Source organism: Aethina tumida, chromosome 1 (assembly GCF_024364675.1).
Source record: "Aethina tumida isolate Nest 87 chromosome 1, icAetTumi1.1, whole genome shotgun sequence".
NCBI lineage: Eukaryota > Metazoa > Arthropoda > Insecta > Coleoptera > Nitidulidae > Aethina > Aethina tumida.
The window spans coordinates 9,963,320-10,086,845 of record NC_065435.1 but is presented as its reverse complement, the minus strand read 5'-3'; the positions used below and the strand labels follow the sequence as shown (position 1 = coordinate 10,086,845).

At 28.9% G+C, this 123,526-nt stretch overlaps 10 protein-coding genes and 1 long non-coding RNA gene across 19 annotated transcripts; 4 read left to right on the top strand and 7 right to left on the bottom strand.

Annotated features, from left to right (window-relative positions):
* The first annotated feature begins 9,438 nt into the window (after positions 1 to 9,438).
* Positions 9,439 to 15,869, top strand: LOC109595061 (oxysterol-binding protein-related protein 2). The gene is made up of 9 exons (XM_020010339.2): positions 9,439 to 9,552; positions 9,664 to 9,748; positions 9,807 to 10,024; positions 12,787 to 13,045; positions 13,432 to 13,629; positions 13,681 to 13,906; positions 13,955 to 14,086; positions 14,141 to 14,358; positions 14,410 to 15,869. Exons 2-9 carry the CDS (start codon positions 9,729 to 9,731, stop codon positions 14,510 to 14,512), a joined length of 1,374 nt encoding a protein of 457 aa, XP_019865898.1. The 5' UTR covers positions 9,439 to 9,552; positions 9,664 to 9,728; the 3' UTR covers positions 14,513 to 15,869.
* A 1,327-nt stretch (positions 15,870 to 17,196) lies between these two features.
* On the bottom strand, positions 17,197 to 19,049 carry LOC109595056 (serine/threonine-protein kinase SIK2-like). Its single transcript, XM_049970696.1, has 4 exons — positions 18,913 to 19,049; positions 18,482 to 18,706; positions 18,203 to 18,425; positions 17,197 to 18,150 (listed from the first exon to the last, which is right to left on the bottom strand). Exons 1-4 carry the CDS (start codon positions 18,993 to 18,995, stop codon positions 17,233 to 17,235), a joined length of 1,449 nt encoding a protein of 482 aa, XP_049826653.1. The 5' UTR covers positions 18,996 to 19,049; the 3' UTR covers positions 17,197 to 17,232.
* Positions 19,050 to 19,902: 853 nt separating this feature from the next.
* Positions 19,903 to 25,016, top strand: LOC109595067 (uncharacterized). Of its 3 annotated transcripts, none has more exons than XR_002191284.2 (5): positions 19,903 to 20,012; positions 22,170 to 22,251; positions 22,436 to 22,516; positions 23,079 to 23,159; positions 24,723 to 25,005. It is a non-coding gene; the product is annotated as an uncharacterized LOC109595067 (long non-coding RNA). The 3 variants fall into 3 exon arrangements; XR_007548150.1 differs by lacking the exon at positions 24,723 to 25,005 and adding an exon at positions 23,798 to 24,716; XR_007548149.1 differs by lacking the exon at positions 22,436 to 22,516 and having other exon boundaries at positions 24,723 to 25,016.
* A 1,407-nt stretch (positions 25,017 to 26,423) lies between these two features.
* Positions 26,424 to 39,155, bottom strand: LOC109595081 (cytokine receptor). Its single transcript, XM_020010363.2, has 14 exons — positions 38,893 to 39,155; positions 34,438 to 34,563; positions 34,246 to 34,379; positions 34,049 to 34,190; positions 33,019 to 33,315; positions 32,627 to 32,962; positions 30,851 to 31,132; positions 30,330 to 30,791; positions 29,876 to 30,213; positions 29,711 to 29,816; positions 28,820 to 28,981; positions 28,553 to 28,760; positions 28,157 to 28,497; positions 26,424 to 28,103 (listed from the first exon to the last, which is right to left on the bottom strand). Exons 2-14 carry the CDS (start codon positions 34,538 to 34,540, stop codon positions 27,574 to 27,576), a joined length of 3,441 nt encoding a protein of 1,146 aa, XP_019865922.1. The 5' UTR covers positions 34,541 to 34,563; positions 38,893 to 39,155; the 3' UTR covers positions 26,424 to 27,573.
* A 3,986-nt stretch (positions 39,156 to 43,141) lies between these two features.
* LOC109595072 (elongation factor 1-alpha) lies at positions 43,142 to 45,286 on the bottom strand. The gene is made up of 3 exons (XM_020010350.2): positions 45,131 to 45,286; positions 43,924 to 44,684; positions 43,142 to 43,868 (listed from the first exon to the last, which is right to left on the bottom strand). Exons 2-3 carry the CDS (start codon positions 44,674 to 44,676, stop codon positions 43,233 to 43,235), a joined length of 1,389 nt encoding a protein of 462 aa, XP_019865909.1. The 5' UTR covers positions 44,677 to 44,684; positions 45,131 to 45,286; the 3' UTR covers positions 43,142 to 43,232.
* A 3,704-nt stretch (positions 45,287 to 48,990) lies between these two features.
* LOC109595058 (histone-lysine N-methyltransferase SETD1B) lies at positions 48,991 to 56,109 on the bottom strand. 2 transcript variants are annotated; one of them, XM_020010335.2, is made up of 9 exons: positions 55,867 to 56,109; positions 55,652 to 55,809; positions 55,377 to 55,595; positions 55,190 to 55,325; positions 53,831 to 54,557; positions 53,643 to 53,772; positions 53,406 to 53,584; positions 52,521 to 53,162; positions 48,991 to 49,991 (listed from the first exon to the last, which is right to left on the bottom strand). In XM_020010335.2, the coding sequence occupies exons 1-9, from the start codon at positions 55,868 to 55,870 to the stop codon at positions 49,796 to 49,798; spliced, it is 2,391 nt and encodes a 796-aa protein (XP_019865894.1). In that variant the 5' UTR covers positions 55,871 to 56,109; the 3' UTR covers positions 48,991 to 49,795. The 2 variants fall into 2 exon arrangements, with proteins under 2 accessions (XP_019865894.1, XP_019865895.1); XM_020010336.2 differs by having other exon boundaries at positions 55,652 to 55,806.
* A 174-nt stretch (positions 56,110 to 56,283) lies between these two features.
* On the top strand, positions 56,284 to 57,565 carry LOC109595070 (integrator complex subunit 12). Its single transcript, XM_020010348.2, has 3 exons — positions 56,284 to 56,639; positions 56,693 to 57,036; positions 57,089 to 57,565. The coding sequence occupies exons 1-3, from the start codon at positions 56,350 to 56,352 to the stop codon at positions 57,262 to 57,264; spliced, it is 810 nt and encodes a 269-aa protein (XP_019865907.1). The 5' UTR covers positions 56,284 to 56,349; the 3' UTR covers positions 57,265 to 57,565.
* A 139-nt stretch (positions 57,566 to 57,704) lies between these two features.
* Positions 57,705 to 67,407, bottom strand: LOC109595080 (uncharacterized). 2 transcript variants are annotated; one of them, XM_020010362.2, is made up of 7 exons: positions 67,292 to 67,407; positions 62,475 to 63,631; positions 61,522 to 61,989; positions 61,330 to 61,466; positions 60,998 to 61,280; positions 60,784 to 60,934; positions 57,705 to 60,668 (listed from the first exon to the last, which is right to left on the bottom strand). In XM_020010362.2, exons 2-7 carry the CDS (start codon positions 63,519 to 63,521, stop codon positions 59,824 to 59,826), a joined length of 2,931 nt encoding a protein of 976 aa, XP_019865921.2. In that variant the 5' UTR covers positions 63,522 to 63,631; positions 67,292 to 67,407; the 3' UTR covers positions 57,705 to 59,823. The 2 variants fall into 2 exon arrangements, with proteins under 2 accessions (XP_019865921.2, XP_019865920.2); XM_020010361.2 differs by lacking the exon at positions 67,292 to 67,407 and adding an exon at positions 63,745 to 64,100.
* Positions 64,461 to 66,917, bottom strand: LOC126264387 (uncharacterized). Of its 3 annotated transcripts, none has more exons than XM_049962126.1 (4): positions 66,762 to 66,917; positions 66,670 to 66,701; positions 66,323 to 66,592; positions 64,461 to 66,263 (listed from the first exon to the last, which is right to left on the bottom strand). In XM_049962126.1, exons 3-4 carry the CDS (start codon positions 66,565 to 66,567, stop codon positions 65,843 to 65,845), a joined length of 666 nt encoding a protein of 221 aa, XP_049818083.1. In that variant the 5' UTR covers positions 66,568 to 66,592; positions 66,670 to 66,701; positions 66,762 to 66,917; the 3' UTR covers positions 64,461 to 65,842. The 3 variants fall into 3 exon arrangements, with proteins under 3 accessions (XP_049818083.1, XP_049818084.1, XP_049818082.1); XM_049962127.1 differs by having other exon boundaries at positions 66,323 to 66,579; XM_049962125.1 differs by having other exon boundaries at positions 66,323 to 66,701.
* Positions 67,408 to 68,099: 692 nt separating the features above from the next.
* LOC109595077 (plasminogen activator inhibitor 1 RNA-binding protein) lies at positions 68,100 to 77,007 on the bottom strand. 2 transcript variants are annotated; one of them, XM_020010353.2, is made up of 7 exons: positions 76,633 to 77,007; positions 75,771 to 75,918; positions 73,767 to 73,958; positions 73,042 to 73,125; positions 72,812 to 72,892; positions 70,323 to 70,758; positions 68,100 to 70,053 (listed from the first exon to the last, which is right to left on the bottom strand). In XM_020010353.2, the coding sequence occupies exons 1-7, from the start codon at positions 76,865 to 76,867 to the stop codon at positions 69,973 to 69,975; spliced, it is 1,257 nt and encodes a 418-aa protein (XP_019865912.1). In that variant the 5' UTR covers positions 76,868 to 77,007; the 3' UTR covers positions 68,100 to 69,972. The 2 variants fall into 2 exon arrangements, with proteins under 2 accessions (XP_019865912.1, XP_019865913.1); XM_020010354.2 differs by having other exon boundaries at positions 73,042 to 73,113.
* A 17,113-nt stretch (positions 77,008 to 94,120) lies between these two features.
* LOC109595068 (integral membrane protein DGCR2/IDD) lies at positions 94,121 to 117,426 on the top strand. 2 transcript variants are annotated; one of them, XM_020010345.2, is made up of 4 exons: positions 94,121 to 94,270; positions 114,129 to 114,185; positions 116,388 to 116,536; positions 116,595 to 117,426. In XM_020010345.2, the coding sequence occupies exons 1-4, from the start codon at positions 94,216 to 94,218 to the stop codon at positions 116,787 to 116,789; spliced, it is 456 nt and encodes a 151-aa protein (XP_019865904.1). In that variant the 5' UTR covers positions 94,121 to 94,215; the 3' UTR covers positions 116,790 to 117,426. The 2 variants fall into 2 exon arrangements, with proteins under 2 accessions (XP_019865904.1, XP_019865905.1); XM_020010346.2 differs by lacking the exon at positions 114,129 to 114,185 and having other exon boundaries at positions 94,124 to 94,270.
* Positions 117,427 to 123,526: the final 6,100 nt, after the last annotated feature.

Genomic DNA, 123,526 nt, shown 5'->3' with positions numbered 1-123,526 from the left:
GACTCAACTTTATTACGGTCCGAAATTGACAATTAGGCCATTATCAATGGTATTAGATCAAGATCACAAAATTAGGACATCTCTTACCCTTGGTCACACAACTGCCAAAGTAATTATACAAGAATTTCCCAATCGTTATAAATTAATTACTATTTATAAATATTTGTGTTGAGAATTTCTGGAAACAATTTATGAATGAAAGCATAATCTTTTGTTAATACCAAAAATTTTATACTGTAGACTGTATGACGCTTCCATTAAAACATTCCTTATTTAAACTAAAAGTTAATTTTATTAAATGTGTAATCGTCGGAATTAAAATTCCACCTTATTGTTTCGCATTCACTTTAATTACCTGAATCACATTTTAACAAAGAATAATGAATTGTAAAAACGATATTAGGAAGCACATTTAAAAATACACTTGTTTACTTAACGTTTCGATGTCAATAAACTTAAATAATCTAGTTTACACAAAAATATTCGTAGTATTAAAATAGTTCTCTGAATTATTATCAATATATGCTCTCAGACTTCGTCTATGTATAATTCAAATATTTGTATATGCATTTAAAAAATCCAATTTAATCTGAAGTAATTTCCTCTCGAGATAAATTATGGGTATTAAATGCAACTTTTATATATGTTTATATTTAAATATTTATTGAGACAAAATTTCAGTCGAAATGATTTTATCATTAAAATAATAAGCGTAAGTCATACTTCAATAAAAACAATTTTAGAATTGTTCTAGCATGATGTGTTGTTATATAATTAATTATTAGATCTTGTACATGTTTACAGAATGAATTTGATGAGAATAGCAGACAGTGTTGAAAAATGAAAATAAATACCACAATATTCTCGAACAAGCAACTACACAACAGCAATCAATGCAAAAAGTGGAAATTAAATTAATACAAGCTGTGTCATCTTTTACTAAGAATTTTTTGGACTTATTAAAAATTATATTCTAGATTTTACCACAATTTTTTATCGTCATAAAATTTTTAAACAATTTTCTTATTAACACATTTACACATTATGAGGTTTTGTTATTTAAACAATAGGTTTGACATTTAAATTTATTTAAATATATTTGATATGGATTTCATCAATCAGATCTATCTTTTTAACTATTACAAAGTTAAGTAGTTATTATACCTTCACCACTACTAATCACACAAAATATTCTTTTATACGACTTTCTAGCTTGGAATCTGCTTGGACAGACTCCCTAAAGACTCCAAGAGCAGTCAGCCATCTCCTCTAGCACTGCTTCATGTATATCTTTTTCTAGTTTCTTTTAACTTATTTTCACTTATTACTATTACAGAGTTAAGTAATTACACCTCCACTACTACTAATCACTCAAAATTTTCTTTTATACGACTTTCTAGCTTGAAACCTGCTTGGACATACTCCCTAAAGACTCCAAAAGTAGTCAGCCATCTTCTCTAACACTGCTTACTTCATGTCGATCTTTTTCTAATTTCTTTTAACTTATCTTCACTTATTACTATTGTAAAGTTAAGTAGTTGTATCTCTACTACTACTAATCACTCAAAACATTCTTTTATACGACTTTCTAGCTTGGAATCTGTTTGGACAGACTTCCTAAAGACTCCAAGAGTAGTCAGCCATCTTCTCTAGCACTGCTTATTTCATGTCAAACTTTTTCTAATTTCTTTTAACTTATCTTCACTTATTACTATTGCTGAGTTAAGTAGTTATACCTCTACTACTAATCACTCAAAATTTTGTTTTATACGACTTTATAGCTTGGAATCTGCTTGGACAGACTTCCTAAAGACTCCAAAAGTAGTCAGCCATCTTCTCTAGCACTGCTTACTTCATGTCGATCTTTCTCTAGTTTCTTTTAACTTATCTTCACTTATTACTATTGTAGAGTTAAGTAGTTGTACATCCACTACTACGAATCACTCAAAATATTCTTTTATACGACTTTCTAGCTTGCAATCTGCTTGGACATACTCTCTAAAGACTCCAAAAGTAGTCAGCCATCTTCTCTAGCACTGCTTATTTCATGTCAAACTTTTTCTAATTTCCTTTACCTTATCTTCACTTATTACTATTGCAGAGTTAAGTAGTTATACCTCCACTACTACTAATTACTCAAAATTTTCTTTTATACGACTTTCTATCTTAGAATCTGCTTGGACAGACTCCCTAAAGACTCCAAGAGTAGAGAGCCACCTTCTCTAACACTACTTACTTCATATCGATCTTTTTCTAATTTCTTTTAACTTATTTTCACTTATTACTATTGCAGACTTAAGTAGTTATACCACAACTACTACTAATCACTCAAAATATACTTTTATACGACTTTCTAGCTTGGAATCTGCTTGGACAGACTTCCTAAAGACTCCAAAAGTAGTCAGCCCTCTTCTCTAGCACTGCTTACTTCATGTTGATCTTTTTCTAGTTTCTTTTAACTTATCTTCACTTATTACTATTGCAGAGTTAAGTAGTTGTACCTCCAGTACTACTAATCACTCAAAATTTTCTTTTATACGACTTTCTAGCTTGGAACCTGCTTGGACATACTCCCTAAAGACTCCAAAAGTAGTCAGCCATCTTCTCTAACACTGCTTACTTCATGTTGATCTTTTTCTAGTTTCTTTTAACTTATCTTCACTTATTACTATTGCAGAGTTAAGTAGTTGTACCTCCACTACTACGAATCACTCAAAATATTCTTTTATACAACTTTCTAGCTTGGAATCTGTTTGGACAGACTCTCTAAAGACTCCTAAAGTAGTCAGACATTTTCTCTAGAACTGCTTACTTCATGTCGATCTTTTTCTAATTTCTTTTAACTTATGTTCACTTATTACTATTGCAAAGTTAAGTAGTTATACCTCCACTTCTACTAATCACTCAAAATTTTCTTTTATACGATTTTCTATCTTGGAATCTGCTTGGACAGACTCCCTAAAGACTTCATGAGTAGAGAGCCACCTTTTCTAGCACTGCTTACTTCATATCGATATTTTTCTAATTTCTTTTAACTTATCTTCACTTATTACTATTGCAGAGTTAAGTAGTTGTACCTCCACTACTACTAATCACTCAAAATTCTCTTTTATATGACTTTCTACCTTGGAATTTGCTTGAACAGACTCTCTAAAGACTCCAAAAGTAGTCAGCCATCTTATGTAGCACTACTTACTTCATGTAGATCTTTTTCTAATTTTTTTTAACTTATCTTCAATTATTACTATTGCAGAGTTAAGTAGTTACATGTACACTACTACTAATCACTCAAAATATTCTTTTATACGACTTTCTAGCTTGGAATCTGCTTGGACAAACTCCCTAAAGACTCCAAAAGTAGTCAGCCATCTTCTCCAGCACTGCTTACTTCATATCGATCTTTTTCTAATTTCTTTTAATTTATCTTCAATTATTACTATTGCAGAGTTAAGTAGTTATACCTCCACTACTACTAATCACTCAAAATTCTCTTTTATACGACTTTCTACCTTGGAATTTGCTTGAACAGACTCTCTAAAGACTCCAAAAGTAGTCAGCCATCTTCTCTAGCACTGCTTACTTCATATCGATCTGTTTTCTAATTTCTTTTAACTTATCTTCACTTATTACTATTGCAGAATTAAGTAGTTATACCTCCACTACTACTAATCACTCAAAATATTCTTTTATACAACTTTCTACCTTGCAATCTGCTTGGACAGACTCCCTAAAGACTCCAAAAGTAGTCAGCCATCTTCTCCAGCACTGCTTACTTCATATCGATCTTTTTCTAATTTCTTTTAATTTATCTTCACTTATTACTATTGCAGAGTTAAGTAGTTATACCTCCACTACTACTAATCACTCAAAATTCTCTTTTATACGACTTTCTACCTTGGAATTTGCTTAAACAGACTCTCTAAAGACTCCAAAAGTAGTCAGCCATCTTATGTAGCACTGCTTACTTCATGTAGATCTTTTTCTAGTTTCTTTTAACTTATCTTCAATTATTACTATTGCAGAGTTAAGTAGTTATACCTCCACTACTACTAATCACTCAAAATTCTCTTTTATATGACTTTCTACCTTGGAATTTGCTTGAACAGACTCTCTAAAGACTCCAAAAGTAGTCAGCCATCTTATGTAGCACTGCTTACTTCATGTAGATCTTTTTCTAATTTATTTTAACTTATCTTCAATTATTACTATTGCAGAGTTAAGTAGTTACAAGTACACTACTACTAATCACTCAAAATATTCTTTTATACGACCTTCTAGCTTGGAATCTGCTTGGACAAACTCCCTAAAGACTCCAAAAGTAGTCAGCCATCTTCTCCAGCACTGCTTACTTCATATCGATCTTTTTCTAATTTCTTTTAATTTATCTTCAATTATTACTATTGCAGAGTTAAGTAGTTATACCTCCATTACTACTAATCACTCAAAATTCTCTTTTATACGACTTTCTACCTTGAAATTTGCTTGAACAGACTCTATAAAGACTTCAAGAGTAATCAGCCACTGCTCCTTTCATGTCGATCTTCCATACTTACCTGTTCTTTGTTACATTCACCTGGGATATCTGGAAAAGTATCTAGATGGTTCTGGAGGTGTAAATTTTTAAGCTCATAGTAAAGCGAAGGACATTAAAGTTTGAAAGAATAATTTCCACTAACTCTGCGTAATTTCTGTCTTATGATTTCCAAGAACTTTTTGTACTACTTGAACAAATGAATGTCAAGCGTTAAATTCAATTTCCTTCATTAATGAAATTGTTCTGCTTGAATCATGACACATCTCAGTGCTGATGTTCTTTATACTTAATTAGTTTGATGAGCAGATCTATTCTTCTATATTACAGGTACATTTAGCTAATTGGATTTTAATTTTAGGTTTGATATTCCTATTACAATGTCAAAAATTGGGGCTGACATTCATGATGATGACATTTTTGCTATAAATATCCCAAATCAGCTCTTTAATTCCTTATGTTAAAACAAATAGTCTATATAAATTGATATGATTTACTTGTTTCAATAACTGGAACAAAATATTTACAAGTAAAATATTTTATCTAATTCAGTGTTTTATAATGGTTGTGGTTTTTACCACAATGTTTCATAGATCATAACTCATATGCGGTTAAATTTATCATTTTTACAACAACTTGATACACTGGAATTAGATTAAAAAATATATATTTAACATTTTCAAACATTAAATATAAACAAAGACAATTTGAGCGAATTATCACCAAACAGCTTGCGTAAATATTCATGAAATCACGCTGTGGGTATGCTGAAGTTTTGCGCACAACATTCCAATCTCCAGTCGAATTTTATTGGCAATTTACTAAACCATAAAGATTTTAAAATAATCAAATGCACTTATGAAATGCGACTTATTCAAAATTCGAAAATAACCTGGTTGTTTTCAAACACAATGCAATTTTGCTCAAGTTTTAACGTCCATCTCTTCTTTGAAGTGATATTTTGTTAAGGGTCAAAATATACTGGTTGTTTTATTTTTAGAATGGTCGCATTAAATTTCTAATCGATTTGCCTGGAGCACAACAAATCTCCTCACACTTCAGTAAGTAATTCAGGAAAGATGAACTTGTCATCCTTATTGTTATAGGACACCACAATTTTAATTGTACCTATTAAACTTTACGATCTATTGATTAATTTTTAAATGTGGGCTTAATAAGTCCTAAAACGCCTTTACTTTTACTAAGAATAAAGTATTCAACTTCCACTTTTTCCAAATAAAAGTTTAAAATTTATTTATTAGTACACCAATCATATTTGTGAGGTTTTTTAGTATTTCACCTTTATTAATATTTAAATATAAAAAATAAATCAGAAAATTGTTATTTCGTTCATAAGTTGCAGACAAACTCTGTAAAGAAAAAATTCTTCAACCTCCATTTTTACAAAGAACCCTTCAGAACTTCCTAAACTAATTTAAACTTCAATTAAACTTTTAGTAAGGTTTAATTTAATTTTTGAATATCAACAGAATTTAGTTTTTTTTTGTAACAATATCAACATTGTTAAACTTTTACATTTTATTGATTAAATTAATTTTTAAATATGAGCTTAATAAATTCTAAAGTTTTAATTTTACTGACAATAAAATATTTAACTTATATTTTTCTAAACAAATCTTTAAAACATTTTATACTAATTTATACACCAATCATATTTTTTTTAATTTAATAGTATTTGACGTTTAATAATATTTAGATATAAATAATAAACTCATACCAATATATTTCAGACAAACTCTGTAAATAAGTAAATAGTAAATTAATTCAAACTCGAATTAAACTTTTAGTATAGTTTAATTTAATTTTTGGATATCGAGTAATTTTTTTTTCGTAACAATATCAACATTAAATTTCAAAAAATGGTTTATTAAAAAGTATTTCAAAATATATTTCAACGTATGGAGAATTATAAACATTTGCTATTTTAGAATGGAAATTATAGAGCACTTAAGTTGTAATTGTGTCTATTAAACTTTTACATTTTATTGATTAATTTAATTTTTAAATATAAGCTTAATAAATTATAAAGGTACTCCTTTAGTTTTACTAAGATAAAATATTTACTTCCACTTGTGTAAACAAAACTAAAACTTTTTATACTAATTTATACAACAATCATATTTTCTTAATTTAATAGTTTTTGACGTTTAATAATATTTAAATATGAACAATAAATCCGAAAACTGTTATGTTATTCATATAAGTACTTCCTAAACTAATTGAAACTCCAATTAAACATTTAATATTTAAGATTTAATTTTTGAATATCAACATAATTTTGTTTTTTTTTTTTTTTGTAACAATAGCAACATTGTTAGGTTTCAAAAATGGTTTATTTAATAAGATTTCTAAGAAGATTTCAAAGTATGGAGATTTATAAACTTTTCCTATTTTAAAAAGGAAATTATTAAACACTTAAATCGTAATTGTGTCAATTAAACTTTTACATTTTATTGATTAATTTAATTTTTAAATATGAGCTTAATAAATTCTAAAGCTTTATAAAGGTACGCCTTTAATTTTACTGAGAATAAAATATTTAACTTCCACTTTTCTAACCAAAACTTTTAAATTTTTTTGAACTAATTTATACACCACTCATATTTTTTTTTTATTTTAAAAGTATCTGACGTTTCATAATATTTAAATATATATATATATATATATATATATATATATATATATATATATATATATATATATATATATATATATAAATATATATATATATATATATATATATATATATAAATCCCAAAACCATTATTTCATTCAAATAAGTTTCAGACAAACTTTGTAAAGAAATTATTCAACCTCTAATTTTTCAAACAATACTTCAATACTTCCTAAACTAATACTTTTAATATTTAAAGTTTAATTTAATTTTTAAATATCAACAGATTTTTTTTTGTAACATTAGATTTCAAAAAATGGTTTATTTTTTGAAATTTCTAAGAAGATTTCAAAGTATGGAGAATTATAAAAACTTTCTATTTTAGAAAGAACATTATTGAGCACTTAAATCGTAATTGTGTCTATTAAACTTACACGTTTTATTAATTAATTTAATTTTTAAATATGGACTTAATAAATCATAAAATTTTACATTTTAATTTTACTAGGAATAAAATATTCAACTTTTTTAAAGAAAGCTTTAAAACTTTTTATACTAATTTATACACCAATCATATTTTTTGTAATTTCACAGTATTTAACATTTAAGAATATTTAAATATATAAAATAAATCAGAAAACTATTATTTCATTCAATTAAGTTTCAGAAAAACTCTGTAAAGAAGAAATTGTTCAACCTCCATTTTTTCAAACAATATTTTAATACTTCCTAAACTAATTTAAAACTCCAATTAAATTTTTAGTATTCAAGGTTTTGGATTTCAGAGAATTTTAGTTTTGTAAAAACAGCAACATTATTAGATTTCAAGGAATGGTTTATTTAATAGGATTTCTAAAAATATTTGAAAGTATAGAAAACACTTACTATTTTAGAAAGGAAATTATTGAACACTTAAATCGTAATTGTGACTATTTAACTTCTACGTTTATTGATTAATTTAATTTTTAATTATGGCATTAATGAATCATAAAACTTTAAAAGGACACACCTTTAATTTTACTAAGAATAATATATTTCTAAACAAAACTATAAAACTTTCTATACTAATTTATTCATCAATTTTATTTTTTGTAATTTAATAGTATTTAACATTTAATAATAAATTTAATAAATAAATTTCATACAAACTTCCAAATTTCTAAATGATACATCCTGGAAATTGTGGAACTCTATTTATTTAGGATCCTTTAGTATTAAATAGAGATGACAAGGAATGAATTAATTTAGGATTTCATTAATCATCTCATTAGATCAAGGCCAAGATGAATCAATGAGTGTCTGAATCATCATGGAGTTCCATTATCAGTTTAAAAGAGTGATACTAATCAATAATAATCATTTACTTTTTTTCTATTACCTCAAACTGTACAAACAGCAAATAAATGAAATCCAACTATTTTTTAAACTAAAATTCAACAGTTTCTAAACTAATTTACATACCAAATAAAGTTTTGGAACATGTTTTAAGTTTCATCAGAGCAAAATAATTTTTACATTATTAAACTTTATCGTAAGAAATTTAAAACGAAAGAAAAGTACTTTTTTAACAAAATTTCAGAAGTTTCAAACTTGTCTTATTTATATTCTGGCTTCGACTTTTACCTTTAACCTTTAATCTCATTGCAAGTGATTTAAACCAAGAAGAAATAAATCAATTTCTATTTCTTTTAGGAGAACTTCCAGAACTAATTAATGCACTAATTAAAATTACCCTTAAGGTCTAATTTAATATTGGGGCTTGAGGCAAAAACTGATACCTCTTATTTTTCCTCCGTTAACAAGGAAAAATAACCCAGGAAAGACAATTACCCTTGAAAAAGTCGGAGGCGACAAACATTCCTGGTTAACAACCCCTCCCAGCATCAGTAACGATGTCGCTAATGAATTTAATTTAAGTTCGTCTCAGAACTAACTAGAAGCATCAAAGGGAAGCTAATGGTGCAAATATGTAAAGCAACCGCCCCACTCAAAATCTCGATTTTATTCTTTCCCAGTTACGAACACAATTAAAAACGATTGGTCGAAGTAATTTGATTGATTAACCGTTTCAATTAATGTTACGAGGGTTTAAATGTCATACGTGTGCGACGATAATTCGTTTAAATGATTAAAAGTGCTGCGATGTGTCGGTGGTTGGATGTCCTGCGAGAGTAATTTCGAGAATATGTTCATTTGACTGTTATCCTTGATGTGCATGCGCGGTTACAGTCAACTCCCGCTGTTTCCTTCTACACGAGTCCTTTGCGTGTAAAACGGAATCGAGTGAAATTCATGTACGCCCTAACAGGCGTCCACTGATTGGCTCCGGATTCCGATGTGTGTTTAAAATCGATTAAAATAGGTGTGATTTTTGCAAAATAAAAAGGTAAGTCGTCTGTTTACTGAACGTTTTGGGTTATTCGAATCAAAATCGATAGTGTGATATGTGGTTCTGTTGCATATTTATATCGATTCGACCTTAAAAAAAAACCATCAGGATTCGGATCGAATGTTTTTGAACAGTTGTCCGTTTTTCGGGGGGATCGAGTACAGTGACACAGAATGGAGAAGAAGGAATACAGGTGACTTGCTTAACAGTTACGCTTGTCGAGACCATGATTTCCACTAGCTGTGTTTTAGACTCGTACTGCCTGTACCTATGTATCACAGCGACTACAACATCTGGTCAGTATTGAAGAACTGTATCGGTAAGGAACTAAGCAAAATCACAATGCCCGTTGTTTTCAACGAACCGCTGAGCTTCCTTCAAAGGATGACCGAATACATGGAGTATTCTTATCTTTTGAAACTCGCCTCGCAACAGCCCGATCCACTTTCCAGGATGACATACGTTGTTGGTATTTAATTCATTTCTTTTTATTGAAAGGGTGATTCACTACTTTTTGTGTCGGGGATTTTGCTTTTTATTTTTGTCGTTTTCAGTGCATGGTTCTTTTTTGTTTCGTTTATTTTGGTGGCTGGGCTTAATGGTAAGTTTGGTGCATTCTACAAGTGTCCACCAAACATATGTTGCTTAATTCGATCAATATGGAGCTTTTAATGGGGCCGTGTAATTACATTCCTATTTGTTTCAAGGCCAAGGATTAATATCTACTACAATCTAATTAACCGGAAAAAATCTGAATAGACTTATTTAAACCAAATGTTTAAAACGTCGTGTGCATTACATTAAAACTTTTCACTTAAAAATTTATTACTTAAACTATATATTTTAATATTAAATTACTTTTTTACAACTAAAAAAAATATATTTATGTTTTACTTTGTATTAAACTTATTAATTAAAATATTTTCATTTTCAATTTCATAATAGAAGAATGCTTTTAAGGTTTCCTTCAGTTGAACAACAACAAAACAGTTGAAAATTAATTTCTTTTCCAAAAAGTCATTTCTTTTAAATCCAATTTCACATTGAAACAATCTCTAAGAATTGAAACCGATTTATATAAGCAAGAATAATAAAATTTCTTTTACATTGTATAACTATGCGTTCACCAAAAAAAGCTTCGTTGTTTTTATTTATCAAATTGATCAAGTAAACCAACAAAATATCTAATAAATAATTTTCTTTACATTTAACTTGTAATTATATATAATTAAAATAAAATATTTTTCATTTTCAATTTCATAATAAAAGGATAATTTTAATTTTACTAAAAAGTGGTAAACAGTATAAAACAGTAATAAATTACTTACTTACTTACTTACTTTTCCAAAAATTTGTGATTTCCTTAATTCCAAATTCACTTTTGAACAACCTCTAATAATTGAAACAGATTTCTATGTGCAATAATAATAAAATTTCTTTCAAATTGTGGGACTATTTAATTACAAAAATATTTAATATTTTTATTTATCAGATTTCTCAAATAAATCAATAAATTTTCTATACATTTTACTTTTTATTACACATAATTAAATGAAATAAAATATTTGTCATTTTTAATTCCATAATAAAAGGATAATTTTAATGTTTCCAAAAATTAAGGTACAGTAAAAAATAGTTATAATTTACTTATTTTCCAAAAATTAGTGATTTCCTTTAATTCCAAATTTACTTTTAAACAACCTCTAATAATTGAAACTTATTTATATCAGCAATAATAATAAAATTTCTTTCAAATTATGTGACTATAAATTGATTATAAAAATATTCGGTATTTTTATTCATCAGGTTTCACAAATAAATCAATAAATTTTCTATACATTTTAATTTTTATCATACATAATTAATTGAAATAAAATATTTGTCATTTTAATTTCATAATAAATGGATAATTTTAATTTTCTCAAAAATTAAGCAACAATAAAAAACAGTTACAATTTACATATTTTCCAAAAATTGGTGATTTTCTTTAATTCTAAATCACTTTTAAACAACCTCTAATAATTGAAACTTATTTCTATGAGCAATAATAATAAAAAATTTTTCAGATTGTGTGATTATCTGATTACAAAAATATTTAATGATTTTTTTTATTTATTTAATAAAACGATAATTTTAATGTTTCCAAAAATTAAGCAACAGTAAAAAACAATTATAATTTACTTATTTACCAAAAATTGGTGATTTCCTTTAATTCAAAATTCACATTTAAACAACCTCTAAAATTGAAATAAACTCCTATAAGCAATAATAATACAATTTCTTTCAAATTGTGTGACTATTTTATTATAAAAATATTTAATGTTTTTATTTATCAGATTTCTCAAGTAAATCAATAAATTTTCTATACATTTTACTTTTTATTATACATAATTAGTTGAAATAAAATATTTTTCATTTCAGAATGTCATAATAGAATTAAACTTTTTTTATTAAACAACATTATTAAACTCAACAAGTAAATCACCAAATATTTAATAAGTAAACAATAATTTTGATTACATTTTATATTTTATTATAGATAATTAATAGAAATATAATATTTTTCATTTTCATTATCACAATAGAAAGAAAGATTATTTTTTTAATTGAACGATATGAATCAGTATAAACAAACAATGAGTTTAGATTTATTTACATGTATCAAATAATTATGGTTTAATTCGAGTTTTACTTATAAACAACCTCTAACAGATTTTTAGTAGTAATAATAAAATGTCTTGAAAATATACATCGAAAAAATATTAATTGTTGTTATTTATCAGATTCAATACAATAGAAGATTAACCAAACATTTATTAAATAAGTTTAATTTACATTTTACTTTTTATTGTAACTAATTAGTTCAAATAACATATTTTTTATTTTAAATGACATAATAGAAGAAAACTTTAATTTTTTTAAACTAACCAAATATTCAATAAATAAATTTATTTACATTTTACCTTTTATTGTGCATAATTATTAGAAATAAAATATTTTTCATTTTCAATGTCATAACATAAGGGAACTTTATTTTTTTCAAAAAATGTGCCAGTAAAAAGCAATTAATCAATGAAGTACTTGACATGATGATTGAGAATAATTTATTTGTTTTAATTTTTCGTAAATATTATCTCTGCTCATCCATCTAATTATGAAAATCCTAAAATATCTCAAAAATAAAACGTGAATCACCCAAACAAGCCCATCATTAACATTATAATTGCTTAGGTTTCGCTGTCAGTGCTCTGGCCTCCAATTGGGAAAGACTGGGCAAACCTTTCAACCCTCTGTTGGGCGAGACCTACGAACTGGAACGAGAAGACTTCAAAATCATTTGCGAACAGGTCAGCCACCATCCACCAGTGTCAGCCTTCCATGCCGAACACGAGGACTGGCAGTTCCACGGATCAATCCATCCGAAATTGAAATTCTGGGGCAAAAGCGTGGAAATTCAACCTAAAGGTGTTGTCACCGTTGTTTTTCCCAAGTAAGTTAATTAATTTTGCGGTGCTACTTCAGCTATCGCATTTATTACACTTGGATCGATAGGTTAACTAGTGCTAATTGGATCTAGATACGATAGAAAGTCAAATCGGCAAACAAAAGGAACGAATGGCTGCTCCCACGACCCGATAACTTTGACCATTAATATGTAGTTGAGTTCTATTTTTAGATAGGACAAACGTTATTGGATTTTAATCCGTTATCTATTTTTTTGGAGCATTTTTTATTCAGATAATCTGTCTGAAAGTTATTGATCTTCTGCTCTCGTGTTGGAAAGTAATTTTAAAACTAAATTTAGTGTTTCATTCATTATTTAAGTAATAGAGAAGCTGCTCTGGATATGTGTTTTAACTAATTTATTTATACAAGGCTGAATGAAGCCTACAGTTGGAGCAACGTCCAGTGCTGTGTACATAATATCATTGTTGGAAAGTTATGGATGGAACAATGTGGAAACATGGAGATCACCAATTCAGCCACAGGTCACAAAGCCCACCTGACCTTTAAACCTGCCGGCTCTAACTCGAGGGATCTTCATAAAGTCGAAGGCTACATTGCTGACAAGTTGTACGTACTGTCACCTCTGTGGTAACTCTAGTACTGACCATAAATTTTCAGCAAACATAAACTTCAGTACGTGTACGGCAAGTGGACCGAGTTCATAAAATGCGTGGACTACTCGACTTACGAAGAATATGCCAAAGAGCACTCACACAAGTTCAAGAAAGACGGTGACCGCAGCAAAAGTCCCAACGATTCACCCTCCCACACATCCAGGAAGGTGCTGCAGAAGCTCAATAGTCTCAAAGTGTCGTCCTTTAAGTCGAACTCAACCGCACAAGAAGTAGGTGGAACCCCATTTAAAATAAGTGGTACATAATGTAAGTTTCAGAGCTTCGACGAGTCCGCCTCGTCCGAATGTTCAGACGGAGCCGTGCCCAAAAGCGATTCGACCCACTCGATAGACATACCAAACTCCACTCTCATCTGGCAGGTCAAACCCAGGCCAGCTCAATCCGACGACGTGAGCAACTCCTTTATGATTAATAAATAAAACCTGAAAGTTGTGCCGTTTTAGTACTACAAGTTCACCGTCTTCGCCATGTCGCTGAACGAACTGGAGCACGGCATGAGCAAAACCCTCTGTCCCACCGACTCAAGACTGAGACCGGACATCAGGAAGCTGGAGCAGGGAGACATAGACGGTGCGGCCATCGAAAAAACGCGTCTCGAGGAGAAACAGAGGGACGTGAACAAACATCGCAAGAACAAGAAGACCAACGAATGGGCCCCCAGGTAAGCTAAGTTCTTTCTCGTGACCATTTGTGTGACACCAAATTGTTGCAGATGGTTCCACCTCGGTGTTAATCCCTATACGAAGCAGGAGGATTGGATTTACAATGGGAACTATTGGAACAGGCAGTACGGCGATGATCCGGACATATTTTAAACACATAGTAGAGCACTAGCTTTAGATGGGTATGTGCCAAAGCACACAAATTCGTAGTAGGGCGCTTCACGCTTTATAAAAAGCGCTAAATTAAAAACCATACATATGCAATAACCTCTATAGGCTGACCTTTGTTTCGAGTACAAATTTTTACTTACATTTAGTAGAACGGAGGCGCAGCGGAGATAGATATCATATCAATAGGATGATGATCTAGGGCATGAAGATAGTTCACTCGGTGTATAACTCAATATGTATTAGAATATTGCTTTATCCCCAATGTGAGGTTTCTAGAATTTATGGGTTCCATATATTGGAATGGGAGAGTTTCAATGATCTTATAAAAAATACCTCTGTGGCAGAAAGAATCCCAAAACATAAAAAACTTTAAGTTTCAGTTTTCCTTTATTATATGAAGATGAGGTTATTGAGTTTTATTGTATTGTAGATTATAATGAGTATTTATTCATTAAGAGTATCCTTAAGAAATTCCAATATAAAAAGAAAACAATTTATACAATACAGAGTACGTCGTATGTAATGTAAAGATGCACAACATTAATTATAAAATATTATAACACATTTTATGATGATGTTGTGGACTTTTACATGAACATTTTACTTTATCATAAAAAATGTTTTTTACCAATAATCATTAATCATTAGTTAATGTGTTAATCATTAAAATTAAGCTAATTGTGTAAGGTACAGCACATTTAAACTTTATATAGAAAATTAGACGAACTAATTTAAATACATCATTGATTTGTAATTAACTTAATTATCCGATAACCGCACATACGTAGTTCATACTATGATAAGTTAAGAACAATATTCGTTTAATTTTCATAACAAAGTTTAAAATTAAAGATAAAAATTTCCTCCTCTTTGTATTAATTAGTTAGTATAACTTCTTCTGCTGTCCATATTTTATAATTGCCAAATGGTGCTGTCAATATTATGAATAAAATAATTGAATTGTATATTTTATGTAATTATATATATATTGGATTTATATAATTGTTACTTTGTTATCAAATCACTGAATTGTCAGTGTTTTTGTTTATAGGGAGACGCCTAAATTTGTTAATTATATAAATGAATTTAATAAACTTTCCTATGTATAATATTGTTAAATGGAGGTGTTTTTGACAAAAAATGCAAAAAATATATGTAGAACTAGTTGTTACAATCACAAAAATGAAAAATATATATAAAAACTGTACAATAAATAACGTTGATTGACTGAAATACTAAGTCAATAATTGGGGATCATGTTGTAGGTCAAAGAACGGTATATAAAATAACAGAAAAAAAAAAATATATGTAAAAAAACAATAAATATTTTGTTAAACAATTTTAATTTTATTTCCCCATTTTTGACGAAATTAAATAAATATATACATATTGGTTGGTTCGTATTTTTTTATCAATGAGATTTACAATTTTATTTTATAAAATTAATTTATTAAACTATATCTGTCTATATATTATCTATAATTAGAAATATCAACCAAACTTGCTTCCTATTAGATTATCCAATACACAGGCCAACGACTATTTTGTTGCCAACGAGTTTTCAGTAGTTCCTGGATAATTTTCAAGTGCAGAATCAAAAATAGCCACTACATCTAGTTTTTTAAGCAGGATATATTTATTGTTTTATTTTTAAATTATGTACTATTATTATTTCTCTGGGCTGCGATTGGCACTTAAAAAAAATTACGTTTTGACTTCCTTGAATCATGACATTACTTAAAGGCCAATTCTCTTAATTTGAGGCTGATTTTTAGCAGAGCTGTTCCAAAGAACATTAAGGACAAAGTTTGCTTTAAGCCTGTGCTAAACTGCCCAGTACCACAGAGGCACTGTTAACTATTTTTTATTGGAAAAAGTGACCATTTTAAAGGGCTTTTTTTATTCTAGTTTTTGATAAAATTAAGAAAAAAATATTAAGTATATTCCACACAATTTGTTTAATGTAAACTGTTAAAATATTATTAATTTACTATTATTGTTTTATACAGATTATAAAAACTATAAAATAAATTCTTCTATTAAATGTTACATATATTTTTCGGAATTGAGCTGGACATAGATATAGCAACTTTAATGTTTAAAGGGACTTTTAATGATTAAATCTGTGTTATTTAATTTAACTTTAATACCATTGCATAGACACGACCATTTTCCTTCAAGCTTCTTAAATTGCTGCGATGAGTTCACTTAAATTTGTAAAATTTGTATGTCTAATTCAGTTATAAATGTGATCCCCCATGTTTTCTACAGGGTTAATGTCTGAAGATTGATACGGGTTAAAAGACAAAACACCGATGCTTTGGTCTTTTAACCAATTCGTCACAATTTTGGATTTGTATTTGGAACCGTTTTCATGTTGAAACACATTTATTAAGAACATCTTTTCTTCAGTATGTGGAAGCAAATTGTTGTTTAATATATCTCTGTAATAAATCAATCTAAGGGAGTCTACGCCAGAAGAATTGAATCATCCCCATAGCTGAATTGCCACCACGTGGGTATAACAAAATTGTTGAGTAGTCTTTGTTATGCTTACTTTATAGTTCAGGGGAAGGGAAGGTTTTTTAGCCCCTCACTGTCTATACAGTCGTTATTTTAAGATAAATAAAAAAAACATATTTTATTAAACATTTATTGACCTTCAGTCCACATTTTGTTAGAAAAAATTAGGTTAAAAAAAATTACTTATAATATTTTTTGGAATGCCTATGTCTATTTTCTTTATCGTGCGATCCTCTGCGGTGCGAACGCTCAGATTTCCTGTCCCTCCTGGACTTGCGCTTCCTTCCATCACTCGTGGTCGCCGTCGATTGACTTCCGGACGGACCCGCTCTGGCACCGTCTCCTTGCACCTTGGACGTAAACCACTTCTCAAGATCCGACGACCCGGAGTCGGGAGTCGTCTGCATCGGCCACTGCTCATATCCGGGAGGCTGCAATTCCGACCGTGCACAACAGTTGGATGCCATAATTTCGGCGACGTTCAGCGGTTTCAGCACTTGCGCATCGAATTCGATGAACCACTGAATCGCCTTCCAGAGTTTCAGCATCTCGCGTAGCTGCGGGACGTGACGGACGGACCCGTTGAACATGATGAACAGCTCGATCTCGACCAGCGAATGGTGGAACAGCATTTTCGACTTCGGGAAGTCGTTGTGCTGGAACAGCACTTGGGCAGTAATTGCCATCTCTATGAAAGGTGCCACTTCCTCCCTGGTCTCGAACCAGTCTCTTATTTGTTCCGTGTTAAAAGTGGGTGTAACATTGGCAATTTTGTAAAGGGACTTCATGTAGTTCTTGTAACGTTTGATGACCCTCTGTATTTTATATGCGGTTACACTTTTCGTGTATATTTGCAAGCGACTAACCGCCTCCGCCAGGTTTAAGTACGCCAAACGAAAATTGCCATCATGGTAGGCACCAATTGCCGAATTCATCACTTCTTCGGCCCACTTATCTTGTTCAGCTTGGTCCCTGTACGTCTTAACATGTAAATATTTATATTCGGTGCATTCCAACCTTCGCTCATAGCAATTGTAATTGACCAAGTTTTTAATATACCCAATAAAGCTAGTGGGCATAATCCTTTGGTCATAATACTAGAATATAACAACAAAGAAATAACGATAAATGTGCACATTAAATACTTACAGTGATGGGCACCCTCCTCCTGTAAATCAAGTTAAGGTCTTTCAAACTATACTCAGCAAAAGGAGTCCTCCCGTACACAAGGTAGTAGAAAATGATGCCGAGAGAGTAGAGGTCCGCCTTGGGGAGGAAGAACTTGCCCAAGAAAATTTCGGGCGCCATGTAGTGTAGGGTACCCACTTTGTTGTACTTCGTGACGTCCCTCACCGAGTAAACGGAGGCCAAACTGAAATTCGTTTAAATGCATTACTCGATGGACGACAATGACCACTTGCAACCCACCCAAAGTCGAATATCTTTACTTCTACCGGCCACATCGAGACAATGCCTATGTTGTCCGGTTTCAGGTCGAAGTGGATTACGCGGTACTGCTGCATGTACTCAACAGCGCTGCACAGCTGCGAGGCGACACTTCTAATTTGCCACTCTTTGATCTTGTCGCCCACTTTCGTTTTGTAGGCGCGCAGTGTTTGGAAGCCGCACAGTTCGGTGGTTAAGAACTTCTCCCTGAAACATGAATTTACTTACAATGTTGGACAGGGGTATTATTTTAATACGTACCAGAAAAAGTAATCAACGATTTAACTCTGAAGAAGAGCCAAAAAGCCCCAAGAAGGTATAAATTTACTCGTTAAATACGTAAATTATTTTTTTCTGGTACACAATGTATTTTTGTATATATGTGTATTACTATAAAAAATGGTTGTACTTACTCATTATCCAAATTAAAATTGAACATTTTAACTATATTGGGGTGGTTACCCAATATAGTAAGCATGCTCACTTCATTGGCCATGTAGCTCAAACTTTTGGTCACATTATGGAATAACTTCAAGGCACTTTGATGATTTTGTTCCTGAAAAAGAAATATTACAATAAAATAATTTTTTCTACACACTCTAAATGATGTGTGAAGTTTATGATCATTTGAAATAAGCTAATTATTGATATTTAATTCTATTTAATATTTTGGAATAGAGTAACTCTTTTGTTAATGAATGTGCCAAGACCATTACAAGTGTTATTTTTCAGTAAATCACTCCATGTGTGAGCATTTTTTGAAAAATTTAAATATCTCAAAAATGATTCAAAATGTAATAAATTCAGACGTTAGGTTAATTAGGTTACTTTAACTTAACATTTTGAGTTAGAAGAGACGTCTAAAAAAACAAAAAGACCATATCTAATAGATGAAAACATTAATTGTAAATTGATTCTTATAAAACAAATTCAAAGATTACCAAAAATGTGATTCAAATTTATTTAACTCTTTAACAAGCCTGAACCTCAATTTTAAATAATAAATCATGCATTTTAAAAAATCATACACTGAAAATAATTTCAGAATTATCCTGTTTTATTAACAAACCTACAAACTACAACAATTAAATGACAAAATCTACCAAATTACGAGTGAAATCTGGGTTGCTGTAACGTTGCTATGATTTTAAATAGTTTTAAAAGTTTCAACTAATAAATCATTTTTTACACTTACAATGTAAATGTAAGGAAATGATTTATAAGATAAAAATATTTTATTATGAAAATCCAAAATGTTCGTAACGACAATTAAGTAACGAAAAGAAATCTTTTTTTATTTTGCTACGCCACTGGAAAAGAATAGGACGAGTTGCGGTGATAGCGCCACTAATAACATCGGCAACATCTAACGTATCTTTGGACAACATCGCAAAAAGGTGTGCGTAAAAAGTCGTGCGCATTAAAATTAAATATGGCGCTTTATAATGACAGTTAACTGTAGTCGTTGCCTGTCAACTAAATATCTCAAACATGGAGTACAAGCCATATAATTGTAAGTTTCGTATTTTTTATATATAAGTAACCGTTACGAATGAATATTTTAAACAATTAATAAATGTAGAATGGTGTAATGGCACATTTAGGCAGCTTAGTTTATAATAAAAGTATGTGGATATTAGGATAATTACATTATTAGTTAGAAAAAATTAATTTTATATTCCTTATTACATTTTTACTGTTACACATTATTTAGTTGGCTTCAAAAAATTTACATTTTCTAATGGGTAACCATAAACTTAATATTTACACCTTTTATAAAAATCAGATCATAATTTTATCTAAATCGTTAGTATCGATCGTTTTGGAAATGTGGCTATTTTTAAAGGCCTCAACGAAGATCAGTTTAAATTGTACAGTCAGCCATATTTGTTAGTCAAGTTGTTTAAAAATGAACCTTTCACACCAATAAATTCTATGCATGAGCTTTAAGAAGAGTGTCAAATTAACGACTATTCCATAATTTGTTTAGTGAATAAGGCTACAATCAATTAAATAATATAATTGATATCTGATATACATACAATAGTCGTAGTCTTCATTATTATATTAACTTTTTAAAATGTTATATATTTTAGCCATAACTTTTATTTAATGTGAACTGTTAAAATAATTTTAATTTAATAAATAAAATGTTACATATATTTATCTAAATTGAACTAGATATAAATATAGTGACTTTAATTTTGAAAGGGATTTTTAATTATTAAATCTGTGTTATTTAATTTAATATTAACACCTTGTATATTATCCTTTTTGTTTTATAATTTTGGCCCATCTCCGTGACATAGATTCGTCCATTTTCTGAATATTCGATAAGTCTATATTCCTTCAAGCTTCTCATTTAAATTTGTATGTCGAATTTGGTTATAAACGTGATACCCCCATGTTTTCTACAGGGTTGATGTCTTAAGATTGAGACGGGCAAGATAAAACATCGATGCTTTGGTCTTTTAACCAATCAGTCACAATTTTAGATTTGTGTTTGGGATCGTTTTCATATTAAAACACATTTATTAAGAGCATAATTTCTTCAATATGTAATAGAAATTGTTGTTTAATGTATCCCTGTACATAAATCTGTCTAAAGGGGTCTACGCCAGAAGAACTGAAGCATCCCTATTACATAATTGAACTGCCACCATGTTTCACTGTGGGTATAACAATCTTCTTGAGTAGTTTCGTCCCTGTAAGTTGTTTAACATAGATAGAACCATCATTTTTTTTATAATTTAATTTGGACTCGTCACTTAAAACTACTCATTCCCACTGTTCTGTGGTCCAGTGAATGTAATCCTAAGCAAAACTTCATATTTTTAGTAGAAACCAGGGTTTTTCTTGTAGGTCTGGGGTCAAACGAACCCCCATCCACTCACCATCTTCTCACAGTACCTCTACGAATTTCAGCAAGTCCCATTTCCTCCAGGTTGGCTTTAATGTCAGTTGAAGATTGATTGGATTGTTTTAACATTCGAATTATCCAGTTATCCATTTTCTTTCAAGTTTTTCAAAGTAAGAAATTTTTTCGTAGCCACCAATTGGCCAGTTTCTCTATTTTTTTTAATAAAAGCGGAAACGATGTGACTTATTTAGTCGTAACTCATAGCCATCTCTTCTGGTTTATCTCGGTCTTGGTAACGCTAAATTATAAATTTTTCTTACAGTTTCACTTTAACCAATGATTAAATAATTATAATAAGCAAACCATATCTATTAAATAATCGATTTAAATTCACAGAGAGCAGTGAAAGATCATAAAGTAAAAAGTTTATATAATTCTAATCATTAAAACAATAAAAAGAAGGCAGTTTTTTAAATAATAAAATTAAATTGACCAGTTGCACATTAATAATAAAAATAAACAATAAACTTTATAGGTACTGGCATCCAATTCAAGAACTACAGAACATATAGACAATCAGCCACATTCTTTAAGCAAATTGTTTAAAAAAAAAAAATAATTTAGCTGACTTAGTTAACTATATGAACGTTACCATTAGATACCAGTAAATTCCCTCAATGAGTTAATGATTTTCTAACAATTTGTATTATTAATGAGGTGATTAATTAAAAAACCTAACACAATCATTGAACATCAGTACCTATAGAAATGAGTTATGTCACTTAATAGTTACATATTAATTTATTTCAGGTCATGTATCTAATATTCAGGATTCTACGTCAAAATTACAAAGTGGATAAGAACTGGGAAAGAGGCAAGAATAAAAAATGAGGTAATTTTTATATAACCATCTCTAATTACTATAATAAAATAAGCAATAAAGTTATTTAAATTTATATTATACATTACATTTTTTTATTTTGTTATAATTAATTACTTTTGAAGCAACTAATATTTTAATAGTATGGATAAAAAACATATGGAATATTAATTAATTTTTACTTAATTTATTTTAGGTCTTCTGTCTAATATTCAGATTCTACATCGATGTTACCAAGTGGCTAAAGACTGGTAAAGGTCTGTCGATTAAATAAGAGGTAATTTGGTTCAGTATTTGAATAGTTATTAAAATATTTTGTGTTTTCAATGCTAATTCAAGTATTAATATATATGGTATATATATATACCATAGTTACCATAGTTGATTAAAACATTGTTTAAACAAAAAATAAGTCCTCCTCTTGAAGAATTTAACACCCCCAAATTGACTACATTTCAAATTTCATAATTATTAATCAGTTTGTGACACCATTGACAACAACACTTTACTAGTCGAATGTCCTCTTATTCATGATTAAGTTATATACATTGTTTAATAAATGAAATATTTATATAAGATTAATGTATTAATATAATGTTATATAATTTATCTTAGACTTTGAATGTAATCTTCATGATCCCACCTCTAAATCAGAAAGTGGACATCATCTGGAAATGATGTACGATATACAATTTAATTCCATAATTTTTATATAACTAACTATAATTGCTATAATAAAATAAACAATAAAGTTACTTAAATTGATATTAGATATATATGTTACATTTAATGTATTTTATTTTGTTATAATTAATTAATTTTTGCTTAATTTATTTTAGGTCTTCTGTCTAATATTCAGATTCTACATCGATGTTACTAAGTGGCTAAAGACTGGAAAAAGTCTGTGGATTAAATAAGAGGTAATTTGGTTCAGTATTTGAATAGTTATTAAAATATTTTGCTTTTTCAATGCTAATTCAAGTATTAATTCTGTTTAAATGAAATAATGAATTAAATTATGAAACCGTAAATATTAAAACATTATTTAAACAAAAAGTAAGTTCTCCTCTTGAATTGAATTTAACACCCCCAAATTGGGTACATTCCAAATTTCATTATTAATTATTAATCAGTTTGTGGCACCATTGACAATAACTTTTCTTGTCGAATACCCTCTTATTCATGATTAAGTTCTAAATACATTATTAAATAAATGTAAAATGAAATATTTATATAAGATTAATGTATAATAATTAATGTTATTTAATTGATTTTAGATTTTGAATGATCCCTCTTCTAAATCAGAAAGTGGACATCATCCGGGAAATGATGTACAATACACAATTTATTTCCATAATTTTATATGTAACCAATACATATTAGAACATATTTGAAACCTTTTGTAAGCTCTAAAGAGGTTCCACTTAAAATATAAATTTACATTCATCGATGAAAATAACACTTTGCATAATAATTCTTATTCGTATTGAAGTAAATGTGTCTAATTCAAAATTAATAATTTCAATAAAATACAATTGGTAATATTTTACGCTCGCAGCCCTTACCACTTTGTTCTTGACATGATAAACGTTGGAAAACGATCCAGAGCCCAACTGATGCAAAACTTCATAGTCCGAAAGGTGTAGTTGGTACTCCATGTTCTCGGTCAAATTCCAGACAATGTGTTTAATAACTTCTGGTTCGTGATCCTGTGGATAGCTGTTACTTCTTTTAATTTTACCACACACAATGTGATCGGGGTAACTTGCGATTACAATTTCTTCCGACCTATGCTGAAGGGGACAAAAACTGTTCAACTACTTGGTCTCCATACATTAACACAACTTGTTGACTGTTATGCACGGGCAAGACTTACTTTGACGAGAGACATGCGATTCTTAATGGCGTCAAAAATCGTACGTTAAAAATGTCTAAGATTAATAACACGGATAATGTGCAATTTTGAAACCGCAGCTTCTGTAATCAGAAACTAAATAATGAATTGGAAAATCAGAAACGTTTCTTAAGGCACTGTCGATTGGATTCACCTGAAATCTGGAGAAGCACAAGGCTGGAGCATGTACTCGTCAGAAGTTTGGGAAGCAAAGTGGCCTATGATCAGCAACAGCGAGTTCTATTTGAAATGGAGCGGTTGACTGTATGGTTGCCAACTAAATTCGGTGATAAACTAAAAAGCCTCAAGTCTGGGCGGCACATTCAAAATGATAACGTTTGTATTTATTTTGATTATTAATATGAGACTGAAAAATCATCCGCTGAAAACAATATTGTGCCAAAACTCGAAATTGAGAAAGTTTTTATCAAATTAGATTTTAAAAAGTAATCAAAACTCTCCCTGTAATTTATTAAGTTATTACACTGGTAATTAAAGAGGAATTTAAATTTGAAGGGGAGATCTTTAAAATTAAAATTATAATAAATTAATCCACGATTATTACAACATATTAATTATTCTTTTTCAGGGACGTTACTATGTATGTAATTCACTGAAGAATATCCCGTGAACGTTGAAGAGCCAGACCAGTATAATTTTTCCTCCTGTATTTTGCCATTTTATTAATAATTGAAAATAAATAAAATAAACAAACAAAAATATACTACAAAATTAAAAAAGGTTCTTCCCCGCTACTTTTTTAATTTACTTTGCAGTTTCACCACGTCTATTAAAAGGAAGGTAAGGCCCAGAGGAATGGTTCAAAATTTAAAATTGTAACATATTTCATAAATTGATTAAATTCCAATTCTCTCCAGTCAATATAAAAAATATATTTCAATAGACTATACGTTTTTTCGCCTTTTTGCTCTCACATTTTAAAAACGACGAAGATATTACTTTAAGCACACATGGCCATATAAATAGCACATTCAAATATATTTATGTTTTGAACCACTATTTAACAATATTTTTAATAGTAAAATTCCATTCTTAGTAAAATTTATATTATTTTCACACTTTCTGTGGGAAGAAAGAATCATTACACTCCAGAGAAGAGGGAAATAGTAATTAAAATATCTAAATATTGCTGACATAGCTAAAAATTTAAGATGCTCCTGAAAAATGGTTTGCAACGTTATTAACAAATATGGAACAACACACTCAATTGAAAATATAATAAGAAAACGACATAACAATTAAAAAAACAACTTTTATATGCAATTTGGAAGAAGCAGTAAACGTCTTCTAGACTAATAAAGAATGAATTAGTAGTATAGAAAAAAATATTCAAAAAAGACTAAAGTTTACTCAAAAATATATTAATTACCCTCCAGAATTTTTGCGAACAGTACTTTGAACTAATCCAAGTTCAATATAATAGAATCAGATGGTAAAGTCCTCCAAATAAAAATTTGGACCCTAGATACACTACAAAACTTTAAAGCACGATGAAGGAAACATTACGGTTTGGAGTACCTTTTCTTGTAATGGTATAGGACCAGTACAGAACATTATTAATATTATTAACAAATATAAAACATATCCACTTGAAAATATTATAAGAAATAAATTAACAAATAACCAACTCCTTTTGTAGACAGACAAACTGGAAGAATCAGTAAATGAAATCCTTTCTTGTCTTCTAGGCAAATAAAAAATGAATTAATTGAGTCACACAATATCTATGTAGATGTAATAAAGAAACCATTAATAACAAAAAAGAATATTCAAATAAGATTAAAGTTTGACAAAAATATATTAATTATCCTCCAGAATTTTGCTGAAGAGTTCTTTGCAGTGATTAATCAAATATCAATAGAACTAGACGTTCGAAATAAGAGTTTGGACCCTAGATACACTGCAAAAACTGAAGCACTGTGGAGGAAACATTCATTATAGTTTGGGGTTCCTTTTCTTGACATGTATAGGACCATTACAGAAAATTATTGGTAAAATGGATCGTTTCATGTTTAGCGATACCATAAGAGATGTAATGGAACCATTTGTCAACGATCCCTCAACTTACCAGTTACATGATTCCAAAATTGTTCAAAAATGGATAAAAGATGATAATGTTAAGTCCCTGAATGGCCAACTCAAAATCTGGATCTAAATCCAATTAACTTACGGAACTTATGCTATTTCTCTAGCCACAACTGTACATACACACTGACCAATTAAAACTTCAGGAAAGTGTGATAATAAAAATCAAATTTGATAAATATATTTTTATTAAATGTATATAGAATGACAAAGGAACAATTAATGATGATGATTTTATATGTACTCTTTGATAAATAAGAAGCAGATTTGACAGTTTCATGATTCAGCAGATATATATACGGGATTTATTCTTTAAAATTTCCATCGAATATCACAGATACTAAAATTGCTGCTCAACACTTATCGGATAATTTACTATAACTTTATAAAATCCATGTAAAATATTAATTACCCCATACACCTGCTTTACACTCGTAAACTTAAACAAAAAAAATTTAATACACAAATATTATCCAAATTGTCTATATAAGAATCTCTTTTCGTTGAGGCACTGTCTTCTATCACTGATCAAAAATGACAAATTATTATTATTGAAATTCATAGTTAAAAGATCAATCAATAAAAAAGTGTAATTACAGAAATACGATTCAATAAATGTAAATAATTATTTAAATAGCTGGCAAGTCGGTACAGACGGTACATATTAGCACTTCATACAGTCTCTCAGTCGCTTATGAAATGGTAATTCTGCAAAAAATTAACTTATCTCAATTCATTATTATATAAAGCAGAAATTAACTTTTTTGAATTACCACAATTGTTTCATATAAATCTGTGCATTGAAATTTATTAGTATAAAGTTAAAAATATGTACAATTTTAAAAATGATCGAAATATGATATGTACAGATAAGTCGTGGACGTATGCAGGGGGAATTATCCCCCTCCATACGGCCACGAGTATAACAGAATATGGTATAAAAATAAAATAATCTTTAAAATTAATGAAGAAAGTTAATATATGTTAAATATATACCCAGTTCACTAAAGAGTAAAATATGAGAAAACCAAGATTTTGAGAGAAATTATCCTTAATTTTAAAACCTAATATCAAATGTCTAATAAAAACTAAAACACAATAACAAATTTCTGGGACCTGGACTCTTTCCACACATTCCATCTTGGTGTTATATTAATGGGAGATCTAAATTCTGCACTACTAGTTAGTGAATAGGGTTTTTATGACACTATTTTTAAACCACTAAGTTTACTTAACAAAATAAATTTTAGAATAAAATGCATCTAAAATTATTTCAACTTCGTGTCCATTTGATAAATAAAAAGCACTCCACCAAAAATCAGTTGGTGCGTCGTTTAATCCTTCTTAAAGGACTTCCCCTCGAAGTGCCTGTGAGGCACATAGCCCCTGGTCTGTTCCAAGGGCACCTTCGTCGGCGGAGGGGCGTCTCCTACGCTGACGTACCCAGTCTTGGGCGTTTCGGGTGCGTGGGGCCACGCAAAATTCTTCATACTACTGATGGCGTCGGCAGCCTGCACGTAGTGGGGCATCTGCATCTCCTCAGTAGGGGTCGTGTTACTCATCAAGTCGGCGACAACGTCCTTCGGTGCACCCATTGTCGTGACGACGTAGCCGGACTTCGGGCTGGGCTGCACCTCCGGCATGGTTAACAGATTCTTCATCATCAGGTCGCTGCTGATGAGCGGCGTGCTGGGCGTCGAACCTATCGGCGACGTTTTCACCTCCATTGCCTTGTCGAGGGGCACGTAAGGGGACTCCTCCTTCTTGGGCAAGGGCTCGCCGACTTTGCAGTAACTGCTTGACGACACGGCCGGCTTGGCCGCCCAGCCCGTTGCGTTCTCTGGCAACACGTAACCTGACGAAGCTAAAAATATGTCATTTATACCTTGTAACACTCAATAAAATGTCGAAATTTACCTTTAGTTGGGAAGTTACGCTTCCTCAACGAATTCTGAGCGGCTTCCTCGTTATCCTTCTGATCAGTTCCAGAGTCGGCGCTGGAAATGTGAGCGGATTCTAAAGACGACGTGACACTTTCGTGGGCTGAGCTGCAGCCGCTTGTGTCTGCGCTGATTGGAGTGTTCTCCTTGATTTTCGACAGGAGCATCTCCTCGTCGGCCGGCTTCGGTGGGAACCTGGTGTGTTCCTCCGGATGCTTTCCGGACTGCCAGGGCACCAAGTCGTTTTGGACGACCGGAGCCAATCCAGGTGGCAACTTCACCTCCACATTTTTCATTACTATTATTTTCACATATCCCCTAAAAAATATTTGTTAATATACAATGACGCACCTAATTAATAGTAATTGCTTACCATCTGACTAAATATAACATGGAAAATAAGGCGAATACAATAACGACAATAATTATGTATATAAAGTAGTTCCCCTTGACTTGGCAATAAGTTTCGAGTGGTTTGCTCCAAGGCCCTTTGACCGCAGTATTGTTAATAATATTTACAGCTCTGACAGACACCAAATACGCGTCGTAGTCCTGACAATTGCTGAAGTTATACTGACGACCTGTTAATTTATTTAATTAATTATTAATACATCCAAACAAATTTATTTATGTAACTTACTAGTCACGTTTACTATGTTCTCGTAGTCGTCCGCTTTTTTCTTCAATTTTACTTCATAATACTCATTTTTGCCTCTTGGAGGGATAGGTTCACCCCAAATTATGGAAGTGTATGAGTGATTTTGGAACGTCATTACTGGTTTGTCTTCAATGTCTCCGGGAACTGAAAATGAACAAATATTGGTATATTTACTTATAAAATACTTATAAATTATATCAAATATTAACTCTAAAAACTTGAACAATTATAGAGATATTAAGAATGCAAAAGATTAAAAACAAATTAATATTTGTAATCAAATGAAAAATTAGTACCTAAATTATATAAGGAAGAAACAAGAAATTTCAAAAATTATAAAAGAAATATTAATTTAAGGCCAGATTAAGGATTAATAATCAATTAATATCTGAAATCAAATGAAAAATTAAAACTAAAATACAAATGGGAGAAACAAGAATTTTTGAAAAATTTAAAAATATTAATTATGAATTATAGATATCGAAAAGCGTTTGATTCTCTAAATTTTGAGAGAAACATCAAGAATGACAGAGACAGGAAATCTCCCACTACGTGGCCACCACTATATATATATACTTTTCCTGTCTCTGTCGTGCATGATGTCTCATCCAAGATTCAGACGGATCAAACGCTTTTCATTATGTATACAGTAATTAAAAATATTATGGTCCCTAAAATAATTATTTATAAAATTATTATTAAGGGCAGATTAAGGATTAATAATAAATTAATATCTGTAATCAAATGAAAAATTAATTCAAGAATTTTTGTAAAGTTTAAAAAGAAATATTAATTATGAAGTAAGAAAATACTTCATAATTAAGTAAAAATATATAAGTAGATATAAAAATGTATGTGATTAACTGTACTTACTTCCCATCTCTGTAATCACATTTACGTAACGAGACACTGTGGAACACTGAACCGTACAAGCACTCACAGCTATACTGAAGTTCTTGTAACTCTCCAGATTAGTAAACTAAAAAAAAATTGTGATGTTATCCATATCCAAAATTCGTATTAAAATCAATAACTTACATTAAACGAAGTCACAGATGATTGTACATCGACTGTCTTGTTGTTGAGTGAAACGTGGTAATACTTGAGTTTACCGTTGGTCGTCAATGGATCAGGTTCCGTCCAGTTAATGGATATAGACGAATTGGTAACTTCTAGTACTTTAACATACGGAGAGAATTTTGGTGCAGCCTCCAGTGTCGTGTTGTACAGAGGCATTTCGTTTTGTAACAATTTCTCGTCGCCAGATTGGAGGTACACATTCACCTTGTAGGTTGTGTACGGCATCAAATTAACTAGCTGGGCAGAAGTATGTGTATTGTTGAAGACCATGTGCTTCAGAGTCTCGTTTTCCGGTTCTGGAATAAGGACAAATAAAAAATAACAGACTGGTTTATCAGATTCAACATTTGAATTGAAAAATAGAAGAAAGTTAAAGTAAATTAACGTAATATATTGAATTTGGGTTGTTTACCTTTACATTCTTGTAACATGGGCGACTTGATTGGGCAGTATTCGATAACGTAGGTCTCGTTCCCGTCGTTCAGGCTACCGCATCCCCACAACCACTTAACGCCCATCCAGGTGTCGCCCAACCTATCGAAGTATATGCCGGTCAGCTTCGGCCTGCCCGTAGACAGGACGGTACAGTCCGCCCACACCATGCCGCTGCTACTGTTCCATGTGTTGGCAGAGATGGCCATCTGATAGATTTTACTGCTCTCCAGGGTTATTTCGTACGCTTCATTAGTAGGCGGTATCATCTTCCACTGCAGGTCACCGGTACACTGATAAGGACGATCGCGTTCGTCCTTGCACCAGAATATCGTGTAGCTGATCAGCTCCTGTCCCGGGGCCAAAACGGGCCTCTTCCACTTAAGCTTGTACCTCCCGTCGTTCAGTTCACTCTTGGTGAAATCAGTAGGCTTCTTGACACCTGCAAATCAATCAAAAAGTGTGACGGGTGCATTTAAAAACTATAGGTCAGCGACTTACGATCCTTCAGTTTTGGTATGTACAACGTGGAATTGTTCTTGGAAAAGCCGTCCGAATTCTGGGACCATATGTAGAACGTGTAGCTGCGGTCGCTCGACAAGTTCTTAGAATGGAAATAGTGTTTGGTTGTTGTGTGATTAATCGAAACCTCCGGCGACGTGACGACATAATTGAATTTGTCTCCGTTTCTGTATGCGTCCTTAACGCTGCCCCAGTACATATAGAAATCGGAGCCTGACATGTCGAAACCGCCGACGTTGGTTGCTGGAGGTTCTCTCGGCACTGAAATTAAATTGTATTATGTAAAAATCTAATAAATCTCGCCAGTTAATTAGTACAAATCATTTTTGTAGAAAGATGAAGACAGGAAATGTTGTGCTTAACAAAACAGGCTTAAAAATGTTGAAGTTTATGGGTTATACATTTTTTAGAGTTACTTTAAAGGAAAATGTCAAAAACAAATTGATTTTTAACTGTAAATACCTTAACTCGTGTTTCTTTAATGAATGAGGAAGTCTAAATAATTTCAAATGAAATATATGTAGTAAAACAGGCTTAAAAATATTGAAGTTTAGATGTTATTTAAAATTATATAGACATTTTTAAGTTACTTCAAAAGGAATGTCAAAAATGAATTGATTTTTAACTGTAAAGTACATTGAGAAATATGTGAATTTAATCACAAATTACATTAAGAAAAATATTTAACATAGTTTTTTCATTGGATTTGGACGATTATTTAAAAAAAAATTAAATCTGAATACAATTTGCATTTTAAAAAATCATTTTTTGTACGTGTTTTTTGTTAAGTGTGAATTCCTAATCAATATCGATTCAAAGACAAATAAAAATACAAATATTGAAATGTATAGGTGAGTAACAGGTTTTTTCAACGTGATAAAATATAAATAAATTTTATCATATTTATTTAAAAATATTAGGCAACAAAGACAAGATAACTAAAAATGGCAACATAGATTACTATGTTTTTCTACCCAAACATTTACTCACTTCTAGAATTTATACCAATTTCGATAAACAGCTATTTAATTTAATTATAATTAAGCGTCATTATCCAATAAAGAATTCCGGACAAAATTTGTTTCCTAGAGTAACTTAAATTGGAATCAAAATTTCTTTATAAATAACACAAAATTGACCCTATATTTACTAATGGCGTCTACATAGGCAGTCTAATTTAAAAACTTTGTAAATGAAGTAATTAGGAAATTTAATTACCTCTAATTTTAATTAAATAACTTTTCAATTGTCTGGCTAATTTTCAATTGATTTTTAACACCTTTTTCCATGTCTATACTTTGACAAAACTGTTATAATTCGTTGTTTGACTTGATTTTCAACACCTAATTACAAACTAGTCTAGTTTTAATGATAAAAATTTTTAATTTATATTTATTCAATAAGTGGATTATATAAGAAAAATAATTAATTATATAAAAATATTCAAAATTTATAATAGTAATAATTAAAATTGACTCTTTTAGTTGTTTTGGCAATTTATTATTGAAAAATATAAATTAAAAATATTTAGAAAATTATTTTAAACAAAATCTGTGCTAATTTATAGTAGGTGACCTAACTAGACATATTGTATAAATTAATATAAATAAATATGAGTAAAAAATTACTTGATTAAAGCAATCTAAATCTATATTTATAGACTGAAAATAGTTAAATTAATTTTATTACTCTAATCGTCACCTTAAAACTGTATTAATTAACCTTAAAAAGTAATTAACAAAAAATGGTACTTACAAGTACTTGCAGTACGTTGAGTGAACGAAGCGTTGCGGGACCACATCGACTCGTCGTTTGGATCCGCAGCGGCGGACCTCAAAGACACCCGGACGTCGCACATGGAGTGAGGATACGGAATGCCGGTCAGGTTGAAGGTCTTCCAATGTTCCTTGGGGTTGGTCGTTATAAGGGTGCCGAACGTCCAACTAGTCGGTGCGAAGTCGCATTGGTAGAGCACCCTGTGGTGAATGCCGCACTCCAAATTGCGCATGGTCTCCGGTATCGACCAGTTCATCATGATGGACGTCGTCGTGACCGACAGCACGGTCAAACGCACCGGAGGATTCGGAATAACTGCGGAAACACGGTTAGTACTCTGCTTATGGTCGGACGAATGGGTTTTGTTTTACCTCTGGCGAAGTGATCGATTGTGAAGTTCTGATTCCACGAGCCGAATTCATTCGACATGTTCAGTTTGAAGCTGTAATTTTCGTAGCCCAGTCTGTAGTACGGTTGGGTCGATGAGCTGAGGAAGATTGACCTCTTCGTTCCGTTCTTTTGGATAGACGTGTTGTAGATGAATGAATTGAATTTCATGGATATGGATTCTTGGCTTGGCACGTAGGTCATTGGAGCCGTCCATGTACAGGTGAAATTGTCGAAATTGTAACCGATGCATTGAAAATCGGTGACGTTGCTTGGAGCCACTGCAAAATGTGAATTTAATTAATATAGGTATTGATAAAGATAATTTTAGGTTTTTGGTTACTAATTTACTTAGATAAATTTTTACATTATATTATTTGAAAAGTTTCTTGTTGCTTTTTATAATTATAATAATTATATAACATTTTTTGGGTTAAATATGGTGTGTGGAAGTGTATTGATAACTGTCTGAAATGAATTAATCAAAGTATACAGTGGTGACCAAAGAAATAGGAACGTTTCATAAGATATTTAATAGAGGGATTTAATTAAAATTTTGTCGTCAGTAATATGTGATTGCGCAGCACAAAGTCCGGATCTAAATCCAATTAAAAACTTATGGAACAACATGAAGTCTCGATTAAAACACCAAAAATCATCAAATTTAGATGATTTGTGTTATTAATTTAAAACGACCGTAGATATCTCGTTGAAGTGTTGATTTAAATACAACATAAATAATTATAGAAAGAATATATGGTAGTATAATTATTTTAAACAAAATATAAAATATTTTGATTGCCAATTAAGAATAAACACCACTGTCCAGATCTCTCTTCACGACCATCATTTATTTTACATAATAAATGATTTAATTCTGAAGAGAAGGTCAAAACTGAGGTTGATCTGTTTCTTTAGTTTTAAAAACTCAGATATTTTGATGGTGGCATTAAAAAATTTATTGTAATGATGATTATTGTTAAGTTTTCCAGTACCTAATATCATTTGACTTACCTCCAACAGTAACTGAGTTCAAACATATAAGCGACCCCTTTTCCTTATTTTTCCCAGTGAGAAAACAACTATACATGTCATCTTTGGTGGCAGGGGCATTCTCTATGATGAGTTGTATGCTTCTGTCGCTAATTTTTGTTACCTGTAAATAAAGATCATTTTAATTATGGTACGTAGAAATTGACTAGTATACTTACTAGGTCATCATCAAGTACAGATTTATTTCTTCTGAACACAAGTCTTTCATCGCTGTATAACGTACGGTTGATGGTACATGTTATATTTAAAGTAGATCCACGTTCAATTATTATATCACCTTGGGGATAGGTGTCTGTAAAAATAAAGAACAAAATTAATACAAATAATTTTTTGGATTGTAAATTACTTACATCCAATCGTTGATTGTATAGCTTTGCATTTGGGAAAATGTGACCCATAAGTGACGCCCAATAAAACTGTTGTTATAAATAAATACTGGACAATATGCCCCATATTGTCTTCAGTTGTTAGGTAATCTGGAACCAACAAATAATTATTAGTTATTGTTGTGTATTTTATTATTACAACCAAATTAGAAGAATTTAGAAGTGAATCGATGCACTGTAATGAACTCACTGAAAACGTCCACACGTCTATTTAAGAAATTATCAATTTTTTATTTTCATTGCTTAATAAAATTGATAGTGAAATTGTTCTGGGAATGTAGAAATGTAGTAAATTAAATCGCACAATTAATTCAATTGAAAAAGATAGTATGGTCATTTAAGTGTTAAAAATACAACATGTTTGTCAATCGTTTCGAAACTTCTAAGAAAATTATATTGGTACTCTCACAATAATAATTTAGGAAAATTTCTGGGAAAATACCAAAGATGTATAATCAACACTTTTAAGTTCAAGCATTCAGGATTAAATAATGCATAATGTCATTAATCTTTGGTAAAGAGTGATTTATGCAATTTATAGCCAAAGACAATAAACAAACAGTAAGTGTTAATATGAAAGCAAATAAAAATGTTCTTGGAACATTTTATCTGGCTCTTAGTTTAACAATCTATCTGGAAAATTATTGTGTAAACTTTGAGTAAAATGTGAACGTTTTTTTTATTCAACAGAAAGAACGAAACAAAGTTTAAACTTCTCTAATTGAATGGACATTAACTTTTCACCACCATCTAAAGAACCTGAAGAGTGATTTATGCAATTTATACCCAAAGACAATAAACAAACAGTAAGTGTTAATATGAAAGCAAATAAAAATGTTCTTGGAACATTTTATCTGCCTCTCAGCTTAACAATCTATCTGGAAAATCATTTTGTAAACTTTGCGTAAAATTTGAACGTTTTTCTCATTCAACAGAAAGGAAGAAACTAAGTTTAAACTTATTGAATTAAATGGACATTTATTTTTTTAGCACTATCTAAAGAACCTTTGAAATTTTGCATAGATTGTTGAATTATTTTTTCATTGCAATTAAGTGATAAAACAATTAATCAAAATTTAAAACCCCAAGCCAAGGATTCATTGAAAATAGATACTGTGAACACTAGTACAAATATTATTGTGCAAATTTTGCCATGTGTTTCAAGTTGACAGATTTTTAAATGGTCACTGGTAACTAGATAAAAGAATAAAACAGTACCATACAAAAAATCTATGAGTTTTTGGAAAAATTCCTGTGGAAACAGAATAATTAAACAAATTGTTATATATTTTTGAAAATTTGTTGTGTAAATTTGACTTTAACGACTAGTTTATTTAATTGTTTACTGAAGCAGTGTAAATAACCCATTATTCTCATATAGTACAAAGATACTTTCTTGAAACTATAAATCTCAACTTTCTTTTGAACTGTGAAAATAGTAAACTAAACTATTTAAGCTTCTTAGAAGTAACAACAATCTATTAAAAAATCATCAATTTAGGAATACCAGTAAGTAATTAGATATACATCAAAGCTTGAGTAAAATATGGAACAGATATCAGAGTAAAGCAAGAACTATTAACATAACACATGTATGTAATCTAGGTGTTAACACAAAGACATATTATAATACAATTATCAGCTCACATTTATTTCTAAAACTGAAGTACTTAGGTTATATTAATTGTAGTATTTAATAGAACATTGATATAATTATGAGGTAAAAACCTTTCACAATTGTTTTACCAATAATGCTGACGTATTTTGTGTTACTTCTGTGATCATAAGATAAAACTTCTAAAGAACCAGATTTAGAAATATAGTTAGAATAAAAATATACTGAATAATCATCGTGCACATTTCAATTATCTCATTTGCGAAAGCGTAAATAAATAAATATTATTGAAACTTATTGTAAATCGATGTGATAAACGGTCTATTTTTAAAATAACTACAATAAACGAATATTTCTGAGTCAGTATCAGCCAAATTTAACACGAGAATTCTTAGAACAATGAAATTATTGAAATTTTCACTTTTACTAAACACAAATCAATGGACGTAAGCGTTTATCAAATTTTTATCGTGGCTATTAAAATTATATTATTAATTTATGGTTTGCCATAAATAAAGAGATTGATAATATTTAACTGTACGTTTCAGTGAAATAAATTTTTGATAACTAAACTATAGAAGGTCATAAATGTGTCATATGATGTTGACAATTTTTTGAATTTTTCACAATATTCAAAGGACTCGAGAAAAATGTTTTTATTACTACTAAGATATGTTTTAGGTCTCTACTCAAAAAATTATTTTACTCAACTAAATCTGACATAGTAAATTTAATTTTTGTAGTAGAAAATACACCAAATTGTTTTTTAAAAATAATTAAGAATAGTAAATAAATTAATAAATTAAGAATAGTAGATTTATTTTCAAAACCTTTATTGACCATAAATATTAGCCATTTAAAGTACTTTTATTTATTTATTTTACCCAATTTTTATTGGTAGAAGAAACCTCAAACTAGTTTTTTACACAAAAAATTAAACATAGTAAAACATTAATTTAAAGCAAACCCTTATTTCACATAAACATGAAATATTTAACACTGTTATTATTAAAATAACATAAAAAAAAGGAAATTAACAAATATTCTGCCACTCTTACTATGTACTCCAAATGTTTTTTAACTAATGTAAAAAATATTTATACGAGTGTTCAATTTTTATCAATAGAAAAAATCTCAAACAGGTTTTTTAAACAAAAAATTAAGTTAAACACAGTAAAAACACTGATTTGAAGCAGATATTTTTCAACAGTTTGACCCTTATTTACTATAAACATTAAATATTCAACTTCATAAAAAAAAGGAAATTAACTAATTAATTTTAACCAATGTAAAAAATATTTATATGGCTATTTATTGATAGAAGAAATTTCAAACTGGTTTTCTAAACAAAAAAATAAATTAAACAAAGTAAAAATATTGATTTGAAGCAGAGATTTTTCAACAATTTTATTACTATTTTAATCAATGTAAATAATATTTATATATTTACCCAATTTACATTGGTACAAAAAATCTCAAACTGGTTTTTTAAACAAAAAAATAAGTTAACCACAGTTAAAATATTGGTTTAAAGCAGAAATTTTTCAAAAGTTAAATATTTAATAATGTTATACTTAAAACATCATACAAAAAGAAAATTAACAAATATTCACTTGTCTGCTACCCAATTTTTATTGGTACTGTTTTTTTAAACAAAAAATAAGTTAAACACAGTAAAAACATTGATTTGGAGCAGAGATTTTTTTTACCATAAACATTAAATATTTAACATTATAACTCTTAAAACATCAAAAAAAGGATATTAACAAATATTCACTTGTGTACCACCCCTCTTATGTCCCCTACATGTTTTACTGCTATTTTAACCATTTTATTTTTAAATCACATATACATTTTTTACCGTTATAGAAGGTTCGACCAATTTGCTTACATTTAATGAATGAAGTCGATGGTGAAAAGTGAAACTGATTCCAAAACTGTTTATCATAATAATTTGGGCTCATAGTATTGAATGTATTCTTGCATAATACATATAAAATACAATTTTGTTAGTAATGTTTTAAATTTTATTGACTTTCCACCAGCTCCAAGAACATGCATGAACACAATTTTAAAACTACTTCGTTTAATTATTTCAATTAACAATTGAATTTATTGAACTTTTTGTGAAGGTTTATTAATAATAAGGATGTAAATGGCATGCATTTGAATAACATAACATACTGATAACCTCTAACCTTAATATATCGTAGGTACATATGTGCTGTTCATTGAAACTTATTAAAAGTGAACTATATCAGAGATTTTATGTTTTATAAGCCAGTACAGTGCATTGAAATCGAATATATGGACACAAGCCCCCACTATTTAGTCTAAAGACTTTGGTTGTTGTATTGTTATGTGATGTTCGGACAATAACAGTAAATTTAATAAAGAAGCCTTTTGAAATTGAATATTGTGTGCTTATTTTTAACACTATAAGTGATTCGGTAATACTGCGTTTATGATTACCAAGAAACGAAATGATTTAGGTATTAATAGAACTCTTCTGGGGAATAATAAACATTCAGAGAAAAGTTTATCCTTACAACAATAGTGGCTAGTTTATGTTCAAATGTTATTGGTATTGTCCATATTGATGGTAAAATTAAATGAATTAATAAAAATAAACAAAAAAAAATTGCCAATCTAATATTATATTAAATGTCTAACAATAACAAACATTCTTGGTGTGAAATAGCAACATCCGTGAAAATTCAATTTCGGACGTTTCCTCAGTTTCAGAGCATACGGTGAAAAGCAAAAATAGTGTTAGTTCTAAGAAAAAATACGAAATAACATACTTATGATGCACCATTCTCAAAACCGAATACTAGGAATTGATAATACGTATGCGTTCATAGACTTTAGCTGTTATTGGAAAGTTTTCGATCTCATCACGGTCCCAATCACCAATCACTAGTGCCCGCACTTATCAATTTCACTTCACTACACCTGAAACATTCCGTTTAGCACATTTTCTTTGAGTTATCCAGTTTTTTAACACAATATTTCGACTTCATTTTAGGTGCTATTTACGCTCAGTGATGGAAGGTGTTGTGTTATGAATCGCAGATGGCGCCACGCACGGATCCACGGATACCATAGACCGAAGGTGACAATAGATTGGTGGGCCCGTAACGCCGAAACTGGCTATCGTAACCGCAACGAACAGATTTCTCGGATTCGGCGCTTCCGAGATGGATTTTCTTGTTAAGTAATTTACGTAATTGACCCTGTTTTTTTTCGCGTTGACGCGGGGGAATTTCTTAATGGCGAATAATCGAGTTGGCTGTGACAATATTACAACAAAACAAAAGATACTTATGTATCTATATTAATTGATTTGTATATAAAATTATTTATTATTAATGTTCTGTAATCTTTTGTTGCTACTATTGTTACCTTAATGTAAGACACTCATTTTAAGATGCACATTTAAATGTAAACTTTATATTTTCGAAAGAATTTTCTGGATGTTACAAGCAATATTTTCGTTTATTTTTGCAAAAATTCACATATACAAAATCAATAGTGGTTTTTAATTTATTATTTATGACGACTAAAGCGTTCTGTAACACAATTTCATAATTTGTTGCACGTTAAATTATTATAAATTAATATGTAACATGCCAGAGCTATCTAGTGCACAAATCCAGAAACAGAACACATTGATAAAAATAAACATAGATTAGAAAATAAACTACTTGATTTACTTGCCTATGTATTAAAATTTTCTTAATTCAAATTCCATTTTTCTTATTATTATTATTATTATTATTATTATTAATAATATTCAAGAATCAATCTCAAGTTAATATGGAATTTTCAAAAAGTATTAATACTAAATAAAGTTATCACCGATAGTTTATAATTACAGTAGTGGCCATTATTATGGCAACTTTTCAAAATGTTAAATATTTTAACATAACTCTTTTATTTAATATCAACTGTTAAAATAATATTAATTTCCTATTGTTGTTTTATACAGTTTTGTAAAAACTACTTATTTTTATTCTATAATATGTTACATATATTTTTCTCTATTGTGCTGGACATAAATATAGTAACTTTAATTTTAAAAAGGATTTTTAATGGTTAAATCTGAATTATTTAATTTTACAATAACATCTTATATAATGTTCCTTTTGTTTCATAATTTTGACCCTTCCCCGTGGCATAGACTCATCCATTTTCTGAATATACGACAAATCTTTATTCCTTCAAGCTTCTTGAATTGCTACGATGAGTTCTTTTAAATATGTAAAATTTTTATATTGAATATATAAGCGTGATCGTCCATGTTTTCTATAGGGTTGATGTTTGAAGATTGGGACGGCCAAGACAAAAATCGATTCTTTGGTATTTTAACCAATCACAATTTTGGGTTTGTGTCTGCAATGGTTTTCATGTTGAAACACATTTATTAAGAGCATCATTTCTTCAATATGTGGAAGCAAATTGTTCTTTAATATATCGCTGTACATAAGTCTAAGAGGATCTACGCCAGAAGAATTGAAGCATACCCATAGCACTGGATCACCACCATGTGGATATAACAAACTTTTTGTGTAGTTTTCTCCTTGTAGAATGTTTAACATAATCATAACCATCATTTTTTTTATAAATTAAACTTAGATTCGTCACTAAAAACTACTCCTCCTCATTGATCTGTGATATTGTGAATGTTTTCCTAAGCAAGTCAATATTGGACTCATATTTTTGGTAGAAACCAAGGTTTTTTCTTGTAGGTTTGGGGTTAAACGAACCCCCATCCACTAACCATCTTGTCACAGCTCTTGAACTAATTTAAGCAAGACCCACTTCCTCCAGGTTGGTTTTAATTTCAGTTGACGATAAGATAGGATTGGTTTTTGACATCGAATTACCCAGTTATGAATGTTTTTTCAAGTTTTTCGAAAATATTTTCACAGCTACTTCTTGGTCAGTTCCTCTAAATTTTTTAATAATACTGAAAACGATTGACTTATTTAGGCGTAAACTCTTAGCCATCTCTTCTTGTTTCTCTCGGTCTTTGTAAAGCTGATTTATAATTTTTCTTACAGTTTCACTTCGACCAATAATTAAATAATTATAATAAGCAAAAGGCCGTTATTAAATAATCGGTTTAAATTCACAGAGAGCAATTCAAAACAACAAAGTAAAAAGTTTTGGTCAGCTTCTCTAAAATTTATATTAATACGATTATTTAACTGTAAATTTAGGTTTGAGGGGCTATAATTTCTTCAAGAGAATAAAGAACTATTAGTTTTCAGCACGCGGTATAAAACAAAATTAGTAAATTAATTTAATTAATATCACAGTTGGTTAAAGTTGCACTACTGTAGTCACCGCTATTTGTTTATAATAAATTTTATTACATCTTAGGTCATCTGACTGATCTGCTGTACAACGGATGAGTTTAAAAAAAATGATCAATTGGTATACTTATCATTATAATGATAAAAGAGTGATGATTTAGCACAAACCTGTTGCTAAGAATTACACACAATCTAAGGAATTCTGTATTATTCAGTCAAATGAATGATTTGAATTACAAGACGGTGCGGTGCGTTGATAAAATATTATTGATAAATATGGTTTATCAATATGTTTGTGTTTTTAGTTTCTGCATAAAAATTGATAACCACCAAAAACAACAACCATGGCTAGTTGTGGTTGATCAGATTGAAAGTTTTACATAATCACTTTTTAATAATAACATTTTTTTAAACTTTGATTGCCCGGATCACGAAAAACATTCATTTTTATCTCGTTTGAGCCTTTGATCTTGATAACGGTGTGTTTGCGTTTTAAACTAACGTCCAGGGTGAATAACAAACTTATTCTGGATCAAATATTATAAAAATTATAATAACTAAAATATGTTATCAAGTAAATACAGGGTATCAAATTTATTTAATGTTCTTTTATAGTTTTTTTATCATAACATTTCTACTTTTAAGCCTTTCTTAATTTACTTGGTTTTGAAATGAGAGTAATTGAACGAACAAGTGTCGTTTTTCATCTTCCAAAAATTACGACTCAGAATTTCGTCAGATTGAAACAAATTCAGTACCAAATTCGACATAAAATTTTCACAAATTTAAATGAACTCATTAGAGCAGTTCAAGAAGCTTGAAAGCATATAGACTCGTCGATGTCTATGCCACGGAAATGGAGCAAAATTATAAAACACAAATATAAATTAAATACATAGATTTAATCATTAGGACTCCCTTTCAAAATTAAAGTTGCTATATTTATGTCCATCTCTGACCATTACCGTATAAGTAATAGATGTTAGTTATGTGTATATTTAGGAATATATAGAATATATTAAATAAACTACGTGACTTAACTAAGAGAAGTCAAATTTAAAATTCAAAATAAGTTAATTGTTTAAACAAGATAAAATATTTTGCAGTTAATGGTATAAAATTGAATCACATCCTGTATTTAAATAAAATGGCATATGAAATTCAATAATATCGATTTGATAATGGTACATATGATTGCTAAACATATTTATCGAATATTTAATTAATCTTTCATACCATTATACATCACTTCGGTTGTGACTTAAGTAAGAAAATTTTATCACCATGAATAACGAGTTTATTATGCTATTTATAAATAGTGCGTTTATCGAGTATTTTTTTATCTTTTGTGTGTAGCTAAAAATCATCTGTTACATTCAATTTTTTATCATCTATTTGGATCATCAGCAGGTATTGTTAGTTGCAAATTATTGCATACACACAAATATATATTGCGCAACACGATCCAAAAAAGTTCTATTACTCGTTCGTTAACTGCATGATGTTAAATAAAAACAAATATTTTCTTGATATAAACGACCTGCAGATAATTTTTGACCTTCAAAGCTAAAAGGTGAACTGTGATACAAAATAAACCCCAACTTTGTGCGATAGATAGGCTCCAGGAAGGATGATGAGGAAATAAACAGATTTTTGAGTTATTGTATGGTTTTATTGGTGATCAAAAATGCAGTCAAGTCACATAGTAAAATATCGTCAAAATAAAATCAGATTTTAACTCCAGTAGTTTTTATTGGAAAATTAATATAATATAATATATTGTATAAAAGTTAAATGGAGCTTCAATACATGGTGTAACAAAACTACTTCTTCTTGGCAGCCTTTTCAGCGGCTTTTGTGACTTTGCCAGCGCCAGCATCCTTGAAGGAAACGCTCTTGATGACTCCTACGGCGACGGTTTGTCTCATGTCACGTACAGCGAAACGACCAAGTGGGGGGAATTCTTGGAATGATTCGACACACATGGGTTTGGTTGGTACCAAGTTGACGATGGCGGCATCACCAGACTTGATGGCCTTTGGATTTTCTTCGGTGGTCTTACCAGAACGACGGTCGACCTTCTCTTTGATTTCGGCGAATTTGCAAGCAATGTGGGCCGTGTGGCAATCCAATACTGGAGTGTAGCCGTTGGAGATTTGTCCGGGGTGGTTGAGGACAATGACTTGGGCAGTGAAGTCGGAAGCACCCTTGGGTGGGTTGTTCTTGGTGTCACCGGCGACGTAGCCACGACGCAATTCCTTGACGGAAACGTTCTTGACGTTGAAACCGACGTTGTCACCGGGCACGGCTTCGGCGAGGGCTTCGTGGTGCATCTCCACGGACTTAACTTCAGTGGTGAGGTTGGCTGGGGCGAACACCACAACCATACCTGGTTTCAGGACACCAGTTTCGACACGACCGACTGGTACTGTTCCGATACCACCGATTTTGTAGACATCCTGCAACAAACAACAGTTAGCACAATTCCAACATTTTTTAGTTAAGTCGTGTTACCTGAAGTGGAAGACGGAGGGGCTTGTCGGTAGGCCTGGTGGGTGGGAGGATGGCGTCCAAAGCTTCAATCAAGCATTTACCGTCAGCCTTGCCTTCTTTACGTTCAATGGCCCATCCCTTGAACCAAGGCATCTTGGTGGAAGCCTCCAACATGTTGTCTCCGTGCCATCCGGAGATGGGTACGAAAGCAACAGCGGCTGGGTTGTAACCGATCTTCTTGATGTAGGAGGATACTTCCTTCTTGATTTCCTCGAAACGGGCTTCGCTGTATGGTGGTTCGGTGGAGTCCATCTTGTTGACACCAACGATGAGTTGTTTGACACCGAGGGTGAAAGCAAGGAGGGCGTGCTCACGGGTTTGTCCGTTCTTGGAAATACCGGCTTCGAATTCACCAGTACCGGCGGCTACGATGAGTACAGCGCAATCAGCCTGAGATGTTCCGGTGATCATGTTCTTGATGAAATCTCTGTGTCCGGGAGCATCAATGATGGTGACATAGTATTTGGAGGTTTCGAACTTCCACAGGGCAATATCGATGGTGATACCACGTTCACGTTCGGCCTTCAATTTGTCAAGTACCCACGCGTATTTGAAGGAACCCTTTCCCATTTCCTGGGCTTCCTTCTCGAACTTCTCGATGGTACGTTTGTCGATACCACCGCATTTGTAGATCAAATGTCCGGTAGTGGTTGATTTACCGGAATCTACGTGTCCAATGACGACGATGTTAATATGAACCTTTTCTTTACCCATTTTGATACCTGGTAACAAAGAGCAAACCAATTAAAACGTTGTACACACATCACGTGGTGGACGGGTAATTTTCGAGGAATTTTCCAATTAACCGACATCAAAACGTCGAACGTGCAGCAACGAAAGTGAATTAATGACGCCGAAACAACAGGTGGATTGTGTTAGCATGGAGCCGATTTGCTGAAATCTCCTTAGTCCAATTGCACGCATCATACCAAACCCCGAACACTAAAACCAATTTAAAACAACCCGTTTACCAACCAACTAGGTTTATCCAGCACAAAAACCGAGGCATTCGCCGTATTTCACCGGTTAATAATTCCCAATAAGATTTCAGCATATGGCCGCCATTACACATTCGCACTGTACACGTGGTGAACCCGATTTACACCGTGAATTCTCGTAAATTACGCCAAATCGCGCTAAATAATAAACAAATTAATTAAATACTTACGGTTTGGAATAGATTAAATGCAACAGTTAAACAAAAGTACTTAAATTATAAGGAACACTGCGGTTTTATGAGAAACTATACACGGCAACCGCACCGGGCGACGAGCCAGTTAAAAAGGAAGAGAAACGAGTGAGTTCGTCTTTTCATTCCCCCCGTAGGCCGGCATCGGTGACGTCACCGGAAGATCTGCGCGCCATCTGGATTTTGAAAATGGGCGCGCACGCGGCCGCCGTTTTTTTTCTTCGTTGCGCCCCTATTTCGGCCAATGGAGTGACCCAAACCGCGGACGTGACGTCCGCCGACGTTTGGGGTTTGCGAAAAATTCGAATTTTTTCGTTTTGCAAAAATGTGGCGCGTTTCGACCGGCTTTCGGGACGGACCGGTGTCCGTGCACCACCACCGAATTAATTGCAAATCGTTTTCTGATTAATCGAATTCGAATTGGTTTTGGTTGGAAACAACGGACGTTCGTTCGATGCCGTTAAATTAAATGCAGCAACGGTTTAATGGGACTTTATAATCCGGAAAGCGAATTGAGAGGCAACACTGACCCAATTGGATTGTTTATTTTTTCGATGGGTTGTTCCCGTTTTGGTACACTTTCGTGTTTGTTTTTGTTTGTTGGGTCGTTTTTATGTTTGCATGATTTTCTTGAGTCGTGTGAATTGGGGAAAATCTTGAGTTTTCCTGAAGCACGTGTTGTACACGTGTTTTACTCAGGAGACATTTTCATATCTCATAAGTTTAATAACAGTTGTTGCTGTTACAATTTTTACCCCTCTAGCAATTTGTGAGCTGTCCAAGAATAATTTATTAGACAGGATAAAAGGAATTTACTATTAAATGTATGAAATATTCTGAGTCACCACCCACAACGACACCGTAAATCTTAATAAATAAAGATAAACGTACTCAAATACCCTTACATAAACATTATTATTTGTTGTTGAGTTATTTTCAAAAACTAAACCAAAAAATGTGTACTTGTATTTGTATATTTTTGATAACAACCTCTCAGGCCAACACACAGTACAATTGGTGGATACCCCACGTGCTCCTCTAAAATAGATACTTATTTTTAAATATTTTGTGTACAAATACACACTGTAACTATATATTATTATTTTATAGTCAGGGGTGCTTTATTTTTTAACTTCACGCCTTTAATTTGGCGAAGAATTAATATTAATATGTTAGTTCAGAAATAAACAGTTTTTATCACATTTATTTGAAGAAAAAAACAATCTAAAGTTATATATTTTTGCCAATTTTTAAGAACGACCAGTAAAATTTCCTGATTCTAAAAATAAATATGTTTATGTTCTTTTTAACAGATATTTAAACATGTATACTTAAAAATCAGGACACTATAATTAGTAAAGGAGTAAAATAAAAAATTTAATTGAGGAAAATTACCAATTTTTATAATATTTTGTGTTGCAGGAATGAATTTTAAGATGTGGATATTTATTTAATAAATGGGTGACAATTAATTTTGATTAAATAAGTATTTTATTGACTCATCAACACAATTAGTTAATTAAATTGGTACACTAAAATATACAACTATTATAGTAATAAAATTAATATTTATAGTAGTTAAACTTAATTTCATAAGTTACACAAAAAGTATAATAAATATTTATTCCAAGCAGTTATTAAAATATTTAAAAACAGGCCATTAATAATTCAAAAAAAAAAAAGAAAAAAATTTGTTAATTAAATTCGTTTTTAAATCCCAAATTTTCTTTCAAATATACAGAAGTGGTAAAAAAATTTGAATTATAAAAAATTGTGATACATATTCAGATCAAACACTTATTAATTAACATTGAGTAAACTAAAGTATTTCTTTACAACTAATAATTGATACAAATTGTATTTTAATGTACCTTACATTAGTTTTGAACATATTAATTTACCAATTACATTAACTCTTTGACCTTGCAAAAAATTGATCTGACTACATAAAAACACAATAATTATTTTTAAAACTTTATTATTTCATGTAAAAACATGCAAAAAGCACATTCCTCAGTGAAACCCACTAATGCAATTAATTTAGGCACCTGGTGCTGTTATAAAAATATGAATGTCGGGATATTCTTAATTTCTATTAATAGATTTGAGATCAATATGTAGATTTCATCAAGGAAATTGTTTGTTGTGTAGTTAAAAGAGATTGTAATGGACATTCAAGTAGTTAATATAGCAGTAAATATAAAAATACATAAAATATAATTAAATTTTGTTCGTATTGTAATTAAACAGTATTTTTATTTTGTATATTTTGAGAAAGTGAATTTTAATATATGGATGTTTATTTAATACAGCGGTGGGCAGAGAAATAGCACACATTACTGTTTATTATTAATTATGAAATGCTCTAATTAGTTGGAATCAAAATATTTTATATTTTATTTACACTGATTATACTATATTTTTTCGTTAATTATTCATTTTGTACTTGATTTTAAATAATTTCTGCTTAAATTAAACATTGAACAACATAAATGAGTAATGTGTCTGCCCACAGATTTTTATTTCCACAACTAATCAATTAATAATCACAATTCATCTAAATTTGATGGTTTGTGGTGTTTTAGTCGTTACTTATATCGTTCTTTAATTCTCCAATTGGATTTAGATCTGGACTTTGCGCTGGCCAATCGAGAATCTTAACATCTTTTATCCAATTTTGAACAACCTTAGAAGCATGCATAAAAATCCATGTAACTGGTAAATTATTATTGGCAAATGGATCAATTACCTCTCTCATGATATATCTTCTGTACATGAAACGGTACATTTTACCAATAATTTACTGTAATGATCCTATACTATGCCAAGAAGAGGAACCCCAAACCATAACGTTTCCTCCACCATGTTTCAATGTTTTTGTAGTGAATCTAGACTCCAAACTTTTATTTGGAGGACGACGAACGTATTGTTTAACATCTGATAATTTTCTATTGAAGATGAATTCATCACTTAAAGTACTCTTCAAAATTTTGGAGGATAATTAACATATTTTTGTTCAAACTTTAGTCTTGTTCGAATATTCTTTTTTGATACCAATTGTTTCTATACTGTTTACTCAGTCGACGTTTGATTGTTCTACTAGTCACTCTGATATTATATGACTCAATTAATTCATTTTTTATTTGCCTATAAAACAAGAAAGGATTTGTTTACTGATTTTTCCAGTTTGTTTATAAAAGGAGTTGTTTTTATTGTATTTTCAATTGAGTGTATTATTTCATTCAATTATTTTAATAATTTTATAGAAATTATTATTAATTTTTCTATTTTTGTTTATGATTTAGTTAAGTAAATTTTTATATATTAACATTTATATATTAAATTATATTATTATTAATTGATAATTTATTCACTTTTTCTAAGTTATCATATAGTCAAAGATATTTTTTATGAGTCTATAACTTGCTTTTGACTGAAGAGGAAACCAAAACAAAAGTCCAACTTTTCTTGAGTTTCAAGAACCTGACATTTTTGCTCCAGGCATGAATATGCAGATTATTGACTATAAGGATGATTATTTAGTTGATTATAAGTTAATTATTTACGTTATGTAAATTACATTTTCGGTGCCCAATATTATGATTGTCATAAATTAATATTTATGTGCATAAAATTTATTATTATTAAACCAAATTTTATTACCCACTTAACTCACAAAAGAAAAACTAATAAATATACAGGTCAATCTCAAGATAATTCAAAAATTGATCATAAAAATTATTATTTTATTGCAGTTATAATTATCCTTACCAAAAATACTTACTGACCCTTGTGTCCCTTTTCTTCAGGTATAATACCGCATAAAAACACAACAGTTATTTTAAAAACTTTATTGTTTCCAATAAAAATAAGTGTACAAAAACCTGCAGAAGGCACATTCCTTTGGTTTACTCTATGAAACCCAATAGTATAAATCACAACCAATGTATGCAATCAATTTAGGCACTTGGTGCAGTTATAAAAAATATGTCGGAATATCCTTAATTTCTGTTAATAGATTTGAGATCAAGATCGTCGATTTTATCAAGGGAATTATTTAGTATGTAGGTAAAAAAACATTATAATTACAACTTAAGTAGGTAAAAAAGAGTAATAAATATAAAAAAATTGCAAATTTCATATACGCCAAACAAATAGGCAAAATACATTCACACCAAACAAAAATCATAATTATCGAACCTAACTAAAAATAATTTACGGATATTTTTTGCTATAATAATTTATAACAATAGTAATGATAACGGATTTTAAAAAAAGCCTAGTCCTATTTTATAACACATGATAGTCACAGACAAATTTAATAACAGTGAATAATAAAATAGTACATATAAAACTTCATTCATTCATTCATCGTTTTGAGCATCAAAAAGTTTAACAACAATACAAATTTGTATAAATAAAATTCAGTACAGTTACTTTTGCCTGATGAGAACCGATTGATCAAGTAATAAAACCGTCTCGAAAACTTCAGTTAATTAATAATGGTTTTTTAAAACTATTATACTATAAATATTTAACAGCTTCCATTAATTTAAATATAAACTATTTACAAATATATAAAAACTCATCTTTTTTATTGCATTGTACTCTTAATTAATAACGAATACTCGTGTATTATAGACGTCAGACCAAAGTCGCCGTCGACCTACTTTTCGAACCTGATCCGCTCGAATTGTTATTTTCTATTTGATTCTGTTCCTTGTACCAGGCGTTCATCTCGGCCGAAAAATTATCCGATACTGTTATTTGGCTTAAGTTCAAACTGTTGTTGATGTTGCCGCTTGAGTTGTCCGGGCTTCCGATACTCATGTTGTTTGTACTGAAATGAAACATTCCATTTTATGTATCATATATACAAATTTTTATTTTTAAGTAATTTATTTATCATTTATTATGTAAAATATGTATTACAAACGGTTAAATTAATTTTGATATCACAAATAAATATATAAATTATAAGATTCCATATATGTTTAAAGTATTAATATAAATTTTAATTAATTTGAACATTTAAAAATGATTATTTATTTTAAATAATTAAATATATTATTGTTGTTGTTTCTCTTATACTTCTAATGAACTCTTGTAATAAGAAGTTTAGTAAAGAATACTAACTAATTGGCAGTTAACTTTTTATTTCCTAAGATATTTTCTATAAAAACATCGAAAAAAATTGAAGAATTTAAGACTCCAGTATTATTTAGTTACTACCATATTAATTCATTAATTTCTTCTGTACTTCCCCCAATAAATTCTATTTTACAATTTTTCATAAACTTTCTCAATTATCATAAAAATTTCAAGAAACTGAATACTTTAAAAGTTCTGTCTTACTTTGTTACCGGTGCAGTAAGTTGTTTAGTTTCTTTTATACTTCCAATGGACTCTCGTGGTAAGAAGTTCATTAAAAAGCTCTTACAGATTTATGGACATAAATCTGATAAGATCTAAACAACTTTTCATTAAGTTTCCAAGATATATTCTACAAAAATATTGAAATAGGCTGAGGAATTTAAGAGTCCAATATTATTTAATTACTACCATGTTAATTTATTAATTTCTTTTGTACTACCCCTTATAAATTCTAAATATTTTATTCCATAAACATTCTCGTCATTTTCCATAAAAATATCCAAAGACTGAAGAATTTAAAAGTTCTGTATTATTTTATTAGTGATGTAGTAAGTTATTTAGTTCTTTTTATACTTCCAATGGACTCTCGTGGTAAGAAGTTCAATAAAATGAAAAATGAGTTGAAAATTTCGAAAGACTGAAGAATTTAAAGGTTCTGTATTATTTTGTTAGTGGTGTTGTAAGTTATTTAATTTCTTTTATACTTCCAATGGACTTTCGTGGTAAGAAGTTCATTAAAAAGCTCTTACAGACTTATAGACATAAATCTGATAAGATAAACAACTTTTCATTAAGTTTCCAAGATATATTCTATAAAAATATTGAAATAGGGTGAGAAATTTAAGAGTCCAATATTATTTAATTACTACCATGTTAATTTATTAATTTCTTTTGTACCACTCCCTATAAACTCTAAATATTTTATTCCATAAACATTCTCGTCATTTTCCATAAAAATATCCAAAGACTGAAGAATTTAAAAGTTCTGTATTATTTTATTAGTGATGTAGTAAGTTATTTAGTTCTTTTTATACTTCCAATGGACTCTCGTGGTAAGAAGTTCAATAAAAAGCTCTTACAGACTTATGGACATAAATCTGATAAGATCTAAACAACTTTTCATTAAGTTTCCAAGATATATTCTATAAAAATATTGAAATAGGCTGAGGAATTTAAGAGTCCCATATTATTTAATTACTACCATGTTAATTTATTAATTTCTATGGTACTGCCCCCTATAAATTCTAAATATTTTATTCCATAAACATTTTCAACTCATTTTCCATAAAAATTTCGAAAGACTGAAGAATTTAAAGGTTCTGTATTATTTTGCTAGTGGTGTAGTAAGTTATTTAGTTTCTTTTATACTTCCAATGGACTCTCGTGGTAAGAAGTTCATTAAAAATTTCTTACAGACTTATAGACATAAATCTGATAAGATATAAACAACTTTTCATTAAGTTTCCCGAGATATCTTCTATAAAAATATCGAAATAAACTGAAGAATTTAAGAGTCCAGTATTATTTAGTTACTACCATATTAATTTATTAATTTCTTTTGTACCCTCGAATAAATTTTAAATATTTTATTTCGTAAACATTCTCAAGTCATTTTCCATAAAAATTTCGAAAGTCTGAAGAATTTAAAAGTTCTGTATTATTTTGTTAGTGATATAGTAAGTTATTTAGTTTCTTTTATACTTCCAATAGACTCCCGTGGTAAAAAGTTCATTAAGAAGTTCTAACAGACTTGTAGACATAAATTTGTTAAATTCTAAACAACTTTTTATTAAGTTTCTCAAGATATCTTCTATGCAAATATTGAAATAGGCTGAAGAATTTAAGAGTTCAGTATTATTTAGTTACTACCATGTTAATTTACTAATTTCTTTTGTACTCCCCTAATAAATTCTAAATATTTTATTCCATAAACATTTTCAAGTCATCTTCCATAAATATTTCGAAAGATTGAAGAATTTAAAAGTTCTGAATTATTTTGTTAGTGGTGTAATAAGTTGTTTAGTTTCTTTTATACTTCCAATGGACTCTCGTGATAAAAAGTACATTAAAATGGTTTAAAAGACTTCTAAACATAAATCTGATAAGTTTCTCGTGATACCTTGTATAAAAATATCGAAATAGACTGAAGAATTGAAGAATCCATCATTATTTAGTTACTATCATATAAAATTATTAATTAAAAAATATCAATTACCTGTTTCTGTAATGCGAGGGTTTGGCTGGCAAGTCAGGTTGGTAAATAGTCTTGTGCTCTTCAAACTGGTGACTCAGATTCTTCTGCGCCGTGCTGTCCTGGTGGTCTCTAACTTTAGAACCGTCACTTTCAGCTTTAACCGGCGACTTTTTATATTTCGTCGAGTATTTATAAAAGTCCGACATTTCGAAGGGCTTGGTCTCCTCGTAACCCTGCTGCACGACCGTACAGTTCTCCGGCACGTTATTATTGAACATCTCGATGTTGTTCTCGAGTATCCTGGGCGATTTGTTCGACTCCGCGGGTATTTCGAGGGGCGGTTTCGGGTTTAGTGGCGGCGGCACGTGGGGCTGCATGTACTTCTCATCCGGCGACAGTATCGTTTGCAGCGGTGGGTGCGGGATGGCGTTCGGCAGACTGGGCGGCATGGGGTAGGGCGGCGTGGGCGGCGGCGGCACTGGCGGCTGGTGGGCGTGGGGCGGGATCTGGGGGAGCATGCTGTGCGGCGAGGGCATCGACGAGTGCGGCGACGGCAGCGCCGAGTGCGGTGAGGCCATCGCCGAGTGGGCGGAGAGGGTGGACTGTGAGTGGGACAGCACCGAATGCGTTGGGGATATCGGCCCGTCCAGTGATGTTTCCACCCTGGAAAAAGAATATATTTTGTTGAATTATGCACATTATTTGATATATTTCCTCATTTTCCAACTTTAAAATTACATAGCAGCTCCTTATTAGGTTTTAAAGACACCAATTTACCATAAACTTGTTTAATATCCATCTTTTGAGGCATTATTTATTAGAATCTAGTCATAAATATAAAAGTTATGTAGGTGTTTCCATTCAAAATGGATGTTACATCGTTAAACATAAAAATTTAACACATACCACTCTTTTTCTTTGGGTTTCCTAGAGTTGTGATTGATTTCGCTGATACTGTGATTGTCACTGTTGCACGAGGAATTGTCATCGCTGGGACAAACACTGTCAACAATTGTCTGAGCCCCTACACTTCCCAAAGATTGGGTCCTGATTAACAGCCTGTTGTCCTGCCTTCTATTCACCATCTGCAATTAAAAGTCAATTGTTAAAAACACCATTTTTGACCCAACAAAATAAAACTACCTGAGAAGATTTGACCGACGCCGCCCTAACATGGTCCGTATACGAAGGCACGTTGGTCACCGACTTATTGTCGACAGGCGAGATCCTCTTGTATATCCTCCTATTTTTTCTCCTGTCCAAACTGCCAAAGCTGCAAACACACCACCATAAAATAAGCAACCTTTAATCGAATGATCAAAGTTCATTACCGCTTATCCTTCTCCCAGTTTGTGTTGTCCATGGTGGAGCACCAAATCATCTCACCGTTCTCCATGCTCCGCCAACAGCCGCCCAGACCTATAGTCTGTTCGTACTGCTGATGCGGCTGGATTTGATGGGGGTTTCGATAGGGTTGATCTAATGTCTGGTACTGCCTCACATTTGGTTGATTGTATGACTCACTTGCGAAACCTTTGTAGTTACTTGAATTCGGACTAGATTGTCTGTACATATGTGGATTGGACATGGTTTGGTTCATGTTTAAACTATATCTAACAAAGTCTTGCTGGTAATGAGAGGGATAATTGGATTGTTGTGGAGATCGTTGATGGAAACTGTGAGAGGATTGAAAATGAGGATTGTGTTGTAATTGTGGGCTGTGTTGCTGATAGTGTGGGCTGTATTGCGTTGGCAGGGTGGACATACTTTGTGGACTGTAATAGACGTTCAAACCCTCTCTTCGTTCTATATAATTCTGGTAGCCATTCAGACTTAGTCCGTACAAACCGGTGGTTATGGCGTCGTCTTGTCGATAGATTTTATTGTCTAAATACGAGGTATCCGAATTTCTGTACGAGTGGCGGGGAATAGAAGAGGAGTAACGAGTCTCAGGTGAGCTTTCCGAAGGTAAAGGCTTTAACGACCTTAAGCTTTGCCTTAAATCAGACTTCACAAATGGCTCACTTGTTGCCATGGTGTTTACTGATATGTTGTCATCTGAAAACATTACAAAATAGGTGCCTATAGCTATTTAACAGTTAATTCAACAATATTATGATTTAAAAATCAGCCAATACTATTTCATTATCATAAAATTAAAGACCCTATATTGGTAACCAGTTAAATATATTTTTATTAAGTAATAAACTGATACTTATTTTCCTTAAAGATATTTATTTGTAAAAATGGTGGTGACTAATTGCATTTTAAAATATATATGCTATAATATTAACAGCTGTGTTGTAACAAAAATATAATCTCAAAAAAAATCCTTGATGTCAATAACATGAATTATGACACAATTATTGTTCAAAATGTTTGTGATAAAATGCTATTTAGATATTTATCATATATTATATATATTTTGATACAAATTGCTGCTCCAATCATGGAGTATTTTAAAACAATCAAATTGCATAAATTGTTCAAAACATAAAAATAGCTTAAATATAATCTTCTATGATAATTTAAAACACTAACTACTAGTTTGACTAACTGGTAAATGGCACTAGTAAAAATAATTAACTAAATAAAAAGTTTTGTAGAAAATACAGGAATGAATATGAATGAATTATATTGAACAATTGAAAAGTCATTCCTCAAATTAAACTTAAGCAGATGTGACCTACCTTGCTCTGATACCCTAGATTTCTTTTTCTGTTTCATTTGTTGTTCACGTTCCTTTAAAGTAGCCAACTTCTCTCTCAATTGCTTCAGAATCTGAGTATAATTTTGATATTCACTAATGTGTTGCTTCTTGAGTGTCTAAAATACGACCTATTAGTTTGCAACAAACAATCACACCAGCCAAAGTACCTTAGACTTAAATGCCAAATCTCTCGCAGCATCGGCCAGCTGCATGTGAATTTGTATTTGAAGCTCCAGTCCAGGTATTGTTGAGTCATCTTGGTCAGCTATTTTAACAAAGTTGTCAGGTAACTGGTATGCAGTTCCAACTCTCCTTCGAATCATAGGCAATGACTCCCCAGGCTCTAAGGGCATTTCTGGGGGCATTATTCCCGTTAAATCCGCCTCCTAAAACGTTACAGTGTTACTTACTGTCGTAAATACAATGAGTGTGTATCACTTACTTGAGTACATAGTTCTCGGAGTTCCTTAATTTTTTTGTCCAATGCTTCCTCCAAACTTTTCTTTTTCTCCTGGAGAGCCGCCAATCTTTCACTGTTTGGGTTGCTTGTGGCCCCCATTTTTTGTACTTTATCCTCTTTGTCTACACCCACACCATCTTCTAAAATTTCAGTTTAAATATCCATGTAAATACAGCTAGTTGTTGTGATTAGCTTACCCATTATTATTGGACTCGCCTTATTTCAGCAAAATTACATAGTTCGTAATGAGTCAGTAGTGTGTGGTTATCGATAAAGTATTTACATTTTTATTAATTTTAATAACAGATAACTGATAAAATAATTGTTGATAATATCACTTTTTTATTGGTGTGTTGTCTTCATTCTACAATTAGCTGTGTCTCAGATTACGTTTTTAACGAATTGTTGTTGTTGACGTCCCACAATTTAGCCCTTATAAAACGACCCATGCAAGTAGATAAAGCAGGGTAAAGAATATAAATTGACGGCAATGCCAATTTTGTTATATTAATGCGTTGATAATTAAATAATTTGATTTTCAGATTTATCGGTATCGTTGACACCGCAATGTGCCAACAAAAATCCCGTTAAACTCACGCAACCAAAAGTCACTAGCCTCTTAGATAATTAGATAAACATAACCTAACTTTATATGCATAATAGTTTATTATTATCTGCAGATGTTGGGCTTAACAGATTTAGATTCAAATTTTATAAAATGCATTGGGTTTTTGCACGCAAGCGACAGTCTAACAGTGGGAGACCAGGTGCCCTTGCAATTATTCCTGGAAGAAGCCATCAAAAGCAAAACTGGCCACAGCAAAGATTTAACACATTACGTTACGGGGTGTTTAAAGCAAAGACGAGTTGACGATCTTAAAATAAACTATGAAGAAAGTAAACAGTCAAACTCCGATAATGAACTGGAGCTCGATTTATTAAAGGAAGATTTAATGTGTATTGTTTGCAAGTATGTTTATTTTATTAATTTTATATAAATATTGTAGCTGGATTATATTTTAGTGAAATGGACGTTGGAGCAAGGAACAGACTGCTGGAGTGCTCCGACTGTCATTCATTGTATCATCAAGAGTGTCACACACCTGTTGTGACTCTGGAAGACTCATTCGACACATGGGTTTGTCAGAATTGCAAGGAGGCGAGTAAAAAGAAGCAACAAAATCACTCCAATTTGAACCCCATTGTCACAAGCGCTCCAGTAACACCAGCCAGTTCATCCAGTTCGAGCTCCTCAGGACATCAACATTCTTCCTCCTCATCAAAGCGAGACTCAAAATCTAGTTCATCCCACCGTCATTCCTCAAACAGTTCCTATAAATCTAGCTCTTCCAAGGATAAGGATAAATGTAAGGTTTGAAATTTCCTGGATCACACAAGTTGAACGGAATTTTTTTGCAGATAAATCAAGCTCAAGTAAAAATTCATCCAGTAAGAGCAGCTCTTCAAATTCATCATCCAGCTCCAGGAATAATGCTCCACAACACAATTTAAACATTATTAGCGCTGACAAGAGGCTGCAAATTATGAAGAAAAAAGCAGCCAAGTTACAGGAAAAGAAAAAATTGACCAGATAACAGTTACAGTACTTCTATTAGTTTTATTTAATTCTTTTTAATGTACTGTATGTACAAATTTACCTTTTTATTTAATTGACGATATTTTATATTTATCTTCAGTTTACTCAGTTACAATTCTTTTAATCGATTTTTAACTAAATAACGTTTATTTGTTTACTTTTTAAACTTAAAATCTTCGTTTATCTGGTGTCTCATTAAATGGAATTTATTTCAACTACCAGATTGTATATAGCTCCTTGGACTATTCATAAATGTAAAATTAAATGATAAATAAGAAAATAAAGTATTCATTCGGGTATATTAAGTTTATTAAATCCTTTTACTTAATATTTATTAATAACGGTTGAACAATGTGAGAATTAACTCGAAATTTTAACTTTTAAACTGTTTTATTAATAATTGGATCGGGGTAATAAGGATTATAAATAAAAGTCGACTTCATAATTGACAGGATATTTTTCAGAAAAGAAGAATACTGTATGGAATGTAAAAACGTGATGCGGGGAAAATTATATTAGCCATAACCTTATCTATCTTACTAAATTGAATAATGTAAATATGTGATGATTATATGAACACTTTATGAAGAAAGGTATATGAAGCCTGTCTATAATATAAAATTATCACATCAAAAATACAATACACCTTTGAATAAATCCTTAGAATAAAGGAACACAGTAAGAAAATATGTGATTTTTCTGAAGGAAGGTGTTATATTTTCTTATTCTATTAAAATAAATTAAAAGGGGTAATATTCATGATTATCTTCTGTTTTATTCCATCCAAATTCAACCAAATATTATTAAAATTTTATAATATGTTACATTTGATTTACACATGCATAACTGTTGGTGAACATCATTTTTTCTATTAAGGAAACGTGATAGAACCAAAGATAAATAAATATGTTTACTGGCAGAGGGTACTACTAATAAACATATCTATTTAATCTTTGACAGAACTGTAAAACTGAGCTAAGTACCTATATTGTTTGTTGTGTATACTATAGTAATTTATAATTAACATTAAAAGGGACTGTAAATCAAATGCCTCATATAACCACCCACTTTGAGTGCTTTTTGGTTGAAACTGTTTGGAATGAGAATGATAATCTCACATTGCAAACAGTTTAAAGCTAAAACACACAAAAAATATATATATATTATTTATATATTTTTCTTAGAGGTAGAAACGAATGTAAAATTTTGCTTGTGATATGAAAAAATATTAGTTGTTACTAAAAACTTTCCAACATTGTTATACATTTCTACCTATACAACAACGCTTAAAGGTTTTCGCTATGTATAAAACTGTACAATATCTAACTGTACATTATTTACAATATTTAATAACCATACTGTTCCATTGAATAATCTTAAATAAAATAAACAAACAGTATGGTGAGATCCAACTAGGAAATGTTGTTTGGACAAATCTGCAGAATGGTGATCCATTCTCTTAGTAAATAAATGTACGACTGCTTGATTTAGATGCCATTTGCCATTTCTATTAACAAAAACACTCGAACTAATACTAAATTTGTACTCATAATTAGCTTGATACAGTCTTAGCCTTAAATTATATTTAGAAAAGAAAATGACAGTGAAATTGATTTGTTCAAGTTTGAATTAAGGTGTTTTGCTTATTAGAACGTCTTGAATTTGTAGCCTTTAATTAAAAGTCACAAATTCGAAATGTTCTAATATGCAAACTCCTTAAGTATGAGTATCTGATGAATACAGTAGTAACAATATTGAAAATTAAGTATTTTATTAATTTTAAGTTCATCTGCAACATTAAACACTATGGATTATTTAAAAAGTAATAATAGTCAAGCTCATTATCAGTTAGAAAATGAAAAGTATTAAAAATAATGGAAGGATATTTTCGATGTTTGCTGAAATACAAAAATTACTAATAATAATTTAATATAAATATCTACGGTATGATACGAAAGCTACAACCTAACTCATTAATTTAATAAGTACCAATGTGAATTGTTAATTTCACGAAATTGACTAGATTTTACTTGTTTCGAATTTTACAGACGTAAAAAAATAATTTACCATCTGCCTTATGGCTCATGTTTACAAAGGGCATAGACTGTATAATTATAAAAATTTACTTGCAAATAGCATCATAAAGGCAATTCCAGAAGTCTGCACTTCTAAAATTGTTCATGTTTACTTATACATTAAAATATTGTATTCAAGATATTTCTAACTGTTTCTAGTTTATGTACATTTAAACATATGAAACAAATTTAAAGTTCTGAAACAATAAATATTTAGGAGATTCTAACGTTGGCTAAAATACATCAAGCAAACGTCTCAGCATATTTAAATATACAACATTTTGAGACACCTGCCAATTTTAACACACTGTAAGTTAATCGTAAAACGAATATCCCGTAAATAAGTCCGTAACGAAATGAATAAACTACATTAAAAAATATATACTTTTAAACGAATCAATAAATAATTACATCTATGTATTAAATCTAATCCGGACCTAATGACGAGATATTCCGTAAGGATACATAAACTTTCGGGGGGGCTATTTGTTCATATGTTTTAAAATATCACCTAGGACATCAGCAGATTGAGGCATCTGTTTCTTCTGGATCTTATCCCTGGGTTTCTTGCTCGGCGTCGCGGACGGATCCGACGGCGACTTGCTCGAGGGATTGGTGGCGTTATTACTGCTGGGCGTTTTGAGAACATTATTGTTCACTCCGGACTTCGCCTGTTGCTCACCACTCACACCACTCGAGGACTTCACCTGCGACGACGACGACGACGACGACTTGTAATCAGTACTTTTCCTTTCCTTGTCCTTGTCCTTGTCTTTGTCCTTGTAAGGCGAGGAAGAATGGTGGGACTTGGAAGATGAGGACGAATGTTTCTTGTCACTACTGCGATGCTTGTCGCTTTTGTGATCCCTGTGACGGTGTTTGTCTTTGTCCTTGTCGTGTCGGTGTGACGAGGACGACGACGACGAGTGGTGATGGTTGCGATCTTTGTCGTACTTGGACTTGTCTCTGTGTCGGTCTCGATCCTTGTCCTTGTCTTTGTCCCTGTGTCTGTCTTTATCCCTGTCCTTATCCCGCTTCTTGTCGCGGTCCTTATCTCTGTCCCTGTCCTTGTCCCTCGACTTGTCCTTCTCGTCTTTGTACTTGGACTTGTCCTTGTCCTTGTCGTCACCATGAGACTTTTTGCGTTCCGCCGACTTGAGCTCGAAGTCCAGTTTGTGCTTCACCTTGTCGACTTTGGCGTCGTGGTTGACCTTGTGCGGCGTCTTGTGGTTTTTCTCCTTGTGGTCGTCGACCCCGCTAGTGCAGTTCTCTGCCGGAGGCTCGAAATCCTCCAGCTTGTAGTACTGCCTCAATCGCACGTGCCAGGCTGGAAAGAAAGTAAATATTTTTAGAGTCCTAACCTTAGTACAACAATGAAGACTTCCTATGTAGACTTCTGAGGGTTATAATATGAAGAAATTATGCAAGTTAAGAAGACATACCAATGCTTGTGACAGCAGTAACAGTCCTGAACTGATGTATTATATTCCTTGGCAAGAAGTAAATGTCGTTATCATACAAATTTATTCTGGCATACTCAATGCCCTCCCTTCTGAGCTGATTCAGCTTCGCATCTTCAATCCACGTAACACACTAAACAAACAGAAACAAACGTGATAATAATATTCCTCAGACACAAACCATCCAGTAATTTACTTGTGATATCGGGGGTTCGTGTAGGTCCAACTGTAACTTCTCGGCCAGCACGTCGAAATGCTTGGCCGAGAAGGCAACGACGTCCTTGGTGATACGGTTAATTGGACCCTCGTTTTTGCCGCCGTGTATCGCCTTCAGTATGCCCACAGCCGCGGTGGTCTTCCTGTCCAGACCGGCGCCAACGTGGTCGGCATGGGCTCTGGTGCGGTCTTCGAACAGATGCTCCCTCGCCTCCGACATCCTCGGCAGATACTGCAGGTTCCTCAGCTCGTTTATGCCGGTCCTGAAATCGAACTGTTAGGTGGGTTTGCCGACGTACGTGACGGACGTACCTCTTCCGCTTGTTGGGGGTTTTTAAGTCGGCGGTGGGCACGAGCTGTTCACCGGGACGGCACCAAATTATGGGCCCGTCATTCGATTCGGTCGGCTTCATTTGGTCGCATATCGAAAGGGCACCCCACGGCATTGTCTGTTAACAAAACGCATTAAACACAGGCACGCACAATAAATTTTAAACCCATTACCAGTTCCAAAAATTGGTTGTCCTCCAGCAGGGACAGCATGTCCGGAAAATATCCACCCACTTCCTCATGGGCAGTTCCTACGATGCTTATTTGATGCAATGGTCCATACCTGACAGTCCCGCTGTCGTAATGCTTGCACACGTTCTCATTGTAGGCTGCCAGTGTGGTGGTCTCAATGTCCGAACTCTTGCTCAACAGGCCGTTCTTCACAGTCAAATTGGGATAAGTTTCGGCCATGTACTCCAGGATGTCCGGCAGATAATTGCCGGAACCGTGGACCACGGCCACCACGAAGATGGCGTGCTCATTCTCGTCCTCGGAGAAAGCAAGACTGAAAAACTCCAAGGCCAGCTCTTTCATCTCAGTCGGGTCTAAGTGTTTGATTTCGTCGTGGTACATTCGTAGGATTTTTGCACCGCCGTTTGAGTGCGTCTCTATGTGGTAAAACCTTCTGTATTTTAAGTTTTTCTGGAAACAAACACGATCTAGTAAATACACATTTCAAAATTATAACAATGTGGACAATCATTAATTAATTACAAAAGGAAATGGATTTTCAATTATTAAATTGTTGTATGCCTGACGATAAATTAATTACTTTTAATGCAATTTAAATTATTGTGTAGAAATATTAATATAATAATTAAATGGCATGATACAATCTGCATAAATTGTGAATATACAATGGAGTATTTAATTAATTAATGAAATTATATAAATTATTACAACACCAGAAACAAAAAGAGGAAATTAATTGGAGCTTATTCTCTAAAATAATCAATCAATGAAACATTTAAACTTAATATGAATTATTCTAAGCCAGTTTTTTGTACTTTATAATCAAGTTAATAAAAAATTTAATTTTTTTAATAATAATAGTATATTTTTCTATAATTATGATAATTAGATAAATAAAATACTGCAAAAAACTTGATAAAAATATTGTCACTCACATCATCTGGAGGATAACTGTAATTTCCATTGGTGAGTATTCTAGGTGTGATTTCGTCCTTATCGTGGACATTATTAATATGCACTTGTTCCCTTATTTTGGTCTGTGTGGTGACGTTCTTCTTTTTTAATCCCTTGCTTTTTGACTCGTGCTTCTTTGACTTTCTATCTTTGTACTTTTCATCCTTTTTCTTCTCAGATTTAACGGGTGTTTGATTTTTTGATTCGCAGTCGGAGAACTCGATTTTCCTAAGTTTCGCCTCTGAGTCATTGACGTCTACCGAATGGGACCTCTTAATACCTGCTTGGGGTGTGGAGGCGACGTCCATGGATCTTGTTCGGCTCTTCCTTGGTGAACATACATCCCCCGAGTCGGAGTACTTGTCGCTAATTATGTTAATGGTTGATTGTTCTTCGATAGCAGTGAGCAATTCAATTCCTCTTTTACCTTTAAGCCGATCATAGTCGAGTGTTTCAATGGGGGATGCTTTCTTTGGCTTAACAGGTATATCATTCTGTGTAGAAGATATATTTATATTATTGTTATTCACATTTGAATTAAGAAGGCCACAATTTAAAGATGCTTCAGATTTCTTGTGGATCTTGATATCTAAATCTATATTTACATTACTAATATTGCAAGTGGAATCACAGACTTTATCTGAAAATTTAATGTCATCTTCTGATTTGATATGATCAATATTTTCAGAGAATGACTGCTTGGATGAGTTATCCGAAGAGTCCATAACAGGAGACACCGCCTCTTTTTTAAATGGTATGATGCAATTCTCCTTGTTCTCGATATCACTCATTGGAGATATTGATTGGTGGTGGTTGTTGTACTCGATCAAGTCCTTGCAGTTGTTGCCCATTTTAGGCAATGTTTCCATTAAGTCATCAGTGCCAGTAAGATACACTTTGTCCCTTTCATAACTAACACTGTCTTCATCCTCTTCATTCGTATCACTGGTGTGGTTGGTTGACTCGTCCAGGCAATTCGTTGAGCTGGTCACTGTCTCATTGGCATATTGACTGTTGTCATAATTCATCGAACAAGAGATGAACGGTTCACGAGCACGAGCCTTGTCCACATCAGTAACATCACCCACTGGATTAAAACTGGAAATCCTTTGCCCATTCGACAGATTGTCTATGTTATCTGCAACAAAACCAAACCAATTAGAATGCGGCTACGCCAAAAGGGTGCATTGAAGCTAGTACACAATCGGTATATTATTGTTTTGGAATGTGTTTACAAATAAAGGCGCTTACTTGTTCCGTTGGATATGCCAAAGTTGTTCGACACGCGACAAGTGCAGCTCGACCAAGATGACAAACACGCCAAACACTGTTGCACCGGTCGCATCGCGTCGAAACGGCTATTCTTCGCGAAATACTCTTTATTTTCATCGTCTGTTGAAGTTTCGTCGTTCGACGCCATAATATATCAACTCGGAAAGCCCGGGCACAATGTTTATACGCTTATTTCGCGTCGCGCCGCGTCTAACTTACATTTTCATTAATTGACTTATGATTCACTGATAGCGAACGATGTTATTGTGACACAATCACAAAAATTACTTTCAAAATATTTCGAAAAAAACCACAAAACTAGAATACTTCCACGCTTGCCGCCATGCTTACACCGGGACAAACTCGTATTCCACTAAAACCAGTGGCGGCCCGTGCGTTTTTGTTCGGACAAAATATTAATTAGTTATTTGCTGCCACACACGTTATTTACGTGTGTTTTTGTCCATTTTAAGCATGTCTTCAATTATTAGCACCTTAGAAGTGTCATAAATAAGCTAGTCAAAATTTAATTCAAACAAAATTTGATTTAAATTCAATGTTGCCAATTGTAAAATTGTAGATGTAATATTATGGGACATTCCATCCCAAATTTGACAATTTAAATAAGTTCATATTATGAAGAAATTTAAACCTTTTTGTTTTAATACTTTTCATAAGTATTGAACCAAATTTCGGTAAAGTTGCATTATAGCGGCCTGAAATTATGTTGGTAGTTCCCGCAGGCGCATTAGCGTCAAGAATTCTCACAACGTTGCCGTATCTGATATTTTATTACTTAGTGAGATATTTTGTAACATTCCGACGAGCAAAAAATGTACATTATAACGTAACCTAATTTTTTTTAATTTATATTTTCAATAATTTACGGAAAATTTTGATTGAAAAAAAATCAAATATGTAAACTTCCGTTTTACCAATTTTACCATCACAGATAAAGTTACATTTATTATCGATTAAATTTACTGAAAGTTTACGAGATATCCGTTGGTGCTTGTTTGTTTTATTTTATGATATATTTTTGGAATTTTATTATCTTGTTTATTTATTTTAAAAATATTCTTTCTTTTTGATGAACTGTTAGGTTCGGTTAGGTATTTCTTTTTTTTTTTGAAAACATTCAATTTTTAAATAAACTTTCTGAAAAAAGAATAGGCATACAGTGGAAATTTTTTTCTACAAAAATTTCAAGGGAAAACCTTAAAAATAAGTATTGTTCAAATTTAAAATTATTTGATTGACCAACACCGAGTTCTCATTACGAATAAAAATAAAACATTTAAAAAAATATAAGAAAGGAAAATGTGGGTTTTTAACGAAATTTTGAAAAAAATAGGCATATAATATAGAAAAATTTTTTCATAACATAAATAAAAATATAAAATAAAACACTCTAATTAAAAACATATTGTGTCCTAAGACAAACTAAAATTGAACTAAAAAAATTTCCGTTTCTTCTATATTTATTCCGCCACACAAATTCATGTAGGTGGGAAACAAATAATGCTTCAGACGTTCCAAATTGGCGCCGCAACTTTCTTTTGGCCCTCATCCACATGTTTTCAATGTTTTGTGTATGGATGGTGGCATCATCAGGATCCACAAAATTTCTCTCATGAATAATTCTATCATGAGTGTAGATCCCATCCCTAATTGTATCTACCCCATCATATGCCCTCCATCCATCTGATATAATATGGGATCCGGGTAAAATATACCTATTAAATCATGACACTTTTAATTTTAAAAAGGAAACTATAAATAAAAATAACTCAAAAGGTATTCTGTAAGATAATAATAAAATAAACTCAAAAGGTATTCTGTAAAATAATAATAAATCATAATTGATAAAATCTTAATACTACCTGTCTTAATGTTACCTGTCATCCATCTGGTTTGGCATATATTTGTTTAAAACATCACTTACCATAAATTGTTTTTTGTCTAAAAATAGTAACTACAGTGCAATTTTCCTTATAAATCGAGAAATTTCCATGGAAAATCTGCGATTTATTTGGAAATGAGCATGCATTCATCAATTATAAGCTATTACAAAGCCCTAATCAGAAATACATTCAAACCTCTGAATCATTTCGTGGAGGGTTGCAGTTGTCCTATCAGGAACTTCAACAAGGAAGCATTTCCCTGTTCCCCTTTCAATTCCTCCAAATACCCACTGTCCCTCAGTCCACCGACCTCTATTATATTTGCGGTGGAAAAACTTGGACTCGTCAATCTCCACCGTTTTGGGCTCGAGAGTTTCCTCATCAAAACCCCCAATAACGTCCGGATTATTTATGAGGTCCACCTCACAAATTTCCCGGCAAAACGAACACCAGTCCACTATTGTGTGGGTGGAATTTGAACCAAGGTGGGCCTCCCTCTTAATGTCTTCGTGTGGCATTTCTATGCTCCAACAATAAATAATGATCATTGATTGCAGCAAACTAAGTTTGCTGTTAGCAAAAAATGAGCCATGCCTAAATAAAAATTATTAATAATTTACAATAAGATTCAGTAAAAAAAGAACCAGTTTCACCTTATCGATTTTCGGGTGGTACATAATCGGCATTTCCACCGAAAACCGTCTATTCCACCTGAATATTTGTTTAGAGACATAGGAATGTCACACACATCGCACGTGAAATGGTTTTTTATTAAGCCTCTTCTGGCCAACCACTCCATCATCTCTTTTTTTGATTCGGGGAAATCTCTTAAACAATGATTTTCAATTTTAATTTCCTCAACAGTGAGGACTTCGTCAACAATTTCTGTTGGCGCCATTATATTCAAATCCTTAAAAAAAAAACTAAACAATTTTGTTTCAAAATTATTATTATTCATAGCTAATAGCTAATATTATAATTAAAATAAATATATGAATACCTAAAAATACTAAACTAAAGCTATAGCACAATCTGAAATAGTTGAAATAAGATTAATAATATAATATATATTTAAATTAATTTTTTACTTACCAACAAATTTAATATAATACCAAATCAAACACAATAAAAATTGTCTATAAATCAAACTAACACAAATTAATAAACACGAAGATAAAACTACACAAAAGGATAAACACGAACACAGGTTAGAAACAAAATATTGAATGAAAATATAAAAAGTCACAGCGGCAACGTTGCGTCCAATTTCGAGGTTCCAGAATTGCCAACTTAATCTTAGGCCGCTATAATGCAGTTTTACCCAAATTTCCAGTTTTTATGTTTGAAATAATTTACTATAAATATGCCTATAATTATTGGAAAGTATCAAAAATAAGTTAATACATTGTGAAAATCAAAAATTAACTTGTTCAAATTGTGTTTTGGGTCAAAAACTAAAATTAAAATGAAAGTAAACGACTTTTATACATCTTTCAGTCATGTTGAACCATGCAACTAAATTTCATGAACGTAAAAAAACAATAATCAGCTACAAATGTAAAAGCTTCAAAGCACAAAACAATTAGAATATTTATTTATGCACTCGAACAACTTTTGCTTACCTATTCGATTAAACACAAAATCACTTTTAAAATCATATTAACACTTGTAATTTAGCCAACAGGTAGTAAAAACCTGTTCTAATTTAACAATTATTCATTATTTACATGGCTAAGTAACTGCATAAAAACATTTAAGATGCAGCGTATTAATCTCCGTTCCAAGCCAAACTATTGAAACGGGTGGAATTCAAACGCACGCAGTAACCTTAAAAGTAAATTGTTCTGCCACTGGTGAAGTAAGTGGGACGCGTCGCATTCAATAATTATTGAAAAGAATTGAAATATCGTTGATATTATAGATTATTTTGGCAAAATTCGTTGTTTAATCGAATATATCTTTTGCTTCGCATTAATCGGGTACGTGCAGGAGGTCACGTAGGCTCGGATGGCGGGAAATTCAAACTGATTATGTAAAGAAAAGCCCATAAGTCAATAAAACACAGTTTTATTTAGCGGTTCTATTATATAAATCCATTGATTGTATTAATTTTTTATATAATACAGTTACTATAGTGCAAGTTTGTGAATTCAGTACATGTGTCTGTTAATTTTTTTATATAAAAATCACATGAATGAAAAGTTTTAAGTATCAATTAGTCTATTTACAAAAATATGGATCAAAACAGACACATTACACATTGAAAATTTGTTTTAATTAATATTTCAAGGTTCACAAAACCAAAAAAGAAACATATACTTCGATATGTCGTAAAGTAATTGGGAGCCAAGTAATATAACCATTTATTATTAATAATAAAAACTTAACAACAAAAAAAGAATAACTTGCATGCAGAATAAAAAATACAGATCAAAACATACAATCCGTTTTATTTATTAAATTGTTACAGTTCCCCCGACTTTTCACATTGTTGTAGCAAGATACTTTCATGATGTGATGAATGGGTCTCTTCAAATAAAAATTTTAATAGGATCAGCCTATGTCTAAAATAAGTAAACTTGTGAAAAATAGCGGGAAAAAATCACAAGTGAGGTAATTATTGAACTTGATGAAAAAATAAAAAGCAGACTTAACTACTAAAATTATTTTGTCACTAAATGTAACAAGCTTTTAGCACCAAGGGATAACGATTTTAAAAACTGTTTTCTAGATCTGATTTACCCCCCAAAACAATGAACCTATCTGCGCAATCAGTACATCCAGAACTTCGACTTCAACGTGCGAGGAAAGCGTCTTGCTTCAACGGATTCCCCGAGTTACCCTTAATTTTATTAAACTAATTATTAATACACCTATAATATACAAAATAAGTATCCTACCGTCGATTAACAAATAAAAAGTCCATAATTTTTTACAATTACCCTGATTACATCAATGAAAAGTACAAAATAAAACGTGAAGAACTGGATGTACTAATAAAACTAATATTCCATTTATTATCTCCTTAAACCTACTCTTACTGGATAAATACAAGGGGGTATTTTCTATGTTTCATTTTGTGAACGTCCCAAAATCTTCCAACCAACAGCCGCCCTATATAATCCAAAAAGACTGGACTATACCGATAAGTAAAGGCTATTGTATAAAAACACTTGTTAAAAATTAATGGCTTCAATTACGAAATGTAGGCGTAACATTAACAGACGAACAAGAAGTCCAAGTGGTTATTCCCCTAATTCTTTAAGGCTATGGTATAAAAATGTATTCAATAAAAAACGAACGGTGTAACTTCTAATCGATCAATGGAAATTTCTCACTTACAATTTTTTTTTATTAATTATTAAATTTGAACACGACGATCGAGAGCAAGTAGCTCGTAAATTTATAAGTGTGTTGGCACATGAGCCACTCGAATAAACACTTTACAATCCTATTTGCTAGAACAGCATAATGTGGCCAATTAAATGCAAAACAGATTATAAAGTAATATTTAATTTATTTCAATTTTAACATCTGAGTCTATATAAAAAGTACATAGTCAGTTTAATTCAATACAGTCAAAATGATTAATATACAAAGGAGTTGATGTTGATACAGTACGTAACATAAGCTCAACCTATTGTAAATAAATGCCACTTTTTAAACCGTGCTTTCAATGATTGGGTACAGATGGCTAATTTAAAATATGATCGTGGAATAAAGAGAGAAGGGGGGGGAACACTCATAGTCTAACCGAAGATGACTAAAAAAATAAAAAGGTATATAAAAAGTATATATGTATAAAGAGTTACACAGCAAATATGCTGCACTTGTTAATCAATTAATAATACTACACTATAATTCAGAACATAATTAATGCCAATTCAACGACTGACTTGAGATTATTTTACACTCGCCCAATTTTACGTGAAATTATACGAATTCGATGACACCCCTTTACATAATTACAATTTAAATGTCATTGCGGTCATCCACCGTTAGACTATCAGATGGAGGCGATATACCGACGCTGCATTTTACTAACGCAGAAAAATCACTGACTAGTAAAAACCAGATTCAATTTGTTTTCATACCGATACAACAAAAACGAAAATTAAACAAAAAATTAATGAAAAAAATATTACGCACTTAACGCACGAATACCGGACTCGCATCGTTGCATTGGTACGAAGGATCAATCAATTAATGTCATTATATATTTTTTTTTGTGTTGCAACTGCCAACCATATTGTCCCAAAAACAAAGCTACGGCTGACCCCTTTTTTTAATAACTGACTATATTCTAACCGAGTGATGGGAAATCGCGTTCATCGTCGACCTTGGGAGCTCTACGATTTTCAGTTCTGTCTTCGCCGCCAGTAGCCTGCAACAAAAAATAATCAATTAATGTTTGTCCAATTGCTGTATTATTTGTGAGGTCTCAAAATTGGTCAGTAAACTGGCGTGTGTACCTACACAGTTATAAGAGAACTTTTGTTGGGCTAAAGATTATTTCTCAACAAAAAGTTTGAGCCAAAGACAATGCACAGTTTTACTTATTTACTGTCTTGGTGAAATTTTGAACACATCATAAGCCAGGGTGAAAACAAACTTTCTCTTATGTTTAGATTATATCAGAAGGGGTTATCTTACCTGTTCTTCGTTCCTGAAACGTCTCTCGGGCCTCTCGGGATCCGGTCTGCCGCCGGCGCCGCCGCCTCTCGCGTTACCGCCGCGCTGACCGCCGGCGCCTCGCGGTCCCGTTCTCTGGCCCCTGCCTCTGCCGCCGCCCGGACGTCTGTTGTCGTTGAACTGGATGTCAATGTCGAGCAAGTGTTTCTGTCTGCCGACGCGCTGAGGATACTCGGAGGCGTCGTACTCCTCATCTTCGGACTCCTCCTGGTCCTCCTCCTTCTTTCTCAGCTCGTACATCTTCTTCCATTGGCTCGGATCCTCGCCCTCGCCGGCCTTGCGGATGTTGTATGTCGGCTTCGAGCGACCTGCGCGTTGGGCCTTCCATTCGTCCAGGGTCAGCTCCTTCGGCTCCTCCTCGACGGGCGTGCTCTCGACTTCGGTTCCCTGTTCATCCCTGGAAAAGAGCGCCTTTATTTAGCAAGGGATACACTTCGATATTAAAGCTGAATTCAATTTATTCTGATCATCAAATGTGATACAGGTAGGTAGGTATTTTAGAGGTTTGCAGGAGTGCAGGAGTTATAAATATATGGGATGTATTTTAAATCAATTTACTCTTATTGTCACCAAATGTAACACAAAAATATTTAATATTTATGTTTTTATTGCCACAGTTAATTAAATAAATTTGGAATCAGTTTTTTTAGCAGAAGATAGATTGGAATATTAAATATTAATTCAATTTACTCTAATTGTCACCAAATATAACACAAAAGTGTTAAATATTTGTTTTTATTACCACATCTAATTACGTGTAAGTTGGAAACAGTTTTTTCAACAGAAACTAGATTAGGATATTAAATATTAATTCAATTTACTCTTATTGTCACCAAATGTAACACAAAAGTATTAAATATTTCTGTTTTTATTACCTCATCTAATTAAGTATAAGTTGGAAGCAGCTTTTTCAGCAGAAACTGGGTTAAGATATTAAATATTAAATTAATTTACTCTAATTGTCGCAAAACGTAACACAAAAGTGTTAAATATTCCTGATTTTATTACCACATTTAATTAAATATAAAGTTAGAAGCAGCTTTTTTTAGCAGAAGCTGCGTAGACATTAAATATTTCTGTTTTTATTACCACTTTTAATTAAATATTAATTCGATTAAACTCTAATTGTCACCAAATGTAACACAAAAGTGTTAAATATTTCTGTTTTTATTACCTCATCTAATTAAGTATAAGTTGGAAGCAGCTTTTTCAGCAGAAACTGGGTTAAGATATTAAATATTAATTTAATTTACTCTAATTGTCGCCAAACGTAACACAAAAGTGTTAAATATTCCTGATTTTATTACTACATTTAATTAAATATAAAGTTAGAAGCAGCTTTTTTTTTGCAGAAGCTGCGTAGAGATATTAAATATTTCTGTTTTTATTACCACTTTTAATTAAATATAAAGTTGGAAGCAGCTTTTTCAGCAGAAGCTGTGTTGAGATATTAAATATTAATTCGATTTACTCTAATTGTCACCAAATGTAACACAAAAGTGTTAAATATTTGTTTTTATTACCTCATCTAATTAAGTATAAGTTGGAAGCAGCTTTTTCAGCAGAAACTGGGTTAAGATATTAAATATTAATTCTATTTACTCTAATTGTCACCAAATGTAACACAAAAGTGTTAAATATTTCTGTTTTTATTACCACATTTAATTAAATATAAAGCTGGAGGCAGCTTTTTTTTAGCTGAACCTGAGTTGAGATATTAAATATTTGTTTTTATTACCATTTTTAATTAAATAAAAAGTTGGAACCAGTTTTTTTAGGAGAAGCTGGATGGAGTTATTAAATATCAATTCAAAATCTTCCAATTATCACTAAATGTAACACGAAAGTGTTAAATATTCCTATTTTTATTGCCACATTTAATTAAATATAATATTAATTCAATTTACTCTAATTATCACCAAATGTAACACAAAAGTGTTAAATATTCCTGTTTTTATTGTCAAACAATCTTAATTAACTTTCCATTAGTGTCTCCAAATGTAACACTAAAGTGTTAATATTTCTGTTTTTATTGGTATATTTAATTGAATATTAAGTTGTGAGTAGCACTGTTAACAAAAGCATTGTTTTGACACTAAATGGTAATTGAATTTAAAGTGTTAATGTCTAGTTTTATTGCTGCAATTAAATAAACATAAAGATAAAGTTAGAAGCAGCTATATTTCAGTAAACGCTTAATTCTGATATCAAATCTTATTTCAATTTATGCGAATTGAGACTTAATGTAATGTGTTAAACGTTTTTATTGCTCCATTTAAATGAAGCACAATAATAAATTTTCATTTAATTATTAATTCAAATTACAATCACAACAAACATTAGAACAGAATAAAGCAAGTCGTTTCACATGAATAAATTATAAAGTAGAGATAACTATGCAAATCTACTTGAACTAAAAACATACAAAAACAAGTAAAATATTCACTTACTTGGCTTCTGGCTGCGTTCCCTCTACCTTCTCGCCTTCACCCCAAGATTGATCGTTTTCATTATTAGGCCTGTCAGCTTCCCTACAAACAAATACGACCCTTTAAAAATGGCTGAACGAATAGCAAATTCCACATATTCACAATGCAACGCAGCACCAAACTAAAGATTATTGTTTGAGCGAGCTAATAAAATGCTGGTGCTAAACTTTCTTGGCAAATTTCCTACTTACTCAATAACATCTTTGTGAGATCCCCAGTTATGCGATCCGCCACCTTCACGTTTGTCGACTGGTTTAACTCCTCTGTAACCATGGCTGCATTCAGTAATGATGTCATTGACAAGACAACATTGAAACATTAATTAAGGCCCAAAAATAATAATAATATTAAATTAGACGGTGCAATCTGGTCAAAGTGAACCACATGAATTTCCGATTAATTTTCAGGTTTAAAAACAAAACCAAATATATATCAATAATCTACGTTTTATTTTACTAGTGCAATTTTATGGTGTGTTGTTGTTACACAAAGTAAAGTAAAATTAGTTTTGTTTTTATGTGACTCCTGAAAAATAATTATTCAGTGGACACCCTGTAACTTCGACACCAAAAATTGCACCGATAAAAAATTGTAAACATATCTAATTAAGTATTTAAAAATAATTCAATTATCCTCCATAATTGGAACTATGCATGAACAATTTCCTGTTTAATCACGCTCCATTATTTAGGATAATCAACTCGCCAAAAAATATTATCAGTTTGAGACCATAATTACAATAACAAGTTAACAATTAAATCATCCACCCCCACGAAACAACCAAAGACACATACCCAAAAAACAAAACGAAACCAAAATCAATCAGAAATTCAAGCGTTTCATGTGACGCGCATAATCAGCATGTATATAAAAAACAGCCCATAGACCAATAAGGAAAGCCGACCCGGCCACTTACGTTTTATCCGATCCGCTTTGCCTGTCGAATTCCCTTTTGCCTCGCCTGTCGTCGAAGGTGCGTCTCGGTCCGCGCGGACCGCCCGGCTTGTTGCCCACGGCCCTGCCATCCCTCGGCGGACGTTCCTTGTTCCTGTTCTCGAAGTCGCCGCGGTCGGCGATGTCGCGTCTCGGCGGTCTGTCCTCTCGCACCCTTTTGGAACAATTTTATATGTTTAGGGCACAACGCTTGGACGTGTGGTGATATTTACGTTTTTGTGTCTAGCATGTTAACGTTACCAATTTGATAAGATAAACCAGTCAAATATTGTTGACTAAAGCAAATTATGGGTGTGCAAAATAATTTATTTTATAGGTGTATTTGTCGCCATTGTTGCTATTGTTTTATGTTTATCGATTCCACAAATTCATCTGGTGTTATCAAATACGTAGACCGATAAAAATTTACTGTAAAACATGGTTTCAAAGAACAACTTGAAATTGTCTCTAGAATAAACAAATTTTATCAAACATTAAGCTAAATATACACTTCTGAATTTATATCTGTGATAAATTAGAGGAATTTTAAGGAATAGAATTGATATTATTAAAACTAATGAACTACTTCGAAGATTAGTATGTTGGGAAAACGTTTTCTATGACTATAAATTTCGTTAATCATCTAACCAGGATATAATTTCATAAAACAACTTGAAATTAACTCTATAATAAACAAATGTTATCAAACATTAAGTTAAATATACACTTTTGAAGTCATAACTGAGATAATTTAGGGAAATTTTAAGGAACAGAATTGATATTGATAAAATTAATGCACTACTTCGAAGATTAGCATGTTGGGAAAATGTTTTCCATGACTATAAATATTGTTAATTATTTAAAATTGTTGTAAATAATCTCACAAGTTTTAATTTCATAGAACAACTTGAAATTAACTCTATAATAGACAAATGTTATCAAACAAAGTTGAATATATATTTTTGAAGTCATAACTGAAATAATTTATGGGAATTTTAATGAATGAAATTGATATTGTTAAAAATAATGCACTACTTCAAGGATTAGCATGTTGGAAAAATGTTTTCCATTACTATAAATATTGTTAATTATTTAAAATTGTTGTAAATGACCTTACAAGTTTTATATTCATAGAACAAAATTTACTCTAGTACAAACTTAATTTATGATAATTTAAGGGAAATTTAAATAATTAAAATTTATGGTAAATAAATTGTGCAAAAGTTTGTTTACAATAAGAACATATAGAAACAGATTAATATTATTGAAGTTAACGTACTACTTCAAGGATATCTTATGCAATCCCTGAAAATACTGATATAAAAATGAAGGTTTACAAAAAGTATTTGTTATCGACTTGTTGGGGAGACATTATCATTCTTCGACTACAAATATATTAATTAAGAATTCAGCTAAACAAAGATAATAACACTTCAAAATAAATAATATAATAAACAAATTATTATCAAATAAGTTTGAACTTATTGTTGGCTTGAAAGACATTTTATTTAATCTTGTAAATCATGTAATATTATGCATAATCTTATAGGTTTCATTAGCATTCAGTTGCCTTTTTAACGTATCATTAAGGATTCAGGTAAACAAATACAACAACAAAGCATTAGCCAGATCATTCACCTAGTCTTTACGTAGAACAAACTTTGGTAAGATACTTTAAGTGTTCTGAAGTGAACGGTTAAGTTGTTTATATATAAACAATGCAAGATCATCAATTTTAGAAGTTGCTAGAACTAAATTATCTCCCCCTATTACAAAATATTGATCAATTTAATCCACAAACAAATAATTTTGTAATGTTATCTAATAATTACAAGTGAATCACAACAAACTGAATCACCAAAGTTATAATTTCTTTTACATAACAACATCCTTAATTGAATATAATCACGGTGATTATTAATTACACCCGAACACCAGCAATTAATGACTTCCCAAGGAAATAGCTTCTGATATTGGTGACAATTACCTGTTTTCAGATGGTCCATTGTAAGGTCTGTCGTCGCGGTTTCTCCTGTTATTCCTGTCCTCGCGGTTTTCATTGTTGTTGTTGAACTTATTGAAAGTACGTTCAGGCTTTCCGTCGGCGTTAGTCCTTGGCTGAGTCGGTTTGAAATCTGTAACAAAAAACACGTGCACGGAAATGAGGTTATGTTTGTCGGTTTGGGGGATAATTCACCAAAAATCGTTCACCAAATACACCGTGATTACACAAAACCTAATCCCTAATTGATGAATGATTGTTAAATACGTCTGAATTGGAGTATTTGTGTTGAGTTGAAAAATTGTGCGTTTGACACATGTCTAATTTTAAGTCAAAGTACATTTTTTGAGGTAATTGCGGGCATTTACAAAAGCAACGGCGTTTATTCCTTCGTCTTATTCGAAAGAATCCTGTAATAAAGTGAAACTGGTTTATGTGCGTAAAAACTGATTGGATGTAGGCAGTACTCAGTGTGATTTTGAAATATAATACATGCTGTAAGCAACCTGATACTGGCAGTACCTTAAAAATGAACATGAACATTTTTGCACTCAACAATTGTAAACCGTAACAAATAAATGCCCACACCTTCGCATTTATTTAAATATTGATGTAAATAATCGCATATTTAAATAATTTTGAAGTGTGCACAAATCGAATCAGACTTTGGTGAAGAATTGTACACAATTGGATTTGCTTGTGGTGAAACGCATTCGACGAGATTTCGAAGAGCGTGCGCCCAATTTACGTTACCGGTTCGCATAAATAAAACAATTCGAAATTTCGTATCACATGTGCGCATACCCTTTTTAGAATGGCGGACAATGTTTTAGCAGAAAAAACTCACCTTTATTATCTTGAGCTTTGTGACTTGTTTCTTTGATAGATTTTTTCTGAGCAGTGGTAGTCTTAGGTTTAGCAGTTTGTTCCGTTTTTCCTTTATTTTCCTTTTCGGCCACTTTGGTCTTTTTCTTCAGTTCTTTTTCTTGTTCTTTCAACGATAGCGTTTCCAACGGATCGGACTCGTCGTCAAGAAAAAGAGCGTACCTGTTGGCAACGCCAATGCCGTAGGAATTCTCCATGATGATAAACTATGGGAAATGTCTTCGCAACTTTGAGATGTTGGAAGATTTATTTATGGCTAACTCAGCCTTGTCTAATTCACGCACTCATTCGATGCAATATGGCCGGTGCACGAGGATTCTTCCGCGCAATTGGCGAGCGCAAACACGACAGCGCAAGTGCCGACTATACGTCTTGTGTCATTGGCCGTGTACAATTCTGCCGGTATTTGGCCAATGAGATTTACGAACAACCTAACCCAAGCCGTAACATTTCGGCGGCAAATTTGAATTTTGACATTATGTAAGCGTCGTTATTTCGGCGATGAATTAAATATCACAATGCCTTATATGCCATTCGGCGACAAGCGTTCGAAAAAATCAATGGAAAACGAATTTTAGCTTGGGAATGGCGTTTTTATGTGAAACCGGCACCGATTTGTGCCATAATTTTAAAATAATCTTCATTTCGGATAAATTAACAATCGGATCGCTGGAACTACTGCCGTAGTTCTTTGTTGTTTTTTGTTAAGCGGAGTAGTTGCGGTGTCCAATTAGATTATTTTCAAAATAAAAGTAAGGAATGCAGTAACTTGTTTACATTAAAATTTAAGAAATATAAATGTATTTGTGCCTTCCTCAGAACAAAGTAAGTAAAGATTTTCTTTCAAAATAGACAGAAGAGTTAAAATGACATTTTCCGTGACATTAAAATTTAAAATTTCATATCAATATGTAAATAAAAAAACTTTAAAATAAGTTGTGGGTGATTTAACATTTTGCCGCTTGCTTTTAGACTTTAAGCGACATGCGGTGTATTGTCGTGCAACAGAATTTTCAGTTGACTTAAGAAACTTGCCTCTCAGAAGGATTTTTCATGAAAGGCTTAATTTATGTGGAATCTATTTGTCCAACATTTCGACGAAATTTATACTAGTTGATTCACTGCTGATTAAAGACTGTCAATTTCCAAACACGACGCACAAGGATTTTTCACCAAATATTGCTCAATTTCATTGTTGATACAAGTTTAAATTGTTACACTGTCCCTTTGTTGATTTGAGCTGATTTGTGACTCCATAAGGTAAAATTGGACGAATTATATCACTTCAATACATCATTTTTAACCCAAAGAAATATTTTAAATACCTGTAAGAAAAATAAAAAGTACAGTACAGAGTTTAAAGAATATTTAAATAATAGATACAATTTACTTATAAATTCTCTTTTTTCCGAGAACAATAAGGTTTCATAATTTAAATATATACATTTGTTTCAACTCTATCAGTACATTAAGTTACGAAAAAAATAAATAAAGTCAGAAATAAAACTATCTTTAGTTCCATCATCTAGCTTATTGATACTAGCACAGAATATGATATGATCTTTGACGTAACGTATGTTTGAAATACAGATTACTCTAATTTGCGCACTATGCGAGTGCTATTCTCCGATAGATGGCTTCCAACTGACAGATGCTATATATCCCATAAGAATTTTTTACTTTTATTGAAAGAAATAATCGTGGGTATCTCGACCAGTCCCTTGCGGACCTATGTTCATTAATAGTTTTCTTCGTAGTTTTAGGTCACGCTATCGCCTTTTTGTAACAGTCGAAAGAATACGTGTTTCTGAAATAAATCATCTTCCATATCGTCGGAATCTTTTATATGCCCTAAAAATTTAATAATAATAATAATAATAATACACTTTTTAACACTCTGTATAAGCGTTATAACAATAATTTTAAGTGACAATTGACAGTATCTATTTTTCTATTTGGTTTTCATATACTATATTTAAGTATTTCTATTACAAACATGATCAACATTTTTGAGGAATTTCATTTCTCTTGTAATCATTCATTTCTCCACTCATTTATTTTATGCGACAATCAAGGTGTCCCATAACTAACATCAGCAAAAGCTGTGGAGAACTTCAATTCAATCTTGTTGTGTCTTGCCATATGTAACCTGAATCTTAATTGTCAAGCTGACAGCACCAGTTTTTCTATTCATCTGGGGAATATAATATTTCAAGAGTTTATTCCATAACTAACTCCAGTAAGAGTTTAAGGAATTTCTATAATGTATAACCGCAATTTTAGGTGTTAGTGCACAGTTCCAATTTTTATGTTCGTCTGTCCAATCCAGTATTTAAGATGTTCCATAACTAACACAAGCAAGAGCCTTTATATTTGTTGTGTAAACGAGTACTCTCCAGTCATATATAACCTCAATTTTAATTGTCAAGTTGATAGCGTCAATTTTATCATTCGTCTGTAGAGTTTAATATTGAGATGTCCATTCCATAATTAACTCGAGCAAAAGCTTAAGGAACTACAATTCTCTTTTGTATTTATAGTGCAAAGCAGTTTTAGTTGTCAAGTTCGCAGTCTCGATTTCTTCATCATCTATCGAATCCCATATTCAAGGTACTAACACAAACAAGAGCCTTGGAGAACTTCGATTTTTATATACTTGTTGTGTACACCAATACTCTCCAGTCACATGTAACCTTAATTTTAAATATTATGTTGAGAACATCAGTTTTTCTATTCGTCTGTGGAATCTAATATTCACGGCACAGAACACCCATTCACAGTGTTCATTCTGCAACCAACTTCAGATAGAGCTTGAGGAATCTTCTTCTTCTTTATGTTTGTTCTGTAAAAGTAATATTTTTGTGAAATTTTATCCATTCGTCAATGGAATTCAATATTTAAGGTATTCCTTAAATTCCCTAACTAACAAAAGCAAGAACTTTGGGGAACTTCAATTTTCTTTATACTCGTTGTGTAAACCAATATTCTTCTGTCATATTTAACAGTAATTTTAAATGTCAACTTGACAACGTTGCAATTGATAAAACAGTGGTTAAACTTGAATGTTTTATTAAATATCTCCTATTTATTTATTTTTTCAGTGTTATTGAATTAAAAAACAAGATTTTGATCAATATTTCATCGAATACATCGTAGTGTACTTTAGAATTCCCAATTTTTTATATCTTGGTACATTTTTATTTCCTAAAAAATATTGTTTGTGAAAAAAAAACAGCTTATAATTATCATTCAAGACAATTAAGTTTAAAATATTTAAACTGTATACTGAAATTTGAATGTTACAAAACGTAACCTAACCTAACCTAACCTTAATTTTAATTGTCAAGTTGACATCACCAGTTTTTATATTCGTCTGGGGATTATAATATTCCAGGAGTTCATTCCATAACTCACTTCAGTAAAAGTTTAAGGAATTTCTGTCATGTATAATCGCAGTTTTAGGTGTTAAGTGCACAGTTTCAATTTTTATGTTCGTCTGTCCAATCCGGTATTTAAGATGTTCCATAACTAACAAAAGCAAGAGCCAATTTTCTTTATATTTGTTATGTAAACAAGTACTCTCCAGTCATATTTAACCCCGATCTCAAGTGTCAAGTTGATAGCGTCAATCTTACCATTCGTTTGTGGAGCTTAATACTGAGATATTCATTCCATATTTAACTCCAGTAACAGCTTGAGGAACTTCAATTCTTTTTATTTATAGTGAAAAGCAGTTTTAGTTAACAAATTCATAGCCTCAATTTTTTCATCATCTGTCGAATCCAATATTCACGGTACTAACACAAACTAGAGCCTTGAAGAACAATTTTTATTTTTATATTTGTCGTGTAAATCAATAATTTCCAGTAACACGTAATCCTAATTATAATTATCACGTTGAGAGCATCAGTTTTTCTGTTCGTCTGTGGAATCTAATATTCACGGTGTTCATTCTATAACCAACTTCAGATAGAGCTTGAGGAATCTTCTTCTCCTTTATATTTGTTCTGTAAAAGTAATATTTTTGTGACAATCAAATCCAATATTTAAGGTATTTCATATCTAACAGAAGCAAAAACGTTGGGGATCTTCAATTTTCTTTAAACTCGTTGTGTAAACCGATATTCTTGTGTCATATTTGACAGTAACTTTAAATGTCAACTTGACAACGTTGCAATTGATAAAACAGTGATTAAACTTGAATGTTTTATTAAATATTTCCTATTTAATCTTTTTTTCAGTGTTATTTAATTAAAAAAATTTAGATTTTCGAATACTTCGAATTCCCAATTTTTTATAACTTGGTATAATTTTATTTCTTAATAAAATATTGTTTATAAAAAAAATACATCTTATAGTTATCACTCAAGATACTTAAGTTTAAAATATTTAAACTGTATACTGAAACTTGAATGTTGTAAAATATTAATTTACAAAACCTAACCTAACCTAACCTTAATTTTAATTGTCAAGTTGACATCAAACATTTTTCTATTCGCCTAGGTAATATAATGTTCCAGTTCATTCCATAACTCACTCCAGTAAAAGTTTAGGGAATTTCTGTCATGTATAACATCAATTTTAGGTGTTAACTGTACAGTTTCAATTTTTATATTTGTCTGTCTAATCCAGTATTTAAGATGTTCTATAACTAACAAAGGCAAGAGTCTTGAGAACGTTCAATTTTCTTTACATTTGTTGTGTAAACGAGTACTCTCCAGTCATATATAACCTCAATTTTAATTGATGAATCTTCCTCTTCTTTTTGTTTTGTAAAAGTAATATTCTTGTGACATTTTATCCATTTGTCAATCGAATCTAATATTTAATGTTTTCCATAACTAACAAGCCAGAAATTTGGGGAACTTCAATTTTCTTTATACTCGTTGTGTGTGTATTCTTGTGTCATATTTGACAGTAACTTTAAATGTCAACTTGACAACGTTGCAATTGATAAAACAGTGATTAAACTGGAATGTTTTATTAACCAATCCAGTATTTAAGAAATTCCATAACTAACAAAATCAAAAGCCTTGAGAAAGTTCAATTTTCTTTACATTTGTTGTGTAAACGAGTACTCTCCAGTCATATATAACCTCAATTTTAATTGTCAAGTTGATAGCGTTAATCTTACCATTCGTCTGAGGAATTTAATATTGAGATGTTCATTCCATAATTAACTCCAGTAACAGCTTGAGGAACTTCAATTCTCTTTATTTATAGTGCAAAGCAGTTTTAGTTGAGAAATTCACAGCCACAATTTTTCCATCATCTCTCGAATCCAACATTCAAGGTACTAACACAAACTAGAGCCTTGGAGAACAATTTTTTTTATATTTGTTGTTTAAATCAATACTTTCCAGTAACACGTAATTCTAATTTTAATTATCACGTTGAGAACATCATCAACTATTCGTCTGTGGAATCTAATATTCACGGCACAGAGCACCCATTCACGGTGATCATTCTGTAACCAACTTCAGATAGAGCTGGAGGAGTCTTCTTCTTCTTTATGTTTGTTCTGTAAAAGTAATATTTTTGTGACATTTTATCCATTCGTCAATCGAATTCAATATTTAAGGTATTCCATAACTAACAGAAGCAAGAACTTTGGGGAACTTCAATTTTCTTTATACTCGTTGTGTAAACCAATATTCTTCTGTCATATTTAACAGAAATTTTAAATGTCAACTTGACAACGTTGCAATTGATAAAACAGTGGTTAAACTTGAATGTTTTATTAAATATCTCCTATTTATTTATTTTTTCAGTGTTATTGAATTAAAAAACAAGATTTTGATCAATATTTCATCGAATACATCGTAGTGGACTTTAAAATTCCCAATTTTTTATATCTTGGTATATTTTTATTTCCTATAAAAATATTATTTGAGGAAAAAATACAGCTTATGATTATCATTCAAGATTTAAACTGTATATTGAAAGTTGAATGTTGTAAAATATTAATTTACAAATTTATATTTCATTTTAAATTTTAAATGTTAATTTTAGAATTAATCAACCGAACGAAATTTCTTACGTTTATCAAATATTAAAATTTTAACTTCAATTAAGCCAACGCAAATTATTTATCCATAAATTTTCAGATTATTGTTTAATGAGAAAATAGAGGTCTTTATCAAATTTGTTGAAGGTTTTTCTAGCTTAAACTCCGCAGTATTTTTTATATAAATAAGACTTAAAATCTGCGTAGTTTTTAAAATTATTTTTACTTAATTTACAAGTAAATATTTAGAGGGTAATTACAGGAAAACAGTAATACATTGACTAAATTATTTAGTAGTGATATATAATATAGAAATAAAATGAATAAATGTGTAGTATAATAATATAACTCAATTTAATATAATTGTTATTGAACCTGAATATTAATGGCGCTACAAAATAGATAAAGTTATTTGGGTAATCAATAAAACATTTATTTAATACTTAATTTGGTTTTAATGCCACCTAGTTGGTAAGTTATTCTCAACTTAACTATAAACAACTCTCATTTATTTGTTATATAATACGTCAGCGTGGTGCTTAGATTATTATGCAAAGCTCACGCTGCGACATTTAAGCAAATAAATTATACAATAAAAAATAATCAACTTTCCGCAACAAGTGTGAAATGGAAGTAACGACGCCAATTTATTTATTTCCAGATTATCAGCCGTTTAATAGGAAAATTGGTCAATTACACGGAATAAAGATCTGCGTAACCAGTGAAAAGAGTTAGTTTCCTTTAATTTTATTGAAGGTTTACACATTAGAAGTCCGACACATTAAATAATAAAACGTTTCATATCCAGAATAATTGGTTTGTTTAAATCACTGTCCGAATAGTCATATAAAAGGCAAAACACATTATCCGTACCTTTATGAATATATTGTTTTACTTCACTATGTCAACAGTTAAATTAATATCAGCGGTATTGCAATTGGTCGAGACAAGTGAATTTAATATTTGTTTGTGGAAATTTCTATTATTATATTTGTGTACAAGGTCACAGAGAAAACAAATTTTTTTGCATTCTTTGCACAGTTTAGAGGAAAACAGGTACTTTTGATTAATATTGATTATCACACCCGATTTTAAGATATTTCAGTTTTAATGTTTGAAGAAAATTAAAGTGAACATTAAATCTGAAATATCTCAAAACCGGCTGTGTTAATCAAAATTAATCAAGAGTACCTTTGTGCAAGGAATATGAAAAGTTTAATAGTCTTAAAAAATCTCTAGTGGCGTAGAAAATAGGGTGAGAAAATGAGGAGGACTTCCCAGAATCTACGCCATTGTAAAAATATGGAAAAAAATTATTTCATTGAATTTTAGACATATATATCAAATTTAAACACGATTAGATTAAAGGTTACGCATATATTTGTTATTTTCTTCAGGAGAAAGTAAATTACTTCTTTATTGAACGTAAATTGTTCAAGATTAATTATTATGTAACAGCAAAATTGAATTGTAAGTATAATTAATTTTTATAATAATTTTTATCGACATTATCTAATTTCAACTAATTTTGGACTGTGAGGCAATTTTGTTTTGTTTATATGGTAATAAAAATAATGTATAAGAAGTTTTCTAAGAAATCTGTTCAAAATTTGGGATCAATAATGAAGAAAATCTAAATATTTTTATTTTCTAAAGTTTTTCCTCTCAAATTTAAATTTAAAAAATTGTTTTTTACTCATATTTTCGTAACCTTCGATCTAATCGTATTTAAATTTGGTACATAGTATCCTAAATTATGTACCTACAATTTAACATAATAAACTTTTTCCATAATGGCACAGTAGCGTAGATTCGGTGGGGGGGGGGGTACTCCCCTTTTTCTCGTCTTATTTTCCTCACAACTGAATATTTTTTAAAACTGTTAAGCCTTTTATATTCTTTGCACAATTAATATTGATTATCGCATCCGTGTTTAAGGTATTTCAGTTTTAATGTTTGAAGAAAATTAAAGTGAACATTAAATCTGAAATATCTCAGAAACGGCTGTGATAATCAAAATTAATAAAGAGTACCTTTTTTCTTCTAAATTGTGCAAAAAATATAAAAAGCTTAACAGTTTTAAAAAATATTCAGAGGCGTAGAAAATAGGGAAAAAAAAGAGAAGAACCTCCCAGAATCTACGCCACTGTCACAATAAGGAAAAAATTTATTACATTTAATTATAGGCATGTATTTCAGGATAATACATACCAAATTTCAATACGATTGAACTAAAGGTTACAGAAATATGACAAAGAATTTTTGAAATGTAAATTTGAGGAGCTGTATTTTCTTCAGGAGGAAAAATTTATTTGGATTTTCTTCATTACTGGACGGGTTCTAACTGGTCCCAAATTTTGACCACCCATTTTATAAGCACTTTGTATATACAATGAAGTTCCATTTTAAGTTTAATATCCCCAACTTTTGTATATGATTATAATATAATTATTGTCCAATAAAAAAATTAATTAAGTTTACCAATCTATAATAATATGAAACGTCACCGTTGCACATTAAATATTTATTTGTGTAAAAAATTACCAAACACACACGTATTTAACGTTGACTATATGAAGGGAGGTCAAATAAATTATAACTTAAATTAAAAACAACGTTTAATAGAGACAATATGTGTCAAATATGCAAGGGATATATTTAAAACACCGTTTGTAATATGTGTGATTTACTTTATGAGATGGAAAACATTTTGCACCTAATGATTTTATAAACAAGGACTGAAAATTGAATATTAACCATGTGGTAAAATTGATGGAGAAATGTGAGATCAAAAATTAATTAATTAACATCGCTGCATTCAAATTATGACCAATTACAAGAATGCATTTATAGTTTGTATTTAAAACGAAATATTGATTTTTGATTAAAATGCAAAATAATGTTGGCTTGTGTGCTTTCATTTTTAAATTTCGGCTGAGCCGATTAATGTTATAGCGAAGAGGTAATTAAAATACTGAAAAATATGAGTAGAATAAAATTTTCATTGTCCCGCAAAAACATTTTAATTACATTTTGTTTACATTTTTCCATTATCCAATTAGTTGAGAATTAAAATCGGATTATAAACCAACATCAAATAAATATGTAATATTTTCTGTTGATATGTTTGACGTATAAATTAAAGCGGTGGTCTAAAATTAAGTATATATATATATATATATATATATATATATATATATATATATATATATATATGATCATAACGCCAATGTTTCAAATACCAATACTGAAATTTATATGAACATATCGATTAGTTAAGAGCATTCAGTGTCTAAATAAATTATTAAGGTCACTCAGAACTCCAAATAAAAATATGGTGGTCAGAATGTTATGTCATTTCTTCTCAGATTCCTGATCAATCTAACTATGTCACCGTTGACGAAATCTGTGTCGATCTCCTTGTTAATAATTTATATAGCTGCACTAATTTTGTACCTATCTACTTATAAATTTGCACTCATACCAGTGAATTTTCACTGTTTTAACAGATAATTGATCTCTTTTTGTATCACATTATGAATGAGTGAGTTAAATATAGAAAGGCAGCATTAGGGGAGTTCAATTCTTAATTAGATGAAATTAGCCATGAGTTTAGAAGTTTTCATTATAAATTGAACTTCTGCTTTGATTTTCGTGACACTTTGTTAAATAAGTCATTTACATTTTATATAAAAACAGTTACCAATTTTTTTCTTTATTTAACAGTTTATTTTTTTCAGTCATTTGAAGTTCAGTTCTTACCATAATAAATAAAAATTTTATAATTGTTTAGTAACATGCAACAGTTTTATTTTAAATTTTTTAAATAGTTAAAGTTCGTTAACTAAAATTTCTTTTTTGGCATCTTCTGTAATGATTAAAATTATTTTTTAATAATTTTTTAAAACAAAATATTGAACATAAAAAATTATTTATTGTTAATTAAATTATTAACTATTAAACTATTAACTAATTATTAATTAATTAAAATATTGTTTAAAATTTAAAAATGACCAATTATATTTAAATATATTATACTTAATTAAAAATGTAAACTAATTTAAATTTTAAAAAACGAAAACTGTTAATTTAAATTTATATTTTTTTTTAATTTAAAATTAAATTTAACTTGAAAAATTAAAATGAACAATTAAATTAAAAGTAATAATAATAAACTGGTTAATTTAAATTTATAGAATTAAAAATATTAAAAATAAATTAAATTTGCTAAAATTAAAATTAATTTAAATATTTAAAAAAATATATAATAAGCTTAAAAAAATAAAAATGAACAATAAATTGAAAAAAATTAACATTATTAATTATTTAAATTAATCTTAAAAAATAAAACATGAACAAATAAAAAAAAATATTCATTTAAATCTGTAAAATTTAAAATATTTGAAAATTTAAAAATGAAATTAAGATAAAAAAATTAAAAATAAACAATTAAATTTAAAAGAATAAAAAAATGTTAATTTAAATTTATAGAATTTAAAACATTAAGTTTAAAAAATTAAAAATAAATTACATTCACTAAAATTAAAATTAATTTAAATGCATAAAAAAATGAAATTAAACTTAAAAATTAAAAATCAACAATAAAATGGAAAAATTGTTAATTTAAATTTATAAAATTAAATTAATCTTAAATATCAAAATATGAACAATTAAATAAAAAAAAACAATAAAATTATTCATTTAAATCTAAAATTTAAAGTACTGATTATGTTTGAAAAATTAAAATAACCAATTTAAAATATTAAGCATGAAAAATTAAAAATAACCAATTAAATTAATTAATACAATTAAATTATGCTAAAAAATTAAAAATAAACAATTACAATTAAAAAAAATTAAATTGTTTATATTTATGAAATTTAAATATTAAGCATGAACAATTAAAAAATATCTAAATAAATTTAATAAATTAAAACTATATTAAATTTATAAAATTAAATTAAGCTTAAAATATTGAAAATAAGCAATTAAAATTAAAAGTATTAAAAATGTTGAATTAAATTTAAGAAATTTAAAATATTAAGCTTGAAAAAATAAAAATAACCTGTTAAATTTAATAAATTAAATTTATTTTTATTTTATATAATTGATATATGCTTAAAAAATTAAAAAAAAAAACATAAAACTTAAATAATAAAATATTAGGCTTAGAAGATTAAAAATAACCATTTAAAAAATAAAAAAATTATTTTAAATTTATAAAATTCAGAGCTTAAAAAAATAAAATAAACAATTAAATTAAATATTTATTAAATATACAAAATGGTCTAATTATTCTGATTTTTTACTAGTTTAATCTATTTATTGAATGTTTTAGAAAAAATTAATTATTTCTACTTAATGTTTATTATTTTAACTTACCGGTTTATAAAATTTATAAACATTAGTAACATAGTATTTATTTTACTATATTTACTTAAATTTTCAGTGAAACAACGACGATATAATGAAATTTGTGTTTATATATAATACCTAGCGTTTAATTTGTGGCGCCTAAAAATGAAATTATGAATATTGGCGAATGCGTTCAGTAAATACATGTTTCAAGTATCAATAATTATATTAATAACTAAATTATAAACTGATATCCAATAATTTGCATACATTTAATATTATACATTATTAAATATACATGCATAATCAATATTATTAGTGTACGACCAAATTAACCGTGCTAATTTTGGCGAATGCGCCCAATTAAATAATAAAACATCAATTACGTCTGACAATCAAAGTAATCACCATTTTATACGTGAACTCGAACCTTTAAAAATCTTACAGAAATGCAGTTTCAATTATGTTGTCAGAATTTAAAATTCTTTCATGCTATTTATTGTCTTCGGTTCGTTTAATTTGAATATTACCTTAATAATGCATCGCACTGCCTTTTGAAGTTTTTATTGTACGCGCAGCGAAATTTGAAACAGATATTATTAAAATAATTGCAGTATCCCTTCTATGTAAGCGCATCTAAATATTTAATTTAACTTTTCTCTACAGCATTTGCAATAAAAGAGGAGTGTGCTTTTTTGTAAAATAAGTAAATGTTTCGCGTATCTAATACCTGTTTCTTATAAACAGAAACAAAAGTTGATATTCTGTATCAAAGTGTATCATAATATCGCAGAAATAAACGCTACTGAGAGTATTTCATTTTTATTAATTAATTTCTTTGGAAGATTGTAAACACATTTAATTAAAATATGTTTGTGTGTGTATGTGTATGTGTGTGTGTGTATGTGTGATTTTTTTTATATTCATAATTTTTAATTTAATTTATTATAATAAATATGTTTGCGTTGCTTTCATTACATTTACAAATTATGAACGAACATGTAAATTGATATTTTCACCAGTTAAATTAATAAAAAATTATATTTTTTTGTTGAGAATATTTTGTTGTAATTTTTTAATTTTTAATAGTTATTTGAGGGCTCTGAATGTAATTGAATTGAATAAATTTATATTTGTATGTCAGTGGTTAAAAATAATTAAAATTATGTTGCCTGAAAATATTTTGTTGTGATTTTTAATCTTTAATAGTTATTTGAAGACTGTGAATGTAATATTTTTTTTTAATTTGTTTAAACCTTTAATAAAAAGTTATATTTGTATGTTAGTATTTAAAAATAATTAGAATAATAGTGCCTATAGTGAAAATAGTTCGTTGCGATTTTTTAATTTTTAATAGTTATTTGAAGGCACTGAATATAATTTTGCATCTTCATTTGTTTATAAATTTAATAAAAATTAAAAATTGTATGTCAAAATTACAATAATGGTGTCATACAGTTTTATAAATATAAATGAATAAAAAGCAACATTAATAATTTTAGAAAACAGAATTTAAACCTTTAATAAAAATTAAAATTTATTTTATTTTTAAAGCAGTTATAGTTATTAAATATTGATGTTTTTTATTTATAAGAATAGAACTTAATATTTTTTCTTTTCTCAAAGGAAAAATAATTTTGATTGTCTAAATTCTGTTTTCTACAATTTTTTGGCAAAAAAAAAAATGGAAAATAAAAAAAAATTTTACGTTTACAAATAAATAAAAATTACCTTTGTAACTAGAAAACACAATTTAGTCATTTAAATTTATTTTTAGATTTGGTTTATAAAAGAAAAAAATCTGTAGTACTATAGTATAAATAAAGTACAATTAATTCTAGAAAAGAGAGAGAGATAATAAAATTTATTTTCATTAATCTTTTGAATTTCTGCACTTTCAAAAAAAAAAGAGCAATTAATTCTAGAAAACAGTTAAACGTTTATCTTTAATTCCAGAATGGAAATAGACAAAATATTCAATCACTGCTTTTAAAATTAAAAAAATCAAATTTTTGTTTAATCTTTACAATTATTTTTTTTTTCATTTTCATTTTGAAATTAAAGGTAATCGTTTAAATTCAGTTTTCTAGAATTGAAAAGTTTATTTTTAATTTCAGAATGAAAACAGCCAAAATATTCCGTACCTGTAACTGCTTTTAAAAGTAAAAAAAAACAAGTTTCAGTTTCTTTTATTATTAAAGCAGTTACAGTTATTGAATATTTTCGCACATAAATGTGGAAATTTGGAATAAACTTTTTTCAACATTTTTTTTCTTTTATAAACGAAATCTGAAAATAAATTCAAATATCTAAATTCTGATTTCTAGAATTTTTAGAATTTGCATTTAGATTGTGTTTATTGAAAATAAATTTAAAGTTTAAAATATAATGTATGTAAAATGTATCCTGTAAATAAACACAGTTTCCCACTGATTAAAAACAAAATATCAATAATTAAAAGCAATCACTTATAAAAATTTAAGCGTTTTTTGTTTAACATCAGTTAAACAAAAAACTATTAAACATTCCATGTTTAAAAATAAATAATGGAGCTTGAAAATATTTCGTTGTGATTTTTAATTTTTATTTGAAAACTGGCCAATCTAATTTTCCTTTCATTTATTTGTATATTTATTTTACAATTAAAATTGTAATAAATCTCCATGAAAATTAATTACCATAATTACCATAATTTTAATTGTTGTCATTAGATGAAAAACGTTAAGCATTTAAATATTTACTAGTGAAAAGTTCAACTATTTACCCTTTTAAAATTATTAAAACTAATTTACTTAATTACTTAACCTGATGTTTATATTTTATTAATTTATTTCATTATTATTATTATTATTATTTAAATGTAAATAATATAATATATTCTCTGTAAAAAGTGTAAAAACCCAGTAAAAATAATAAATGTTAAAGTCATTAAAGTCGAAATCAGGAATGAAAGTTAAATAAATAATTTAATCCCCTAATTAAGTCGCTACAAATTAAATATTATAGCTTATACATATATTTATTTATTTCATTATTAATATTATTTAAATGTAAATAATATAATATATTCTCTGTAAAAAGTGTAAAAACCCAGTAAAAATTATAAATGCTAAAGTCATTAAAGTCGAAATCAGGAATGAAAATTAAATAAATAATTTAATTCCCTAATTAAGTCACTACAAATTAAATATTATAGCTTATACATATATTTATTTATTTCATTGTTATTATTATTTAAATGTAAATAATATAATATATTCTCTGTAAAAAGTGTAAAAACCCAGTAAAAATAATAAATGTTAAAGTCGTTAAAGTCGAAATCAGGAATGAAAGTTAAATAAATAATTTAATCCCCTAATTAAGTCGCTACAAATTAAATATTATAGCTTATACATATATTTATTTATTTCATTATTAATATTATTTAAATGTAAATAATATAATATATTCTCTGTAAAAAGTGTAAAAACCCAGTAAAAATAATAAATGTTAAAGTCGTTAAAGTCGAAATCAGGAATGAAAGTTAAATAAATAATTTAATTCCCTAATTAAGTCACTACAAATTAAATATTATAGCTTATACATATATTTATTTATTTCATTATTATTATTATTTAAATGTAAATAATATAATATATTCTCTGTAAAAAGTGTAAAAACCCAGTAAAAATAATAAATGTTAAAGTCGTTAAAGTCGAAATCAGGAATGAAAGTTAAATATTATAGCTTATACATATATTTATTTATTTCATTGTTATTATTATTTAAATGTAAATAATATAATATATTCTCTGTAAAAAGTGTAAAAACCCAGTAAAAATAGTAAATGTTAAAGTCGTTAAAGTCGAAATCAGGAATGAAAGTTAAATAAATAATTTAATTCCCTAATTAAGTCACTACAAATTAAATATTATAGCTTATACATATATTTATTTATTTCATTATTAATATTATTTAAATGTAAATAATATAATATATTCTCTGTAAAAAGTGTAAAAATCCAGTGAAAATAATAAATATTAAAGTCATTAAAGTCGAAATCAGGAATAAAATAAATAATTTAATCCCCTAATTAAGTCGTTACAAATTAAATATTATAGCTTATACATATATTTATTTATTTCATTATTAATATTATTTAAATGTAAATAATATAATATATTCTCTGTAAAAAGTGTAAAAATCCAGTGAAAATAATAAATATTAAAGTCATTAAAGTCGAAATCAGGAATAAAATAAATAATTTAATCCCCTAATTAAGTCGTTACAAATTAAATATTATAGCTTATACATATATTTATTTATTTCATTATTATTATTATTTAAATGTAAATATTCTCTGTAAAAAGTGTAAAAACCCAGTAAAAATAATGAATGCTAAAGTCATTAAAGCAGAAATCAGGAATGGGAGTTAAATAAATAATTTAATCCCCTAATTAAGTTGCTACAAATTAAATATTATAGCTTATACATATATTTATTTATTTCATTATTATTATTATTTAAATGTAAATATTCTCTGTAAAAAGTGTAAAAACCCAGTAAAAATAATGAATGCTAAAGTCATTAAAGCAGAAATGAGGAATGGGAGTTAAATAAATAATTTAATCCCCTAATTAAGTTGCTACAAATTAAATATTATAGCTTATACATATATTTATTTATTTCATTATTATTATTATTTAAATGTAAATATTCTCTGTAAAAAGTGTAAAACCCAGTAAAAATAATAAATGTTAAAGTCATTAAAGTCAAAATCAGGAATAGAAGTTAAATAAATAATTTAATTCCCTAATTAAGTCGCTATAAATTTAATATTATAGCTTATACATATGTTTATTTATTTCATTATTATTATTATTTAAATGTAAATAATATAATATATTTTCTGAAAAAAAGTGTAAAAATAATAAATACTAAAGTCATTAAAGTCGAAATTAGTAATAAAAGGTAAATAAATAATTTAATTCCATAATTAAGGAATAAAAAATTATAGATTTATCATTTGTTTATTTATTATCGATATCTTTTAATTCCAACTAAAATAGATTTGGCTCTAGGAGGAATTATAATCTTCAGTCTTATAGCTAGCTAGCTATAAATTTGGACAATCATCTTTTTTATCCATTGATTTAAGCCTTCAGGATTGATGGTTGTTTATACATTGAATATTATAGCCTTACACTCATTGAAAATAAAAAACTCTAAATTTTTACTTATTCTTAAATCTACATTGCTCATTTCAGATAGATTTTTCGGATAGATATTAACAATTTCTGTTCTCTTTGATTTTCCTAATGTTGTCTTGGCAAATCCAAGTGACTTGACTTTATTTAGCTGATGAAATAATTGAAGGACGATATAATGGAAGTCTTCCTTTTAAAGTTATCTCATCCTTTATTATTCTATTGAATGCTTCCAAGACATTGTTGGTACTCAACTTTTGAACACCTCTGAACCACATACGAGAAAATTATTTGATTCTAAAGGCTAAAAACCTGTTCTGCCTTTGTGTTATGTACCTTTTCATGAGCCTGGCTGATGTGAACCAATTATAAGTTTAACAGAATTTCAAATACAAAAAAAGTAGATGGGAAAATCGTTGTATCAAATATACTTTCAAAGCCCATATTATGTATATCAATGTTTGTGAGCATATTACAGAGGAAATTATAAAATTTCCCATTACACATTGCTTATTTTGCAGGATGCAATTTCCCATTTTTTATCAAAGCCGAAATAGTTGAAATTACAGTGCAGTTTATTAAAAAGTTAAAAATCATGGTACGTCGCAGCAAAACCGAATATTCCGTCAAGCATGAACGCCGCCAATACTAAAACAAGTTTCGAAATTAGTTAAGTTACGTTTGATTGCTAATATAAAGTAACAAAAATACGAAAAACAACCCGAACCGGGTGGGTGGGCAGTGCCTTTATAAAAATCAAATAAATAAATAAACCGGGCCCGCCGTGTTCACAAATCAGGCGGCCTTTTTCCTAGGGAACACACTCTTGCGTACTAGATGCAACAAACACATCCCTCCTATCTGCAATTCGTAGCGTGCCGTGGTGGCGGCGCAAAATTCAAACATTCACAAATCGTCAGCGGAGGTCGGAACAACAACTACTCTCACAGTGGCGGCCCGACACCGACCAAATTAGTCAGCCCGTTCCCGCATCGAGATGACACCTCTACAGGGGTCCCTCGGGGTCTTCCTGCTACTCTATACGATCACAGGTAAACGATCTAAACCCCCACACACCCACCGCCGGCCGCGTCCCCTTTTCACAACTTTCGTCACACGCCGAAACAACAAAATAATAATAATAATAATAATAATAATAATAATAAAATAAAAATACGGTCGCACCTCGGAACGCGTTAGTCAATTCATAAATTATCACCATTCAGCCCGCTTAATCATTCCATAAAATAAATTCGTGCTTTGTTGTTGCCTCCTCTCTCTATTATTAGATAACGCCGCAAAGACGAAGAAAAAAATTGAGCCTGAGCGATCGGAGTCTATTTCATTTTGTATTTTTTATGGGGCATGATTTTTAATGCCGGCTTGGCGTCTTCGTTCACCTGTCAAATTTATTTTCCAAACGATGCGGACGTTTTGCCGTCTCGGTATCGGTGGCAGGGCTAAACTGACACGTAAAATCTGTACGAGTACAACGTTTGTTTTAGGTTTGTTCTCTAATTTTTTTTGTTTTGTTTTGTGTGTTTAAATCGGTTGGATTGTCCTAGAACGGTGAACTTGAACTTATTTTCGATTCGCGGTCGGGACGGCCTAATTTAAAATAGGAAGCACCGGGTTAAAGATTTAACAATGCGGAAGCGGGTTTTGCGCTATAATTATTCTTCTACAGGGTGTTCGCGTTGTCGTTGAGGCATTTTGCGGCTGTTTGCGCTAATTTGTGTAATTTGTTCGTTTAATATCATGTTATATGTGGTATATATTTACATGGAACATTTAATAGTTCTTTGTTTAACTTATGACGCTTAAATTTTTATAAATGATTGCTTTTAATTATTGATATTTTGTATTTAATCAGTCGGAAATTGTGTTTATTTAAAGGAGACATTTTTTTAAATATATATTTTAAGCTTTAAATTTATTTTCAGATTGAATAAACACAATCTGAATGCAAATTCTAAAAATTCTAGAAATCAGAACTTAGATATTTGTATTTATTTTCAGATTTCGTTTATTAAACAAAAAAAATACTTTAAAATTAAATTTATTCCAAATTTCCATATTTTTGTGCCTTAGAAACAGAATTTGAATGTTTATTTTAATTCCAGAATGAAAACTAACAAAATATTCAGTAACTGTAACTGCTTTAATAATAAAAAAACAAAAACTATTTTTTTACTCTTAAAAGCAGTTACAGATATATATTTTGTCTGTTTCCATTGTGAAATTAAAGATAAACATTTCAATTCTTAAAAACAGAATTTAAACGTTTACCTTTAATTTCAGAATGAAAACAGGCAAAAAGTATTTAATAGCTGTACCTGCTTTAATAATAAAAAAAACTAAAACTGTTTTTTTTTTACTCTTAAAAGCAGTTACAGATATATATTTTGTCTGTTTCCATTGTGAAATTAAAGATAAACATTTCAATTCTTGAAAACAGAATTTAAACGTTTACCTTTAATTTCAGAATGAAAACAGGCAAAAAGTATTTAATAGCTGTACCTGCTTTAATAATAAAAAAAACTAAAACTGTTTTTTTTTTACTCTTAAAAGCAGTTACAGATATATATTTTGTCTGTTTCCATTGTGAAATTAAAGATAATCGTTTCAATTCTAGAAAACAGAATTTAAACGTTTACCTTTAATGTCAGAATGAAAACAGGCAAAATATATTTAACTGCTTTAAAAATGAAAAAAATTGATTGTAAAAATTTAACAAAAATTTGATTTTTTTAATTTTGTCTATTTTCATTCTGAAATTAAAGATGAACGTTTAAATTCTGTTTTTTAGAATTAATGGCATTTCTTATTTTTTGTTTTTGAAAGCGCAGAAATTTAGAAGAATATTTTTTTTCTTTTATGAAGACATTTTGAAAATAAATATTATTATATTTAAATTCTCTTTTCCAGATTTAATTGTACTTTTTATTTATTTATAACTATAGAACTTTCTTTTTCTTTTATAAACTAAATCTAAAAGTAAATTTAAATGACTAAATTCTGTTTTCTAGTCACAAAGGTAATTTTTATGTATTTGTAAAAGTAAAAATTTTATTTATTTCCATTTTTTTGTGCATAATCATAAAATATTTAATATTAATCATTGTAGGAAACAGAATTTAGACAATTAAGATTATTTTTCCTTTGAGACAAGAAAAAATATAAAGTTCTATACTTATAAATAAAAAAACATCACTAATTCTAGAAAACAGAATATAAAGAAAATAAAATTTATTTCTAGAATTCGTCTATAAAAGAAAAAAATTAAATTTGTTAATTAATTCCAGAAAACAGAATTTAAACGTTTACCTTACCCATTTTTGTGTGTATTTTGTCTGTTTCCATTCTAGAATTAAAGATAATCGTTTAAATTCTGTTTTTTAGAATCAATAGCACTTTTTATATTGTTCGTAAGTGTAGAAATTCAGAAGAAATAATTTGTTTTCTGTTATTTACGAATTGTGAAAATAAATATTATTTTTTTAAACGTTTAAATTCTGTTTTCTAGAATTATTAATGTTTTCTAGATTTTTGTATGATTGTAATGGTAAAAAAAATTAAAAAAGTGAATTTATTTCTATTTTTTTGTGAATAATCTCAAAATATTTAATACTAATCATTTCTAAATGGCAGGAAGTTTTAAGAAACAGAATTTAGACATTTAAATTTATTTTTAGACTTCGTTTATAAAAGAAAAAAATATATTATAAAGTTCTATTCTTATAAATAAATAAAAGTATCATTAATTCTAGAAAACAGAATATAAAGGAAACATAATTTATTTCCAGAATTCGTTTATAAAAGAAAAAAATTAATTTTTTTCTAAATTTATACACTTATAAACAAAATAATGAATACCATTAATTTTAGAAAATAAACTATTATCTTTAATTTCTGAATGAAAATAACTGTGTAGAAATTCAGAAGAAATTAAATTTTTCTTTTATTTACGAATTGTGTAAATAAATTTTATTTTTTAAACCGTTAAAATCTGTTTTCTAGAATTACTATTGTTACTTTTTATTCATTTATATTTATAAAACACTAAAAGAATTTTTTTCTTTTATAAACGAAGTTTAAAAATAAATTTAAATAGCTAAATCTATTTTCTAGAATTTGTTGACCCTTAAAAATGTTGAATATTTTGTGATTATGCTATCCGAAAATAAATTTAATCTACTTTAAACATTTTAAACTTGTTGAGTTATTTGTTTATAAGATTATGATTATTCAGTCAAAAAATAAAAGTTTCCGCTAAACTTTTAAAAACTATTTTCTAGAAAATTTAATTTTTATGACTTATAAAGGATTAGTGTTAAATATTCTGTGTTGATTTAGTCTAAAAATAAATTTAAGCTTTTTTAGACGTTTAAATTCTGTTTTCTAGAATTAATTTTTTTTTCTAGAAATCATAATTTAGTGAACATAAAATGCCAAAAAATCAATTTCTTTTAAATTTTTACACTTAAAATAAATACTTTTTGTTGGTTAGGAAATTTCTAAGAACATTTCATTCAATCTAACAACAAATATCTAAATTCTGTTTTCTAGAATTAATGATACTTTTTACTGGTTTGTAAGGAAAAACATTTGGAAATAGTTTAACTCTTTTATAAATGGTTGGTGTTGAATCTGAAAATAAATTTACAGTTTATATTCTGTTTTCTAGAATTAAACAAAATGGAATGGAACAAAAAGAATTTTTCGTCACATAAACGATTATTTTTATTAAAATTTTATATTAAATTACGTTGAATATAAGAAATTTCATTTCTATAAAAATTATAATGACTTTTATCAGGAATATAGACAAAGAGTTGTAATTCTCTTTAAAAATAATTAGAGACAATTCAATCGATTCATAAAAACATTCAAATGTGCTACGTCAGTTTTGTTGCATTCTACATCATTTTATTTTAAAATTGTTTTATGCACAAATTTAATAAATGTATAGTAGAATAATAATAATATCTTTTATACAATTATAGAATCAATAATCAATAAATTTATAAGGATGTTACCGTTCCACTGCACAATATTGTTTGAATAAATAATTATCTACTCTGATTTCGTATTAAATGTATGTATAACCATTGACGTGTTTGTTAAAATTATAATTAGTTATATAAAATATTCTCAGTTTATCATTGTCAAAAATACCAACTGATTAATTAAATTGTTTGAAAGCTTTAAAAAAACTTGAAATTTACAGTATTCTTTGTTCTATGTAAATAAAATTGTAGGATAAGATTTTAATGGTTTTACCTGGTCCTTTTAGCAACAAGACGGAAACATTCCGCAGTTTTATCCCGAACAGAGGCAGTATTTACGCCACCATTGCATTGCTTCTTAACCCTAATGTGCATTTTATTTTATTTTTTTGTTAAACGACTTCTTTAATTATACTTAATTAGATTCCAAACCGGGTAATAAATGTTAAATAAACAGAAGAACAACCGGGAGGGAACTGCGGTCATTTTTAATTTGATCAATATTATGACAAACTACACTGAGCCATTAATCCAATTTGTACAAGGGAAGAAAGTGGTTTTTATAAAAAGGCACTTGGCAAATAAACTCATATTATTTGGCATCTGTTTTAAACGAAAACGGGACGTTTTTTAACCGAATATCGATGTTTTCTTGAATCGTCATTATTAATCTATTTTAAAATTAACCCTCATTTTAATAAGATTGATTACGTTTTCATAAAACGCGTGACAACACGCAACACACTCACCTTATTAACATAGATCGTATGTTTAGACATATTTTTATTCAGCTACGCCGTTTTATTTTCAACGCAGGTTGTTTTAATTATTAGCCGAATTCTAGTTTTTTTATACGACTAATAGTGATAATGTAAAATATAAAAAAATAATGTCTTAATATGATTAAAGTACTGCTCTATTTTATTACGTAATACAATCATAATAAACATATTAAAAAATTAATTATTTTTAAAGTTTTATGCCAATCTTTTTAATTATATAAATTTAAATTAATAATTTTATTTTTTCAGTTAAATTTAATTGTTTTTTTTTAGATTTTTACATAAAAAATTAAATCTTCAATTTATATAAAAAAAATCAGTTCAAAAAAATTAAAAAAATTGAGAATTTTAAAAAATCATTTTTACAAAATCAAAAATAAATTAATTAAAAATTATTATCATCAATTAAATTGGAATAAAATTGAAATAGTTAATTTAAGTTTATAAATTTTAAGAAAATTTAGCTTAAAAACCTTAAAAAAGTAACCATTAAAATAAAAAATGACCGTAAAAAAATTAAACTAAAAAATATTGAAATTATTTTAAATTTAAAAAATATAAGAAATTGGGGTAAATATAATCAAACAAAATTAATATTGTTAATTTAAATTTAAAAAAATATATTATTTTAAATTTTAAAATGTAAAAAATTAGTTTAAAAACTTGAACTATGAAACCAATAAAATTTCAATAAAATTAAAACTGTTAATTTAAATTTATAAATTACAAAAAAATTTGATTAAAAGCTGAAAAAATACCATTAAGATTAGAAAACAAAAAATAATAAATTTATAAAAACTAAAAACATGAGCTTAAAAAATAAATATAACCAATTAAATTTAAATAAAATCACAACTGTTAATTTAAATTTATAAATTCTAAAAAAATTAGCTGAAAAGCTCAAAAATAATCATTAAAATTAGAAAACAAAAAACATAAAAATTGAAAATAAAATTAAAATTCTCATTTTAAATTTATAGAAAATAAAAAAAAAATAGCTTAAAAATACTTATTAAATTTAAATAAAATTAAAGTTTTTATTTTAAATTTATAAATTCTAAAGTTTAAAAGCTCAAAAATAACCATTAAAATTAGAAAATAAATACTAATAAATTTACTAATATTAAAATTGTAATTTTAAATTCATAAAATATAAAAAATTGAACATAAAAAATTTATATAACCAATAAAATTTGAATAAAATTAAAACTTAATTTAAATTCATAAATTCTAAAAAAACTAACTTAAAAGCTCAAAAATAACCATTAAAATTGGAAAATAAAAAACAGCATAAAAAATTAAAAATAAAATTAAAATCATTTTGAATTTATAAAAAATTAAAAAAGAGCTTAAAACATAAATATAATCAATTAAATTTAAATAAAATTAAAATTGTTACTTTACATTAATAAAATTTGACTAATTAAGCTTAAAATAGTTATTAATTTAAAATTATAAATTTAATATATTGAAAATAACAATTTAAATAAAAGAAATTGTTTACTTCAATTTATAAAATTTATAATTTAACATTAAAAAATTAAAAATTATCATTCAATTATAATTAATATAAATTTATTGTTTAAATGCATAAAATTAAAAAATAATCTTTAAATGTTAAAAAGAAAAAATAAAATTTGTATTTAAATTTTTAAATATTCAAATTTTAATTTAATTAATTATTTTTGAATTGAATTAATTAATTTTATTTTTTTATATTGAAGGAATCCTAAATTATATAAATGTATTACATCATAAATTATATATTTTTGCAAATTATATTTTCGAAAAATTTATAATTTGTGATATATTAAATTATCTTTCGTTAAGGTATAACGATATTTCTGGTAAATTTCGAGATATTTAATATCTGATTATTTTATTATATAAATTTCGATTATTATATAAGAATGTACGTTGATTGATAATTTTGTCAAATATCATATATGCACAAATTACCTCGAAAGAGATTTAATAACCAATTTTAGACATACAAAATTATAAAACTTTTAATCAATATTAATTTAGGCAGTTCGTAAATTGGCTTGCGCATATTTTTCCATTTAATTACAATTTTATTCAGTTTTATTATATATTTACTTTATCACTGCTTTGAAATTTTATGTTTCTTTGACACAAATGTATTTTAAGGTAAAAATTAACATTATAAAATTGATAGTTGTATAGATTAGGTCTACATTTTAATAAATATTTCCTGTATAAAAAAATAATTGCATATTCAACCAACCACACATTGAAAATCAATTGTTCCAATTCTAGAAAGTCGATTTTATCATTTGTCATTTATTTAAGAGAACACGGAACTATGTTTGTTTAGTAAAGCTACTTTAGTTCTAAACAATAAAACTTATTGATTAACGTTATTTGATAACCACACAATTAAAGCAAGCAATAAAAAAGCGTAATCAATTATTACCATTTTATTACGGAAAACACTAATTTAAGCAAATTTAACAATTAAACGTGCGAAACGATCCACGTCAGTATTGAAAAATCAAAAGGAAATAAATACGATCTGCCGAAATTAGCAAATTTGTTTTGCTGCCTAACGGCGTGGAATAAATAAATACGCAAATTTGCCAACACAAAATCCCAACAGGATATTATGTTTTATTATTAAATTGCATCCAAATTGTCATCGCAATTTTTAAGGACGTGTAGGCTGTTTACGTTTACGACAGCAAACTCACGACTACGGGAAAATCAAATTTCATAAATATTCAAACCGCGACGGCCGCAATGAGGTCCCAATTTAAATTGGAAAACTATTAAGCACGAATAACCATCTCGGAATGGATAAATAATAAAAAGAAAACCAATACACCTTCCGACTTGTGTTTCCTCCCAATTTTATTTCATTCAGTCGTGGGCACTTTACATTTCTATTTTGGTTGACGATTTTCGTCAAGTCGTTCTTGCTTTCCCCGCATTCTCGGTAGATGTTTCTATTCTGTATATATAGGGCGGTAATTTTATATACAAAAAAATGTTTTTTCTTAGTACGTTGACTGATTTTTGGCTGTTATAAGTGATATTTGGTAAATTTCGATTTTATCATTATTATTCATGTTGTTCTTGTTAATTATATAATATTAAGAAAAGAAATCAGTAAATATAAATATATTATTCAATTATGGTACATAATTTACAATTTATTAGTTTTTTACAATATTCATATTGTTTTCTTGGGGTTTTTTCATTTTAAAATAATAAATCTTATAAATTTAAATAAATTTTTTATTTTTTTTTAGTAGTAAAATAATGATTTTTAATTTTTTTATGCTTTTTTTTTTTAATTTCATACATTCAAATAAACAATTTAATTTTTTTTATATTTAAATGATTTTTCTAATATTTTATACATAAATTTTATAAATTGAAGTTAACAATTTTATTTTTTTATTTAAATGGTTAATTTTAATATTTTAGCTTCATTTTTTAATTATTTAAATTATTCCAGTAAATGTATATTTTATATTCAATTACATAATTTGATAATTACGCTGAAAATATTAAATATATCAAGATTAATGCATCACAAATTATATATTTTTCGAAAGTATGAATTTATTAGCTACTATGTCTGTTTGAAATAAAACATTTCATGCCTTATCTCAAAAGAGGCATTTTATTTTAAGATTTCCTAAAGTATATAATTTATAACATAATAAATATCGTTATATCACGACTAAGTATTGTGTCTATTTAAAATAAAACATTTCAAACATTATTTATTAAGTTTTCCAAAAATATATAATTTATAATATAATAAATTAGCTTTATCTAAGATATAGAGATATTTCTGATAAATTTCGATATATTAAATTAAAATAATCTAATTAAATATTTAATTTATTTATCCTTTTAAAAATCGAATTTAAATATCTCAAAATTTACCAGAAATACCATTATGTCTCAACTAAAGGTAATTTAATGTATCTGAAATTATACATTTTTCGAAAGTATGATTTTTTTACACTCTGTTGTGTCTATTTGAAATAAAAAATTATTATTTATCTCAAAAAAAAATATTTTATTATCTCAAAAAAGGTATTTTATTAAGTTTTCCTAAAATATATATTTTATAATATAATATAATAAATTAGTTTTATCAAAAATATGAAAATATTTTTAATAAATTTCGAGATATTTAATATTGTCATCTATAAAAAACGGAGGATCTAACTAATTATTTAATTTACTTATCTTTTCAAAATTCGAATTTCGTATTTAATAAAGTTTCAAAAACTTTTTGATCTAATTATTAATTTTCAAACAAATTAATCATTGATTAATATGTTTCATAGGCCTAAATATTTAATATCTCCAAATTTACCAGAAATATCGTTACATCTCAACTAAATATAATTTAATGTATCTCAAATTATATATTTTTCAAAAATATGTTTTTTTTTTCTGATATTTTATTGTGTCTATTTGACAAAAGAGATATTTTTTATCTAAAATATAGAGATATTTCAGATAAATTTCGAAATATTTAATATTGTCGTCTATGAAAAATAGAGGGCCTAACTAATTATTTAATTTATTTATCTTTTCAAAATTCTAAATATTAAATAACTTGGAATTTACCGGAAATATCGTTATACCTCATCTAAAAATAATTTAAGGTACCTCAAATTATATACTTTTCGAAAGTATGATTTTTTTCTATTCTTAGTAAAGTATTGTGTCTATTTGAAATAAAAAAATTGACATATTATCTCAAAAGAGATATTTTTCCTAAAATATATAATTTATAATATAATAAATTAGCTTTATCCTTGATATGAATATATTTCTGATAAATTTCGAGATATTTAATATTGTCGTCTATAAAAAATAGAGAGCTGAACTAATTATTTAATTTATTTACCTTTTCAAAATTCGAATATTATATTTACTAAAATCTCAAAACCTGTTTGATCTAACTATTAATTTTCAGACAAATTATTAATGGTTAATATTAAATAGTAATATTTATGTCAAAATTTCGAGATATTTAATATTAAAAATAGAAGAAACTAATTATTTAATTTATTTACCTTTTTAAAAATCGAATTTTGTATTTATTAATTTACAAATTATCAATGATTAATATACAATAATAATATTTTTGCCAAATATCCATAATTACCTATGAAAAATAATATTTTCAATATGTTTCATAGGCCTAAATATTTAATATCTCGAAATTTGTCAGAAATATCGTTATATCTCAACCAAAGATTATTTAATATATCTCAAATGTATATTTTTCGAAAGTATTGTGTTTATTTGAAATAAAAAATTTCATACATTATCTCAAAAGAGATATTTTTGTAAGTTTTCCAAAAATATATAATGTATAATATAATAAATTAGTTTTATCTAAGATATAGAGATATTTATAATAAATTTCGAAATATTTAATATTGTCGTCTATAAAAACGAGGGCCTAACCCCTCAAATATCCTATTTGATTGACTTAACCTATGAAAAATATTATAGGCCTAAATATTTAATATCTCAAAATAATAAAGTGTGATATATTTCAGAAACGGCCAAAATGCAGTTGTTAACACTTAAGTTAATTTTTCTCTGTCCAAAATCAACCAATTTGACACACCCGCCACATTTTAATTCACAATTGTAAAACCGACGACACGAATATATAAAACCAGTCATGTATTATTAAAAAAAATGCAATTAAAAGTTTTATATATACATATAAATAAAAAAACTTAATTAAAATGTCTATTTGCATATAAGTATGTAATCGCACAACTTGGTGCGAGAATTATTTCAAATTAAAACGGGCTAGTGCTGTTCCTTCATTATAAAAATTCTGCATGGACACGTAAATAAATATGCAAGTGAAAACTAAACTGAACAAATAATTAATGAGTCGCATTTCGCATAAACAAAATATCGAATGACAAATTGAATTCTAATTAGTGGTTAGTTAGTTACACGATGGTGGTTTAAAAAATTAACTAACACATGTTAGTTTTGTCATTGTACACATGAATAATAATCGATACACGGTCTAATTACCGGTTTTAAGTGGCAGATTATTTAAAATTGAATATCAAATGCACACGGAGACGGTAACTAATATTGAAATGTTCGTCTTTCGAATTGTCGATTTCCAAGGTTGGTGTGGGGTGATAATCTAGCTGAATTTCGTTGGGGATGACCGAATACAGCAAGCAACAAATCGATCACTTTTATTTAATATAATTCTAGTCCAATTTCTTACAGTTAATACGCATTTATTCATTCAATAATGTTAATGAAATTTTTTTGAACGTTCACAGAATTGATGGCGATACTGTCACAATTTTATTACACATTATTTGATTTTATTACAAATTATTTGATTTTATTTCAAATTATATATTTCTTTGTGTGTGTACAAAACGAGTAGTTTAATATATAATTTCCAAACATGTAAGTACCTACTTGTTTGTAAGAAATCTATCTTTTTGTAAATAATAACTGATAATAGTTATTACATCGATTCGTATTGTAGAACCGTGTGCATCGAATTGATTTCTTTGTTGGGAATTATTAATATATGTATATTGGGGTGATTATGCTGTTTTATCCTATTATAGAATAATATTGAGCATTTTTAACTAAATTCATTAATTTCACAACTGAATTATGCTGTATTTATATTTAAAATTATGCAGTGGGGTCCTAAAAAGTATTATAAATAATCTGTTGTACTTTTATACGATTTTATGTCTTTAGTTAAAATTTAACATAAACGTTTTTATTTTAAACCATGGTATTACATTTTTATATATACAGGGTGTGCCCTTTCCGGGAATTCTGTACAGAATTCTACCACAAATTATCGAGGTGAAAATAGATGGATTACTTTAATACAAAAGTTGTCAATTATGGATATACAGGGCGTCAAATTTAGAAAAGATTCAGTTAACATTTTAAAGTAAAATGTGGAAATAATTCAAAGAATACAGTTTTATTTTCTTCGTCGTGTCACTTGCGGTGTTTTTACATAATTTATTTATTAAAAATTACATTTTTTCAGTTTTATTTTATTGTCAGTCCTTTAATTGCATTTATATACATTTTTATGGCCTAAGGATATTTTAGTCCAAGTAGAACTGGATCAATATATGTAAATATTCTAAGAAACAATTTGATTATCAAAACATAAATATTTGACATCTCAATAATATGCCAAAATTGGTATTTAGGACTGAATGCAGATTTAATTTGTTTGGAAGAGACGATACCAGACAAGTAAGATGATTTAACATACACACTTCCATAGGGAGGAGGAATTGTTATAGCCTAAGGATATTTTAGACCATGTAGAGCTGGGCCAATATATGTAAATATTTTAAGAAACAATTTGATTATCAAAACATTAATATTTGACATCTCAATAATATGCCAAATATGGTATTTAGGACTGAATGTAGATTTAATTTGTTTGGAAGAGACGATACCAGACAAGTAAGATGATTTAACATACACACTTCCATAGGGAGGAGGAATTGTTATGGTCTAAGGACATTTTAGACCATGTAGAGCTGGGCCAATATATGTAAATATTCTAAGAAACAATTTGATTATCAAAACATAAATATTTGATATCTCAATAATATGCCAAATATGGTATTTAGGACTGAATGCATATTTAATTTGTTTGGAAGAGACGATACCAGACAAGTAAGATGATTTAACATACACACTTCCATAGGGAGGAGGAATTGTTATGGTCTAGGGATATTTTAGACCATGTAGAACTGAGTCAGTATAAATTCAGTCAGATTTAATTTGTTTGGAAGAAACTATACCAGACAAGTAAGATGATTTAACATACACACTTCCATAGTGAGGAGGAATTGTTATGGTCTAAAGATATTTTAGACCATGTACAGCTGGGCCAATATATGTAAATATTCTAAGAAACAATTTGATTATCAAAACAAATATTTGACATCTCAATAATATGCCAAATATGGTAATTAGGACTGAATGCAGATTTAATTTGTTTGGAAGAGACGATACCAGACAAGTAAGATGATTTAACATACACACTTCCATAGGGAGGAGGAATTGTTATGGTCTAGGGATATTTTAGACCATGTACAGCTGGGCCAATATATGTAAATATTCTGAGAAACAATTTGATTATCAAAAAATAAATATTTGACATCTCATTAATATGCCAAATATGGTATTTAGGACTGAATGTAGATTTAATTTGTTTGGAAGAGACGATACCAGACAAGTAAGATGATTTAACACACACACTTCCATAGGGAGGAAGAATTATTATGGTCTAGGGATATTTTAGACCATGTACAGCTGGGTCAATTTATGTAAAGATTTTAAGAAACAATTTGATTAACAAAACATAAATATTTGACATCTCAATAATATGCCAAATATGGTATTTAGGACTGAATGCAGATTTAATTTGTTTGGAAGAGACGATACCAGACAAGTAAGATGATTTAACATATACACTTCAATAGGGAGGAGGAATTGTTATGGTCTAAGGACATTTTAGACCATGTAGAGCTGGGCCAATATATGTAAATATTCTAAGAAACAATTTGATTATCAAAACATAAATATTTGACATCTCAATAATATGCCAAATATGGTATTTAGGACTAAATGTAGATTTAATTTGTTTGGAAGAGACAATACCAGACAAGTAAGATGATTTAACATACACACTTCCATAGGGAGGAGGAATTGTTATGGTCTAAGGACATTTTAGACCATGTAAAGCTGGGCCAAAATATGTAAATATTCTAAGAAACAATTTGATTATCAAAACATAAATATTTGACATCTCAATAATATGCCAAATATGGTATTTAGGACTGAATGCAGATTTAAATTGTTTGGAAGAGACGATACCAGACAAGTAAGATGATTTAACATTCACACTTCCATAGGGAGGAGGAATTGTTATGGCCTAAGGATATTTTAAACCATGTAGAGCTGGGCCAATATATGTAAATATTTTAAGAAACAATTTGATTATCAAAACATAAATATTTGACATATCAATAATATGCCAAATATGGTATTTAGGACTAAATGTAGATTTAATTTGTTTGGAAGAGACAATACCAGACAAGTAAGATGATTTAACACACACACTTCCATAGGGAGGAAGCATTATTATGATCTAGGGATATTTTAGACCATGTACAGCTGGGCCAATATATGTAAAGATTTTAAGAAACAATTTGATTATCAAAACATTAATATTTGACATCTCAATAATATGCCAAATATGGTATTTAGGACTGAATGTAGATTTAATTTGTTTGGAAGAGACGATACCAGACAAGTAAGATGATTTAACATTCACACTTCCATTGAGAGGAGGAATTGTTATGGTCTAAAGATATTTTAGACCATGTAGAGCTGGGCCAATATATGTAAATATTCTGAGAAACAATTTGATTATCAAAACATAAATATTTGACATCTCATTAATATGCCAAATATGGTATTTAGGACTGAATGCAGATTTAAATTGTTTGGAAGAGACGATACCAGACAAGTAAGATGATTTAACATTCACACTTCCATAGGGAGGAGGAATTGTTATGGCCTAAGGATATTTTAGACCATCTAGAGCTGGGCCAATATATGTAAATATTTTAAGAAACAATTTGATTATCAAAATATAAATATTTGACATTTCAATAATATGCCAAATATGGTATTTAGGACTGATTACAGATTTAATTTGTTTGGAAGAGACGATACCAGACAAATAAGATGATTTAACATACATACTTCCATGGGGAGGAGGAGGAATTGTTATGGTCTAAGGATATTTTAGACCATGTAGAGATGGGTCAATATACGTAAATATTCTAAGAAACAATTTGATTATCAAAACATAAATATTTGACATCTCAAAAAGTGAAAATGATGTAAGACAAATTCAGCATAATTTGAATATTTCACCTTAAAAAAACCTTTTAATACTACTAATACTTTTATACGTTTTATAACGTTGACACTTTTTATCAATAAAAAATATAGAAAATTGAAAATAAATTATTAACTTTGACATTCTGTATCTCGGTAATCGTCAACTTTGGTACTAAATAAGATAAGGCAAATATTACCATTTTTATCTGGAGAATTGGTGTTGGAAGTCTATGCAGATCTTTCAGGGACATCTTCTATATACGAATTTTTGTCAATTTAATTTGTTATATTAATAAATAAAAATCGAATACATTAGTTATAATAAAATAAAAATTTTATAGACATATATTTTTTATATTCAATAATAATAAAAATAAACTACATGAATATATATATATATATATATATATATATATATATATATATATATACAAAATATTGATAAAAATGGGTAACAGAAAATTATATAACAATTCATGAGTACAATAATTTTGAAACATCAAGACATTTTACATAAACAAGCGTATTAATAAAGCTAAATAAAACAATTCACGCAACACAATAAGTCTTATTAATAGGAAAAATTAATTTTGACTCGAAGTTATTAAAAATTTAATTAATTTATTTTCCTATTATTTCAATGGTTCGCTTTTGTTACTGCACCATTTTCACATATAGTCAGTTTAAAAGTCGTCAAAAGAAACATGCTTTTCATAGTCTGTTCATTTTAAATTAAAGGAAGACTCCGCGAATTGCATTGCAAAGGAACTTTTGTAGGCTTTCAGGAGCACACATAAAACATTGCAATTTGCTACAATAAATTTTTATGTTTTTAATTAATTTAAGTATGAAGGCATTATTTCTCCGGATTCGTGAATGCTTACAATTCAAAAGTTGCACGTTTAATATTAAATGAAGTGTCTAAAGTTAATTATTGTTTAGTTCATCTCATTTAACTTAGACACTTCCAGAGGGAGGAGGAATTGTTGTGACCTAAGGATATTTTAGACCATGTAGAACTGGTCCAATATATGTAAATATTCTAAAAAACAATTTGATTATTAAAACATAAATATTTGACATCTCAAGATCTCTAAAAACATCTTAGTTTCATATGAAACAGAATAATTGTCCGTAAAAAGAATATTTTGACAGGATAATGATTCAAGTATGCACAACAGGCCCTTTTAAACTATTAAATTTTAATTTTAAGTACGCGTCTAACTTTACAAACTGCTGTTTTTTATTTGTCACGAACTTTATGGAAAACATCCAATCTACAATATTTTAAATTAAACCAGGTGACGGTGAATTTATGTGACATTTATAAATATTTTTCATATGAAAATTCTTTTAAATAAATATAATTCACTTTAGTTTAAATTAGTAACATTGTTTGAATTGTTTGATATTTTAAATTTATTAACTTAAATATAAAAGTTTTTATAAAAACATATTACTCATTTAATTTATTAGTATATTTACAATTTTTAAAAAATAAATGTGAATTGGGTTCTCTGAAAATTAAATAAACTGAATATTATATTTAATTAATATTTTTAATTTTAACATTTGAATTGAACAGATAATATTAAATTGTTATTTATATATTTAGGTATTAAACAATAATTTCAGTAGGTATTATTCAGAATTGATTTTTAACATTTAATTCCACTAAAGTGAACTGTTTAATAAATTCGCATGTAATTAAATAGATCTGTTAATCGCTGTTGATCATCAGTTAAAATACTGACAAAATTGAACATGAATTAAAAACGAATTTGAAATTCAAGGGAATATCGGCCTTATTCAGTGTGCCGCAAAAGCCAGATTCGTACCGTAAGCCGCAATGCAGGTGGAATGCTTTATTTTAACTTCTACCAAACAAATCGATTTCAGTGCAGCACGTGAAAAGATCATTTTTTTCATTCTTTCGAAATTTGTTTACTTTTGGGGGTTGCTGGTATTCATATTGTTTTATACGGTTCAGTCAAGGTTACCAGTTTATGGATGTCAGTCTATAAAGGAACTTTGTTGGAATATTGGAAATATATCAATAATTTATTGATTCTCATATGTTTTAAATTTTATTGAAAATGTAATTAACACCCTACACGTTTATACAATTTAATAGCTTTTTAAGTTCAATATAATTTATACATATAGTTTGTCAATATGTAAAATATTGATGAAATGAAAAATATATTTAATATTCTTTGTAAATTTATTTTTTTTATTTTTATTTTGTCAGTCTATTCTAATTCTAGTAATTATTAAAATGAAATATTAAAATAATTTTGTTAAATTAAAATACATTTTATATTGTAATTTTTATATCTAATAAACTGATTTTTAATGAATGAATGAATTTAATGAAATTTAATAACAAACCAAAAAATAAATATTAAAATAAGAAATTTTAATAAATAAAAATTACAAAACAAAAATAAATGCCTAATTGGTTCTAAATAAACAAATTTACGGTAATTTTTTTTCAAATATAAATTTGTAAACTTAAAGTTTGAGACTGAATAAAATATGAAATATTAGAAATAAATATATAATTTATAAAATATTAATAATTAATAATTTGTATAAATATAAAATGCAACAAAAATATTAAAAAGATATTTTTAATATTTAATATTATTTATTTTATTTATTTTTAATTTTATATTAGTGGTCTATTCTAAATTATTTAAGTAATAATTAAAATAAATTATCTATATATTTTTTTGTTAAATTGAAATAAATTTTGTATTGTAAATTTTGATATCTGATAAACTGAGCTTTAAAAATGAAATTTAAGAATAAACTTAAAAATTAAATAATAAAATAATTTTAGTGAATAAAAATTACAATACATAAATAAATATCTAATTTTTTCTAAATAAACTGATTTAAAATAAAATTTCAAATATAAATTTATAAACTTCATTTTTGAGATTTAATAAAATAAAAAAATTAAAGAACAAGAAAATAATTAGAATAATATTTTATAAAATATTAATAATTAATAATTTTTAAAAATAAATTAGAACAAATAAAAAAAATTAAAAAACATATTTATAATTTAATATTCTATGCAAATTTATTTTTTTATATTTTATTTTGTTGATCTATTCTAAATTATATAAATAAATATTAAAATAAAATTCTAATAATAAAATATTCTAATTTTTATATCTAATAAACTGATCTTCAAAAATGGAATTTAATAATGAATTTAAAAAATAAATATAAATTATAAAAAAAAATAAATATCTAAAATAAATTTATAAACATTATATTTCAGATGGGATCAAATAAAAAGTTTTAAAGGTTAATTAAAAAAATGCAACAAATAAAAAATTTTAATAAATATATTTAATATATATTAATAAATATTCTTTGTAAATTTATAATTTTTTAAATTTTATTTTGTTGGTCTTTTAAAATTATTTAAATAATCATTAAAATAATATATTAATATGTTTCTTTTGTTTAATTAAAATAAATTTTATATTATAAATTTTTGTATCTAACAAACTGCTTTGTAAAAATGAAATTTAATAATAAACTTAAAAAATAAAATAATAATATAAAAATTACAAAATAAAAATAAATGTTTAATTTTTTCTAAATAGACTATTTTAGGGTAATTTTATTCCAAATATAAATTCATAAACTTCATTTTTAGTTTGAATAAAATAAAGAATATTAAAGAATAAAAAAATATATATTTATATGACATTAATAATTTTAAAAAATAAAAGACTACAAATAAAAAAAATCAAATATAAATTTATAAAATTCATATTTTAGATTGAATAAAAAAAATAAATAAAAAAATAATATTAATAATGAATAATTGTTAAAAACAAAATGTGAGAAACAAAAAAAAATATGAAAACCTATTTTATATATTTTGTTAATTTATTTTTTTTTTGTTACTATTTTATTTTCAAATATAAATTTATAAACTTCATTTTTGAATAAAATAACAAATATTAAAGAATAAGAAAATATTTAAAATAATATTATATTTATATAATAATAAGTTTTAAAAATGAAAGGAAACAAAAAAATTAAATTTAAATTTATAAAATTCATATTTTAGATTGAATAAAATAAAATAAAATAAAATAAAAAAAAAAAGATAGAAAATAATAAGAAAATAAAAATATTATGTTTATATAATATAATAATCAAAATATATTTTATACTTTTGTTAATTAAACTTTTTGTATTATCTTAAGTAATTAAGTTATTATTAAAGTAAAATAATGTTATTTTTTTCTTATTAAATATAAAAAATTAGTGAATTGATTAATACATTTTTAAAATTTTGATTTATTCCAAATTATTTTATTTAAATAATTATGTCCCAAATTTTAATCGACAAAAAATTCAGTTGTTTATTTAATGTTAGAAAAAAGTGAATCCAGGAAAGTAAAAATTAAATAGACGAACACAAAAGCACATGGATAAGTACCTGGATAAAATTAAGAAACTAAAGAAGTTGGCAAGTCATGCTGGATTTCCACTGATCTGGTCTTGGCAAGTAGACCCAGCGCCCGAACTGCATGTTTAAGCTTGTGTTAAATATTTCACATCGTCCTTTACAATAAACGAAAGGCTAAGTTTCGAGCAATATGATCCGCCAACCCTCCTAAATTTTTTACGTCAACTGTGTTGGCTGTCGCGTCCTCATATTTATTATTATTTCAGGATACGTCGGACTCTCATACGGTTTTTATCCACCAGCGATTTAATTTGGTAAAAAACATATGTATAATCCACTTAAAATAAAAAAACCATTCATATAGTGTTTCATAAGTGCATATACAATTTAATTTAAAAATAATTTGATATTGGTTATGATGATTGCATGATCAATTAGCGACATTTGAATAGGGCCCAGTTCCATGAAGCTAAAAAAAATTAATACACCTAATTGAATGTAGTTTTTCAGTGGAATTGGTAATGACACACACACAAATTAATTGCCCACATACAAAATGATTTTACGCAATTAATTTTATTAACAAGAGATTAAAACATATTTCCAGAAATCCCCCAATTATACATGTACTATCAATACATAAAATTGTTATTAATCATTTCGAAATGAAAATCTCCAATTAATTTAATCGAATTCAACACGTTACCTAATTATTTTTTTTCAGATTACATAGTTTCCTCATCCCCCCTGCGACCCGCTAGTCCGGCGGTCATTAAAGCAGGTAGTTCGATGTTGTCTGTACCCTCCACATTTGTATTATTTGTCATTTTTATTTTTCCCTCGTTTGTACAAAATATTTCACCCAGTCCACAGATGTCCTTAATAGCCAATATACTTTGCCGGTTCCTGAGCTGTTAAATATTTTCGTGATGTCTTTTAGTTTCGACTTGATTGATGTGGGTTTATTGATTTGTTATTTTGTTCGAATGTTTCGTATTTATTTGCATGGTCACTGTGTTTGTTACTTCGCAATTTTTGTGCCTTGTTTTATCAATTTTTGCATGTTTTCAGGTATTTTACTACAATTTAGGTATAAGTTTTTGTCATTGATTTTATTGGATTGTTTTCCACTCCTCCAATAAGAATCAGAGAAGTGTTTTTGGGGATTAATTAACTAGTTTTCTAATTTAAATTCGTATGGAATGTAATACAGAAAACTGTAATTTTAGCATCCCAATAAGGAAACACAACAGATGGTGCTTAATAATCCATCTTGTCAATATTATACGAACAATAATTTTAAAATTATTTCATATATATATATATATATATTTTTTTTTCATAAAATAAAATTTGTCTCAGTTAGCTTAATTGTTAAAAATTAATTAAACAGTTTTGTCATTTAAATTCCTATAGAATATGATACAGAAAACTGTAATTTTTTACTTCTAATAAAGAAACAACAGATGGTGCTTAATTACCCATCTTGTCAATATTATACGAATAATAATTTTTAAATTACTTCATAAATTTTATTTTTTTCATAAAATAAAATTTGTTTCAATTAGTTTAATTGTTAAAAATTAATTAAATAGTTTTGTCACTTAAATTCCTACCAAGTGTAATACAGAAAACTGTAATTTTAGCATCTCAATAAAGATACACAACAGATGATGCTTAATTACCTATTTTGTCAATATTATACGAATAATAACATACAAATATATATTTTTTTTTTCATAAAATAAAATTTGTCTCAGTTAGCTTAATTGTTAAAATTAATTAAATAGTTTTGTCATTTAAATTCCTATAGAATATGATAGAGAAAACTGTAATTTTAGTGTCCTAATAAAGAATCATAACAGATGATGCTTAATTATCCATCTTATCAATATTTTACGATTAATAACTTCCAAATTACTTCATAAATATTATTTTTTTTTCATAGAATAAAATTTGTTTCAATTAGTTTAATTGTTAAAAATTAATTAAATAGTTTTGTCACATAAATTCCTATTAGGTGTAATACAGAAAACTGTAATTTTAGCGTCTCAATAAAGAAACACAATGAAGGGCGCTTAATTATCCATTTTGCCAATATTATGCGAGTAATAACTTTCAAATTAATTCATACATGTTATTTATTTCTTAAAATAAAATTTGTCTCAATTAGTCTAATTGTTAAAAATTAATTAAATAGTTTTTCATTTTAATTCCTATATAATGTAATACAGAAAACTGTAATTTTAGAGTCCCAATAAAGAAACACAACAGACGGTACTTAATTATTCGTCTTGTTAATATTATACGAATAATAACTTTCAAATTATTTCATATATATTATTTTTTTTCATAAAATAAAATTTGTCTCAATTAGTTTAATTGTTAAAAATTAATTAAATAGGTTGGTCACTTAAATTCCTATAAAGTGTAATACAGAAAACTGTAATTTTAGCGTCCCAATAAAGAAACATAATAGAAGGCTCTTAATTATCCATTTTGCCAATATTATACGATTAATAACTTTCAAATTACTTCATAAATATTATTTTATTCATAGAATAAAATTTGTTTCAATTAATTTAATTGTTAAAAATTAATTAAATAGTTTTGTCACTTAAATTCCTATAGAGTGTAATACAGAAAACTGTAATTTTAGCGTCCCAATAAGGAAATACAATAGAGGGCGCTTAATTTATTTCTTAAAATAAAATTTGTCTCAATTAGTTTAGTGGTTAAAAATTAATTAAATAGTTTTTCATTTTAATTCTTTTATAATGTAATAAAGAAAACTGTAATTTTGGCGTCCCAATAAAGAAACACAACAGCATCTAACTTTAAAGCTTCCAAATTATAGCATACATCTTATTTATATTTATGTAAATATATTTAAATATATTATTTGTTATTTATATATTTTATTAGCTTTAAATGTCTTCGACAAATCCAAAACTTGATACAAATTCAACAACAATTGTTCTAGGGGGGATTGAGGAGGATTGTACGGACTTCCAAGGAAAGACAATCCCCCATGGCCTCCTCTACGTTCCAGGACCAGCCGTTTGTACCATGTGCGTCTGCTATCATTCCGAGCCGATGTGGTGTAAAGCCATCTACTGCGATCCCCCATACGTAAGTACCGAACAGAACGCCAAACAGCTAAACTCCTAGTGCCCCGTTTGATTTGCAGTTCTGCAAAAAGTTCCGCGTAGGCGAACGATGTTGCGAGTTCATTTGCCTGGACCCGCCCGGCGACGAGGCGATGAAGATGTTGGAGAGATACCGACAGAAGTTGCGTCTCAATGGCGGCGAGTCGAAGAAAAGTTTGGCCATCACGTACCTCATATTGGTACCGTCGCTGGTGGTGATTATGATTGTCTTGTGATATGTAGCCTACTATGCTCCTAGATTGTATAAATCCACCGTTTCGTACATATGATATTTAATTAATCCGTACAGATGCTCAAGATACACCGACCAAATTCATCACGTCTAACGCTTTGGAGATATTGAGGCCGGTACGAATGTATGAATGCGATTACGGTAATCGATGGAAACAAATTTCAGCAGATTTATTTGCCTGTGCTGTACTTAAAAATCTCCGCATCATGTTCTCGAACGTTGTCTTGGATTTTCTGTATTGACTGACGTAAATAAGTCGGGATGAAGGGAGTTTTCATGCATTTGTACGGGCACTCAATATTAATCCTTCCGCAGTTTTCTTACGCTAACTGTTGGAAGTCACCTCTAGTATGGATCAAAATTAAATGGAGGACCCTATGTTCTAAAAATTTTAAAGACTAATAATATTTTTGTAACAAATTTGGAATTTGATAAATTGATTAGTTTTGTGCCAAATCATAATTGACTTTTCTCGATGACCTATTTATTTTACAGACCTTTGGTAAGATTCACCAAAAATTTAGTAAAGCTTTTTTCATACTGAAACATATTTTAATTAATAATATTGTTTCACAAGAATGTTGTGTTGATATGCAGAATGAAATAAATGTTTTATGTTGCATGTTGTTTTATTATAATGTTGACATATTTCGGGGTATTATTATAAAAAGAAATGAGTAAGTCTTTGTTTTAATTTTAGTTATTAATTAATAATGATTTAATGTGAATTAAATGTGATAAAGCTGGAAAGTTTATCTGTGCTTAAATTCTGCATGGTAATTATATGTTTTAATGTTGTTTTCGATGTTTTTTATTCAGATTTATTATTTTTTAAGTACTTCCTATATACAATTATGTTCAATCCAACTAATTATAATGTTATTACTAAGGGACTATAAATATAGATTAAATTTTAATCAGTAGAAGTAATGGTCCAACAAAAAAAACTGGCTAGGAAAGAACTTTTCACAAAAAAAAAATTTGGGGGGGAACAAATTCATCCCTCAATTTTTTTTTAAATTTGTTACTTCATTAAACTTTATTTGATTTTGTCGAAAAGTTCTTTCCCTGTAACACCTCGTGGTATATTTTTGGTGGGCCACCTTGTGGGCCCACTTGTTTTAAAAATTTTTTAAATTCTATTCGATTAAGATAATAATTTAGACAATATTTATTCTTAAAATACGAATCTGTAATATAGTTTTTTATTAAAAAAAGCTCCTTAGATTTTAATCGGTTGGAATAGTGGCCCATCAAAAGAAACAGGCTAAAAATGAACTTTTCTAAGAAAATATAGTGAGGGGAGCAACTTCATCCCCTAATTTTTTTCAATTTTGTTACTTCATTAAACTTCATTTGATTTTATGGAAAAGATCTTTCCCTGTAACACGTCGTGGTATATTTTTGGTGGGCCACCTTGTGGGTCCATTTGATTTAATATTTTCATCATTCTTAAATTATAATTATTTGAAATAACATTTTAAACAATATTTTTTCGAAAAATACGAATCTGTAAGTTATGTTTTTATAAAAATAAAGTTCCTTAAATTATAATCGGTTGAAGTAGTGGCCCATCAAAAATAGGAATATACTATGAAGAAACTTCAAAAAAAAAAACATCATGAGGGGAGGACTTCATCCCCTAAATTGTTTCAAATGATTCCTTATTAAACCTTATTTGAGTTTGTCGAAAAGTCCTGCTATGTCTCATAGTACATTTTTGGTGGGCCACCTTGTGGGCCCACTTGATTTAAAAAATTCTTAAATTATATTCTATTAAGATAATAATTTAGACAATATTTTTTCGTAAAATACGAATCTGTAATATAGGTTTTTATTAAAAAAAGCTCCTTAGATTTTAATAGGTTGGAATAGTGGCCCATCAAAAGAAACAGGCTAAAAAGGAACTTTTCTAAGAAAATATAGTGATGGGAGCAACTTCATCCCCTAATTTTTTTCAATTTTGTTACTTCATTAAACTTCATTTGATTTTGTGGAAAAGATCTTTCCCTGTAACACGTCGTGGTATATTATTGGTGGGCCACCTTGTGGGCCCATTTGATTTAAAACATTCTTAAATTATAATTATTTGAAATAACGTTTTAAACAATATTTTTTCGAAAAATACGAATCTGTAAGTTATGTTTTTATAAAAATAAAGTTCCTTAAATTATAATCGGTTGAAGTAGTGGCCTATCAAAAATAGAAATATACTATGAAGAAACATTTCAAAAAAAAGTCATCATGAGGGGAGGACTTCATCCCCTAAATTGTTTCAGATGATTCCTCATTAAATCTCGTTTGAGTTTGTCGAAAAGTCCTGCTATGTCTCATAGTACATTTTTGGTGGACCACCTTGTGGGCCCACTTGATTTAAAAATTTTTTAAATTCTATTCGATTAAGATAATAATTTAGACAATATTTATTCTTAAAATACGAATCTGTAATATAGTTTTTTATTAAAAAAAGCTCCTTAGATTTTAATCGGTTGGAATAGTGGCCCATCAAAAGAAACAGGCTAAAAATGAACTTTTCTAAGAAAAAATCGTGAGGGGAGCAACTTCATCCCCTAATTTTTTTTAAATTTGATACTTCATTAAACTTCATTTGATTTCGTCGAAAAGTTCTTTCCCTGTGACACCTCGTGGTATATTTTTGGTGGGCCACCTTGTGGGCCCATTTGATTTAAAACATTCTTAAATTATAATTATTTGAAATAACGTTTTAAATAATATTTTTTAGAAAAATACGAATCTGTAATATACGTTTTTATAAAAATAAAGTTCCTTAAATTATAATCGGTTGAAGTAGTGGCCCATCAAAAATAGAAATATACTATGAAGAAACTTCAAAAAAAAAAAAAAAACACGAGGGGAGGACTTCATCCCCTAAATTGTTTCAAATGATTCCTTATTAAACCTTATTTGAGTTTGTTGAAAAGTCCTGCTATATCTCATAGTACATTTTTGGTGGGCCACCTTGTGGGCCCACTTGATTTAAAAAATTCTTAAATTATATTCTATTAAGATAATAATTTGGACAATATTTTTTCGTAAAATACGAATCTGTAATATAGGTTTTTATAAAAAAAGCTCCTTAGATTTTAATCGGTTGGAATTGTGGCCCATCAAAAGAAACAGGCTAAAAATGAACTTTTCTAAGAAAAAATCGTGAGGGGAGCAACTTCATTCCCTAATTTTTTTCAAATTTGATACTTCATTAAATTTCATTTGATTTCGTCGAAAAGTTCTTTCCCTGTGACACCTCGTGGTATATTTTTGGTGGGCCATCTTGTGGGCCCACTTGATTTAAAAAATTCTTAAATTATATTCTATTAAGATAATAATTTAGACAATATTTTTTTGTAAAATACGAATTTGTAATATAGGTTTTTATTAAAAAAAGCTCCTTAGATTTTAATCGGTTGGAATAGTGGCCCATCAAAAGAAACAGGCTAAAAATGAACTTTTCTAAGAAAATATAGCGAGGGGAGCAACTGCATCCCCTAATTTTTTTCAATTTTGTTACTACATTAAACTTCATTTGATTTTGTGGAAAATATCTTTCCCTGTAACACGTCGTGGTATATTTTTGGTGGGCCACCTTGTGGGCCCATTTGATTAAAACATTCTTAAATTATAATTATTTGAAATAACGTTTTAAACAATATTTTTTCGAATGTTTTTATAAAAATAAAGTTCCTTAAATTATAATCGGTTGAAGTAGTGGCCCATCAAAAATACAAATATACTATGAAGAAACTTTTCAAAAAAAAAAACATCATGAGGGGAGGACTTCATCCCCTAAATTGTTTCAGATGATTCCTCATTAAATCTCGTTTGAGTTTGTCGAAAAGTCCTGCTATGTCTCATAGTACATTTTTGGTGGGCCACCTTGTGGGCCCACTTGATTTAATTTTTTTTTTTAAATTATATTCGATTAAGATAATAATTTAGTCAATATTTATTCGTAAAATATGAATCTGTAATATAGATTTTTATTAAAAAAGCTCCTTAAATTTTAATCGGTTGGAGTAGTGGCCCATCAAAAGAAAGAGGCTAAGAAAGAACTTTTCTAAAAAAACCGTGAGGGGAGCAACTTCATCCCCTGATATTTTTGAAATGATGTCTCATTAAATCTCATTTGAGACTGTCGAAAAGTTCTTTCCCTACTATGTTTTGTGATACATTTTTGGTGGGCCACCTTGATTTAAAAAATCCTTAAATAATATTCTATTGAAATAATGTTTTAAACAATATTTTTTCGTAAATTACGTATCTGTAATATACGTTCTTAAATTTTAATCGGTTGGAGTAGTGGCTCATCAAAAAATAAAAAACAGACTAGGAAAGAATTTTTCAAAGAAAAAAAAGTGAGGGGAGCAACTTCATCCCCTAATTTTTTTTTAATATCTCATTAAACCTCATTTAAGTTTGTTGAAAAGTTCTTTCTTTGATATATGCCGTAGTACATTTTTGATGGGCCATCTTGTGGGCCCACTTGATTTTAAAAATTCTTAAGTTATAATCGATTAAACTAATGTTTTGAACAATATTTTTTTGTAAAATACGAAGCTCCTTAAATTATAATCGGTTGAAGTAGTGACCCACCAAAAAAAAAAAACACAGGATAGAAAATGTGAGGGGAGCAACTTCATCCCCTAAATTTTGAAACTTCATTCGATTTTGTCGAAAAGTTCTTTCCCTGCTATGCCTCATGGTAGATTTTTGGTGGGTCACCTTGTGGGCCCATTTGATTTAATAAATCCTTAAATTATAATTATGTTTTAATCAATATTTTTTCGTTAAACACGAATCTGTAATGTATGTTTTTATTAAAACTAAATTATATTTTTTTAAAATATAAGACTGATCTAATTTTAATCAATAAATTAAGACATAAATATTAAGTAAGTACATAATTTTGTATATATATATACTACGGAAACACATGGTTAAAATTTTAGATAGTGGATCTAATGGACAAATCTAATTTTAATTAATCCTCTACATGTTTAATACGTTTTAATTATATAATAATAGGATCTGGTTATATCGTACATCAAAATTAGTTATTGTACAAAGTTTGCTTATATTGCTATAATTTGCTAGTTCATTTGATTTCGAGAATATTGGGATTATGTTGGGATAAATTACACTAAATTTAGTTGTATTTGTGTCATTTTAATTTCTATGTATTAATATACAACTATAAAATCTGAAATAGTTAATAAGTAGTTTTTAAGGATGTACATAACGATTCAACAAGTTGCTGACAACCGTACAAATAGATAATAGTAAATTATTGTACAGATGTCAATGTTATCAATACATTGACCAAAAAATACACATATTAAAATATTCGGTGTTTAAGTAATAATCAACATATATGCAATTTTAAAGTAATTGCCTCATAAACATAATATTTAAACGTGACCCATTAGATATAGTACCTCCTGTATTTACTGATTAGGTACAGAAAAAAGTAATGTACATTTTTAACGTTTAACTTTAAAACACCATAACTTCTGGGTTCTGAGTTCTTGGAGTAGTCACCTGGACAATATAGTGGCTGAGGTAGTACCACCCATTCCTTTCAGTATCTAACATAACATATATTACATTGTATTGAAGAAGCACGACTAGTTTAATGACTAAAGAAGCTCTTCATGAACTGTAACCTGTTGTTAGATGTAAAATTGGGTCCCTAATATTATTAATTAGTGAAAACTTAATAGTACTACACTGTGGCGAGCTTACCAGACAATAATTAATATTTGAACACGTGACAATACTAAGAGGAAAACGAAAAGAAAATCAAAACACATCAAACGACAATAGAACCAATTTAAAATGTGGACAAACGTTTTTAAAAATTTCTTGAAATAAACATATATCGTACAAATTTATGAGAAGTGACATTATATAGTTAATTTTATAAAATGGGTCTGTGAAGACGTATTTTTCTATTCAAAGATTAAAATTATATTTGACGTCAAGGTACAGTATGCCAACATGCTCTGGTAAATGATTGTGATGTAGATTTGTAAGTTATTCATATGTAAAACAAAATGAATGAAAGTAGTTTCCATGCACTTAATGGAAACGAAATACCATCCACCTTTTTACTATGTTACTTACATAGAGTAGTCCTTTAAAAGTGTAGTCACCTATATCTTCAATAAATAAACTTTATGCATAACTTACAATCATTTATATATTATTAATAAAATATATGTAATTACTGTGATTTTGACAACACATATTAATAAGTAGTACGTAAAAAAAGAAATTATTTATGAATCAAAAGTATATTTACATATATTTTTTTATATACATGGTTTGGAATTTTTATTTATGACTACTGTTACTACAGAAATTTCCCTCTTCAAAATAGTATTTATATAAATGTTGCATGTAAATGTTTGTTAATGCAGTTTCCAATGCGGCCTAATGCAGTAGTCTAAATGTTAAATTTTACTATTTAACATTTATAAAATATAGTTTATATTTAGAATATTATATAAATAGACATATATTATATAGATATACAGATATATATTTAAAAGAGTTTCAAAATATACAAATATAAATGGTAGTTTTTATTAAACTGCTGACATAAGCTAAGAAGAAATTATGTAAACAATATATTTACATAAGGGGCTTATCGAGGATTGTCCAAACTGCTGTGTAACAATAATAAATTATACAAAATTCAAT

Coding starts and splice junctions, on each gene's coding strand:
- LOC109595061 (XM_020010339.2), top strand. CDS start 9,729: ATGGAGAAGAAGGAATACAG. Junction 9,749..9,806: donor ATGGAGAAGAAGGAATACAG/GTGACTTGCTTA, acceptor GCTGTGTTTTAG/ACTCGTACTGCCTGTACCTA. Junction 14,359..14,409: donor ACCAACGAATGGGCCCCCAG/GTAAGCTAAGTT, acceptor AAATTGTTGCAG/ATGGTTCCACCTCGGTGTTA.
- LOC109595056 (XM_049970696.1), bottom strand. CDS start 18,995: ATGGCCAATGAAGTGAGCATGCTTACTATATTGGGTAACCACCCCAAT. Junction 18,426..18,481: donor GTAAAGATATTCGACTTTGG/GTGGGTTGCAAG, acceptor AACGAATTTCAG/TTTGGCCTCCGTTTACTCGG. Junction 18,151..18,202: donor GGAGGAGGGTGCCCATCACT/GTAAGTATTTAA, acceptor GTTATATTCTAG/TATTATGACCAAAGGATTAT.
- LOC109595081 (XM_020010363.2), bottom strand. CDS start 34,540: ATGGGGCATATTGTCCAGTATTTATTTATAACAACAGTTTTATTGGGC. Junction 34,380..34,437: donor TATACAATCAACGATTGGAT/GTAAGTAATTTA, acceptor TTATTTTTACAG/ACACCTATCCCCAAGGTGAT. Junction 34,191..34,245: donor CTGTACTTGATGATGACCTA/GTAAGTATACTA, acceptor CTTTATTTACAG/GTAACAAAAATTAGCGACAG.
- LOC109595072 (XM_020010350.2), bottom strand. CDS start 44,676: ATGGGTAAAGAAAAGGTTCATATTAACATCGTCGTCATTGGACACGTA. Junction 43,869..43,923: donor CCCTCCGTCTTCCACTTCAG/GTAACACGACTT, acceptor TGTTTGTTGCAG/GATGTCTACAAAATCGGTGG.
- LOC109595058 (XM_020010335.2), bottom strand. Junction 55,326..55,376: donor ATTTGGCATTTAAGTCTAAG/GTACTTTGGCTG, acceptor GTCGTATTTTAG/ACACTCAAGAAGCAACACAT. Junction 49,992..52,520: donor CCCTCGCATTACAGAAACAG/GTAATTGATATT, acceptor GTTTCATTTCAG/TACAAACAACATGAGTATCG.
- LOC109595070 (XM_020010348.2), top strand. CDS start 56,350: ATGTTGGGCTTAACAGATTTAGATTCAAATTTTATAAAATGCATTGGG. Junction 56,640..56,692: donor TTAATGTGTATTGTTTGCAA/GTATGTTTATTT, acceptor ATTATATTTTAG/TGAAATGGACGTTGGAGCAA. Junction 57,037..57,088: donor TTCCAAGGATAAGGATAAAT/GTAAGGTTTGAA, acceptor ATTTTTTTGCAG/ATAAATCAAGCTCAAGTAAA.
- LOC109595080 (XM_020010361.2), bottom strand. CDS start 63,913: ATGGCGTCGAACGACGAAACTTCAACAGACGATGAAAATAAAGAGTAT. Junction 63,632..63,744: donor TGGCATATCCAACGGAACAA/GTAAGCGCCTTT, acceptor GTTTTGTTGCAG/ATAACATAGACAATCTGTCG. Junction 61,990..62,474: donor ACAGTTATCCTCCAGATGAT/GTGAGTGACAAT, acceptor GTTTGTTTCCAG/AAAAACTTAAAATACAGAAG.
- LOC126264387 (XM_049962125.1), bottom strand. CDS start 66,627: ATGAATAATAATAATTTTGAAACAAAATTGTTTAGTTTTTTTTTTAAG. Junction 66,264..66,322: donor ACCACCCGAAAATCGATAAG/GTGAAACTGGTT, acceptor ATTTTTATTTAG/GCATGGCTCATTTTTTGCTA.
- LOC109595077 (XM_020010353.2), bottom strand. CDS start 76,867: ATGGAGAATTCCTACGGCATTGGCGTTGCCAACAGGTACGCTCTTTTT. Junction 75,919..76,632: donor CAAAGCTCAAGATAATAAAG/GTGAGTTTTTTC, acceptor TTTTTGTTACAG/ATTTCAAACCGACTCAGCCA. Junction 73,126..73,766: donor CAAAGCGGATCGGATAAAAC/GTAAGTGGCCGG, acceptor TACTGAATGCAG/CCATGGTTACAGAGGAGTTA.
- LOC109595068 (XM_020010345.2), top strand. CDS start 94,216: ATGACACCTCTACAGGGGTCCCTCGGGGTCTTCCTGCTACTCTATACG. Junction 94,271..114,128: donor GCTACTCTATACGATCACAG/GTAAACGATCTA, acceptor ATTTTTTTTCAG/ATTACATAGTTTCCTCATCC. Junction 114,186..116,387: donor TCCGGCGGTCATTAAAGCAG/GTAGTTCGATGT, acceptor CAATTGTTCTAG/GGGGGATTGAGGAGGATTGT.